General features: G+C 35.3%; 11 protein-coding genes and 3 non-coding genes across 18 annotated transcripts; 8 read left to right on the forward strand and 6 right to left on the reverse strand.

Annotated features, from left to right (window-relative positions):
- Positions 1-397: 397 nt before the first annotated feature.
- Positions 398-3,317, reverse strand: LOC132276666 (syntaxin-71-like). Its single transcript, XM_059778213.1, has 9 exons — positions 3,057-3,317; positions 2,831-2,956; positions 2,042-2,207; positions 1,869-1,954; positions 1,439-1,507; positions 1,276-1,320; positions 919-981; positions 747-823; positions 398-512 (listed from the first exon to the last, which is right to left on the reverse strand). Exons 1-9 carry the CDS (start codon positions 3,210-3,212, stop codon positions 500-502), a joined length of 801 nt encoding a protein of 266 aa, XP_059634196.1. The 5' UTR covers positions 3,213-3,317; the 3' UTR covers positions 398-499.
- Positions 3,318-4,489: 1,172 nt separating this feature from the next.
- On the reverse strand, positions 4,490-7,944 carry LOC132276668 (calmodulin-binding receptor-like cytoplasmic kinase 2). 2 transcript variants are annotated; one of them, XM_059778216.1, is made up of 6 exons: positions 7,572-7,944; positions 6,307-6,542; positions 6,044-6,212; positions 5,793-5,882; positions 5,364-5,665; positions 4,490-5,239 (listed from the first exon to the last, which is right to left on the reverse strand). In XM_059778216.1, exons 1-6 carry the CDS (start codon positions 7,825-7,827, stop codon positions 4,976-4,978), a joined length of 1,317 nt encoding a protein of 438 aa, XP_059634199.1. In that variant the 5' UTR covers positions 7,828-7,944; the 3' UTR covers positions 4,490-4,975. The 2 variants fall into 2 exon arrangements, with proteins under 2 accessions (XP_059634199.1, XP_059634198.1); XM_059778215.1 differs by having other exon boundaries at positions 6,307-6,551.
- A 400-nt stretch (positions 7,945-8,344) lies between these two features.
- Positions 8,345-12,945, reverse strand: LOC132276667 (pentatricopeptide repeat-containing protein At2g46050, mitochondrial). The gene is made up of 3 exons (XM_059778214.1): positions 10,637-12,945; positions 9,662-9,808; positions 8,345-9,556 (listed from the first exon to the last, which is right to left on the reverse strand). The coding sequence occupies exon 1, from the start codon at positions 12,799-12,801 to the stop codon at positions 10,744-10,746; it is 2,058 nt and encodes a 685-aa protein (XP_059634197.1). The 5' UTR covers positions 12,802-12,945; the 3' UTR covers positions 8,345-9,556; positions 9,662-9,808; positions 10,637-10,743.
- Positions 12,946-13,545: 600 nt separating this feature from the next.
- Positions 13,546-13,619, forward strand: TRNAV-AAC (transfer RNA valine (anticodon AAC)). Its single transcript has one exon. It is a non-coding gene; the product is annotated as a tRNA-Val (tRNA).
- Positions 13,620-13,744: 125 nt separating this feature from the next.
- TRNAV-AAC (transfer RNA valine (anticodon AAC)) lies at positions 13,745-13,818 on the forward strand. Its single transcript has one exon. It is a non-coding gene; the product is annotated as a tRNA-Val (tRNA).
- A 14,018-nt stretch (positions 13,819-27,836) lies between these two features.
- Positions 27,837-28,324, forward strand: LOC132278319 (uncharacterized). The gene is made up of 2 exons (XM_059780115.1): positions 27,837-27,848; positions 27,941-28,324. The coding sequence occupies exons 1-2, from the start codon at positions 27,837-27,839 to the stop codon at positions 28,322-28,324; spliced, it is 396 nt and encodes a 131-aa protein (XP_059636098.1).
- Positions 28,325-29,117: 793 nt separating this feature from the next.
- LOC132276669 (G-type lectin S-receptor-like serine/threonine-protein kinase SD2-2) lies at positions 29,118-31,998 on the forward strand. Its single transcript, XM_059778217.1, has one exon. It carries the CDS (start codon positions 29,386-29,388, stop codon positions 31,897-31,899), a length of 2,514 nt encoding a protein of 837 aa, XP_059634200.1. The 5' UTR covers positions 29,118-29,385; the 3' UTR covers positions 31,900-31,998.
- Positions 31,999-32,043: 45 nt separating this feature from the next.
- LOC132278320 (protein DETOXIFICATION 35-like) lies at positions 32,044-39,101 on the forward strand. Its single transcript, XM_059780116.1, has 7 exons — positions 32,044-32,080; positions 35,725-36,176; positions 36,871-37,496; positions 38,166-38,222; positions 38,411-38,649; positions 38,733-38,851; positions 38,945-39,101. The coding sequence occupies exons 1-7, from the start codon at positions 32,044-32,046 to the stop codon at positions 39,062-39,064; spliced, it is 1,650 nt and encodes a 549-aa protein (XP_059636099.1). The 3' UTR covers positions 39,065-39,101.
- A 10,085-nt stretch (positions 39,102-49,186) lies between these two features.
- LOC132276670 (AT-rich interactive domain-containing protein 1-like) lies at positions 49,187-57,499 on the forward strand. Of its 2 annotated transcripts, none has more exons than XM_059778218.1 (3): positions 49,187-49,335; positions 49,679-51,124; positions 56,111-57,499. In XM_059778218.1, the coding sequence occupies exons 2-3, from the start codon at positions 49,697-49,699 to the stop codon at positions 56,960-56,962; spliced, it is 2,280 nt and encodes a 759-aa protein (XP_059634201.1). In that variant the 5' UTR covers positions 49,187-49,335; positions 49,679-49,696; the 3' UTR covers positions 56,963-57,499. The 2 variants fall into 2 exon arrangements, with proteins under 2 accessions (XP_059634201.1, XP_059634202.1); XM_059778219.1 differs by having other exon boundaries at positions 49,253-49,335; positions 49,704-51,124.
- Positions 57,500-60,542: 3,043 nt separating this feature from the next.
- LOC132276671 (ubiquitin-conjugating enzyme E2 5-like) lies at positions 60,543-70,995 on the forward strand. The gene is made up of 6 exons (XM_059778220.1): positions 60,543-60,868; positions 60,966-61,045; positions 61,668-61,782; positions 61,900-61,952; positions 62,091-62,219; positions 70,668-70,995. The coding sequence occupies exons 1-6, from the start codon at positions 60,825-60,827 to the stop codon at positions 70,796-70,798; spliced, it is 552 nt and encodes a 183-aa protein (XP_059634203.1). The 5' UTR covers positions 60,543-60,824; the 3' UTR covers positions 70,799-70,995.
- Positions 70,996-71,448: 453 nt separating this feature from the next.
- LOC132276672 (ATP-dependent helicase BRM) lies at positions 71,449-85,518 on the reverse strand. Its single transcript, XM_059778221.1, has 14 exons — positions 84,882-85,518; positions 81,745-83,070; positions 80,248-81,579; positions 79,958-80,070; positions 79,681-79,768; positions 79,050-79,136; positions 78,731-78,823; positions 78,569-78,652; positions 78,253-78,456; positions 77,522-77,764; positions 75,870-77,447; positions 75,239-75,784; positions 74,426-74,677; positions 71,449-72,383 (listed from the first exon to the last, which is right to left on the reverse strand). Exons 1-14 carry the CDS (start codon positions 85,059-85,061, stop codon positions 71,724-71,726), a joined length of 6,786 nt encoding a protein of 2,261 aa, XP_059634204.1. The 5' UTR covers positions 85,062-85,518; the 3' UTR covers positions 71,449-71,723.
- A 3,813-nt stretch (positions 85,519-89,331) lies between these two features.
- Positions 89,332-89,420, reverse strand: TRNAY-GUA (transfer RNA tyrosine (anticodon GUA)). The gene is given in 2 exon segments: positions 89,332-89,367; positions 89,384-89,420. It is a non-coding gene; the product is annotated as a tRNA-Tyr (tRNA).
- Positions 89,421-90,071: 651 nt separating this feature from the next.
- On the reverse strand, positions 90,072-105,444 carry LOC132276673 (uncharacterized). 3 transcript variants are annotated; one of them, XM_059778222.1, is made up of 15 exons: positions 105,089-105,444; positions 104,882-104,961; positions 102,298-102,392; positions 101,242-101,402; positions 100,724-100,875; positions 99,519-99,637; positions 98,400-98,563; positions 98,140-98,214; positions 96,545-96,616; positions 94,360-94,497; positions 93,385-93,540; positions 91,239-91,291; positions 90,897-91,075; positions 90,602-90,697; positions 90,072-90,412 (listed from the first exon to the last, which is right to left on the reverse strand). In XM_059778222.1, exons 1-14 carry the CDS (start codon positions 105,174-105,176, stop codon positions 90,637-90,639), a joined length of 1,593 nt encoding a protein of 530 aa, XP_059634205.1. In that variant the 5' UTR covers positions 105,177-105,444; the 3' UTR covers positions 90,072-90,412; positions 90,602-90,636. The 3 variants fall into 3 exon arrangements, with proteins under 3 accessions (XP_059634205.1, XP_059634206.1, XP_059634207.1); XM_059778223.1 differs by lacking the exon at positions 102,298-102,392; XM_059778224.1 differs by lacking the exons at positions 104,882-104,961; positions 105,089-105,444 and adding an exon at positions 102,511-103,337.
- A 3,622-nt stretch (positions 105,445-109,066) lies between these two features.
- On the forward strand, positions 109,067-110,804 carry LOC132276674 (probable receptor-like protein kinase At5g24010). The gene has a single exon (XM_059778225.1). It carries the CDS (start codon positions 109,127-109,129, stop codon positions 110,549-110,551), a length of 1,425 nt encoding a protein of 474 aa, XP_059634208.1. The 5' UTR covers positions 109,067-109,126; the 3' UTR covers positions 110,552-110,804.
- The last annotated feature ends 33,375 nt before the right edge of the window (positions 110,805-144,179 follow it).

A 144,179-nucleotide genomic window follows, 5' to 3' on the forward strand; every position in this document is an offset into this window, starting at 1 on the left:
TCATTCCCTATAAATAAATAAGGGTAATGTTATATTGTATGGATACACTTAATGAAAAGAATTGAATTATAGCAAATTTTTCTCTCTTCCTTGTTTGCAGTTCTCTTTTGCCCTATATTATATTCTTTCTTATAATCATCATCCTCATTCTTGTATTAAATAGTTTCTATTTGTACTTATACAAGCAGGCATATCCTCCTGTTCTTTTGACAAATACCATGCGCTTTAAAGCTTGATTGACACCAATATGAAGAACACTTGCCTAATTTGAAGAAAATTGAAGTATAGCTTGAACCAAAATTAAACTAATTTTTCAGCGGGAAAAAAAGTGTATATTTTACAGGCACTGATGAGTTATACTGGTACATCAAAATTATAGGAAGAAGTTGTTTCAGGAAAAAAAAAAAAAAAAAAAAAGAGAGAGAGAATATACGAATGCACACAGAATCCTTGTAAGCATAGAAATGCCGTCGACCACGCAATTGTCGGAATTCTTGGTTCACTTTAACACACTGCAAAAGAGAGAATCACTGATCACCGTTTTGCTTTATATAGCATTTGGAAGGGGTATCTATTTTCTCTGCTTTTCTGTTGGAAATTATTGGGTAACCAGGGGTATCACCTTATGGAAAGACAAATAAACCAAGAAACAACCAGCTTAATTTGAACTGAATGGGAAGAGAGCATACAATAAGATCTATGCCACAAAAATCCAGGTTAATAATATGCTTGAAGAACGAACTTACTTGTATAAATACGCAGCGATTCCTAAAATTAGACATAAGAGGATGATGTCGATGCAAAAGTTGCGACTGGACCTGAGCTGAAATATCAAAATACACATAAAAATAAAGGAATTAGGGACGGAAAGGAAGATACCTAAGTTTCAAGTTTGTATTCTTTTACAATTCCACATACCCGGGTCACCGTATCCTTGAGTCTCACATTAGTGTTCTTGAGGTCAGAGGTTGCCCTGTCAACCTGCAACAATAGTGTCAAACAAACACTGCTTAATTTGTAATTATACAACATGCAATGCTCAACACTTGTTGAGCCTCCAAGTCATAGAAATATCATCAAACACTTGTTACTGTTCGTTTTTATTCAATTACATTCCCCCAACTTCTTTTGGGTCGCTCAGGGTAGTTATTCTGGCTCCACCATCACCATCAGTGCTGAAGGACGACCCACCAAGAGTTTTTGGTGCACACAAACCCAATGCTATGCTCCCTAATAGACCGGAAGGTACGAGGATGATTCCAAAAAAAAAGGTACCTTGTCATCTATTTCATCCATCAATGGAACTTGCCGATCGAATTCCTGCACATGACATAGGAAGCATAAAAATAAAAGTTATTAAAGGCAACGACAATAAGAATGACATTTGCGCCATGCATTTTATATCGGATATTAAGGTAGAAGAATAATGTAACCAAACCTCATTCATGTCATTGGCCATGTTCTTCAATGTATCCAATCCTTCTACTATTACATCCAAATCTTGATCCTATAGGTAAACAAAATGGTTTATATGTTAGGAATCTTTAGTACAAGGCTTTGAGCGAATTAGCAAAAATTGTCATTCCCTACAAACTTAGATTTACGAGTGACCATGTTTGCCCAAAACCCCTCCAAACACTCCTATAGTTGAAGCAATCATATAAAAGTTAATTCATTCAACCAATTAATAATATAAATACAAGTATGACTTATCTCGCTTGCATAACGATATATTCCACCGATTGCTAAAAGGAGACTACATTTAAATATAAATCTAAAGCAATGCAAGCGTGATACATATTACAAAATAAAATGGGTATACTAAGGAAGACATAAAAGTGAAGCGTAATAATAAAAGGACCACTTGCCTGTTTCATTTTTCGCATTTCATAGTCCTGCCTAAAATTGGTCGACTCTTCAGTATTCTGAAAGTACTCCTTATTAAATTTTCCATCTGATAAAGTATGGGGAAAAAAGTGGAATTACAAAAAGAATCAAAAGAAACCAATTGGGAATTGACTTTTCTCTATATGTTTGTTACCTGAAGGGAAGTCTATTTTGATTCCTGTATGTGAGGATGAAGCTGACCAACCACCATTTTGTTTTGCTCCATTTGTAGACCCATCAGGTATCGCTTCAATCCTCTCTTTTAGTGAAGCAACCAGATCACTTCGAGCCTCAAGATCCTCTCTAGAAAGTCCTTTGACCTATGAATACTCATTTAAGATAATGACTCTTCTCAACATATTTATTACCCTACCCATCAACAATTCAACATATATAAACAAATTGTCCACACGCACTGATTACCCACTAATCACTATTTTGCTCTAGAACAAACAAATAGTGAGAAAGAAAAGAAAAGGGCAAAAAAGAAGAAGAAGTTACTACTGCAAATGATAAGCATGCTTTCACTAAAATTGATTGGCATAGTTGAGTAGAATACCACATTACATGATACCCATTATAACGCATACACGAGTAACGAGTTCTAGGGTGAAAAAAAAATGACAGAAATGTATTTAATTGCTGTCATGCTCCACTTGTTTTTTTGATTAATTTAATCAAAATTAATTCTATATTTATTTAACATTAGAACCAAAAATCTAAAACCTTTATTTGACTAAGCACACCACAATTCCGTTGCTAATTCAATGTTTTTTCTTTTCTTTTTTTCAAAACCAATGCAAAAATAAATCAAACAATTTTACTTTCCTCAATTTTCTGGGCAACCAAACAGAAGGTGAGGCATCAGAAAACAGTAATAGAACAAAACAGAACAATTAATATATATATATATATATATAAGCATAACAGACTAGGAAAAGACCTTTTTAAGCGCTAATCTTTGCAATTTGGGAAGTTCCTCAAGCAAGCGAGCCTTGGTTCTCCGTATCTCAGCATTAATGGCGACAACTGTTGCCCTGTTTTTCTCTGTTGCCACAGCGTCTGATCTCTACACATACATAAAGAAACACAATTGCATATTATATATAGAGAGAAAAGAACTCTAGCTCCAGAGCATATGAGTCTAGAGAGAGAGGAGGAGGGGAGACCTGGAGGGCTTGATTGAGGTCGGCCTCGACGGCGGCAAAAAGACGGGAAAAAGCATCGTCGCCGGAGATGTTGAGGTCGTTGTGTTTATCGATGTCGTACTTGTCGTATTTCTTGCATATTGCGTCCACTCTAGTTATCAAATCGATCACACTCATCTCTCTATATCTATATATGTATACACACACAAAAGCTTCGGATTAAACTTAAAACTATGGGGGATAATTAGCGAGGAAAGGAGGGACAAAGTGATTCTTGGAGCGGAGATAAAGAAATAAAGGGCCCGGGTGGGGACGGAGAGGACGACAAGAATGTTTAAACCTAAGTCACTAACAGGAGGCCACGTGGCGTCTCGCTTCGGTTCTTACATATAGCTTGTGTGCATCTGCTCCGTTGTTGATCCGTGTATGTCATCATAAATTATTAAATTTATTATTTATTTGTGAAAAAAAAAAATCATAAATTTATTTTTATAAATTTATTCGTTCATGTGATATTGGTAAAGTGAATAAATAAAGTAAAACAAAAGCAAAAAACACATAACTTAACAGGCTTATATGATATGATGATAAATTTTATAAAAGCAAACGGTGCAAAAAAAAAAAAAAAAAAATCTTAGTTTTATATATATGAAACTAGAGAAAAAAATTTATTTGTCCATGTCTATCTATGATTAAAGACTAATTTGTTCAACAAACTAAAAATATGTCACTCTAATTACAACCAATTACAACATTGATAGTACTAATTTAAAGGGAGTTGATTTTTCTATTTTTGAAATTAAGGATCACTAGCGCCATTAACGTTTCAATTTTTTCCTTTTTTAAAATTTTTTCTTAGAAAATAGGATAAAAAAATATTTTCTTAGCAAATGATTCCTGAGAATCAAAATGATAGTAAATGTGTTTTTTTTTTTCCTTCGTTTATGTTTATACTCAACTTTACATTTCATGTCCTTGATTTTAAGCTCCATATTTTTTTTTTACTATCAGAGTTCAATTGGGTATTCCATATGATTAGCATATTCAATTATCTCATATGGTATCAGGAATATAGTGATTAGTATAGAGTTTATTGTATCAGATACCTAAAAGATAATATATATATAAAAGATAATTTTAGTATTTAAAATTTTGAAGTAATATATATTGGTTGACAAGTCATAGTTGTTTTGGATTATGCCCTCTTTGTTGGGGTTGTTTAGCCACCGTGGTGCAGTTCAATAATTCAATGTCTATAGCATTTTTAAGTATTAAAAGTGAACCTTGTTGACTCAGCAGTCAGCACACTCTTGTTTGATAGCTCTTTTATGGTTTTCTCGGTTGCTTTGTTTCGTGACATTGGAATTTCCAATTTTGGTCGTGACCTAGTTCGTTAATTTCTGATTTCAAAGAATGGCTGAAAAACAAAATAAAAAATGCCAATAAAAAAAAAATACTGGAAAAAAGTAATAAATTGTAAAAGGGTGAATCCAAAACCAAATTACAAGCTGTTAAAAAAAAAAAAAAAAAAAAAAACCCCAACAAGTTTTCAATATAATAATTACAAAAATCCCTTCAAATGACACTAATTAGACCTCCAAGAATAAACATCACAAAATTAAGAGGATACAGGGTTAATTCTCTTTCTCAAAAATCAAATTTCCTATACACACAAGCTAGGCTACCTCATGAACAAATCCCTTTCATGATCTTTGCAACAAACCTAACTTTTTGAAGCAATGCGTGTGCATCTCTGTTTCTAAAATTTTATTGGCTTTCTTCTACCATGAAATCCTTCATGGATGCTCAAGCAATTGGTTCTCCGAAATATATATAATACATATTGGTTCTCCCAATATGTTTTCCCTTTACAATTCTATATCCACTGCAAATTGAACTTCACCAATATTGAACCCTTGCCCTGAATTGCATACATTTGCTTATTCTTCTCTTATCGAAGAACTCATAAGGGAACGAGAGGAGAGTGAATGGATGTCTGAAGCTGATACCTCTTTGTAATCTTTGCGGATGCTCCAAAGGACCTCGGCACACCTCCTCATGGTGGGGCGATTTTGTCTGTGAGGAGCTAAACATTGCAAGGCTAGTTCAAGAATCTTTTCTAGACCAAAATTATTTGCAGGATTTTTTTCCAGCCTAGGATCCAATATTAACACCGCATCTCCATCAGAAAACTTTTTCATGGCCTGCGTTTTTCACCAATCCAACCCACCAGAAGGACAATAACAGTAAATTTCTTGAAATAGTTAAGAGTAGAATATTAATATATTAGAATGGCGATCAAAGACATGACATAAAGGAGAATAATACCCATCTTGCAGTTATGCGCTCCTTCAGCTCCCGTTTAGGTTCAATAGGGCGCCTGCCAGTGACTAGTTCCACCAACAACACACCAAATGAATAAACATCACTTTTCTCAGTAAGTTGATAGGTTCTCAGATATTCGGGGTCTAAGTAGCCAGCAGTTCCTTTTACTTGTGTAGATACATGGGTTGCACCAGAATCACTGTCTGCTGCCAGTCGAGCAAACCCAAAGTCGGCCACTTTGGCTCGAAGGTTTTCCGTGAGGAGAATGTTAGAAGACTTGATATCTCTATGAATGATGGGGTGATCTGCAAGCAAAGCAAATCATCATCAAATTAGGTCACCTGAAAGAGATGCAACAACTCAGGGAGCAAACTGAAACTTGAATTTGCTCATTCCAACAAACGAATATGACAGCTGCAAACAAATACAGACCTGTATACATATGGAGATAGGTAACTGCATGGGCCACATCTATTGCAATATCAAGCCGGGCAGCAAGATCAAGAATATTGCCACGAATGCCTGTGTGAAAAATCACTTACAACATATTCAGCATTTAAGTTTACAAGCACATGTCATGTATACAATCATCGGGAGCGTGCACACACACAAGTGCGCACATACACAAAAAGGCACAGAGAACATGGCAACTAGCAATCTAGACAAGGTCAAAGAGAACTCACAATCTAAGTGTTCTCTTAAAGTTCCATTTGGAACATACTCCACGACAACAATTCTTTCATCTCCATGCTCCAAACACCCATAAAACTTGACCAAATTCAGATGTTCCACTTGTGCCAGAGTTCGAATCTCACTTTGAAATTCCACACCCAAATGTTTATCATATACACTCTGCAGAGAGACGATAGTTAAAAAATACATTTTACTCGGTTTGGTTTCAAGACAACTACTGAAAGCACACTATAGTAACTGATCAACCACACACCTTTTTAGCACGTTTAACCGCAACAAGGGTTCCATCTTCAAGTCGTCCTTTGTAAACTGTCCCAAAACCACCTTGTCCAATTTTGAAGGTGGGGGAGAAGTTTCTCGTGGCCTTAGAGATTTCTGCCATGGTAAATTTTATACCACCAGGCTCTCTCGAGTGTGTTGAATTGTTTGAACTGCTATAGATCCCACGATTTGAACCACGCTTCCTTTCACTACCACCACCAGATGCGTCTGATACATCTAAGAATTGAACAATCAATTAATTTATTCCAACATCATCTAGTCCATTTTCATGAAAGCTAATAAAGAAAAGATTAAATCTCAGTCTCAAAAATTCTCATTATGCTCTCATGGAAATGCATACATAAGATAATGAACAGGGGATTGAATGGCAGAGTTTGAGTTCTCCTAAAATGTTAAGAGTAGATCATCAAAGAAAGATTTCAAAGATGCATTCAAAAGGACCAAAAAAAGCACGATCATCACTACCAATAACAAGAGGTAGGAATTAAATGCAAGAAAGTGTCAGAAAATTTTCCTTTTCTTTTTATTCAATCATTAAAAAATATATAATAAAAAAAACTGGGGTTTCTGAAATTATTCAGCATAGTTCAGAATTCAGAGCTAATCCAGGAATATTCGGAATAAATCAAAGAAAACTGACAACAAAAGTTAGGGTGAGAAAGACAATGCATGAATATATATATAAAGAGTTTGCAACTTTACTGAAAATGCATGATTCCTTTACCAAATTGAGTTATTAGTAAAAACAAACTAAGGATTTAACAAATTACACAGGATAATATTGAATTTCATTCAATTGTTAAAAGGAAAGAGAATATAAAATCTTGGTCACACTGACACAAATTCTAACAGGTAATTATAAAAGGCATAAAGAAGAAAACTTCCCATTGGTTGCCGGGAAAATGTAAGGAATGAAAGAGATCAAACTTCAGAATCTCAACAATTTCATTTTCGAACACCATAAACAAACAAACATCTACTTGGCAACTAAAAGTTCACATATAAAACACGAGTTTCAAAAACCAATTTGACTTGTTTCATTTTTCCACCGTTCTCTAAGCCACCAAACGAATGAAAAATCAGCAAAAGAACGGAAACTCATAACTCAAACCATAAGATCCAAACACTATTACCAACCAAACCTAATTCAACACCTGATTTACACCTAATTAACCACTTGACCACAATAATTCAAAATTTCTTACTTTTTCAAAATAAATCTAGAACAGTAATTACCAGAAGGAGGTTTAGCTTCAAAAGAATCGTCCCAATTCTTCGACGTCTTGACCTCCGGCGGAGTGAAACAAGCGACAAAAACTCCGGCGACCGATTTAGCGGCGATCTTGACGGCGCGGCCTGGAGTTGACTTGTAGGCGGAGGACGAGGAGGAGTATACGGAGACGGAGCTCGGCGACTTGGTCATACGGTCCGGTGTGCTCCCTGCGCCGGAGCCAGGGTTTCGGCCATCGTCCATTGAGTTGGGGCTTCTCATTGTCTCGGAGAGAGTTCGGGGAAATGGCGGGTAGTCGGTTGGATGATAATTAATCAGCGAAGAAGACTTTGATTTTTCTATAGGGGTTGAGGTTAATTTGCGCAGCTGGAATTGAGACTTTGAGATTATTAAGTGGGACCAGCATGCATGGTTAGAGCAATGATTATGTTACCCTCTTGGTAGCTTCTTGAAAATTATGATTAAACAAACAGTTTTGAGCATAATTTCTTCACTCTTTACTTTTTGCACGCAAATATGATTTGTCATGCATTAGCTTCTCTTTCTTTTGCCAAAAAAGTATTTGATTTGATGTAAACAAAAAAAATTATATACATATATATATATCTGATCTCCTTTATTTTATATACTTTGTGTATATAAAACAACAAAATTAGTCAATTAGGAATGTCCAAGTAGTGGTAGTCTAAGTGATATAATTGCTCTTTGTTATTTTTAAAAGTTCAACGCATCCCTCCTCACTAATTACTAATTTAAAATATTCCTGACATGAAAAAAAAAAAAAAAAAATGTCCAAGTATTTTTAAAATAAATGACGAGATAATTGAAAAGAAAACTTGTTTGGTGACATGGAAATGATGAAGACTCTTTAGGTAGTTTGAACTAGTGAGTCAACCAAGTTTCTTATACATTTTACCTCATTTTTCCAGTACAAAACAATGCATGCATGCTCTTTTGAATCTTAACCTTCAAATTCAAATATAGCCATGAGTTTTATACAGATGCTACTTAAATTTGATGCTCTTAAGTCATGATAGAGAGTCCAATTATCAAAAAAATTTAACTATAATAATAATAGAGAATTCAATAGACTAATAAATTCGCCTAATATTAAATAAATATGTGCTGATGTAATCATTATGTCATAAGCATTTATGACTTACCTATTTAACTTATTTAAATAAGATTATACCAGTTAGAATTCTTCTTGTTTACAAATGAACTTACCTCTATAACACGGACTTGTTCCTACCGTGACCAAATTTTTGTTTGGATTAAATACTCCATAACTATTTAATGTGCACACCTAAGATTGCAAGAGTCAATAATATTCACTTGTGGTGGAGAAGTGTACTTGTCATATGTACATTTTAAAACAACTCATGTCACTCAAAATACAACAGGACTCATACTCGTCCTTTCAAAATCATAAAAGGGTCCCACTTGCTTTTAACTAAAAATTGGAGCCTCTGAGTCTTAAATTGATTTAAAGGCTTAGATTCATCCCAATTTTTACTCTCAATTGAAAATATCCTACTCGTCATTTTCTTCATCAAACATAAACACAAAGTTTCGTATTTGTCAAAGTCAACCACTTGCTTATTCCTCCATCCAATACCCAAGAGGACACACACTAACCAGAACATCGGTGTTGCTATAATTAAGGTTCAACTAACTAAACCAAAGACTGATCATGGGCAGCAAATCTATCCTTTAGCATGTACTAGGAACAATGTTAGATCAATGGTCTCAATTTAACCATGTCAAAATCACAGTAGGTTGAGTGGGAATACTTGCCAAGTACTTCAAAACGTGACCCATATGGTTGGCAAGAGAAGCAGATAATTGGTCACCAGATGTGTTAGCCAAAAACTTGTACCATTGGCGAAAACTCACTCTAGATAAGACACCATGGACCCAATAATGTGACCAACCATTCAAAAATATGCAACCTCCATTTCAAAGGAAATGGGTGGAAGATCCAACTAACCTGCAAAAGACATGAGAAATGTTTAATGATTGAGGAAGTAGGGTTCTTTATAGCATTTCAATTATCTTGTCGATAAATGTTAGGTATGTGAGGTTTTAGCATCACCTAATCTCATAGCAGTTGGATCGTGGACAAATGTAGCAATTGATGGTTGGAAATTGCCTCTTGATTGTCCTTGAATCAAAGCCGTTTGCTATGGAAATCCATTAGTATGTATGACAAGTTAATAAATTTGTCACGGGTAATTCGGACCTGCAAGCCAAAACAACCAATTACAAACTGATTCAGTGAAATGTTGATGAAAAGATGACGCAACTTCCTCAAGCTTAAATCTATGATGCTGCACTTATTTTCCATCCTAGTTGTAGAATTTATACTGTATTCTATTTTGATTATTATGTATTTATTTATTTTGACTGGTAAATTGTATCATATTCATTGTAGAATAGAAGTTTGGTTTCAAAAGGGGGGGAAAAACAATCACAGAGAGGAGGGAAATTACAAAGTTTTGAAATCCCAAGGAAAATGGTCTGATCTTAGGGGATTTGGGAGTTTCTAAAGTAAAATTTGCAACTAATCCAAATTTATCCCTTTTTTAGTATTCTAAATTCCACTTGTTCAAAACATAGAATTAGGATTTCATTTCAGATCTTGCATTTTCTTTACCATTTTCTTTACTAATTTAACATAGAATTAGTAATGTATTCATGATTTAAAAATCATTTGACCTCATACATAGTTTGGGACTAGGAAATCACACAGAGGAATTTGAAGATAACAACAAAAGTTGGTCACAATTTCAGGATAGTTGAGAAAGATCAATAATAAATCTAAGGAAAAGCGACGCATCTGAGACAAGAATCATATAGTTATTTCGAATTTACAGGGAATACCATGATCGCAGTATTTGTGAATACTAATTTAAAACTTTTACGTAAGATAATAAACTCATTTTATGCCACCACAGTAAATATGCAATCATATCAGAAAAATTCTTTTTTTCCGAAAGTAAAACGATTTAATGTAAAATATTAGGAGGTATTGTCCTTATAAAAGATGCACGGGCATTTAAAATCTTACCTCAGAGTGAGTAGCAGACAAATTTTACGCCAAAGAATCATAACAAAGAGTGCTTATCATCAAAAAAAAGCACCAGATCAGCTGGGAAAATCAAGTGCATATTCATTCTAAACATGGTCAAACGTAAAGTCTTCGTTGGGCACATAGTCTTCCTCCTCCATCGACCTAACAAGCAGTTCTGACAAAGCATACACCTCTGAAGCTCTCGGGTGGGATTTATCACTCGAGACAAATGTATGAACCTCGCCAGCAATCTCCGTCCAGCTACAACCTGGAACTTTATATATGCACCTGTCCCGCATCATTTTGCGAATCCTTGCCACATCAAGCCAACACCCTTCAGAAGCATATATATTAGACATGAGAGTATAGTTCACAGGGTTGCTTGGCTCTAATGCAAAAAGCTTTTCAGCTGCCCATTTTGCTAATCCAGCATTTCCATGGACTTTACATGCCCCAATGAATGCTCCCAGGACATCTGGTCCAGGTTCCACTGGCATTGATGTCAGAAGATTGAAAGCCTCATCAAGAAGACCAGCACGACCAAGGAGGTCAATGAGACAAGTATAGTGTTCTATAGTTGGTGTGATGTGATAAATTTTGGTCATCAAACTAAAGTAATGAAGGCCCTCGTATACCAGCCCCCCATGACTACAGGCAGAAAGAACACCAAGAAAGGCAACTGGATCTGGCATCATGTTATATGCTAGCATCCTCTCAAAGAGTTCAATACCTTCAATTGAAAGGCCATTGAATGCATAGGCTCCAATCATTGAAGTCCATGAGACAAGATCTGGATTTGCAATGGAGCTAAAACAATCGAGTGCCATAGTAATATTACCACTCTTAGAATATGCATTTATTAGGGAATTTGCAGTTGATAAAATGGCATCAAATCCATCTTTCATTGCATAGGCATGGACTTGTGAAATTTCAGTAATGGAGGATGAATTGCCACATGATCTAAGGACGCTAGCCAGAGTTAGTTCATCTGGACCAGTATCTCCCCGAAACATCTCCCTAATAAGTTTAATAGCCTCCTTTCCATCACCAACTCGTCCATACCCCACAATCATGGTGGTCCAAGAGATAACATTTCTAGAAAGCATCCCATCAAAAGTCTTGCGAGCATCAACTATAAGTTCATTCTTCGCATACATATCAACAAGCGCACTACTCACTGCAACATCCAAATCAAATGACAGTTTGATGACAAGGCCATGAATCTGCCTACCCAATTCACAAGATCCATAAATAGCAGCAGAATTGAGCAAATTAGTACATGTAAAATCATCCTCCTTTATACCCTCTAACCGCATCAAATTGAAGAGCCCAAAAGCATCTCTTACCAAACAATTCAAAGCATAGCAATACACCATCACATTCCACGAAACCAAATCTCTATCCAAAATATTATCAAAAATTCTTCTTGCATCTCCAACCAAACCAAATTTAGCGTATAAATCAACGAGAGCACTGCTTACGAAACAATCCCTACACAGCCCAAATTTCATTATAAAACAATGCACTTGTCTACCAATTTCAATATCATATAATTCAATGCACGTATGAAGCAAACTTGTAAATGTAACGCAATCAGGACCCACCATTTCCGAAAGCATTCTCTTAAAATAGCAAAAACCCAGATTGAGATTTGATTTAAAACTCCGGCCACAGTGCGCTGCACCGCATATCAAAGTATTCCAAGTTACAACATTTCTAACAAGCATTTCATCAAACAGCCTGCAAGCGTCGTAATACACCTTGCATTTGACATATACATGTAAGAGTTGGTTTTGCAATGCTAATACATTATAGTATCCTAACTTTACTATATGTGCATGTAGTTGTCTTCCTCTAGAAAGAAAACCATTTTTTGCAGAGATTTTTAACTCGTCAGAAAAGAAACTATGGGTTAAGTACGAATCGACAAAATGGGTTGACTCGGGACTCACCACTGAAGCTCTGAGTCTACCCAGAGGAGGAGGTGAGTTGATTTTCGAAGGTGGATCGTGTTTTTGGCCATTTTTGTTGGTTTGGCTTAGAGTTAGAGGAAGTGTTGTCAGAGCTGATAACTGACGTCTAAAAACGATAGGGATTGAAGAAGAACGTGACGTAATAACGATCATGTTGAAATAACCACAAGGACCGTTAATGAAATTCATATGCAGAAAGCTCAAAGATTATAACGACTTATGATTAAAACAATACTTTTCACTTTTCAGGCAGTCAAAGTAAAAGAATTTATCCAAATTCTTATGATCATTTTGTTGATAATCACTCTCATAGGTGCTCTGTTTAAAAATTTAAAATAGTGTTGAAATGTTTCAATGATAAATTAAGACAGCTACAAATTTAAACCAAATAGATTTTAGAGTTAAAAATTTAAGAATAATTAAATTTATCTGTTTAGACTAATAAATTTTAGAATCATTCCTTTTTCTTTTTTTTTAACAAAAATATGTTTAACACCAAAAGAAAACTCTTTCACGTTTCAACTTATGATTTATAATTTTATAACTAAATTTTTATTAATAAAGTGATAAATAACTCAGGCGACCCACTTCCTAAAACTGAAACACTCAATTTTTTTTTTTTTAAGTAGGTGATAGAAAAACATTAACAATTAAAGCGAGAGTAGTGTTTTTTTGTAATCTATAAATTCTTTAACATACTACCAAATTCAAGCAGCTTTGCATCATTTTTTATATATATATAAACATTTTCTCATTTATCTTAGAGATTTGACATAATTTCACCTTACCACAACTCCCCTCTTTGGCAACTGAAAAATACTAGATGCAATGAATTCAAATCGCACCCATCTCACACACACAGCGCGCTGAGATTGGTGGTTGAATTATGAGTTAAATTACTAATATATATTATACAAGCGAAAAGACAACAAAGGTTTCGTGGTGTAGTTGGTTATCACGTCAGTCTAACACACTGAAGGTCTCCGGTTCGAACCCGGGCGAAGCCATGTTGATCTTTTTCTTAACCGTTTTATACACTGCACTGCAATGAATTCAAATTGCACCCGCCGAATAGTCGCACGTCTTATGAGTTAAACTACTAATATATTTTACTAGCTCTTCGATAGCATGAGGTTTCGTGGTGTAGTTGGTTATCACGTCAGTCTAACACACTGAAGGTCTCCGGTTCGAACCCGGGCGAAGCCAAATGTAACCGACATTATGGTTGCTACAAAATCACAGATGTATTTTTTGTTTGTATGCTTTTATTCATCAATTCACTTGAATTGCTTCCATCGACTCAGATTTATATTGCACAATCCACATATATAGTGGAATTTAATTTATTTTGGAATTAATTATTCTATAGGTAATTGTACTCAGTGAATTATATTATCTCACGATTATGAACATACAATCCCAGTTTGAAAATGTTTGAAATTGAAATCGATTCATTTAACAATTGATTACACTATCCATATTTAAGGTTTGGATAAATTATACATAGTTAAACTTTCAAAGTTTATTACTTTGATCTTAAAATTTAGTATATGTGCTCAATGACTGTGATACCCTTAAATTTTCGAATGCGGGTTGGCTAGGCCCACGCCCAAACACCCAAGGATATCAAAAACGAATCGGCAATAAACGAACACAAAGTACAAAAGAATAAAGAAGAATAAATAAAATGCTGACAAGAAACTAAAATAATAATCTAATAATTGTTACAAATTGTGATTAAAAAATAATTTCATATTATTTATGGAAATAAAGAGACTTAGTTTCCTCCTCCATGTGCAACACCGGCAAATTCCTCTAATGACACACCCTCTTGAATAAATTCTTGATTAAGAATTTACTGATGAATATTTATTCAGTCTCTTATCCTCACCCGGTGTCATTCCAATAAGTACTTAATCCCATACTAAATCCTCCTTCTGACTTAGTAACAACTTCTGAAATTTTCAATAAGATGTTCAGCAAATCCAGCACCTCTGATATATCATCATGGCGTTACAGTGATCTTTATTTACCACTACCTCACGCATACCGAAACATTAACAACCATCAATATCATGGCGTTGTAATATGATATGAATCCATACCTAACGTAAAGTATATCAAACTAATCGTTCTAGATTGTTTGACTCGTAGTGATGATTTAATTATCTCATCCCAAAACACACCATAATGACACATGTCCAGGTCCAATAGATTGACTAGATTTATGTGTATCTACCAAATCCTACGACCGTACGCTCACAAATCTAGCGTAAATAGCGCTATTACTCCATGTTATTAAAATAATAGTTGGCTGATCACACACTTGTGTCCCCAACTAAACCACATACAATTAACCAGAAAAATCAACGAAAATTAAAACACGTATGACAAACACAAAAGCACAAAATATATTCCTACTTAAAACTCCGTTCTTTCTAGAAAAGAAAGTCTCATCTGAAATCAACTTGCAAAAATTGTTTCACAAAATTTCCTTTTATAGTTTCATAGGTACTCATCCAATCTTGAAACATATCATTTAAACATAGCTTAAAAGCAACATTTGTTAGTCTAAGCAAATACTAAGGGCTTAACCCTCATCCTCCCTATACACGGAATATAAACTATCTAACTTGGCTTTATAAAGTGAATTAGAACGTCATAACATAATCCACATACTCTTCTAAACATGATACAAAATTATATGTTTCGTTCTGATAAGAACTGCAGCAAATTTCCAAGCTCCTGAAGAGTACTTTTTATATATCTCTTTTAGAGATGATGAGAAAGTTTAATTATTTGTAGATTGATCAACACCAATTCTACTAATATCATCCGCTATATTACCAGTAAATAAAATCACCCTCGTGCGATCATCCATCTTCAAGATTTAATACCCTCTCTGTTTGGATACTCTGAACTCTCCTCTATGGATCCTCTTCGGACTCCTATTCCTCGTTTGTCTCCTTTTTGCGATCAACTGAAGTTGTGTTGGCCCCGATATGCGGTGACCTATCACATACACCTAAATCCTTCACTGGCTTATACTTTTAAAGTAACACCAACCCGGAACTAAACCTTCAATCTCAAATTCTGGCTTCTGGCAAAAAAATCGATAACTTACTCCTTTACCTCTTTGGGTTTTTATTGCTTTCGCCTTGAACCCAATCCTCCTCCTAATGCCAACCATTCTGTAACTACAGAATCTAATTGACATCAGCTCCTCCTAACGAACCGTAAATAGAGTACAACGAATCCTAATATGAGCTCTAAGTTTTAAGAGACGCAACGCGGAAGTCACATAACGAAAGACACTCCTAAGGACACTTGAACCTGGAGTGCTCTGATACCAACTGTGATACCCCAAATTTTCGAATGCGGGTTGGCTAGGCCCACGCCCAAACACCCGAGGATATCAAAAACGAATCGGCAATAAACGAACACAGAGTACAAAAGAATAAAGAAGAATAAATAAAATACTGACAAGAAACTAAAATGATAATCTAATAATAAACCTCAGAATATATTTTCATTAATTAATAAACTCTTCTGATACAACTGATCCTCCAAAATACAACTCGGGAATCCATACTGCGTGGACCCCTAGAAAATCCAAACTAAACAAATGACAGTAATAACTGTCTAAATCAGGAAACTGAATTATAAAGGAACTCCTATGTAACATCGGAAGAATGAAGTAGACTGATACCCACTCAGCACGAACAACCTCTACTTCTGACGAATACCTGAAAAATAATGGTGGGTCAGGCCCACAAACAAGTTCTACTCTACTACAGTCCAAGCAGAGATCCGATACACGTATACATCCTAGTCAATCCAACAGTAACTAGTAGTCCGTATATATATATACACACACTAAAGGAACCTCACTAGACTATAGGGTTGTCTCAACCTGAATAGTAGGCGACATGCAAAACGCACATATAGTGGGCATGAGTACCTAGACCTACCAGGGTACACAACTACACTATATCTAACTACACATCCCTGGCGATATACGCACCCTAACCACTGATTCTGAGACTCAAGCTCATATCATGGCACCATACTTATATATATATAATCTAGTAACCATCTTATTCAGTATAAATTAATCCTCTACAAGTCATTCAACTTATTCAGCTGACCTGACTTGAATATAAGTAGGACTTAACATTTTAGTTAATCAATTCCCTTCTATAATAAATTAATCCTCCATAAGTCATTCAACTTGTTCAGCTGACCTGACTTGAATATAAGTAGGATTTAACATTTTAGTTAATCCATTCCCTTATATAAAATAGGTAGGACTTAACTGATAAATTAATCCATCCCTAGAATGCCACCGTCCCATACCGGTGCATTAAACCACGCAATCCAACAATTAATGTAACGATTAAGGAAATATATCAAACAATCCAGAAATAACTATGATAATATGATATCAAGTTATCACAAAATATGAATGACTTATTATTTATTTAAGTTTCCTATATCATATGTCCTGCATAAACTGATTCTTATACATATGATGATATTTTATTATACCGTCAAATCAGCATTCTCCATATCCAATTCATCCTACACATTTAATCTCAATTGCTAAAACATATTAAAAGATTAAATCCATTCGTTTGTTTAAAACATTCAAATAGCAAGCATCATTATGATTGAGTCTATTTAAATTTATTTAAACCTAAACCTAGTTCCTATTTAATGTTCAGGAATCCTAGGCATGTTTCTACGTTCCATCATTCCACAGATATGAAAAATACATAATTTAAACATGTAAAAATTCACACCGGAAATCAAATCAAAATCATGCATTTATCAATTCATAACACAAGAACAGATATGAACAAAATTCATAAAACCTATGTTTTAATCCAATTAAACATGTATAATTATTTAATTTTATGTGTTTAATAAATCCTGGTATTTCCTAGGCATGTACAGAAACACGAATCAAAGGGAAAGAGATAGAAGAAGAACTTGCCTTAAACTTTCGGATCGAAAGTTAAACTTCTTCTTCCTTGATCTTCTCTCTACAGTGTTTTTCTCCTCCTTCCTTCTCTAACTCTCTCTCTCTAGCATATATCATGTGAATATTTCTAACCCCTTTTTACAACCTATAACTATATATTTATAGGCTAAATAAAATAACCCTAACCCTTTTCCCAATCCAAGTCAACTTAAAAAAAATAAAAAATAAAATATTAAAAAGGTAAGTAAAATATGTTACGTATATAATTTATGTATATCTTTATTAAATAAATAAATTATAAACATTCCATTATTTATTAATGGATTATCCAATAATACTTAAGTTATCATAATATTATAAAGTAACTTTAAACATAATACGTATCAAATCTATGTATATTTTTATTATTTAAATATAAAACATATACATCAGATAAAATATTACTACCCAGGTTACCATAAAAGTAATTAATAAATTACTTTCCCTTTTATATATATTAAAAAGGTAAGTAAAATATGTTACGTATATAATTTATGTATATCTTTATTAAATAAATAAATTATACACATCCTATTATTTGTTAATGGATTATCCAATAATACTTAAGTTACCATAATATTATAAAGTAACTTAAAACATAATATGTATCAAATTTATGTATATTTTTATTATTTAAATACAAAACATATACATCAGATTAAATATTACTATCCAAATTACCATAAAAGTAATTAATAAATTACTTTCCCTTTTATATATATTAAAAAGGTAAGTAAAAAATGTTACGTATATAATTTATGTATATCTTTATTAAATAAATAAATTATACACATTCCATTATTTACTAATGGATTATCCAATAATACTTCAGTTTAAAACATAAGACGTATCAAATCTATGTATATTTTTATTATTTAAATATAAAACATATACATCAGATTAAATATTATTACCCAAGTTGCCATAAAAGTAATTAATATATCACTTTCCCTTTTTTATATATGTATATAATATATATCTATATATATACATGCACAACTATCTATGGGCAATAATCCATACACATCCAACATCCTATCCAAGTAGTCCATGGAACCCAATTAGTTGGCCCATTACTACTAACCATAACCATAAAAGAAAAATAAAATAAAATAATAAAAGAAAAGAAAATATTTAATTTATAATTAATCAAAACGCCATTTAAGCACATAATCTAATTAGACAATTAACACATAGACAAATACAAATAATACATAGACAAATAATCAAATAATCAAGTAATACCTAATTCAATTAAACACATAAGCAATTGGTCAAATAATCAATTAAATAATTAAAAATACAATTAAAATAAATAAATAAATATCGAGACTATCCTTTTAAAATTAGGGGTATTACAATGACACCCTTAACAAATTTAGAAAAAATCAATAAACACTTAACAATATATCCCCAGTTTATCCAAACTCTAAGAAAAGTTAGCATAATTTATCTCACATTTATTAATAAACAAATACAAATTGAATATTTAGTAAATTAAATCTAAATAATTCCTACCAAGAGTTGTGTAGCGATAACGGTATCTTCTCACTTTTCAAAATAATATGTTAAGTAGGGATGGCAATTTCCTCCAACCTGGCGGGTTTTCGCTCCACCCCCGCCCCTAATGGGGTGGATTTAGTGGTCCCTAAATAAGTTTGGGATGGGTATGGTAAAATAATTGAAAACCCGAAGCGGGTTTGGGGCGAAGGTGGATTTAGTGATGATGTACCCCAACCCGATCCCGCCCCAATTATATATGTACCTTTTAATTTTTTTGTATATATAAAATATATATTTTATATTTTTAAGACTCTTGTTACTTGACTGGAAGTGTCTGTTAATATATTAATATTCATTAGTTGGTAATTTTAAAGTTGGGCCAGCTTATTTATCAAATCAATTTGAGCACATTGGACTATTTTTTATTTTTTTTTACATGATAAAAGTGGCATAATCCGGCCCACCCCTGTCACACCATGCAATTAAACGGAATACATGGGGCAGAATCGGTATTTTGTTTACCGAAGTAGGGGCGGAGACAGTACAACAATTTGTTGAGACAAATATACGGGATTGAAGAAGGAATAATGATTTGTGGTTTTGAGGCGTGTAGTCACTTTTCTTAAGATGTTATTTGCCCCCACTCTCAAAGAGTTTGTTATCAGGTTTCATGGCAAAACACCTTTAGGATACAACAAAGCCTTAATTCCTGCAGTTAGCAATACTGAAGGAATTCCTTAAAAACTCGTTGAAACTGTTATGACTAGATACAACACAAAAAAAAAAAAAAAAAAAAGAACAGAAAAAGTTAATCATAATGTGCAGCACCCATCGCTATTTATAAACTTCCAAAAGGTGCAAACTAGAAATCACGTATCATCTGAATGGTTGCAACCTATTCAGAAGATGCAAACCAAAAGTCACGTACATACCTTCTTCAACAGTCACCTTCTAGAAGTATGGTAGTTATTATCATCTGAATAGTTGCAACTATTCAGATCAATTTTAATAAACACGTTATAGAAGCATGCATGTTGTATTACCGTTGTTTCTGTATCTTACATGTATCACGAGTGTGTATATATATATATATATATATATATATATATATATATATTACAATATATTCAATAATCTCCCACTATATTGTAATATATTAAGTATCTAGACAATGTGATATTATCACGCATACAAGAAGGTATCTTTCGATTTAAACTTTCAATTAGTGTAAGTATTTCAAAGTTTTAATGAAGAACAATGGTGGCCTTAGCTTAAACCAAGTCTCCTTAATATTAAAACCAGAAATACCACACACATGATTCTATCCAGTTTCTATGAGATGTTCATATTTTCTTTAGCACTATTATGGCCATGTACTAATCCTGGTTTCATGAACATTTACAAGAGTAAACCCTAATAACCCTTGCTAGAAGCGGCACCACTTCTTATGTTCATATAGGAGAAATTCCACTATGTGCCCCTGTTACTATAGACACTTCAAAATTTTGAACTTCTTTAAGAGTATATAACCCATCCTCAAAACGTAACAGCCTGCACTGAAAATCTTGGAAGGGGCATTCATAATATAATCAGTGTTTAAACAATCACTTATCAGTAACTTGTTATTACCCATTAAACTTTGAAACTAGTAATGTTCTAGAACAAAGTTGGGTTACCATTACTGGTGATTTTTTAAGAATAGGGTTTCATTCCTCATTCCACTAGATGCATTTTTTTCACTAGATCTCGAGATTCCCATAAAAGAATTTACCAAGTCATGACTTCCAAAATATCATATTTAATTTAGTCGCTTGACGTTTTCATTTGTCAAACAAATGTGTCTATAGAATTTTTTTGTACTTTATACTTTCGTATAACTAGCATAATGCAAAGAAATAGATGGCACCAGTTATGGCCACAATTTTATTATTATTATTTTATCATAATTCTCAACAATTCAATCTTCTTTGTGTACCATTGCTAGTAACTCAAATAATGTAACATATACTTCTTTTTCTTAGAAGTCTAAAAGACATTTCTCTTTAATATTATACTTCTTTTTCTTAGAAGTCCAAGAGACATTCCTTTTCAATATTTTCTTGTCTCGTAACTTTGCACAAGCATTCTCAAGCTTTGCAATTTACATGCTCTAAGTTAGAGTACTAGTACTTCACACAAATAATCAGACCTTCAATGTTTTACAAACATGATAAATCTTGTAACTTTAATAAGCAACACTTACCCTTAAACAAAAAATGACTCATTCACTGTTATAGAATTAATAGTCAAGGGTGAATCATCAAATTCTTCGTAATATATGATATAACAAAAAAATGCTCTCACAGAACACACCCCAATAATGTACTGAATATCATAATTCGCTACACGATATAGTGAGTTTTTTTAGTTTAGAAATACTAACACCATTTTAGATCCTTTATGGTTCAAAGTAACTGTTTCGTGTGTAATTCAAAATACAAAACATTCATAATTGATTTGGGTCTTTGAGACCAACACTTATGGATGGTGAATCATGTAAATATAACTTTATATATATATACACATATATTGTCCAAACACACACACACACACACACACACACACACACACACACACACACATATATATCTCAGTCTTCTTGTTACCAACAAAGTTAGGAAAATAGAATAATTTATTCATGGCCGGTAATCGTTTTATCCAATGTAACATATCTGGCCTTATCAATTCATGCCTCTGCATTGTATTCTAATTTAAATTCTAGACTTCTCTTTTAATAAACTAGAAAATAAAAAAGTCCAGAATGCAACAATTTTCTTTTCATAAATTAAATTTATGCATCATGTTAATACCATATGTAAGTATTTTAACATATATAAAACTCATGTTCATGCATAAATCTGAATGGGAGACATACCTAATATAAAACAACGTACATAGTCATTACAACCCGACTTTAATCTCACTTAACCTTTAAAACTCTGTCGGAACATAGAAACTTAATTAAAAATCAAATTCTAAAGATATTTGAAATGTCACTTACCCTTGCATGCAAATTTGCAAAGAATATTTATGCTACGCAAATTTGCAAAGAATATTTATGCTGCCACAAATTTCCTTCTTATAAATAACATCTCAAGATTGTTGAGAGAAATATACGAGATTGAAGAAGGAAGAATGATGTGTGGCTTTGAGGCGTGTAGTCACTTTCCTGAAGATGTTATTTTCCCCTACTCTCAAAGAGTTTGCTATCGGGTTCCATGGCAAAACACCTCCAGGATACAATAAAGCCTTAATTCCTGCAGTTAGCAATACTGAAGGAATTCCTTAAAAACTCGTTGAAACTGTTATGACTAAATACAACATAAGAAAGAGAACAGAAAAAGTTAATCATAATGTGCAGCATCCATCACTATTTATAAACGTCCAAAAGGTGAAAACCAGAAGTCACGTATCATCTAAATGGTTGCACCCTATTCAGAAGGTGTAAACCAAAAGTCACGTACCTTCTTCAACAGTCACCGTCTAGAAGTATGATAGTTATTATCATCTGAATAATGTTGTAACTTTTCAGATCAATTTTAATAGACACATTCTAGAAGCATACATGTTGTATTACCGTTGTTTCTGTATCTTACATGTATCACATGCGTGTGTGTATATATATATATTATAATATATTCAACACAATTATAAACTTATTCCGGAGTAGGGGCAGAGTTGGTATAATAAATTTTCTAACGGAGCGAAGTAGGATTTAGTCAAACCCGCCCCAACTTTGCCCAGTTGCCATTCCTAATGTTGAGGATTCATTTCTCCGTACAGAAAAAATTGATGCGTCAGTGTATTTATTTGTAATTTTACATTCTCATCCCTACACTCAATTTCTTATTGTAACAAGATATTGGATGCACTCTTTATTCTTTAGTCATAATTTTATATTTGAACTTGGAAAAAACAACAATAATAAAATATTTGTTGTAATATAGTGGGGTCCACCTCATCATTTACCTCATGCATGAGTGTTTGTGTATATCGGTAACTTATGTATTGAAGTGGGTTTAGTATTACGTGACTTGTATAAGATAATATAATGAGTGAAGTGCAGTGTATTAGGTGCTGAAGGCTCTATATAAAGAAGTGTGATGTTTTGTAAAAGGACACACCAATAAAATCAAAAGAGAGTTCTATATTCCTTCTCTATCTATTGTTTCTATTACATTGTGTTCTTATATTAAGTGTGTTACAACTCGTCAATATTATTCTATAATTTCTCTTAGATTTATAATACGTTATCAAGCACGAGGGCTTTAGCCAAGTGAGAGGAAAATTTCATTTTTTTTTTCTCACATTCAAAGGTCCCCTTCATAATGTCAAATCTTACAAAGCTTGAATTTGTGGCACTTGATATCTTGGGCAAAAACTACTGGTCATGGATCCTTGATGCCGAGATCCACTTGGATGCCATGAATCTCGGAGAGACAATTAAGGAAGGAAATAATGCGTCCTTGCAGGACCGCGCGAAAACTATGATCTTTCTTTGCTATCACCTCCATGAGGAATTAAAAACAGAGTACCTCATGGTTAAGGATCCACTTACACTGTGAAAAAATTTAAAGGAACGATATAAACATCAGAAAACTATAATCCTTCCAAAAGCTCGTTATGACTGGATCCACCTGCGATTACAGGATTTTAAAAGTGTAAATAAGTACAATTAAGCCTTGTTTAAAATTAACTCACAATTGAAATTGTGTAGAGAAAAAATTAATGATGATGTTATGTTGGAAAAAACATACTCCACATTTTATGCCTCAAATGCGCTCCAACAGAAGCACTATAGAGAGCGAAGATTTACAAAATATTCTGAGCTGATTTCTTGTTTGTTGGTGGCTGAACAGAATAATGAGCTTTTGATAAATAAAAAAAAAAAAAACCACCAGTCTTATCCAACTGGATCTGTACCATTCCCGGAAGCAAATGTGTCATCATTTCACGGCCATAGACGTGGACGTGGACGTCGTGGTGGTTGTGGATATTGTCGCAATAGAAATAATTATCATAATCGTGGTGATCATAATTCCTCATTGGTTCCCAGAAGGAACTCCACACCGTCCCACCAGAAGTGGAATTCAAATGCGACCAAGCAGGCAAAAGGAAAAGCTTTGTAAAACAAAGCTCCTGAGATATATGATGACAAGCCTTGCTATAGGTGTGGAATGAAAGGTCATTGGTCACGTACTTGTCGTATGCCCAAACATCTAACTGATTTTTACCGTGCCCCAATGAATGATAAGGGAAAAGGAAAGGAAATTGAAATGAATTTTGTCGATGACGACTTGCCAGTTGATATTACTCACCTTGATGTTATTGACTTCTTTGTTGATCCTAGTAGTAGTATTGATCATTTGATTGGTGATTGAAATATCCATACCAATTAATGTGTCATTCTCTAGCATGTTATCCCTTGTGTGTTTTATTTTGTCTGTATGGGTATGTTTAAATTTTCGTTGTATCAATATGTCTCTATCTAGGTTGTACCAGTATGTTTTTATTTTGGTTATCTTGTATGTAAATCTAGTTTGTATTTCAAGTTTGAAGTAATGAAATTTATATTTTGTGTGTATGATGAAGCATGGATCTGGTTAAGGCATTGACTGTACCCAAGATAAATGGTGAAGATATATGTCTGGCAGACAGTGCAACAACGCACACTATACTCCGAGATAGAAAATATTTTTCGCGTATAACATTAGTTGAAACTAGTGTCAATACAATATCAGGTCCAGCAGACCTAATTGAAGGCTTCGGAAAAGCTATCATTGTGTTACCATGTGGAACAAAATTGAATATTGATGATACTCTATACTCTACCAAATGCAAAAGAAATTTATTAAGTTTTAAAGATATACGTCTCAACGGTTATCATATTAAGACTATAAATAAAGAGGGCGTTGAATATCTCTGCATTACATGCAAGAATCATGTATTAGAAAAACTTCCTGCTTTATCTTCTAGATTATATTATACAAATATAAGAATAATTGAGTCACATGCAGTGACACACTAGAAATACTCTGACCCAAATATTTTTATACTTTGGCATGATCGCCTTGGTCATCCTGGGTCAACAATGATGCGCCGAATCATTAAAAATTCACATGGTCATCCACTAAAGAACCAGAAGATTCTTTTAGTAAATGATTATCCATGTACCGTTTGCTCACAAGGTAAGTTAATAGTCAAACCATCACCTTCCAAGGTCGTCGTTGAATGCCTACCATTTTTACAACGAATTTAAAGGTATATATGTGGACCAATTCATCCAGCATGTGAACCATTTCAGTATTTTTATGGTCTTAATTAATGCATCAGCACGGTGGTCACACGTAAGTTTACTTTCTATTCGTAATGTTGCATTTGCTCGACTCCTTGCTCATTCGATTACGAGCACAATTCCCGGATTATCCAATCAAGACTATCCGTCTTGATAATGCCGGGAAATTCACATCTCAATCATTTGATAACTATTGCATGTCAATTGGCACTCATATTGAACATCCTGTTGCACATACTCACACCCAAAATAGTTCTGCAGAATCTTTTATCAAACATCTTCAGTTAATAGATAGACCATTACTTATGAGAACTAAACTACCTGAATCTGCTTGGGGACATGCAATATTACATGCAGCATCGCTAGTTCGAATTAGACCAACTGCATATAATAATTTTTCACCACTACAACTTGTAATTGGTCAACAACCAAGTATCTCTCACTTACGAGTTTTCGGTTGCGCTGTATATGTTCCCATTGCACCCCCATAACGCACCAAAATGGGTCATCAACGACGACTTGGTATTTATGTAGGTTTTGATTCTCCATCCATTATTAGATATCTTAAACCTATGACAGATGATGTTTTTAAGGCGCAGTTTGCTGACTGTCATTTCGATGTGGCTGTCTTCCATCTATTAGGGGGATAAAAGAAAAAACCAGAAGAGCAACGAGTTATTAATTAGAATGCCTCGAATTTATCTCATTTTGATCCTTATACAAATTAATGTGAACTAGAAGTTCAAAGGATCATTCATTTGCAAAGTATTGCAAATTAATTACCCGATACATTCACTGACACAAAGAAAGTGATGAAATCACATATACCAGCTGCAAACATTCCAGCAAGAATTGATGTCCCTGTAGGACAGTCTGTCAGTGTTATTGCAAATGCATCTAAGACACGTCAGAAACGTAATAGACCAGTCAGTGCAAAAGACATTGTTCCCCGAAAGAAGAAAGTACAAGATAAATCAAATAAAGAAATTGGCGCTCCTAAAGACGTCACACTTGCAAAAGGAACAACAAAAATAATTGATCAATCTAATTTTTATAAGCAAGTAGCCCTAGAAGTGGCACATGCCCCGGAAGTGGCACAAGCCCCTGAAAAGGCACTAGTACCTGAAAATAATGAAATCTCAATAAACTATAAAGAATTGTGGGATAGAAATATAGTTATTATTAACGATATATTCTCATTTGCAGTTGCTCTTGATATTGCAGGTGATAATGAGGATCTTGAAGCTCAAAACGTCGAAGAGTGTCAACGTAGAAATTGATTGGCCAAAATGGAAAAAAGCAATACAGGGAGAGCTAAACTCATTACAAAACGTGAAGTATTTGGACCTATAGTCCAGACACCTGAAGATGTCATGCCTGTAGGGTACAAATGGGTATTTGTAAGGAAATATAATGAGAAAAATGAAATTATAAGATACAAAGCCCGACTTGTAGCCCAAGGTTTCTCGCAGAGACCTAGTATTGATTATAAGGAGACATACTCTCCTGTGATTGATGCAATCACATTTCGCTTCTTGATCAGTTTGACAGTCTCAGTAGAACTAGATATGCGTCTGATGGACGTGGTTACAGCTTATTTATATGGATCACTAGATGGTGGCATATATATGAAAATCCCTAAAGGATTTAAAATGCCTGAAGCAAATAGCTTGAAACCACGTACTATGTATTCGATTAAGCTACAATGATCCTTATACGAATTGAAGCAATCCGGATGCATGTGGTACAATCGTCTCAGTGAGTATTTACTAAAAGAATGATATGTAAATAATGAAGTTTGTCCATGTATTTTCATCAATAAATCAAAATCTGGATTTGCTATTATAGCTGTATATGTTGGCGATATAAATCTTGTGGGAACTCCTGAAGAGCTCACCATTACTGCTAATTATTTAAAGAAAGAATTTGAAATAAAAGATCTTGGTAAAACAAAATTTTGTCTTGGTCTGCAGATCGAGCATTTACCAAGTGGAATTCTTATCCATCAGTCAACATATACTGAAAAAGTCCTGAAGCGATTTTATATGGATAAATCTCACCCCTTGAGTTCTCCAACGATTGTCCGATCACTTGATGTTAAGAAAGATCCTTTTCGTCCTCAAGAAGAAAGCGAAGAAGTTCTTGGTCCTGAAATACCATATCTTAGTGCAATCGGTGCTCTTATGTACCTTGCGAATTATATCAGACCTGATATAGCATTTGCAGTCAACTTACTAGCACGGTATAGTTCTGCACCAACTCGAAGACATTAGAATGGGGTTAAACACATTATGCGTTACCTTCGGGGAACGATTGATATGGGGTTGTTTTATTCAAGAAAATCAAAGCCCCAATTGATCGGATATGCAGATCCAGGTTATCTTTTTGACCCACATACAACCCGATCACAAACAGGGTACTTGTTTACTTGTGGTGATACTGGTATATCATGGTGATCTATGAAACAGACCATGACTGCAACTTCCTCAAATCACTCTGAGATACTCGCAATTCATGAAGCAGGTAAAGAGTGTGTTTGGTTGAGATCTGTTATACAACATATTCGAGAATCATGTGGACTCTCCTCAATCAAAGATAGTCTAACAATATTATATGAAGATAATACAACATGTATTGCACAGGTAAGAGGAGGATACATAAACAGTGACAGAACCAAGCACATTGTACCAAAATTCTTTTCCACACACGAGCTCCAGAAGAGCTGTGATATTGATGTTCAGCAGATACGCTCGAGGGATAATCTAGCAGATTTCTTCACTAAAGCGCTACCAACTACAACATTCAAGAAGTTGGTGGATAATATTGGAATACGTCGACTCAATGATATTTAATGCTAAATGAGGGGGAGCAATTGAATTGAAAATGTATTGACATACTGTACTCTTTTTCCTTCGCTATGATTTTTTCACTGGATTTTCCTAGCGAGATTTTAATGAGGCAGTTTTAACCTGTGCAATACCATTTTCAATGATACAATGATATTGTACTCTTTTTCCTTCGCTGGTTTTCCCCACTGAGTTTTCCTAACATGGTTTTAATGAGACATATTCTTAATATAATGCAATGGACCCCAAGGAAAAGTGTTGTAATATAATGGGGTCCACCTCATCATTTACCTCATGCATGAGTATTTGTGTATATCGGTAACTTATGTATTGAAGTGGGTTTAGTATTGCGTGCTTTGTATGAGATAATGTAACGAGTGAAGCGCAGTGTATTAGGTGCTTAAGGCTTTATATAAAGAAGTGTGATATTTTGTAAAAAGACACCAATATAAAGCAAAAGAGAGTTCTATCTTCCTTCTCTGTGTATTGTTTCTCTTACACTCTGTTCTTATATTGTTCTTATATTAAGTGTGTTGCAATTCCTCAATATTACTCTGTATTTTCTCTTAGATTTATAACAACATTGTTTTTCTACAAAATTTTCAACAATCCTTTTTGACCAACTATACGCTTGTAGATTCCAAAGCCTCTAAATAACTTTAATTAATTGATTTTAATTTTCTTTATTTATATTTTATATATTTTATATCATAGGATAGTTGAAAACAGACGAACTCGTGAGTGGACTTCAAGATCTTTTGTCTGCCACCGTATCACTGTGGACTTTCGCAACTCCATATTACTGTAATACAGCTATAAAACCTAAACGACCCCCCAATATTACAAGCATTACTCCATTCACTGTGCACCATCTAAGGGCACTCCCGTAATTCAACAACAACTTCTCCACAACTATCTTCCTTTTCATCATGTCCGTGAATGTCAGCTTTTTCAGACATCCATAAAAATCCAACCTGTTGTCTTCTATCTCTCCTTCGGACCTTCTCTCTTCCGAACTTTGTATCACCATCTGCTTGATTCCATGTTTGCTCTGCAACAACACAAACATGCTCTCTTGCTTATTTCTACTCCTTTCAGTGACGTTTGTGCTCGATTCGAGCTCAAATGCTGCTACAACAATGGCGAAACCCTCGAATCTCACTTCTTTTACAAGCAAGAAGTTAGAGTCTAGCTCTGTGGAGCTAATTACTGGAAATGCTACGATCTTGAGCGAGAACAGGACATTCGAGCTCGGATTTTTCCACACCAATGATGAATCCAAATGGTATTTGGGGATTTGGTACGCTTCAATCCCTACACCGACCTACGTTTGGGTAGCGAACTGTGAAACTCCGGCGAGAACTCTAGCGTCGGCGAAAGCGCAGATCACCGCCGACGGCCGTTTAACGGTGAAGGATTCCGGCGGTGAGAGCCTGTGGCAGACGGAGAACACTGAGAAGGCGGTTCGGGCGAAGCTTTTGGACGAAGGCAATTTGGTACTTGTCGGAGGTGATGGGAAAATTGTGTGGCAGAGCTTCGATTTTCCGACCGATACGTGGTTGCCGGGAATGAATGTCACGGTCAGGCATCGGCTGACTTGTTGGAAGAGCTCCGTGGATCCGTCCCCGGGACGGTATTCGCTGCGGCTCAAGCCGCCGGAGTACGGCGAGATTGAGCTTGTGTACAATGGGACTGAGTCGTATTGGTCGACCGGAAATTGGACCGGCAATGCATTCACTGGTGTGCCGGAGATGACGATACCTTACATATATAAGTTCCATTTTGTCGATCCGTTTACGCCCACGGCGTCGTTTGGATACACGACCACGTCGCTTGAGAGCGGGATGCGGCCGCCGTTGACGCGCTTCCAAGTCGACTTTTCCGGACAGCTGAGGCAGTTCACGTGGTCGCCGCAGACGGAGAATTGGAATAAGTTCTGGACTCAGCCGGAAAATATGTGTAGAATTTACGGGCTTTGCGGGAATGCAGGGCTTTGCAACACAAGAATGTTGAGCCCTTGCAAGTGTCTGGCCGGTTTTCAACCCATCGACGGCGTTGGGTGGGACGCCGGGGACTTTTCCGGAGGTTGTCGGCGCCAGAGCGATGATCTTTGCGGAAACGATGATGTGTTTGAAGAGATTGGAGCAGTTAGCTTTGATGGAGCAATTACAGTGTCATTTTCGGGGAGCAGAGGTATGTGTGAAAGCTCTTGTTTGGGCAATTGTTCTTGCATTGGCTTGTTCCACAATTCAAAGACTAATCTATGCAAAAACCTATTTGGATCGCTCTTGAATCTTCGGAATTTGACATATGATAGCACGATTAGGGATGTACTAAACCTAAGAATACCAAAAGGAGGTGTAATCAAGAAGGAGAAAAAGAAAGCACTAGTTTTGATTAGTACAATTTGTGGGTTTGTACTGTTTTCGGTCATAACAATTGTAGCATTGTTGATTATAAGGAAGAGGAGGATTGAGAGAAAGAAGGAAGAAGAGGAAGCTGTTTTTACAGTCACCAATTTGAAAGTATTTTCTTACAAAGAGCTTCATGTTGCAACTAGGGGATTCTCCGAGAAACTGGGACATGGGGGATTTGGAGCAGTGTTTCGAGGTGAACTATTGGATTCTACTTTGGTGGCAGTGAAAAGACTCGAACGACCAGGTGGTGGTGAGAGGGAGTTTCGAGCAGAAGTGTGCACAATTGGGAACATTCAGCATGTCAATCTTGTGAGATTGAGGGGGTTTTGTTCAGAAGATTCTCACAGGCTACTGGTTTATGACTACATGCCCAATGGTCCTCTGAGTGTGTATTTGAGGCGCGATGGCCGGAGTTTGAGTTGGGATGTTAGATTTCGCATTGCAATTGGAACGGCAAGAGGCATTGCTTATTTACATGAGGAGTGTAGAGATTGTATCATACATTGTGATATTAAGCCCGAGAATATTCTATTAGATGATGATTTCTCCCCAAAGGTGTCAGATTTTGGGCTAGCAAAGCTCATCTGTAGGGACTTCAGTAGAGTTTTAGCCACCATGAGGGGTACTTGGGGCTATGTTGCACCCGAGTGGATTTCAGGCGTTGCTATTACTGCCAAAGCTGATGTGTATAGCTACGGAATGACGTTGTTGGAATTAATAGGTGGACGCCGCAATGTGGAGGGGCCTCCATCAGCTGGAGAGGGTGGAAACGGGGAGAAGTGGTTTTTTCCGCCATGGGCAGCACGCCATATAATTGAGGGAAATGTGTCGAATGTGGTTGACGAGAGGCTTGGTGACATGTATAGTGTAGCAGAGGCAGAGCGGTTAGGATTGGTAGCAGTGTGGTGCATACAGGACGACGAGGCAATGAGGCCTACAATGGGTATGGTGGTGAAAATGTTGGAAGGGGTAGTGGAGGTGAATGTCCCACCACCACCAAAGCTACTTCAAGCATTGGTTTCAGGTGAGTCATTTCATGGGGTTGGGGCTGGTTCTGCCAACAGGATATCAAGGAGTGGCGGTGGCTGTTCTGACAATAAAGTCCAACTCTCTGGTGATTCAAACACTTCCAATCCTCTCTCTCAGGTCAATGAGAAACTTTAACTAACATGTTTGGTGAGATAAATTGACTAAAGCTTATTGCGCCACAAGTCTTTGTTAGTTCACCTTCCATAGATTTTAGTATTCTTTTTCTTTTGTCCCCTTTTCTTCTTAAATTGCCATCTTGACTCAGTTCAAGATATGGTAATGGGCAGTTCTGGTGTCTTAAAATTTCATGACACAGGCATACAAAATGTTGCATCTTTAGACCAACAATCACAAATTAAAAGATCATGTAGCATAACAGTGTTGATCTTTCAACCAATCCTCCCATGCATTTACTACTGTACGAGGGCAGCGTCTTCACTATTACCTTACCTATTTCATTTTCGTTCATGGCTTATCAGTGCATAGTCCCATCTTTCTTGCTCTAAATTTTGGGTGGCGGTTAGTCACGGATCATTATTGCAATTACAGAACTGGGCATATTGGGATTCATGCATTTCACCACCATTTAAGTACATCCCGATACCATGTCTTTTTCAATCATATGACATGATGCATACATCTTACCTATGCCGCAGCATGCTGCAATTGAGAAAATTATAAGCTTTCGTCTCTAACATATCTCCTACTAGAAAGGTCAAAATAATTTTGTCAGCAAAAGTTCTGTTGTGTTGATGGTAGCTAGGTTTCTAAAGAAGCCATGGCATTGTTCTTTTTAGGAACTTAGGATGAAGTTTTGTGAATTGTTATTCGGCTTGGGCATTCCTTGTTGGTCAGTACAATTGGGTCCAGCTAATACTTGTACAATTGTTTGAATTTTTGGTATGTGGCCCAAGCGAAGCCTAGTCCTAAAATTTGGTCTGATGTGCTTCATTATGTTTTTGCTGTTTAGTTTATGCATTAACTTGTAGTAATTTTTCTTGGGGTTTCAAGTCTGATCTAATGACTTATGTGTGAATCTGTGATTCATGTGCACAAGAGTGGAATAAGACTTCCTGCAAATTGGAAAGAGAGGTCTTAACACCAGCTTGGTACTGTCAAATAGTCTTAGGGATACTTTAAAATTAGCATAAGTAACAGTGAATTAAAAGACGATTAAGTGTAAGTAGTGTTGCGTTTAGAATTAGTTACAGGATTTTTAGCTTGACCTGCTGCAGCGCTTGTTATATATTGCAGATGAGGATCACATAGTGAAATTAGACATTGATTTATCTTCCAACCAATGCTGAGGTTGGGCGAGGAGTGTTAGGATGACTAAGTTTAGCAGTTAGCTTCGCATAAGTGAAAGGAAGTGTACATGCACCAGCTACGTACTATTGTCAACTATAAGCTCAACCTGGCGAATTCTTAATTGATCTTTAAATGAATTATGAGTCTTCCATGGAAAGCTTGGGCATGGTACAAGCTCGTTCAATCTGATTGAATACATGATGAAGTTGTTAGTTTGTTTCTTTTCACCATGCATTGTTGTATACTAAATATATGTAACTCGATAACAGTAGGATTTCTGCTACCCGGCAGAGGGGTATTCTGGAGGAAATGCAATTTTTAATTTTTAATGAGAGCTGGAGGGTGAGGAGTATTTTGACCTATTTCTAGGAGATTTTGCTGTTTTCCTTGTTAAATTTGCTACCATCATTTCCTGTACTTTTGGATGATCAAAATGCACACTTTATTTGACTCAAGCTGTGCTCTTATTGCCTTTTTTTTTTTGTTTTTAAACTCTCTGATTCATTTTTCATGTTATCATGTTATTATGATGGTGGAGTTGGCAATGGCTTACTGCCTTTAGTCTCATATCAATCTCTTGATTGGTTTCATGTATATTCATGTTATGTTTGGCTGCACTGAATCGGTACCTTAGATTTGGGACTGGAGAAAATTTAGTTCAAACTTTATAATAAAATTTCTCCAATCCCAAATATGGGATGCCGATTCGGTGCTGCCAAACATTGCATCAGTTCTTCATACATCCCTTGAAAAATGATGTTAAAGATTTTCATAAAATGGTCTCTGCCCGACTGCTCATTAACTTATTATAACATCAGAAACCTTTTTGCTTGTTTGAAAGTACAATCAAATACACATCCACCTTATATTCTTGCTCCCACCAAGGTTCGGACACTTGCCCTTGTACCGTTTATGCAAGTAATCGTATCTTGGAACCTTGCTTTTGCATTTTGAATCATGATCTCGTATGATGCCTGTGGCCCCTTTGTACCGCATCTAGTGAGTAATGTCATGTTGCAGTTGTTAAAAGCTCCTGTATTCTATTCTTCAATCTATCTTTTGGAACTTTATAGTACAAATGATATCGTTTTTGAATAACTTCTTCTCTATAATTATTACGTCATCTTTTGAAAGGGTAATTATATAGTAGAGTGCTAAAACTTCAATATTCTCCTTTCAATATGGACATATGGTAAAATCCAGATTCAGACAATCTAGTCTTAGTCCACTATGGTGCTTTTAAGTTTTGTTTTGTGGTGGGCCCACCCCAGTGAAGCTGAAACCCAACCAGTCTTAATTAATCCGGAATGGTGCCATTACATTATTTTTTATTATTATATGTCTAAGTGTATGGATGATGGTTCGGTCACTGAAACTGGAAATTCTTTTTTGTCTTATATGTGCCTTGGGAATTTTCACCAAAAAATATATGGATCCCTTTGATTACGTGTAAGAAAAACAAAAAAAAAAGATTATGGGAGCATTTTTCAACCCTCATCATAGTTTATGTTTTTTCTTTCAAATTATTATTAAAAATTTAGAAGCGTGTGGAAAGGAACTTCAAAAGCTTTAAGTAAGGCATCTTTCTTGATTTGTGAAAATTATACCATAAATATTAGAAAAAAAATAAAGTACTTGTAGCACTTTTTTATTGTTGAAGTGCTAAAATAGGATTTATCTATTTCCAAAGTCTTTGGATTTTTCCCACCAACAATATGTAAAATATTTGGTCGAAGACAGAAGAGGTTAGAGACGCAATGAGAGCCGTGGAGTGTTTATTCCGTTTTTTTCTCTTATTTTTTTATTTGTGGTCTATTTTGATCCAGCAGAATGCTTCTTGATGTGTACTCCGTATTAATTTGGTGATTTAATAAAATCTGAGCTTGCTTACCAAACTTACGGTCATCAGATAATATTTTCCCCCAATAATTTATGGGAAGAGAAGTAATTTAGCAATAATTATGCTTAAGTTATTTGTGAGACTAATGTGGTAGATTTTTTTTTTGAGTACTCACAAAAGTCAAGTGATTTTATTTACTTATTTTTTTTATATGTTCGGGTAAGAAACTCATCCCCACATATCTGTTTAAAAACTTAAACCATATAAAAGAACTTAGTAACGCTTGTGCAACTTAAAACGAAAACATGATCCTACGAATCTGCGACACAAAATATGTAAACGCAATTTTTGCTCCTATTTTTAAATTTTTTGCTAAATGGCAGCGATACCAAACATGGCCTAAAGGTCAAAAGTGAAGAGTCAATTCTATTCAATGTTTCTGCCTTCAATTTTACATTACATTTCTACTCTTCCAATTTAAATTGAAGATTATAATTGGGATTCAATTATTTGGTTGGTCAAAATTTAACTACTCCACCTTTCAACTTTACGCTAGAGAAAAAAAAAAAAAAAAAATCTTTCAACTTAATATTGTGGCTCGCGTCGCACCACGTGATGAAGTGGAAAGAACCAACTAACTTTAGACCCATAACAGAAAAAACAGAGTCCTGTCGTTAAGAATCTAGACTCGGTCATCTCTCTTTCTTCCTATTTCATAGTTACCAACAAAATCCTAACAAAACACATAGCTCGCACAAAAAAAATCATAAGTGATCGAGACTAAAATTTTCAAATTCATCAATAATAAAAAATAAAAAAATTTAAAAAAAAAAAAAAAACAATTAAGGGTGTAAAGATTGCAGGGAACGAAGCAAATGATATACAGAAAGCAGGGGAGAGCAATAGTTCCTCCTCTGCAGAATCAACCCCTAAGCAATTTGTGGGTTTGCAGATTGAGTCACCGTACATTGGCGGTGGTGCCGCCACTAAAGATGCCGTGCTCCACCACGCGCCCACCACCTTGCTGGTGCATGGTGACGAAGGAGACTACCCTCCTGTCCATAACTTCCAGAGTGCCAAAAATATATGTTACGTAGAGTCGGTAAAGTTATGGTCTATTGCAGGTCCAATTGCTTTCAATATTCTCTGCAATTACGGGGTTAACTCTTTTACAAATATCTTTGTTGGACATATTGGAGATGTCGAGCTCTCTTCAGTTGCCATTTCTTTATCTGTTATTGCAAATTTCTCATTTGGATTCTTGGTTAGTTCTTCTCAATTTCTACACACACATAATACACCTCTTCTGACTTTTAATCTGATTATTTTGGGAATGAAATACCTAAAACACTCTTCATATATATATATATACTCATTTCCTGGAATATCATCATCATTGTTATCATCATTGCCTTAATAATCATTTCCACGAATACATTTTTTCCTATAAACTCTACCTTCACTTACAATCTCAATTCTAAAATTATCAAATTTGAGCTTTCCACAAAAAGCTCCATAGAATTAATCAAAATCTAAACCATCAAAATGAACTTTCTTCAACACAATCGGCAATTAAAAGTAAAATTTAAAATTGAATAATGATTCTCAGACCTCTAGCCGAGAATCTTATCTAATCCATCATGGGATAAAAATTTATCGGTTAGGATTTTCGACTAGACTATTAGGTCTGAATAGTATTGTCCTTTCAACTTAGAAGGACATATGAACCTTCTCTTTGTGAAATGAACACTACATTGTCCATAATTCTGATTTTATTCTGACAAACAATCCAGAAAGATGCATAGATTGTACTATGAGCATCTAGTGGAGTTCATATAGGCAATTATATTTTGCTTAATATGTTTTTCCATAAAAAAATCTGTATATTTTAAGCATAATCAATGTTGTGATGACTAAAGTTGAGTGAGTATCTCTTAACCTGTTGCACAAAATCACAGATGGGCATGGGAAGTGCATTGGAGACTATATGCGGACAGGCATTTGGTGCCGGACGCATAGATATGCTCGGGGTTTACATGCAAAGGTCATGGATAATCCTAGTTGTGGCCTGCTTCTGCATATTGCCGCTTTACATATATGCCACTCCAATCCTAAAGCTCTTAGGCCAACGCGACGACATTGCTGAATTTGCAGGCAAATTCACCATCCAAGTCATCCCTCAAATGTTTTCGCTTGCCATCAACTTCCCCACACAGAAGTTTCTGCAAGCTCAAAGTAAGGTCGCGGCTCTAGCGTGGATTGGTTTCGTGGCTCTGTTGCTTCACATTGTTGTGCTGCATCTGTTCATTAGTGTGTTTGGGTGGGGCACAGCCGGTGCTGCCGCAGCTTATGACTTATCGGCATGGGGGGTGGCCTTGGCTCAGGTTGCTTATATTGTTGGATGGTGCAAGGATAGTTGGATGGGACTGTCTTGGTTAGCCTTCAAGGAGCTTTGGGCCTTTGCAAGGCTCTCTGTGGCTTCAGCTGTCATGCTTTGCCTTGAGATTTGGTACTTTATGACCATCATTGTTCTCACTGGACATCTTGGGGACCCTGTTATTGCAGTTGGATCCCTTTCTATTTGGTAAGATCACAAAGCAATTCTACAATTTTTCCTAAGCATGAAAAAGATCGAATTCATCATCTGATACACACACACACACTCCCTCTCTCTCACACACACACACACGTGTGTGTGTGCTTAAAGCAGCTTTATTTTATTGTTTGAAAGATTCTATTCTAATTAAATTCTGTCAATGAGGCAATGCTGATGAGAACACACTGCGTTGAAGGAACAAAATCTTTCAGAAAGTGTAACATGTGCTGAGAAGTAATAGTACAAATGAAAAAAAATCACAGAAAGGACCATCATCTTATTGTCCCATTTAGTTCACACAATCACACACACATACATACGTACTTAAAGCAGCTTTATTTTACTGTTTGAAAGAGAATTTAAATGAAACTCACTGCACAAAAGGAGCAAAATCTATCAAAAGGGTAAAATGTGCTACAAATGAAGAATTGCGGAATGGATTATTAATTCAATCAAATATTTGGGAATCATTAATACACTTCCTAGTCTTTCTAATGAGAACCAATTCTTATGAGTAGTAATTAAAATTTTCATATTCCATCTTTATGGCACAATAAAATTTTATCTGCCTTGCCATAATTTATTTTCATTTCTGTGAATATTTATTTATTTATTTTGTTTACCTTTTGGTTTAATTTTTAATTTTTTTTGTTTCAGCATGAATTTGAATGGGTGGGAAGCCATGGTGTTTATTGGAATCAATGCAGCTATAGGGTAAAAAAAAAAAAAAAACTCATTGTTCTTATTCTTCTCCTGCATTATTGTTCTTCCCTATTCAAATGGTATCATATTTTCCTATGACAATTGATATGTTGGCATTGATTTATTTTCCTTTGCTGAAGAATTATTGTTCCAATAAAAAAATTTCGAGTAACTTTGTTCTTCTTCATTCTTCTTCCTAGTGTTCGGGTTTCTAATGAACTTGGAGCAGGACATCCCAGAGCTGCCAAGTATACAATCATCATCACAGTAACCGAATCTCTCCTTATTGGTATAATTTCCATGTGGATTATCATAGCAACAAGAAACCATTTTGCTGTCATCTTTACTGACAGCAAGGAGATGCAACAAGCCGTGGCTCGGTTGGCTTACCTTCTGGCTGTAACCATGGTGCTCAACAGCGTTCAGCCAGTTATATCAGGTGCCAATATTCACAACACAACCACACGGCCTAAACTGTCTTTGAAATAGAAAATCATACAATGTTAGTACCATTTTTCACAGGTGTAGCTATTGGAGGAGGGTGGCAAGGGCTGGTGGCTTACATTAATTTGGCTTGTTATTACATCATTGGTCTCCCTCTCGGGTTTCTTCTAGGTTACAAAACAAATTTAGGAGTTGATGTAATATACTAATCTTGTTCACCAAGTTTAACCTTGACAATTTAGGTTTTTTTTTTTCAACTAGCTTAGATGCTAATGGTGTTGTGTGTCTAGGGGATTTGGATGGGCATGATATTTGGTACTTTTCTGCAAACAATGATCCTATTGTTCATTACATGGAAAACAAACTGGAATGAGGAGGTAATATTTAATTATTACTATAATAAGACCTAATTTTAGTATGTTTACCACAAGATTATCCAGATTTTGGTCGTGCCATTTACTATACATTGGCTAGCATGTGGCAGCATACTGCACATAGCATACATTATAATATTATATACAATATATGAAAATATATACTCTTCTCTCATTTGTGAGCCTTTTCATGGCTTTTAAACTTTGAATTGCAGGTAGCACAAGCATCCGAACGAATTAAGCAGTGGGGCGGGCACGGATGAAGGATCTGTACTGTGTAAAAACCAGCTATCTTTTGACCAACTGGAACTGCCACTGTATTATTACAAGTGCCTCACTAGATTTAATTAGGTGTCACAGGTAACCAGGGTTTTGCCCCGACCCCCCTTGCAAAACGCCCCCTCCACGCGAGTCGGATAAAGCTCGGGTTTTCAAGTCATAGTGTAGTCTTTTGCCCCTCGTACTAATTTTTTCTTTTCTTTTTCCCCCTTTCTGTAAAGGGAATGACCAGATTTGCTCTGATAAGAAGAAGATGATAAATACCCTACCATAGAGAGGAATCTTTGTATTATATGGAGTGACTTCTTACCCAATTTGGACACACGCTAGTGCATATTCTCATACTCACTGTGACTGGAGATTTATCAAAATTAATACATTGGATAAAATTTAATGTACTGGTTTGGAAGTTTAGAAATCTAATATATATGTATAGACTGTGCAGTGATTATTCTGCCATTTTTATTGGATTTTCGACCGAGTATTCGCCTATTCGGACATATTGATATTGTATTTGTAAATTGTCATTTGGTATGATTATGATATCTACTGATGAGTGCTCTTACGACATTAGATTATGAATATTGTTTTGCACATGAGGTTGTTTGTGTGTGTGTGGACATAATTTGAGCTCTAGTATGTGTTTTGGATGGTGAATTGTGTGTGTGTGGTTGGTCATTCATTTGGTATCGTCTTGAGGTTATCAAAGTCATATTGACCTTTCGGACCTAGTTTTGCTAATAAATTTGAATTAATATTTCTCTAATTTTAATTTTTAAGACATTAATTTCGTGCTGCGGAACATGACACTACTCTCATTTCCAGGTATAACTATTTCCAGAAGGACGTGTTTGGTTTAGTTTAGTTTACTTAAAATATATATTCTCTAAATGGCTATTTATTGATAGAAATGTCAATTTTACCTTCATCTATTTAATTTATTGTTTGTTGTTTTCTTATTGTTTTTCATGATATTTGGGATTTTTAATTTTATAATTAGTAAAATTTACGATTATAGTTGTTAAATATTTTATTATATTATACTACGGCAGGGGTACTCTAAAGGCACAGAGCAGATTTCGTAATTAATTTTTATGTATAGAACGAGTTGAGATAGGAGCACTCTTCATCCTGATTTTATTACTATTATTTTTTAACAGATCACATCCATCGTGATGACGCCTCTAATTATCTAATATGGTCTCCGTTAAGTAAGGATATTGGGAATGACATAGTAAAATACTAGATTCGAAAAGGCATGAGTATAATTTATTTATTTTTAAAAATATATTACAAAAACATGACTAAAAAAATGAAAATATAAAAATATAAATACAGATATGAACATGTATAATGAATTATATAAACGAAAAGTCCAAGACCAATAATTCAACTATACATATCTTATTTTTTTTTTTTTTATAATCAAATATTTGTAAAGGCATTTAAAGATACAAACAATAAAATAAATTTCCATTTTATGCAAATTGACACTAACCATAGAGCACTCAATAATTCACCACCAGACAATTAGCGGAAAAATTCTCTGGAGTGGCTCCAAAGGGAATCGTACTCCCTATCTCCAAAATTTGAGATGAGAGTCTTTTTTGCTCAGCTATCCCCTTGGGATTAACTATGAGTCTATGACATTAATAAATAAATAAATATATATATAATTGATTGTAAAAAATATAGAATTAGAATTGAAGAGTGAATAAAAAAATATTTAAAAAATGAATTAAACGATAAGCTAGACATGTCAAAATATATAAGATCGTTTTCGGGTTAATGATAAAAATAGGCCTATTTTATTGTCTAAATCTAAACCGCAAATAGAAGTAATTTGTAAAAAAAGGGTATGTAATAATTGGGGTATTATTCACGAATTTACTAACTAAGCGGAGCGGTGGACTAGATATAAAATTAATTAACATTATTTGTGAGTCGGACATATCAAACTAAAATTATGTGAGTGTAAAATTATGTGAGTAATGGATGACATAATTATCCTTGAATATTTTATCAATGCAATAAGCTTAAAAAAGTACTACAAATTTTTCTACAAAAATGGAATCAAATAAGACCCACTCTAGTATATTAGACCATTTAGTGTAAATTAAATCTAAAGCATAATAAACAACATCGAAGACACAACACCTAAGAAGCACGGATATAGATATGAGAAAAGAATACAACATGATACAGGGACGACGATATGACAAATTAAAAAAAAAAAGGGGGGGAGTAAATTATACAGACCTTCCCTATGATTTGACATAATTTTAGGGACCTCCCTTAGTTTATAAAATTACTTGAACCTCCCTTAAAAATGAAACTAACTTACACAGATCCCCTTTCCTAGTAATGGACAATCAGATGTACTAACAAATTTGTCTAATTTATTAAAATGCTCTCAAATTGTTATGATAAATGACTATAGTACCAAGTGCAGATATAGAGATGGGCTTTGGTGGGCTCAAACTCACCAAAAATATATGTGTGTATATATATATATTACTATAGCAAATTTTAGCCCAGCCAATATATATATTACTAGTATTATATTAGCCCACTTAATTTACAATTCTTGGACCTGCCAAAAAAAATAATATAAAAAATTATTATTACTATTAGCTCGGGGTGCAACTTGAGTTGCGTAACCCGAACCTAACTCGAGCCCAACCTGATTTTTCATGGGCTTGTGCAATCATTTTTACAATTAGGGTTGGGTTTGAGTTAAAAAATCTCAACTCGAATTTAATTAGAGTTAGGGTTGGGTTGAAGTGTTAGCAACCCGAACCAACCCGAACCCAAATTTAATATTATTTTCATATATATTTCTACTTTTAAATACATTATATATAATATTTAAACTATGATTACTTTTTTTATTTTCAACTTCTTTTGTTATATCTTAACTTAATGTATGTTAACATTTAGAAGATTTAATTTTCTAAAAATTTGTTTGTAATTTATTAAAAATCTACCAAAAAAAAAAAAAATTCTTTAAACTTTTTTTTTATTTAAAGGTAATTTAATCTAAAACTAATTCAAGATCATATTAAATTTTCGATGTAAGGATTAGCCATATGAGTAACCCGAATTAACCCGAACTTTTTACCCAGAATCTAAGTTCGAGTTGTAAGTCCGAATTTAAAAGTAGAATGATGAATTAGACTTGGGTTGGGTAGTTAAGGTTGAGAATAGGGTTAGGATTAGGGTTGGGTTTAAGTTTAACATTTCATATGGTGAGTTGGACTCAAGTTATTTCTCAAACCCGCCCAACCCACCCGAGTTGCAGCCCTAGTATTAACCCACCCAAATATTAACCCACTCCATTGACAATTCCTAGATCCGCCTTTGTATATATAGTATCCATATGTATATATGAGAGAGATGAGATGGACGAAGAATCATATGTTATAGTAATAAGCAAAACTCGTATATTGACTTGTGTTGACCGTAACAAAGGAAAATCCGTGTAGGTTAGTTTCATTTTTAGAAAAAGTTCGTGCAATTTATCGAAAAAAAAAAAAAAAAAGCGATGGGAGTACCACATGTTAAAATAAATATATATATAATAGATTATATTATTTATAAAAAGTTAATTGTGATATATATATATATTTTTAAATATTATGAATCTAATGCATTCAGAAGCATTTCATCTCTTAATACGCCATTTCTCGTATCTGGTGTTTAGGTATTCACCACAGACCTTTTCTCGTTTAAATATCGCCCTTAACTTACTTTAAAGCTATGCCATCCTAATATCAATATTCAAGAATGATAAATCATGAACCGTCAAATTCATTAATATATTATAAAGAAAGATTTTAAATATAATATTGGAGTTTGTTTCATAATACAATAAAATAACTATTACCGGTCATCACCAAATAGGCCTCAATTCACATACACTTACTAAGCATGGATGCGGACAATATGATATGACAAATTCTTAAAGAATATGATACAAATTTGCAATGGGATGACAATATATATTTATACCATCATTAAAAGTACAAAAAAAATTCGATCATTTTATTTTTTTATAATATCGATCATTTTATTTTTTTATAATATTACTATTATTCTTGTAATTCTATTGTCGCATGTGCTTAAGTTTGTGATGTTTTTTATAAAATATTTTTTTTAAAAATTAAATATTATTTATACCAATAAATATATAAAAACATTTCACTTACTAAAAGACTCCAAAAAATTGTATATCAATTACTAATAAAAATCCTATACTCTTAAAAGTTCTATACACAAAATTATTCTTATATATATGTGCGTAATTTATTTATTTATTTATGAACATCTCAACCCAAGTGCATCTACTAATAAAATTCTAATCTCTATCAACTACTCTTAAGAATTCTATTCACGTATAAATTTATTCATATATTTATTTTTGATCATTCGTAACTTCACGGTCATACAAACACTTCCGTTCATTATGTACTTTTTGGTATTATTAATATAAAAAATTATTTATTAATTGATATAAAAGGAGGTTTTAAAAGAATTTTTATAAAACTCTAACACAAATTACCTATTCATCTATTTTTTATGAGTTTTTTAATAAAGAAAATCTATTTATAACGAGGTTTTTAATAAAAAAATGTTTATTAATTGATACGGATAAAATTCAATGTTTTCAAAAAAAAAAAAAAAACGAAAAAGAAAAATTAAAAATATAGATACATTAGGATATGATATGTTATTTTTGTTAAATATTCAGCACTAAATATGAATGTATATATATATCATTTCTCATTTTATCAATGAAAATGGATTAGGAAGATGATGAAATACATTTTGTCATATTAATAGTTTTTATAAAAATAGTTTCAATAAAATTCTAAAAATTACCTAATAAAATCAATCACAATAAAATATTTATTAATTGATATAAAAAGAATAGTTATTTTTTATGGATAATTATCACAATATAACCACTCGGCCCAGTTATGATTATGTCATTATCAGGAGGACGCATGTCATCATACTATTAATCTAATAAACCAATAAATAGAGGCATGGATGAATGAGGAAGGTATACAGAAATTGAGAATTTTAGAAATTCAGAATTTAAGAGTAAAATACAGAAACTCTGCCAAAGAGTTTCAGTATTTTTTTATTTATATAAAAAAATATTTATTAACGGATATAAAAAGAGTTTTAATCTATACAATTATTAAATATGTAAAGAGTTTTAATATTTAAGTATTTACTTATTTATCTAAAAAAATATTTTATTAATTGATATGAAAATAGTTTTTATAAATAATAAAAAAAAAACTCTATAAAACTCTAAAATCTAACTAATAAAATTTAAATTAACATGTTCATCTATTTATTATTATAATTTTTTAATAAAAGAAAATGTAATTAAATAATAATTAGTAATATAGTTTTTATATATAAAAAAAACTCTATCAAACTCTAAAATATAACTAATAAAATTTAAATTAACCTATTTATCTATTTATTATTATGAATTTTTTAATAAAAGAAAATTTAATTAGACAAGAATTATTAATATAAAAATATTTATTAATTGATGTATAAAATAAAAAAAAAATTCTAAAGTTCTACCACAAATTAACTTTTATTATGAGTTTCTTAATAAAATTAAAACTAATTAGATAAGGATATATTTTTAAAAAATAAAATAATTTATATAAAACTCTATCACAAATTACCTATTTTATTATCAATAAAACTCTATCACACTGTCACACTAAACAAATATATATTTAAAGAGTTTCTATAAAATTCTAACACAAATTACTTATTTATCTATTTATTATGAGTTTTTTTTTTAATAAAAGAAAATATAATTAGACAAGTATTATTAATACAAAAAATTATTTATGAATTGATTTGGTTTTAAAAGAGTTTCTATAAAACACAAATTACCTATTTATCTATTTATTATAAATTTTTAATAAAATAAAATATATTTATTTATTTATTATGAGTTTTTTAATAAAATATATTTATTGATTAATACAAATATAATTCAATGTTTTATTTAATAAATTGTTGAAAATTTTGAAAACAAAAAACAAAAAAAGAAAAATTACAAATATAGATACTTTAGGATATGATATGTTCTTTTTGTTAAAAATTCGGCACTAAATATGAATGTATATGTATCATTATCATTTTATCAATGAAAAGGGATTAGGAAAATGATGAAATAAATTTTGTCATATTAATATTTTTTATAAAAATAATTTCTATAAAACTCTAAAAATTACCTAATAAAATCAATCACAATATAATATTTATTAATTGATAAAAAAAAATAATAGTTGTTTTGTATGAATAATTATCACAATATAACCAACCCGGGCCAATTGTGATTATGTCATTATGAGGAAGACACATGTCATCATCATATTAATCCAAGAAGCCTATAAATAAAGGTATTGAGGAAGGACGAAATGATAAAATTCTAGAAATCCAGAGTTTCAGTGGAAAATACAGAAACTCTGTCAATTCCAAGAGTTTTAGTATTTAAGTATTTATTTATTTATATATATATTTTTATTATTATTAATTGATATTAAAAATGTTTTATATATAAAAAAAACTATATAAAACTCTAAAATCAAACTAATAAAATTTAAATTAATCTATTAATCTATTTATTATTATGAATTTTTTAACAAAAGAAAATCTCTAACTTCTTCTTGATTCAAGTTTTATTATGAGTTTATCATTAAAAGGAAATCTAATTAGACAAGGATAAATGTAAAGAAAATAAAATAATTCCTATAAAATTTTATCACATAATTACCTATTATATTTTCTATAAACTCTATGACATTAGACTAGGATATATTTAAAGAAAATAAATTATAACCTAGGGTCTTCGAAAAAACCACAAACTCTATATAATAAATTTTTATATCAATTTCAATCTAATGTATGATTAGTATAATTGAATTTCTTTTGTAAATTTAAAATTATACTAAATTTCGAATTACCTAATACAATTCAAATTACAAATTACCTTATAAAATTCAAATATATATATATATATATATAAAATATTTTTAAGTATTACCTAATAAAATTCAAATTACAAATTACGTAATAAAATTTAAATTACGTAAAAGAATTTATTACTTTGCAAAAGTCAAATCTTTTAGTATTAAAATAAAAAAAAATATTAATTAATAAAAAAATATATAAATATTTTAGTATTAATATAAAAACCTAAAGGAATTTATTACTTTACAAAACTCAAACTCTACCACCAATTTCAAAATATTTCAGTATTTATTTATTAATATAAAAATATTTATTAATTAATATAAAAAGATTTGCAAAAAATTGTAATTTTTTGTAAGGTTTATTTTTACAAGCTTCAAATCAACAATTAGCAAAAAAAAAAAAAAAAAAATGAAAACAAAAATTCTATAAGTTACGAAACATTCACCACGTAACTAATTTAAATAATAGTTATTTATGTTATATGTATTATTATTAACATTTATTTATAATTTATTATAATTAATAAACAAAATTAGATTTAAGAGTTATATTGCATAGTTTGCATGGGTAAGTTTTGTACTAAATACTTAATTAGGCAAAAAAAAAAAAATTAAAAAAAGGTATTAAATTACTTATTGGAAAAAAAAGGTTTGTATTAAATCATGATATATATCTCAATATTTAAAAAATAAATAAATAAATAAAAGGGTTAAGTGCAAAAAAATCCCTCGCTATATAAAAATTGTGCAAGAAACAGCTCCACTAAAAATTAAGTGCATATAAATCCCTATATTATCAACCTTTTGAGCAAATTATTCCCTAAACATCAATTTTGACCATTTTTTTTTTTATTTATATAAAAATCCTAAAATGCCCTTGTTGATGTAAGGAAAAAAAAAAAAAAAAAAACAAAAACAAAAACAAAAAAGGAAAGAAAGCCTCTATTTTCCTTTCCCTCTCTAAACCGTCCGCAGCTCTCTTTCTCTCTCTACAACATAGAAGATCACCATACTTTTTCATCCCGTCTATTCCGGCTTCAACAAGAACCAATTAACTCTCGTTGAAAAATACTACTTTGATAAATAAATAAAATCTATGTATTATCGCCGTAAAATTACTCCTTTGATAAAAAATATATATATGTATTTAGGTAATTTCTAAAACAAATTGCTTAAAAAATAAATAATATTTAAAGATTATATATATATATATATAAATATATATATATATATATATATATATATATATATATATATATAACACAAAACTAACGCCACGAAATATTTAATTAGTGAAGATATGAAGAAAACAAACAATGATGGTGTTTATTTTGTGAAGGTTGAAATATAAAGATTATTGATATTCCCTTAAAGATAAGTATTTTCAATATGCACTGGTTCTATATACATACTTTTAGAATAAGATAAATGTTGTGTTGGTTTTATATGACCATGCACAAACTCAATTTTCCCCTATTGGTTGTTCATCAGTGCCTATGATTAGATGTTATCTTGATTGAGCCACAGTATCATTTTGATACGTCATAGGCTCATAGTTACATTCCAAAAATCAAAAAAATTAAATTATACAAACATTGTTATATAGACAATGCCTACTCCAATATGTTAGACACAGAAAGAGAGAGATAATGCTTCTAAAACCAGAGAGTTACAATGGGTGGATTGTATACATATTTTGCATCTCATAGATGTGTGTGTTATGTGACAAGATCAATAAACATATGGAAGTTGTCGAAAAAGAGAATATAGAGAGACAAACAAATATGAAAGTCGCTAGAAAGAGAGTCACACCGAAAAATGAAAACAAAGAGAGAAATAGAGGAGAGAGAGACCTTTTGAAAAAAGAAAAAATAAATTAGCAGAGAGAGGGGATATTTTGATTTTTTATTATTATATTTTATATATTTTTTATTTTATTATATGGGGTATTTTATACATTTCAATGGCTAAATTGACCTAATGTCCTTGTTTACACAAATTATAAAATGTAGGGGGGTTTTATGAACAACAGGGGGTTAATTGTACATTTTGTATATAATAGGTATTTTTTTTTTTTTTTTTTTTTTTTTTTTTTTTTTGCACTTAAGGAAAAATAAAATTTGAACTTTTATTAATAATTATAATATTATTGTTGAAAAAGTTATATTTTATTGTTCAAAAGTTATTAAAGATGTGGTTTAAGTATTTGAGAAAAATCGGATACGTGTTAAAAATAAAAAATAAAATTTAAAATTATGGATATGTATAAAAAGTATCATACCATATCTGATAAGGTTAAATCACTATTATAAAAAAGTTCCGACTCGATGTAAAAACTTATGTAACATATGTACTTAAATCAAGAATATAAAACTTTCACTAGAGTAAGTATTAATGTTATTAATTCATGATTGACAATCGCAGTGTCTCTTGCGATCGTGATGTAACATGCAACTAACTGAACCGAGTATTGGATCCTTATGAACCAGTCAAAGTATTATTTGCGATTGCTGTGTAACATATTTGAACAAATATTAATAGAAATTGACTGAACTAAATATCGGATCCTTAGGAACCATTTGATACATCGCTATAATAAATCAACTTATTATTATATGATGTTGTATTCTCAATTTAATTGCAGCTAATAACACTAATTAAAGTAAGCCATAACTTATTCCACTAATTTTCATGTGAAAACATCCATGTGTTGAGTGTCCTAAATTTTCTTTACCAAAAACCCCTCGACTATATTTAACCCACCACCAAGCCAACACCCTAGTTAATAAACCATGGTTAGTTTATGATGCCAGCTATAAATAAGTTCCTTGCCTTCATAAAAACCCTAACATTCTCATCCAAAGCTCTTTTATTAGATTTCTTCCCATCTTTTATTGCCCACAAGATGCCTTAAAAAAAGGCCATAGGAAAAGGGCAAGAGGGAGAGTAGAGTCAAAGACAACAAGGCAAGTCACCACAGGGTCACCCAATACCCACACCCCCCAAATACTGGTACGTCTCTCTTCCTTTACTACTGTCCAGTCACAAATTCTTGATTTTTTTGTAGGGGAGGGTCTGTATCTGTTCAAAAATTGAAAAACCCCTCTCCTCCCTCCATCTCTCTTTCTCTCTGTCCTATCTGTTTTTTTTTAGAGAGAGAAAGTACTGGTATTAAATGGCGGGGGACTAAAAATTTTCATCCATGCCCTAGATCAATGGGTTCCCGCCAAAAAATCGATCTCCCCATCGATACCCAGATGACTAGTCAGTTCATCTCTCTCTAATTATTTCTTTTGGATGTTCCGTTGATTCTTGTTTTGTGAAGGTATATATGAGTGTAATGATTTGGTTTTAGGGTTTGAATTCAAAATCCATGGCAGGGTGGTCGAAGATAGCAGATGGGTGTGCCTTAGATTGCTTAAAACCTCTCCAAAAACTTCTATCAGACGAGCTGTGGTTTGACCTCGGTCTGGGTTCACAAGGGTCGATTGCAGGTGGCGACGAAGATAAGCTTCGATCCTTGTTCGATCAATTCGTATCTATATTTCTTAAGGAGATACATTGTAGTGATTGTTTTCGGCCTTTACCTCCAATGCTTGGGGATGGGCAATCAGTGGATTTATTCAAACTGTTCTTGGCTGTGAGAGAAAATGGTGGATACGAAACTGTTTCGAAGAATGGATTGTGGGATTCGGTGGCTGAGAAGTCAGGTTTCAGCACCGGTGTTGCTTCGGCTGTGAAATTGATCTACATCAAGTATTTAGATTCACTGGATAGATGGTTAAAAAGAATTGTTGAAAGTAAGGACTCAAAAAGTGAGTTGCCAGGTAGTGGCGTGGATCTGAGTGGGTTTTTGATGGGGTTAGAGTCAGAGTTTTCGGGTCAGAAGAAGAAAGATGGAGAGTACCCACATTTGGATTTGGAGAAGAGTGAGTTGAAAGATGGAGTGTACCCACATTTGGATTTGGAGAAGAGTGAGTTGAAAGATGGAGAGTACCCACATTTGGATTTCACGGATGTTGAGAAACCTTGCAGTGCTGATGGGTTTGGGAGTTTTGTAGAGTCGAATGGAGGCAAGGAAAGCATCAAGGAGAACAAGGATGATATGATTTTGGATTCACGTGTAGTTGAAGAAGAGATTTCTAATAAGAAGAGGAAGCGGGATTGCGATTGGGGAATGCTAAATTGGGTTATTGAGGTTGCGAAAAACCCTTGTGATCCACAATTTGGATCCTTGCCTGAAAGGTCTAAGTGGAGGTCTTATGGGAGCAAGCAGTTGTGGAAACAGGTTTTGTTGGCTCGGGAGGCAATGTTTTTGAAGAGACACGTTGTTCAATGTACTGAACATAAGGTATATGTCACAAACCCACATTCGGATTTGGAGAAGAGTGAGTTGGATCAGAAGAAAAAAGATGGAGAGTACCCACATTTAGATTTGGAGAAGAGTGAGTCGGATTTTACGGATGTTGGGAAACCTTGCATTGCTGACGAGTTTCAGAGTTCCGTAGAGTTGAATGAAGGCAAGGAAATCATCAAGGAGAACAAAGATAACATTATTTTGGATTCATGTGTGATTGAGGAAGAGATTCCTAATAGGAAGAGGAAGCGAGATTGCGATTGGGGAATGCTAGATTGGGTTATCAAGGTAGCAAAAAACCCTTGTGGTTCACAATTTGAATCCTTGCCTGACAGGTCTAAGTGGAGGTCTTATGGGAACGAGCAGTTGTGGAAACAGGTTTTGTTGGCTAGGGAGGCAATGTTTTTGAAGAGACAAGCTGATCAAAGTACTGAACATTGGCAGGTATTTGCTACAAAATTCTCATCATCATCATACTTGTCTTGATCCCATATGAATGGGGCTGGCCTCATGAATTATCTCTCTCCACTATTTTCCATTATATGCCATATCTACTACCATATTTAACTTTTTGAAGTTATTTTTAATGATCTCATCTCATATTATATTTGATCGGCCTCTGTCTCTTAACTTTTATGACAACTAGTCTTATACTCGCGTCTCACTAGGTCCCCAATGTATATGTCCAAACCATCTAAGTCTACTCTCCATAATTTTCTTACCAATGGGTGCGAGTGTGCGACCCCTAATTTTTCTCACTTTCATTAGTGACCCCATCTCTTCTAGTCACTCCACTCATCCCTCTTAACATTCTCATTTCCGAGGCGACTCATCCATCTGAACATTCTCATTTTCGCTGCATGAAGGCGTTGTTTTTGTTTCTTTCTTAGGGCCCCGCTCCACTCCATACAACATAGTTGGCCTAATAATGGTGCTATAGAATTTTCCTTTTAGCCTACATGTTATTCTTTTTATCACATAAAATCCCCCTAGTTTGTCTCCATTTAGACCAATCCACTCCTATTCTATTAGTCATATCACTATTTATTTGTCCATCCTTTTGTATTATCGATCTTAGATAGCGAAAGTGGATGTTTTGGGTAATCTTTTGGTTTTGAAGTGTTATCACTATATTTTCAATGTCGGAGTCTTTATTAAATTTACACATGTTACAAAATTCTCCGTCCTACAAATACTAAATGGGGAAGTTAATTGAATCATGGTTTGATCTTTGTTAAGATGTTGCTGCTGTTTGCAGCCAAAATGCTTTGTTGTGCATTTGAGGCATGATCTTTCATCTTTCAAATTGTTTTTGACTATTCAAAATGATAAATAGTCTTTCATCCAGTATATCATGCTACATTTACAATGTACCTTGAATTCCAATACTCATTTGATAAGTAAAGTCACTTTACTCAACTTTTTGGCCCTTTTAAAGGTGAAATGTTTTAAAGTGATACCTAAATTGTGTTATCAAACAAGATATGTGCAGTTTTAAATTCTTAATTTAGTTTTCAAGCAGCACCTTAACGTTGACCCCCCGATATGATTTACAGTTTTGGAAATTCACTTCTCTTCTAGAGTTGTTTTTATTATAGTCAAAGCTTCATTTACAATTTTTTTTTATTATGCCAATATATTCATATGTTTTTTATTTTTATTTTTTTTATTTAAAATAAAAATAAAAAAACCATCATATTATATCTTCGGGACTCTATCATAGGTTTTTTCAAGATATATAATGACCATTTTGTGATATTTCTTCTTTCGGCATTTTTGTTTATCCTTGGCATAGAAACAAATTGATTTTTAGAAACTAGACGTTCAATTACTTTTGTCCAAAATTTTATAGCATGATTCATTAGTTTGATACTACAATAATTTGTAATTTTGTACAATATTGAATATCCCTTTTATGTTATACATATGCACTATTTTTATTTTTTATATTTTCATCTTATTAGGTATTTTTTTAGTAATTATTATCTTGCCATACAATTTTTGTTAACCAAGACACATCATCATCCCATAAACACACTTAAATCTCAATAAGAATGCAATTTTAACATGCAGCGATACACCAAGGGCCTTGTGGCCTGGTGTTATTATCTCCTCTACCTTCGAAAGTGGATGGTGAGGGTTTGAGTCCCCAAATGGGCAAAGTGGGTGTGTGAGATGTGTGTGTTTCTTGCCAATGAAAAAAAAAAATTGCAGTGATTCTTGTTTTCATATGCTTCAATGAATATTTTACCTTGCACACCCTGAACTTACAAAAATAAATTGCTTTCTCTTATCTATTTACCTAAGATTACCATTTTCTCTTAACCATAAGTAGAATTTTCATTCAAGAACTTCTCAAAGCAACTTTATAATCATTTTCAAATTTTACAGTCTTTCACCAAGAGCACTGTCTCTGTGCATTTTATATTGTTGAAATATCTAGTTTTCCACCTCCCTTAATTTAGCAAGTTCACATATATTCTTCCTCCATCTTTTGTACATAATTTAATTTAAATGAAAGATCTTCTATGCACTAACATCTCTTACTACTTTTTATTTATTTTATTTTTTTATACATATTTGTATTTCTCAAAAAATTCTTCATGTTTAGTTTTTGGCCAAATTCTATATCACTTCTTTTTTCTCTTTGCTGCAATTTTGATGTCTCATCCCACCACCAAGTTTCTAAAATAATAATACATTTCAAAAAAAAAAAAAAATGTTTCTAAAATAATGGTTCTTTTTATTTCAATTCTTTTAGAATCTGTTTTGATATTATTTTATTACACTCCGCTATCCTATTTCATGTTACTTTAGTTATATCTTCTACATTTTGTGATGGTTTTTAACATGTTGCTCTTAAATACTTCTACTTTTTCTCCTTTTAAATTCCACCACCTAATTTTTGTATTTCTAACCTCCTTTATCTAGTAATGTGTTTTTGTTTTAATTAATTTTGAAGACACAATATCAAACACATTAGCGATGTGTTCATTGATTTGGAGAACACTAAAAAAAAACATGTAATCTTGTATGTACCATTGAAGAGCTCAATGCATAGTTATTAGAAGCTCTAGGTGTAAGGCGCTAAGGTCTCTTGGAGCCTAAGCGCAAGGTGTGACTTGACGCGCAAGTTTGATTATAGTAAGGCACATATGTGATAGAAATGAATATTAAAAATAAGTATCAAATAAATTGCGCGTAAATCCTTTTGATCGGCATATGCTTGGGCTACTTTGAACCAATCAAGCATATGCATATGAACAAAGAGGCTATTGGTGGGACAACGAAAGTGCACAAACATGAAGATCCAACAAGAATAAATAAAGCAATCAAACACAAATACAAGATGTAAACCGGCTACGTCCTTGAATGAGAAGACATTCTACTATGATTCTGTAGAGATATTACAACGGTGGGAGAATACCCACACCCGATCATATGCGCAAACCCGTGTACTCCACGAGACTTCCTCTCGCCATCAATGTTCTCTCCACCCATAACTACCTCTACCTATCAGCTCCCTCATGAGTCTACCACTCTCCATTATAGAATTAGGCCTACATCTCTCTCAATCTCATAAGCCTCAACCCATTACCTAGGTATCTATTTATAGAGTTCAAACCCCAATTCCTTGCTGGACAAGGATTACAATTTCTTAGAGCCCAAGACGTGCCTAACAATAAATTGCCTAATAAAATACAACTTTAGAATATAAACCTAATTATAATAGGAATTTGAGGCACAATCCCTACCGGACATATGCTTTGGGGTTCATTAATTGATGCATTACCCCACAGCTTGGCAATTGGCAGGTTTCTCATTTCGTTTGCATAAATAGGTTGTTTATGATGTTGCTATAGTTGTGGATTTTTTGTGGCTATATAAAGTGAAAAAAATTTAGAGCAAAACGTTTATCATTAGCAGAAACTTATAAAATTAAAGTAATTTGCAAATGTGTATTATTAAGGTTAAAAAACCCTAAGGTGGTAGGCTATTTTAATATATATATATATATATATATATATATTTTGGGTAAATAATTAAATAGATATATGCTTAATTGTGAACTAAATGTGCAGGCTTAAAAAGGATTTAGTTAGACATGCATTACGAGTCAGATCAATTCAACAGAATCCTCAATTTAAATTACTTTTTTGTAGGCTTACTCATTCTTGCAAAAATGTAGCTCTATTGAGGTTATATCTCTGTTACGTTATGTGCCATCATGTTTCCTTTGGCTTCTTCCTATCAATGCCTTCCACTTGAATTAAACTATGCAGTGGTTAAATTCATTGGTCTTTATTGTACAGGATAAACTGTCAATCCTCGTCTTTTCTTGTATTATAAAAAGAGTAATGCTATAAAAACTGATCGGTTTTTGTAGTTACTACAATAAATGGAGTCCAGCAAGGACTCTTGTCAGCTTTTAAAAACAGCAAAACTCTTTTCTAGGTGTTTATCCCAATCACTAATTCCCACATCAGGTCGGTTATGTAGTCGGTAAAAAAGAGTCGAAAATTATTTCATTTCCCTTCATCTCAGATTAGTGTAAAAAATATATGGTAGATTCCATATTCATCTCAACATTTAGGTAAATCATTTTTTCTGAACATGTGCCGCCTTTAATTTATCATCCATATTCCTTAAAGTATTGCAGATTAGTGTAATTAATTAATCTTATCTTTCTTGGGATCTAATTATTATTTTTTAAATATGTAATCTTTTCACTTTTAAAGCTTTTTTTTTTTCCTAAGAAAATCTATATTATTCTGTTTGGGGGGCCATTGTTTGGTGTAATATGAAAGGCTCAACTTACCATGTATGAATATCGATAACAACCGCTTGACGCAAAAAATTTCCATACGTTAGGTCTTGTGTCAGCACACCCCTTTAGTACTTCAAATTGGCGGGACTAACAATGGATAATGTGAACTTGCCAATGGTCCTCCTAATTTTCCCGTCTTCCTGTGTGTGAAAGCTTGTATTCTTTTCCCAAGTTTTTCAATTTCCTTACTTTCCTGCGCAATTTCCTAATTTTCTATATACGTCTACATTGTTGTAAACTCTCCAGATGAGTTTATACAATAAATGATAGGTATGACCACTATCTCTGTCAGTTAATACAAAACTTGAAGATAGAAAATATAAATGACTCAAGTTTCAGAAACTGGCTTGGCAACATGTAGGGAAAATTTAGGAAGACCGGAAATACTTCCCAGAGTTTTATGTATTGAGCAGAAGTGTCCTCTTAGTCTTTAGCTAGAAGTTTGGCCTCTCGGTACTGTTTTCATTATTATTATGCATTAATAATATTTCTCTTTATCTTGTCTGAACTCTGTTATGTCAATTTGAAAAATTACTTGTAGAGAAATATGAACATTTCCGCTCCAAGTATTGTATAATTTAATTGTTTCGGCACTTTTGTAGAAGAACCAAAAGATGCATCCATCCATGTATGACGATTATACTGGATCCGAGAGATCAAGGTGCAGTCAGAGGCTTCTTTCTGTTAAGGAGTATCAAGCTCTCCTTTCTTTGAAGAAGCCTCGGGCCAGAGCTTGTTCAGAGTCTTCCTCGGGCACTTTGAGTGACTTGGAGGACAATCTTGAGAAACAGTCCGATCCCATAGTCAGTTTGTACATCGACAATCATAAAAGAAAGCGTATTCCTGTTGGTCCATTTTTTCAAGCTAAAGTACCAGAATGGACGGGGGAGACTTATGAAAGTGACTCTAAGTGGTTAGGTACCCAGGTGTGGCCAGTGAAAGGTGGAGAGAACAAAAAATATCTAATTGAAAGGGATCGCATTGGGAAAGGAAGGCAAGATTCATGTGGCTGCCAATTACGAGGTTCTATTGAATGTGTCAGATTCCATGTTGTTGAGAAAAGGATGAGAGTGAAGCTTGAACTGGACTCGGCCTTCCATAGTTGGAAATTTAATAAGATGGGAGAGGAAGTTGCACTCTCCTGGACAAAGGAAGAAGAACTGAAATTCCAGGCTATAGTTAGGTCAAATCCTCCATCTATGGAAAAGTGTTTCTGGGATGAAATTTTTAAGTCTTTTCGTGGCAAAAGCAGGGAAGATTTGGTTAGCTACTACTTCAATGTCTTTCTTCTCCAGCGTAGAGCTCAGCAGAATAGGTCCACTCCGAGCCACATCGACAGCGATGATGATGAATCAGAGCTTGGATCAATGACTAATGGTTTTGGGCGTGAAGCAGCTAAGTCGCCAGGCTCCATTTTGCGCACTCCTAAGAAGCCACATTTGAATTTCAGATAGCAGTCGAAGGTTGGTTAGAATTAAGGATTTTTGCTTAGAAATGTGAAGTGCTGCGGTTCTATCTGGTGGTATTTCAGTTCATCAATTAACAGCGGAGATAGTGCAACAACCTTAAGGTTTTGATACCATCACGAGTGACTGTGGAAGCATTTGATCATAGAGGCCTTGGCAAACTCCGATCTGGTCTAGTGTATTTGGTTCGTGTTTTTCCGGTTTTGAAGCTATAATTTCATTAATGCCCATTCATCATGATTACCAACATGCAAGGGCTGCTATTTCATTTTATACTGTTATTTTTCTTTTTTCACTGGGTTACATGATGAACGAGGAGGCTGGCCCCCTTCCAGTAGCCTTGGGATTATTATATAGAGAAAAGCCGAAAGGTTTAACGGAGGGAAGGGGAATAGAAAGAGAGGTATTGTGACATTTGAAGTGTTGCAACTCTTCCTTCTGAAAAAAAAGGGTGTATTCACTTGCAATTATGAGGATCTTTAAACATGGTTTGAGAGAATTTCTTTTGCCTGAAGCATTTTCATATTGGTCTCTTTTCAACTGCTAAAATTTCGTGTCCATGTCATGGCTTTAAATGGCTCTATTGGTTTATGTAATTGTTGTCTCTTATAAATATATAACCAACCATATTGGAATATCAGGTAAGGGTATAACAGAAATGTTACACTAGCAAATAATGCAACGAACATTCATGACATACTTGTTAAAACACAAGTTTGTCACATTTTTTGTATTGTTTTATATTTCAATTTTTTAGATAATGTTATGTCGATCATAAAGATTTGAACTTTTAGTGTCTGACATTCAGTTGTGTGAAGTAAAATTATGTACAAAGTGTCATTTATTTTTCAGAATATTAGTCTTAACTGTAAGTCATGAATCATGGAAAAGAAAAGAAAAGGGAAATCTAAATGATTTTGGGCTTGCTTGGTTCACTTCTTTTAAATTGAAAAATAGAAAATAATAGGAAAATCTGTTTGATAGGATTATGATGAAAATGCAAGTTCTTGATGATTTTAATTATAATTCCTGTATATTCATAAAATATTTTAATTATAATCTACTTAGGTTTTCAATTTTGGAAAGCAAATTTACCAGGCATTGCTTTCCCCATTTTTTTTTTTTCACTTTGCAAGGAGTTTGGTAAGATGTGCAAGCAAAGCCAAAGGTCTTATCTTCAATGCTTCTTGTATAATTAACTCTCTACGTGGGGGGCTTAACCTTTGAACCACGTCAATATTACAAAAAGATCATGTCATCTAATTATATAACTTATCCCACTTTTGAATCCCTAAAAAAAATAGAAGGTCGAGCCTACTAAGATAAAGTAATCTAAAATACGATTTAAAATTTTTAAATTTAAAAGAGGATTGTGTATTCCATTTCTGTGAGATAAAGGTAAGACAATGACGAAAATTCAATCAGAAGAAGTTTAAAGCGTTCTTATTATATAAGAGTTACTTCTAGCCTTCTATACCCCCAATTTGTATATTTTAACATATATGTATTGGGACTTTTTCTTATCAGCACTACATTATTTTTCTCCCCCCATGAATTTTCAATAAAGGGGTTATTAATTAATAAGAGAGAAAAAATCTATATCTATTAAATTTGCTATTATTGGAATGGTTTCAAATCATCCATACTAATCACATTAAGAATGTCTTTGTTAAAGTGAAAGATTCCAGAATCGATGCATATGATTGTGATGTTATTAAATATCATAATGGTTACTGACATTGTTATCTTATTACGGAATATTTTTTTCATTAGGTGTTCTTTTTGTATTATCTTATTGCTAACATGTTTCATGACGGCCACGAAATCCCAACACAGTGTCCCAAGTAAAACATTTAATAATTTATTCAATTTTAGAGTTAATTGCACAAAACCTTCTCAAATTATAAAAAGAATTGCATTTTACAAAGCATTAAATTATTTTTAAAGTTAATTGCACAAAGCTCCCCGATCATAAAGAACTTGCACATGACCTTCTATTTATAGGATGTCATGTAGATTTTTTATATTTTCATAGGTATTACATACTTGATCTTTCTTTCAAACCAATCTGACAATTTATATTATCTCTTAGTGCAGTGGATAACTTTACGTTTGGGAAACCTTTGAACTTTACAAATCGGTTTAACAGATCGACTTAAAAATCATTTTCCGATCAACCCAATAGAACCCCATTATTAGTTTGGAGGAAATTTTAGGATCCTAAAAAATTCTATCTTGAAAGCTATTGGCAATGGTCGTGGCTTAGGCTTGGATCACGTGACCTAACTTAGTACAATCACCTATTTACTAATACAAGGAAAGAATTCTGAAAAAAAATAGAGTATGAGCTGTATAATGATTTATTAGTCTCATTTCATGAAAATATATTCTAAAAATTTCTCATTCAAATAATAGTAGGTAGATAATTACTATTTATTCAATCTTTTCAACTAACTCTAATGAAAGTTTATTAATTATTTTTATTTGAGTGTAGCTAAATTAAATGTGAGATCGACACAAATTCGTGTCATGTATCAAGTCCATGATCTAAATTACTGCAACTTGTAAATTTGACTAGGATAGTCGTGTGGTTTGATACATGCTGTCCTTGACAGGTAAAGGTTGCTCTTCTTCTTGTGGTTGGAAATGGACTAGAATTTTTCATGTGGAATTTGTTTTTGTGCAACTTGACTTTTCAATACATTAAAGAAAGCGAAGATCACCCGATTTTATGAGTGTATTTTTTCTCATTAATCAATCAAATATAATACTAAGTTCACATTAAGTTTTTATTTTTTATTTTTTATTTACTCGAGAAAGCTAAAATAATTACATACTTACAACATACTATTCAAAAGGGTTTAACTCTCAATCTTCTTTTTAAAAAATAAAAATATGCCGATCGGAGTAGTGGTGGAATGCTATTTTTTCATCTATTATATATATCAAAAGCAGAAGATGGGGGCTCCTATTCCTTGCACTTTAAAATTTGCCCTTTGCAAGGTTAAGTTCCCTGTTAGGCTATACGTAGTTGCAACGTGACTAGAAATATTCCATTGTCCCATCATCATGGTAGAAGCCCTCTCCAACTTTCATTTTTTACCAATTACTTCTAGTCTTCTATACTAAAAATTTTGCAGGGAACACCTCAAACTTTCATAAAAACTCACAAATACCTCCTACTACAGTACTACTAAGGGTTAGTTAAAATCTAACAAAAACTATTACCGAGTCTGTAACTCGAATGGTATTATCTCTCGTATCAAAGAGAACATTGAAAGTTTAAACTCTTTAAGAATATGTTGCGGATAAAAAACTTGGTGTTTGCTTTAACTTCATATATACACACACATACATAACAAAAATGTAGATTGTAGGTTTATTGTATTTTAAGTTTAACATTTCTTAGGATTATTTTTGTTTTGGAAACGAACACCTTCCAACGGCCAGATTATGGAACACTGAAATTCAATATTTTTTGCTTAGTGAGAATTGAATGAAAATATCTCATTTATGGCTTGAACTAAGAGACTCTTTGTCCACTGGGCCACCGATTTTGTCTATGCATATAGCATGGGGAGAGGAGGTGTCCGATGGGTTATGAGAGAAAAAATTGAAAATGGAAGTCAGATTATTATAATTATCAATATTTTATGGGCTTAACAAAAAAATTTCACCTATTGTATGAGTTGGATGATGTATCCTAGTTTCGCTCATTGATGTCTGAACCAATTTGCTTCTCTTAGTTGTGCAAGTAACTCATTTGTTTTCTCTACACTACCCTGTATCTTCTCTGTCGCCTCTTCGCAGAAAGGGCAAAAACCTCGGGGAAAAAAAAAACAAAAAAATCATGTCTTCCCCAAGCAAACGCCGAGAGATGGACTTGATGAAACTGTTAATCCTCTAATTATTCTCTGAATTGTCTTCAATTTTGGTTTGTGAAGATTAATTTTTTATTTGTTGTTTGGTTTTGCTTTGTTTTGTGAACTAGGATGATGAGTGATTACAAGGTAGAGATGATCAACGATGGCATGCAGGAGTTCTATGTACATTTCCATGGACCCAGTGATAGTAAATCTCTCATACCCATATCTCAATCTCTTAATCTTTTCATTTTTTGAGCTTTTAAAGCCTTTTGCTTTATTGGGTCTTTGCTATTTTTTGTAAATTCCTTTCTTGATTTAGCTATATTCATCATCTGCATATGCGATGAGCTCTTGATTGCATCTTTTGATGCTATAATTGCTTCTTTCTTTCTTTCTTTCTTTTTTACTATAATTGTCAATCGTAGCTAATAATTTCGTTTGCCTTTTGGGGTTAAGTGCTAAATTGATCTGGGTGTTTGATATAAGTATGGTTTTTTGATTCAATAAGAAGGCAATTGGCATATTTCTTCATACTTTTATACCTCTTTTATTTTTTGTTATGTTATTTATTTTTATTTTTGTTAGTAATAGCAGGTTTTAGGCTTGTTTATATATTGTGTGTGGCTTTCTAGTCCAATTCTAGAACTTGTGAAGACTTTTTTTTTAATTACTGTTTTTTTTTTTTTTTGTTGCTAAAAGCTGCAGATTTGTTGCTTGCTTATAGTCCTCAATGAATTTTTTAAATATAGTACTAGCATGGATTCAGTCTTTTAACTTTTTGAGCAAGATTTTTAATTGTTTCTTTTCTCCTAAATTAATCTTTGCAGGTCCTTATTATGGAGGTGTGTGGAGGATACGGGTTGAGCTTCCAGATGCTTATCCGTATAAATCTCCGTCCATAGGCTTTGTTAACAAGATTTACCACCCAAATGTTGATGAGATGTAAGGAACTAAATGTTGTACTTCAGTGAATTTCTATAGATGGTAGTTCACCAGATTTATCTTTTTAAAGTGCAGTGTTTCCAAGTCTGACAGTTTTGGTGGATTATTTAATTTCAGGTCAGGCTCAGTTTGTTTAGATGTTATCAATCAGACCTGGAGTCCTATGTTTGGTAAAGAAATTTATATGGCTGTCGTACATAAACAAGATTCCTTGTCTTTCTAATGATAAAAGACAAAGCTACCTCTTTGATTATATGGTTAGTATTATACTATTATTAGCCTCCGATGTTGACATCCTTGTTTTCCAGATCTGGTGAATGTATTTGAAGTGTTTCTTCCTCAGCTTCTTCTGTATCCCAACCCGTCAGACCCGTTGAATGGGGAGGCCGCAGCTCTGATGATGCGTGATCGACCATCTTATGAACAAAGAGTTAAAGGTACTGAATCATCAATAGTTAAATATTCTCTACTTGACATGCTTTGCAATGCCAATGTGGCTAGGATGAAAATTATGAATATTTAAAGGTTTTCTCAGTATCTACCACTTGTTGTTTCTCTTCTTTTTGCCATCCGTTCTCTCAATTATTTCTTAGAAGGTTTTGACTTTATTGATTTCTAGTAACAAATATGCTTTACATTCATTGATTTCCATTATTATGTACTATGTTTCTCAAGGGGGTGGAGTTTGTTCTGCTTGTAGAGTACGAATGGGTGTTCTTGCCTTATTCCTGACGCTTTGGCTACTTTAATGCTTATGGGAAGTCCGGTTTCTTACAGATTGAGATTAAAAGTGGTTCAGCACTTTCGAACTTGTTGAGTCTGTTTGTAGCCTCTGCCAATTTGAGCCAGCATTGTACTGTCTAAAGTTGTCTGTAATAGAAAGTTGTCAAAACCCCATTAGCTAAGCAAGATTACTATGCTAGACATGCCAATTGCACTTATTTGCCTACCTGTTCACATGACAAATCCAATTCCCTATTGGTAGGGTTTGGCTCCTGCACATAGTTACCACAAGGCCTATACTGACACTAGTACACTACAACAGAAAGTAAGAAAGAGAGTACGTTGAGATTACAAATTTACTTGGTAAAACAATAAATAAAAAATGGCTATGGTTGCGAAGTAAAAAAGACTGATATCCTAGCAATTCACTGCTAGGTACGTCTCAATATGTGGAACACTTCTGTTCCAGAACATTGTGTTTGGTGATCCATAAAGTATCTCCTTAAATGTCAGGCTTCTCTCCAGTCTTCTCCTCCCAGCATCCACCGTATACGAGACCAACACTGACTAATGGCTTTTTAATAACCTTCCTTCCTTCCTTTAGTTTTCCTTTTAAGAGAATAAATAACAGGGGAAAAAAAAAAAAAAAAAAAAAAAATATGATAACAGGACAGGATCAACATAAATAGGTTGTGTTTAGTTCACTACTTTTGCACATATTATTTCATGGCAGTGTTTTTCCATGAAAGTATGGATAACTTGTGTGCTTCGATAATTCTAATTATTCAGCGCCACCCTTATGACTAAACATAAATTATGTGGATTCAAGTATGTGTATCATTGATTTGTGACTAAGGGTCATATTTTTCTAATTCCCAATCCAAGAACAAGGGGGCAGGGCTAAATATATAACATTAAGTGTTCAACAAGGGTACATCACTCATTTTGAATCAATAATGTAACAAAAGGAAAATTAAAAGGCTTATGTACATAAACTTTAGCATAAATAGGTTGTGTTTAGTTCACTACTTTAGCATGTTTCATTTCATTGTAATAGATTTCCATGGCAATATGAATAATTTATGTGCTTCGGTAATACTAATTATTCAGCACCACTCTTACGATTAAACATATTCTCCGTCCGTCCCATATTAGTTGTTCATCTTTGAACTTATAACATTTTAAGGGAACATGCAATTACTGCATTGTCTCCTTTTCAAATTACTAAGTTGTCCTTTTAACTTTAAAAGTATTCATCACCAAGTTGGAAGATTTTTGAAAAGTTAGAAGGGTAATTATGGAAAGATTGCATTTATTTTTTATTTTTTACTTTTCAAAATTGACAACTAATTTGGGACACCCTAAAAAGGAAAAATGGTCTTCTAATATGGGACAGAGGGAGTATTACATGGATTTTTTATTTTTTATTTTTTTCAGGTAAGTTAGCATAACATTAGCTCAAGAAACAACTACATGCAAAGATACAAGGGACACCAACACCAAATCAAAGATACACTAAAAACACTTACGAAACAAAGAGGAAGACTAAACCTGGGTGAGATAAACACATCAATCAACAAAGACACCAAAAAAGCACGGGAAAATTGTGGTGATTCAAATTTGTGTGTTGTGGTGATTTGTGCCTAAGGGTCACATTTATCAAATTTCCAACCCAAGAACATGTGTTCAACGTTGGTACTTCGCTCATTTTGAAGCAATAATATAACAAAAGGAATATTAAAAGCCCTCCTAATAAGGCAAAAAAAGAAAAGAAAAAAAGAAAGAACCCCTCAAATTATTATAATTATGTAATTAAGGTTATGATGTCAAAGTGCTGTTATGAATAACATTAAATTACTAATTTTCCCCTTCTTTTGTTTATTTGGTAAATTGCATTAGAAAAAATAAAAAAATTAAAAACATTAGGTGAAACTATTTGGTTTTTTGCAGGCTTGTAAATAAATATTAGGGTATAATGGTCCTCTTAACAACAATCATTAGCCATCTGTGCCGTACCTGAACAAAGTTCCATTTTGTTTTCGATGGTAATTTGATGGCCAGGGGCTATTTGCAAATTCTTGAATAGATCAGAAGTTATCTGCAAAAAATCGAACAGTTGAGTAGTTATTGCAAATTTGCAATTTATCTTGAACCTAATTATTAGATATACTTGTTAGACGCAAGTCCAAACCGACATGTTAGGCAAATATCCCATATGGGCCCTACCTGTACCTAAGCATCTCGTGTCTGAACAAATACTTACGCAATTAGAAGAATCTGTGTAACATAGATTAGAACTATCTCATCAGATTCCAATGTCATTTGTTTAAGCCTCTTCCTGTCATACCATATTTAGTTTAGGTGGCGTATCACATTCCCATTCCACGTTATGGATCAGATAATGTATATCTTGCACTTTAAGTACAATCAATAGTTGGAGGTTTGAGTTTCCCAGTCTATCTACTAAGAATTAGTTAATGAGGATTCACTTTGTTAAACATGAGACAAATAAGAACTCATGGACACTCATATCATACGTCCCATTTTTTCCAATCCACCTTATCTAGGTTCATTTTTTCTTCTAAATCGGCTTTGCTCTTGTTGCATTGTCAACTAGAACCTAAATTACTCGTAGTGTAGGTTTTGATTTTCATAAACCACCTTGGTGCACTTTCTCCTATCTCTTACCTAATTGGTGCTTTCTTTTAACTTCTCAAGAACATGCTTACATTAATATGAGGTTCTCTATGAAGTTAAAAGTGGTAATTACCACTTGACACTTCTTAAATCATAGGATATGAGGTGTATCCATTTTCGTTAGCTTCTAATAATCAAATTACACTATCTTAGCTCTGTTAAAAAAATCAGAAGGAAATTTTCCTTCTTTCCCTTATTTTTTTCCCTTTTTCTTTTTCTTGTTGAGGATAATAAACAACTCAATGCTTATACAAGGAAAGATATGAGAATCAAGAGTACAAGGGGCTCATCCTAAACCAAAGCAAACAATGGAGAAAGAGAGAAGAAACCAATAAGACTGCAACAGTGAGAGAGAGAGAAAAAAAAAAAAAAAAAAAAAAGAAAAAGAAAAAAGAAAAAGAAAAAAAGAAGAAGAAATAACCCCATTCCAAAATTCAACCTCATACCCCCCTTTAGGCTTTAGGGGTTATAAAATAACTCAAATATTTCCGTGGTGGTATCCTGTGTTTATCCAATAAAAATGCTTCTTCGTTCCTAATTTAGGAATCCACCTTATCTCAGCCTCTAAGAATGTCATTGAATCCATAATCTCACATTTGTAAAGAGTAGCACCAAGATCCAATAGGTTATTTCTCTACCAAGCACCTTTTGGAGTCCTTAGGAGGAGGGTCTTTCAAGCCTTCCAAAAGAACAACCACCATGCTATAGACAAACTCTATCCCACTGACTTTGAAATGAGAACACAATTATTCCAAAAAAAATCTCTTAGTAGAATTCAATTGTCAATGGAAGTCTTTGTTCTTCACAAAGTATATAATAACTTGCTTGTGGATTAGGAGTCTTGCATGATCAGTCTAGAAAATAAGAACAAAATTCATGCTTTGTAATGGCATCACTGGTTTAAGAATGGTGGAATATTTTCAGATATGACTGGGTTTGCCTTTCCTTGACTAGATTAGGACTGTGCACTTATTTTGTTAAACTTGACATGGTTGTTTTTGAGCTGTGCAGCTTTTAGATGCGGCAATAGGTTCTTGATCTATTTGAATTTAAAGAAGACTTGCTTTAAATTGAGGGTGCACATATATTTTCTAATATCAAGCTTAATGTCCTAGCACAAATATATCGAACTTAACAACTGTTTTGAATTATATTATACCTTGTGGGTTTGTAGACACGTATCATGGTTCAAAGTGAAGAAGTAAAAAACATTCTTTGCTTAAAGGATGGGAAGAATTACGTAGAGGGAACGTATATGTTTTTGTCTTTGAAGGGAATTATTAAGAGCTTTTCAAAATTGTAATGAAAATGAGGCATCAAATAAATTATGAAACATGAACAGGTGTTGAGCTTGTGTATGTTCCTGTTCTGTAGCGAAGCTCGTAGCTAACAGTTGGACAATAAAATTGGACCGTCAAGTTAAAAGTTGTAGTTAAGTAAATGTACCTTCAAAAAGATAATGGATTTTAACACTTGATATAATGACGGGTCTTGTTTTGTTTGTCTGATCTGGAGTAGTATCCTTTCTGACCTTGACTATGATGATTTTTAACATTCTGAAAGGTCAACAACAAGGGGCGTACTCTGAAATGAACCCATCCTTGAATTAACTGTAGAAATTATAAATTCCCAAAACCATGATTTCCGTTGTCCTCATAATCTTCTTCCGGTACTGCCAATAGATCTAATGCTTGCGCTACTGTCTGTTCTTTCTTTTCTTTTCTTTTTCTTTCTTTCTTTCTTTTTTTTTTTTTCATCTTGGACCCCAAAGACCCTAATCGCATTCAAATTCCAAACAACCTTTGCAAGAGAATTTTGATTTTTTCTTTAAATAAAAGAGTATTTTTTTTAGTTGTAAAAGGGAAAAAATAAAATAACAATAATAATAAAGTTGCAAGGCTTTTGGTAATGCACATTGGAAGTACATTCTGGCAGAAGAAGGAAAAAGGAGTCATTTTAGTGAATTAAAATAATGCTGCTTCTCCCCTATGGAATTCCATTTCTGCTTGCATCATTAAGTCACAAGCACATGACATGACTTTTACAGCCACCTCCATGACCTTTTCGACCACCAAACACACTAACAATGCCGTTGGAGCTTACACTGCAGTGCACCATATTGTAATACCATCGTTACAATCAATCTTTTTATTGTTGTTAGCTCCATTTCTTCTGCTGATAACACCACCACTACCACCTGAGACCTTTAAATTTTTTTTTTTTTTCCATGTGGGAGTTAGAATTAATTCCCGTTTATCTACTTTTATCCATGCAGGGAGGAAAAAAGCATTCTAATTGGTTAACATTATCACGTCCTCTATTGTTTCCTTACTTCGAACACACATGCTACAAGTCAAAGCTGCACTATTGTTGTTAGCTCCATTTCCTCGTCTGATAACACCACTGTTGGGAATTAATCCCCTTCATTTGACACAGCGGAAGCAAGACATAAACAAGCACATATAAAAACACAATATTTTACGTAGTTCGGCTGAACTCGACCTATGTCCACGGAGAGAAGAAATTCCACTATAATGAATTAAGAAGATAATATAAAACTGTAGAGAATGCTCTCTCACTCACTGCCTCATGAGAAATTACAACGGTATGGACTTTGAACACTGAACCATGTGCCCACACTCTCTGCTCAGGTATGTTGTTGGATACTCAAGCCTTTCACGGTCTACCGCTCCTCTCCATCAGTGTTCTACCCACTCACTCATCATCTTTACCCCCCATGCACTCACCAATTTCTATGAAGCTGCATCTCTCTACCCTTGGTGCCCCATTCACTCCTCCGTTCTCTTTTCTTCTCTACCTTCTATACTCAACTCCACATCTATTTATAGAGTTCCAAATCCAATTCCTTGTTGGACAAGAGTTAAAATTCCTTGGAGCCCAAGACATGCTTAACAAGAAATTACCTTTATGCAATACAATTCTAAAATAGAAACCTAATTAGAATAGGAATTTGAGACGCAATTCCTAACAACCACCACTACCACCTACTCTTTGGCTACCATTATTACCTCCTCTATAATGTTTCCTTACCTCTAGCACACATGCTATGAGACAAAATTACACTGTTCATACTCCCTTCACAAGTTCACAGTAAAAGTATTATTGATTTTGCATCACCTCTGACAAAAATGCACTTCTCTTTGAAGTAGCTTCATAAGTAAAAATAAAGGGGTGATGTTGTGGCTCGAATTTGGTTCTGGGTCGTGTTGCGGCCCGATAACCCCTTGATTGCTATGGGGGATTTGGGGGCAGCGGCCCCGAGGGAATTTTTTGACCCATTTTTGCTTGCGGATCATGGACCCTATTTAGTATTCTCTTGTAACCCGATATATAAGGGCGTTTACGGTTTGGAGTGGGACATTGAGACACACTGAAAATTGCAGAAAAGAAAGAGAGAGCGATAGCTAGGGTTTGGAGGCTAAATCTTATAATCTCCAGATTTTCGCATAGTGAATTCTTTCGTCGGATCTTCACCATGGACTTAGGCTTTGACAAACCACGCTAAATCTTTGTGTGGCGTGTTTATTTTCTATCGTGGTTCTTGGTTTTTTCTTAGGTTTGCTGCGTTTGTCGTAGCAAAAGGCATGCATGGTAAATTAAATTTTTGAGTAGTAGAAGAATATGCGTATGAAAATAAAGTTGGGGTTGCAATGGGATGGGGCTGGTGTTGCAAGAATGCATGGAGTAGGTGATGATAATTGTTGATGCAGAAATCCTCGCAACCCAGAACGGCGGCGTTTACGTGCAAAACAACGGGATGTCACCTCGAATGGCACCGTGCCATTCGAGGTGACGTCCCGTTGTTTTGCACGTAAACACCGCCATTTCGGGTTGCGAGGATTACCCTCCGACAATCAAGTTCGTACTTGCCATTCGAGGTGACGTCCCGTTGTTTTGCACGTAAACACCGCCATTCCGGGTTGCGAGGATTACCCTCCGACGATCAAGTTAGTACTTGTAATCGTATAGCAAAAGAATTAAATCTGTATTGAATGTTTTGGGGTTTTTTCTCATAGCTGATTTAATGACTCGATGCCCTATTTATGGCTGCTGATTGGGATCAAGTCGGTTCAGCCCACGTCGATGGTTGAGATCTGCTTTCTCATCATTAACGGAGTTGGTTGAGCAGATGTCAATTAGGAAGACTATGTTGATCTTCTCTAACTGATATCCCCTATCTTTCACAATTGAATGAATGATTTGCGCTCTTTTCAACGAAGTCCAAGGAAACAGTTCAGTAAGGGCGGCAGTCAAAGTTATATCAGTAATGATGGTGGTGGTGGTTGAGTGATGTAATGGTGGTTGCAGAGCTGATGGATGTGACGATGTTGGTAACATTATCCTGATGGAAGGACAATATTTGTTTTGAAATGCAATGACCCTAGCTTTTACCGAATGACAGTTTGTTGAAGCTTTATGAGTTACTTCTAGAATGCATTGTCAACTGCCACTTTATTGTTTGCCTGTTGTTTCAAGGTTAATGCAAATAATGTGTTAAGGTTCACCTTTCATGTAACCATGCATTATACACAGGTTCAGGAAAGGAAGTCCCTGCACAATTTCTGGCAAAAGTACTATTTTTTTCATAGATTGCTAGCCAGTCATCATTATAGATGTAAACTAAAAAACTTTTGCCAGAACCATGGTGGTTTAGTCTCATATATCTGTGGAAAGATGTTTGAGAAACCTGTCTTCTTGGAGATGTTAAATAAAATTTGAAAGAATAGAGACATGGCATCCGAGTAAAGGATGATGTGCAAATTTTAATTGAAGATAACATATTGTGGATCTTGTATATGTCAGTGGAGCAAGTGCGTTTTTCATCCGTGTGATTTTTTGGTGACGTTAAATATTGTGAATCTTTCGAGTAGCATGTATAAATTTTTATTTTGACCAACGGGCCAGTGGCCCAGCATTTCCAAGCCCCTACTTCTGAAAGGGAGGTTAGGGATTCAAGCCTCCATTGAGACATAGGTGTGTGAGTACCAACTAAGAAAAAAATTATAAAAAAAAAAAATTTGAAAACTGTTGGTGCCTTTAAATTTCACTAATGTTTAGTAGGCACTGCTCAGTGGAAAATCTTTGGCTACTTTTTATCAGATTGAATCCTGGATTCTTAGTTTCCATTTCAACCCATTCACACTGGTTAAAGTCCTGTCTGATTTGAATCAATTAGGAGTTGTTTAATGACACATAGTGTGTTTTTCATGATGTCCTCGTTTCTTTGCATTATTTAAAAAATGTCCTCAATTCTTTCTACATCTTTGGCGTTGTTGGCAATAATACTGTTTTGCATGAAAAATATTGTTCCCAATTGCTATGGAAGATACGACACTATTTTCTTTTAATGTGGCTTCTGTAGAATTCATTTATTTCTGTTATGTATTGTTCTAAATTATAAATATAATTTAACTCTTAATTGCTTATTATGATTCGTCTACTAGAATACTGTGAAAAATATGCCAAGCCAGAAGATGTGGGAGCTGTGCCGGAAGATAAATCTAGTGACGAGGAGATGAGCGAAGATGAGTATGACTCTAGTGATGAGGCACTGGCAGGCCCAGTGGATCCATAGCCTCTTCTTTCCTCAACTCTCTGTATCTGTACATGATGTTTTAATTCCTGTAACAGAACTTATAAAAAGGGTTATTTATTGGGTAAAGGGATAAAAAAAAAAATACCCCAACCTCTTTCTGTTACATTTCTTTGGTAATGTAAATGAATATACTATTGGTTTCATGTTGTGAAATCGTTTGACTGTTGGAACTGGAATGGCTGCATGGCTTGTGGTTTTTCAGGGTGCTGACGTGCATAAACAGCAAAGTCTCATGCAGGCACCAAAGCTTTCAAATGTATATACCCATTTATCTTCACGATGCACAGAACTTAGTTGCTTTAAATCAATCTAGTAGTAGCTCAAAATGATATCTCTGGCAAATTTGGAAGCGCATCTGAGATCAGAATGTGGATTTCATCTGTAAATTTTGGTGCTATTGTATCGTGTTTAAAACCAGAGGTAATGTGTTAAAAAGTGTATGGCACCACTACTTAAAAGGAGTCAACTGAAGGAGTTAGTGGCACAAATCTATTCCTTTGTAGCGGAAGGATTATAATCACTGAAAATTATTAATTATAGTTAATAATTTGAGAATTATATACATGCCAATGTTTAAACCAAAAAAAGAAAAAAAGAAAAAAACATTGCATAGAGAAATGAGACACACCTGATCAGAAAATTTGAGAAATTGCCAGAAAGAAATACAAAGAGGTGAGTACATTTATAGAACTATTGATGCCCAATTGATCTCAAGGCTGGAGAACTTATCCCTGGATAATGTTATGCCTACCAGGAATAGCTACAAACTATCAGATTCAAATTACACTATTATTAACATTGCGAGCTCTCTGCACTTGAACGGGCCTTAAATGGCCAGTTAATACACTCACTGAAAGAAACAGCACCAACTCTTTTCATTACATCTACATTAATCTTCAAGCAGTCATAAATGGCTTGGACGCCTTTTCCCAGCATCCGTTCTCATCCTCTTTACAGGATTTGCCCAACCAACAGTCCCACCACCACCATTCATCTGTTGGGGAGGCTGGTTAGCCCACCCCTGCTGATGCATAGTATGCTGGCTCAATCTCGTGTCCTTGGAGATTGAACCAGAACCTGGACCTGGACTTCTAGTACTGCGACCCATGCTGGGGGGTGACACGGGGCCAGTTGACCCATTCCCTGGCTTCATCACCGACTTTTCCCTGTCTTTCCTCTTCTTTTTACAGATAACTAGCTCCCCTGGATGAGTAAAAAGCCGAGGTTCATCCTGCTGACCCTGCTCCCGGCTGCTGCTGCTGCTTCCAAGCCTTGATTCATTCTGAGGCACAAGACCCCTGCCCCTTGTGTCTTCACCAGCAGGAATATGTCCACGAAGCACTGGCTTCTGGGGAGGACTTGGGTCAAGTTCCACCTTGGTTATCAGTTTGTGTCGCTTGCTTTGGCCAGCAACCGCCTGCCTTGAAGACGGAGCAGAAGTTGAGGTAGCCACTGCACCGGAGAAAGAGAGTGCATTTCTGGCTTCTCTGAAATCCGTGTCTGGAAATGCAATCTTCAAAATATCAAAAAAAAGTTCGTGGACTTTCCTAGCTTCAGATCTCACCTGTTCATCATTGCAAAGTTCCTTTAAAATCTCGTTAATTTTATATAATTGTGTGCGCGCGCGCGCGCGAGAGAGAGAGAGAGAGAGACTTTGTAACTTCCTCAAGCCCTGCATCTAGAACACTAAATGGTGCCAAAATATAGCTGCAACTAAGAGAAGCCCAAATTTTTGATATGCCATTAACAAGAAGACAACAAGAATGCACCAATAACCAAAAATTTAGAACTTCCATTGACTTGGGTAACTAACAATTTGGATAGGATTAAGAACTATGAAGCACGGACACGGACACGGACACGGACATGGGTACGACAAGACATGGGCACGGCAATACGGCAAATTTCAAAAAAATAGGACACGGACACGGCAAGGATACGGCAATGAAATAGTAATATAATTATAAAATATATAAAAAATTAATTTTTACTCAATTTTTTTATTTTAATAGATATAACCCATTTATATTAGGCCCCTTAAACATCCCTATATATATATATATAATACTCCAAAAATGAATAATATAATCCTTGTAGCCAAACAAGTAAAGATAAGATGATACTATATCTGGCATCCCGCTTCTTTTCTCCACTAACTCTTTATATCCAAAAATGAATAGCATAATCCTTGTGTACCCAAACAAGATAGATGGGGTACTTCATCTGATATATCCCATCTTTCTCCACATCACCATCAATTTCGTTCAGTCACAAAGCATCTCTGTGCTTCTCTCTCTCCCGACCGATTCTCTCTCATCTCCTCTATCTTCACAATTTTTTTAGATTGTTATGAATTGATATATATGTATATACACATAAATCAATTTAGATACACACACACACACACATATATATATATGTGATACCCAGGTCAACTAACGGCTCTCTCTTTATCTTCTCTCTCTGGCTCCCTCATCTTCTTCCTCTCTATTTTAAAACGAAAAGTCTCTGGCGTGTCCAAATCGGTGTCTGGCAAGTCTTCATGCGTGTCCAAATCAGTCCGGCTATGTCCGACTACATAAAAAATACAAGACACTGTTGGGGAGTGTCGGACACGTGTCCGAGCTTCTGACACGTGTCCGACATTGGTACGGCATCTATAACAGCCGTGTCAATGCTTCATAGATTAAGAAGAACATGGTGAGTTTAAAAAGCAACTTCAAGGTCGAGATTGACCCCCAAACAAGCTTTTTCTCAGTCAAAGTGCAAAACTATATCAAAATTTCTATTAAAAAAAAAAAACTTTAAATTAATACCTATGCATTCAGTTGCACAAAATGCTTAAAAAGAAGGGAAATTTGCAATCTAAAATTTAAAACTTAAAATGTCAAAAGAAAAAGGCCAAGATAACTGTAACTTTCCAATTGTTCTTCATGTTGTTTCATTCTCTAAGCAACCAACCAGCAGGAAAGGGATTTTCCCCAAAAAGTTGAAAAACCTAAAGAATAAACACCCCTTTGAAGTAATATCTAGAAGCAGCAATTTTACATGATTTTTTTAATTCAAAGAGATTGCCAGAAAGTAACAGCTTCAACTTAAATGTCAAATCAATACCTATGCATTCAGTTGCACAGAATGTTTAAAAGGGGAAATTTGCAATCTAAAATTTAAACCTTAAAATGTCAAAAGAAAAAGGCCAAGATAACTGTAACTTTCCAATTGTTCTTCATGTTGTATCATTCTCTAAGCAACCAACCAGCAGGAAAGGGATTTTCCCCAAAAAGTCGAAAAACCTAAAGATAAAACACCCCTTTGAAGTAATATCTAGAAGCAGCAATTTTACATGATTTTTTTAATTCAAAGAGATTGCCAGAAAGTAACAGCTTCAACTTAAATGTCAAATCAGTCATGTTTCATGTATGTTGTTTTTCTTTCTCAGAAAAGGAATTAAAAATAGGTATTAAAAATTATTATAGTGGCTATCCAAAACTTTGACAGTCATTCTCGTCCAATCAAGTTGTTTCCAAAAACTCCTACAAAATTTCTGAATGAAAGAACCAACATGATTTTGTGTAATGAAGTGTAAATTAACATTAGCAACCATACCTCATGTGAAAATCCAAAATACTGCATTGCACTCTTTAGCATAAACTGCACATCAAACACGAGCTCCATCACTCCGTTATACTCAAATCTGTCAACACGCTGATCAATCTTGCGAATATCCAAAAGACTATTCCCAGCTCCGCTTGTGTAGCCAGAATTTTCAATCCTCTTCCACAAATCTGTAAGCAGAGGTACAATTTGAGGACCTTCCTTGTCTATTCTCCTTTGGAGCTTACTAATGACATTCTTGCACTGCAAATAAGAAGATCGTCAGGTGAACAAGAAGAAGAAGAAAGAAAAAGAAAAAAAAGATATAAGACGAAAAAGTGAAAGAAACATATGATGAAAGTGAAGATAAAAGTCAAGCACAAGTTTTATATGCAAAGATTGCCCTATGTGTAACATTAAGTCCCAGAACATGAACGAGAATCCATATTTAATATTTAGCATAAAAAGTTGTCTAGTTGAGGGGTGGGCTTTGGTGCAACCAGTAAGGTTGCTCCATTGTAACCTAGAGGTCACGGGTTCAAACTGGAAACAGCCTCTCCATGCGGAACTAAGATTGCGTGCATCTGAACCTCCCCAGAGCCTCTATAATGGCGGGAGCCTGGTGCACTGGGCTAGCCCTTTTTTATTTTTTTATTACAAGTGTCTGGCTCTGACCAACTTTTGAAATACAATCAAACAGATACGATTTGCAAAATTATATTGATGGAAAAATTGGAAAGTACCGGTTGGTCTTCATTTAAAACTTCAGAATTCGAATCCAAAACAGCAACAAGATAGAAATATAGACAGTTCAAGGATGCATACCCTTCTTTGGATGACGTCTGACATCTTAGTACTGCCAATTGATGTCCCACCAGTCTTTATAATTTTACTATCCCAACTTTCCCTCGAGTGTTCAGCAATATCTTCAGAAGGAGCAGACATGCAATTCAATCTGGTAGATTTTGGTGAAGCAAGCAACTTTGATGAATTTGCGATTCTCCTTGAAGGTAAATTTCGCCTACTTTTCAAAGATGAATCACTTTGATCAGGCTTCAAAGCATTCAGCCCCCCAGGCGTTTTGGGTTCAGGATCAGCCCTAGATTGTGGTTCATACTTGTGATCCACTTGGAATGGCAGCTGAGATGAATCTCCACGATGGAGAGATGGCTTTTCATTGGAGTATTTCTCTTCGGGCCTTTCTACAGTTTGTCGTGGCCGAACCCGAATACTACGTTTCCTTTTTATTTTGGGTTGCAGAACCTGTTCATCTTCACCTTCATCACGGTCATGAATCCAACTGCCAGATTGCTGGAGGTCCATGTGAGAGTCTCCTGATACAGCGATTTCCCCTTCCTCTAATTCATCAGGCTGCAATATTTATCAGAAGAAAAATAAGCGCTAGTACAAACCAATGACTTCAATAAACTAGTACAAAGAATGAGATGACACATACCAGCCTTTTTGAGTTAGAACTTGGTCTACCATCCAATGCAGAAAGTGATCCAAACTTCTGAGAAGATATAGAAGGTGAGACAATCTGCGTCAATCTTCGACTGTCTGAGGATGACCCTGAGGAACCAGCTTCTTCAAGTATATGATTGTTCCTAGTGCTTCCTGAAGCTTGGGGATACTCATATCTAGCAGCACAAGCAGGACCATCTTCTTCTGATTGATCTTTAATGACTGGTGGTGCTCCAATAGCGCCATTAAATTCTTCATCTTCAAACTCCCCAATTTCTCCCTCTTCTTCCTGCACAGAATACCCATTGCCCTCTTCAGAACTAGCTTCAGAGAACTCTCCATTGTCATCATCCAACTCCCTGTAAATAGGGAACTTTTTTCCCTTAGGCCGTCCCCTTCTTTTCTCAGTTTTAGGAGATAAATCAGAAGCCATTTCACTGGATTCCACGCCAATATTTCCACCTAATAAAGTGTTCCTTGATGGTTTTTTGGATAAATTAGCAACAGTAGCATTCACTTCTCTAGTGCTGGCTCGAAGCCACTTAGGTACCTGGTTGTACCTCATCATCTCCTCAGTCCAATCAAGATCTTCATCCATTTGATCAAAGAGCTCTACTTCTTCTTCACTCCTAGCAATCATCCGATTTACCTCCAACAGTGAGGGGACATCATGGACATTTTCTTGATACCGTTCTTCATCATGCAACAATGTCTCCAGAGTCAAACGTCTCTCTTCATGCGTTGTCCTCTGGTCAAAACGCCCAGCATTTATAACCTCATCTGCCATGTCAATCTTATACTGTTGAATATTATTCCTTATGAGGCTCTCAATAGATCCTATATAACGATCCTTACCCACAAGGTCATCATCTGAATCAACTACACCTCCACTTTTAAATTCATCCTCTTTTTGATGACTAGAATTTTTGTCAACCACTGCTTCCATATAGATGACTTTCACTTCTCTAGTCTGTCCAATGCGATGGGCTCTAGCGACTGCCTGTTCCTCATTTTTTGGGTTGGGATCAGGATCATATATGATGACTGTGTCGGCAGTCTGAAGATTCAATCCTCGTCCAGCAGCACGAATGCTAAGCAAGAAAATGAAGCAGTCGGTGTCAGGGTTATTAAAGTCCACAATAGCTGATTCACGGTCTTCTAAACTAGTTGTCCCATCTATCCGTCTGTACACAAGTCGACGCCACTGCAGATACTCCTCCAATATATCTAATAGTTTTGTCATTGTACTGAAGAGCAGTACTCGATGTCCTGTTCTCTGAAGCTTTATGAGAATCCTGTCCAGAATCCACATTTTTCCACAGGATCTAACAAGGAAATCCTTGGAGAAGTCATTGAAATACGGATAATTAAGCAAAGGATGATTGCAAGCTTTCCGGAGCTCCATACATCTGTTATTTAGTGGTTTATATATTTTAGCCTGGTAATTGGGATTCTTTTGAACCCTGCGCTTCTCATCTTCGGGATCCACTCGAATAGTACCAGTAGATTTGATCCAATCATAAATGGCACCTTGAATAGCTGACATTCTACACCTTATAACAATGGAAACCTGCAATCCAGTTCTGCTATTAGCAATAATCCACATTAAAGGACCTGACCACTAGGAATTCTACAACACTATACCTTGGGTGGAAGCGAGCCTTCCACATCTTCAACACGACGTCTGAGCATGAAGGGCTCCAGAATCTGATGAAGTCGGTGGATAACAATAACCTTCTTTTCAGTTTCAAGCCAGTCGTCCTCTGCATTATGTGTAGGACCTTCCTTTTGAAAGGGTTTGGAGAACCAATCATGAAATGCTTTCCGGTTATCAAAAACTTCTGGAAGGAGTAGATTTAAAAGTGACCAGAGTTCTTTGAGATCATTCTGCAGGGGGGAAGAAATGAAACACACGGTCCATGATCAGCTCCACTATAATAAAAGAGATTATGAAGGAAGAAAAACGGGTTTATTAGATCAATCAATCACAATTCTATGTTCAATTTCCCACTACTAAGAAACTGTCTTCTTGTTCTTATCACATTCCAGTTAGCAAGAAGTCATCCAAATATCTTAAATTATGACATTGTCAAGCTTCTTGTAGGATCTTCATCTAATAGCATTCAACCAAGTCTCTTAATTGAATAAAGAATTTTTTTAAAATATCAATATTTAGAAACCAAAAAAAAAATTAAGTTAACTTAGGGCCATTGGGGAAGAAATACTATTGCAGACTTACAAACATTTATAAACAAAACTGACCAACGTGAGAACCAGATAAATTAATTGGACTTCTGAAAGCAGATTACAGGTACACGTGTATACATATTTGAGTGCATGAGGTGACTCTGCACTGCAAGGCTGTCCTAACAGACCTGTAAGGGTGTCCCTGTGAGAAGTAAGCGTCTCTGGCAGCGATATCTATCAAGATCACGTGCTAGAACTGATTCCCTGTCCTTCATGCGTTGTGCTTCATCAATTATGATATACCTCCAATCAACTTTTGAAAGTTTTGACCGATCATACATGATGAACTCATAAGTCGTAACAAGGACATTAAATTTCAAGGCAGAAACCTCCTACAAAATGAATCCAAAAAGAAAAAAGTCTTTACAGCGACATAACAAAAGCTCAGATCACAAGAAATTTAAAAAAATAAATAAATAAATAATAAAAATCTGTGTAACTTACTTGAGAAAACAATTTTGACCGTTGCTCTTTTCCACCAACATAGAAAATGCAGGACACAGAAGGCAGCCAAGTATGGAGCTCACTCTGGAAATCAACTATGTTAGCCATATTAAAAAGTGTGAAAGAAATAACTTGTAGCTCAGAAACAAAAAACTAATCAACCTTCCAGTTCACCAGAACAGCATTTGGAACAATAATAAGATGTGGGCCGTAGTTTCCTTTGAACTCCATCAGATAAGCAATCAACGCCATCACCTATACAGGCAAGGAGACAATCAAAATAGCAAGTGCATCAGTAGTTATAGAAACTGACAGATTAGCAAACACTTGTCAGAATGTCTTATCAAAAACTAGTAAGCTTCCCATATATGTTAAAGGAACTCCAGAGATCAAATCCAGGAAATAAATTAATAGATAGGGCTTCTTTCACGTTTAGGTGAGTAAATAGGACATCATTTAAACAAACATAACAGAGATTTACCTGTACAGTCTTCCCAAGACCCATCTCATCAGCCAAAATTCCATTTAATTTATTGTTATACAAAGAAAGCATCCATTGCAATCCAACCTGCAAAATTAAGCACAATAATGAACTCAAAAGGCTTATATGAAGCATACGAACTGTAGGGGCAGACCCAGGATTTTTTCTTTGGGGGCCAATACGAAATAAAATTGAATTAGAAGTATGAAATATATGTTCTAGTTTATATAGATACATGTATGTATATATATATATATATATATATATATATCCTTAATGTAATAGATAATCTACGATTATTTATAGATTAAAAGTACTTCATAATTCTTGAGCATATGAAATGGTAAGAACTGAAATGGGGATTATATTCAGGTTTTTTCTTGAAGCTTTTTTCCACAATGGAAGTTTCCAAAATAAGGTAAGGAGTCCAAATTGACATTTCTTTGTCGGTTTTGGAGGTGCCAGAACTTAAATCTTTTTAATTATGTTACTTTCTATCTACAGGGCATTGAATAGGATTAACCACCCCACAACAGCCGACCCCATGCCCTGTTGGTCTGCTCGTGATTTGATATGAAACAAATGCAAGACAAGAATTTTAATAAAAGAAATCTAAGCAATTGCAACCTACAAGCTGATAGTCTCGTAAGGTTCCAGCCCGCAACATTGAAGGCTGCCTCATAACCCTTTCATTCACAGCATGTGCAAGATTGTAATACCTGGTGAGAACGATGAGGAATAAAAACTAAAGAGATTAAATACCCCAAAATATATCTGTTCAAACGTAGGACAGAAAGTTAAACAAGATATGCATTCAAAAACCCCGATGACATATCCAATTGAGACTTTTAAAGATAATTAATAAGACGGAAATTCTTGCATGTGCAGCACACAATTAGGGCACTTACTTGTTAACAGATGAACTATCCTTAGGTGCATTCATTTCAGAGAAACGATTTCTTATCATTACTTCCTCTCCAGCACAAGCTGCTGCAGCTCTTACTTCCTCCTCGGACAGACCCTTTTGTCAACAAATAGAAGCAACCAAATGCATAAGCCGGTTGAAAATTCTAAAGGGAAGATATTGTTTGTGATTAACTTGACTAGGATGTGAATTCAATGTTGAAAGGAACAAGGAAGAGAGTTCTAAAAAAACAAAGACAAAAAGCAATCACAGAGAGAGAGAGAGAGAGCATGCCTGAGTTCGTGCAGCAGCGGCAGCAGAATTTGCTGCCTCCTCAACCTCCTGCTGATTCTTTGCAGCCGTTATTTTACTTCCGAGTTTATGAAGATACTCTTCTGTTTGACTTAGAAATGATGATAGAACGGCGTATCTCTCTGCAGCATCACCCGGGATGCTAGTCTGCTGCTCCATCAACATTTCCCTATACCTCTCAACATCATTATTCTTTAACGCCTCCATCCTTCTATTACGATCATCATCCTTTCTCTTTGAAAATTCCCTCAGCATTCTCTCATGGTATTTGGCAACTCCTCTGTTGCGAGCAGTTCGTGCATCACGAATGGCCCAATGAGCCTCAAGAAGCTTCTTACGCCACTGAAAAATGGATTTAAGTTGTTTCTCTCTCATGGCTTTCTGAGAAGCCTGTACTTGCCGTGTGAGCTCCATGCGTTGACGTTCACACAGCCGAACAAATTTCCGATATGGCCTATCAGGCATTGCCATTATCTCCTGTTGCTGTTGATCAACTTCATCCCTTAAGCGTGCCTGAATATCCAAAAGTCGAAGTTTCTTTTCTTCAATTTGTAACCGCAAGACAAGATCTGGCCTAATCCTTTTCCTCTCTAAGTTTACCGCTAGCAACCCACCAATCTTCTTTAAATTTTCTGCCCTTTTCTTATTTAGCACTTCCATACCTTCCTCAAAAAGAAGATCCTTCACATCATATGCCAATGTTAAATTATTGTTGTTGTTCACCATCATTGTGGACCCAAAGGAGTCATGTTTACGAGTGAAAAAAGGGAAATCAAACAACGGTCCATGATACTTCCTGGTAGGCCCAACATCTTTGGGCTGAGGCACATTGCCTGCTTGTACAGGTTTCTTAACTTGCACTGTATCAGATACAGCAACTTGTGGTGCAACTGCCTTTCCCTTATCTGCAGTAAACTCATTCCTGGTAGGAGTTTTCTGTATACCATGTTCAACTTCCTGTTCTGATTTAACAGAAAACATAGTATTCTGCTGCTCTTCCTTTCCAGCAGTAACCACCGGTGCAAGTTCTGTCATCACAGCTGCTGTACCCCTCATATGCACTGTCGAGGCAGTTGCTTTCTCATCTACTGCAAAAGCTTCCTCTTTTGAGTTATTATGTCCACTAGACGATGCCACAACCTGAGGATCCTTTTCACTGGACTCCAAATGTCTTCCATGATCTTCTACACTTCTCCCAGCAGGTCTATCTTGATTAACTGTTCCAGCAGCAGGAAACACCTGCTGCAGCTGCGCTTCAAGGGGGGGTGGACCAATAGCCTGAAGTAGTTCTTGTGGAAGTGTTCCATCTCCTTTCTGACAGCAGAAAAGGCAGTAAATAATACCACTCCATCAGTATTCAAAAGTAAGTAAAAGAGCTAGTGGAGTATCTAAAAAAAGTGATTAAGGGCAGACAAATTTGTATTAACAAAATAAACATTCAGGCGAAAAAAAGGCACACAAAATTGAACAATTGCAAACCTTCAGGCGCCTAAATGCAAGAATTTGTGCTTTGAGAACATGCAGTTGCTGTTTGGTAAACCCTAGACGGTGTTGTTGCATCTGGGACACTGATCCACCCTGAGATGGAAGGACATTTCCTGAGCCCCCATCATTAGATGAAGCAGCAGACTGTGGAGAAGATCGGTTCAACTGCCTGGCGTGCTGCATTTGCAAAGTATCTGGACCACTCATTGTGTTTTTTGCACGCGATGCATGATCTACACCCTGGTTCAAGTTCGCAGATGACTGGGGAGGATGCATTCCATTACTGACCATAGTTGGCTGTCTTGGAGGCACCTGGTTCTCTCTGCCATGAACAGAAAACTGTTGCATTGGGACACCATTAGAGTTAACTACAGCAGCATTTGAAGTTGTGCCAAAAGGGCCAGGAGGAGCTGTCTGCCTAACCTTAGCAGAGCCAGACTGTCCAGACACATCACTCGAAGAATTTCCATGGGGAGAACTCTCACTGGCAATTTGCGGAGAAGCAACCTGTTGCTTTGGCATCAGTCCAGGTGATGACTGCGCACCCATATTGCTTTCATTTGCCTTTTGCTGTGCAACCATTCTAGACTGCATGAGTGGTATAAGCTGCGCCATCAAATTGGCATTTGCAGGAAGTGAGAGATCAATATTCCGCTCAGTTGCCAATGCCTGCATAACCTGCATCTGCGCAGCCATTGCAAGATGGCTGTTTGCCATGTTTTGGACACTTTGTTGGGCTTGTGATCCCTGCATAGGCCTTACCATATTTGCCTGCATTAATTGTCCAATTGATGTTGGCTGGATTGACGTCTTTGGATCACTCCTCTGATCAGAGATTGACTGTTGTCCTTGCTCTGTCTGCTTCTCACCATGAGCAAAATGTTCAGATGATCTCTTGGATGATGATGCCTGGGCCTGGTTAGCTGCCTGAATAGAAATTAGCTCCTGCATCTTTGGATTTCCCATTCGTATGTCCTGATCCTTCCCTGATGGAGGCCCCACCATTCCCATTTTCACTTGCTGCTGAGACTGAATCCCCAGAGCTGATTTCTGTTGGGCAGCCTGAAAAGCATACTGGAGATAAGCTTGATGGAGAGGATTCAGCACTTGTTGCTCGATGCCTTGAGTCCTGTATTGGCCCTCCTCTCGTACATGGGAGGAACCATGTTGTAGAGCCAAATCAATGAACTTCCTTGACAGTTGAGACGGTTGCGCGGAGCCAGAAGATGAACCGAAATTGCCCCCTCCCAAGACTCCATGAAGACCAGCTTGGTAGGCTAGAATGGCTTCATTTCCTTCAGGTCTTCTAAGAAATTGTTGCTGCAATGACCGCATGTGGAACAACAAGGTTAACAGAAACCTCTGTACTGGTTAAATTATAGTGGAACTCAAATCAATATGGAATGATATCATGCAAGGTGCATATGTTAACCAATGTCTTAAGCCCAAGTGCTATCTCCTCCTACTTCGAACTGGAGGGTTGAGGGTTTTACGTCCCCAAATGGGTGTGTATCTGTCTCTGTGTGTGTGTGTGTGTGTGTGTGGTGGGGGGGGGGGGGGGGGGTTGGCGGCTGGATAAGGATTCAAGTCCCGATTCTAAAACTGAAATCACTAGTATATCGAGACTATTCGATAAATCACAGGGACAACCCACGAGAAGAACAAATCAGTTCTGGTACTCGAGCAATAAATTGGTTTAGATTTTAAAGCCTATAATAAAATAAAGCATGAAAAAAACAATAAGAACTTAACTCAACCAATGAAAATGTGTAAAAGAGAATACTGCCAATGAAAAAAAATTACAAATTTAAAGGATAAAAATAATTCAGCATATCAACTGCTGGATTTCCATAAACATAACTAGAAAAGGTATACTGGTGAATCCAAACTCTAAACCATAAACATAAAGCCCAAAATTTTAATTATCAAAATAAATAAACAAAAGCCAAGCATGGTATCATCCAAAAGGCTACAGTCTATTAGTATTCATCTTTTAATCAAAAATAAAATTGAAGAGCATTAGTAGTGCCAGCATGATTGCACTCGATCCCATCCGAGCACCTCCCTTTTTTTATTATTATTATTTTTTTCTCAACTCAGAAAGAAAAAAAAAATAGCAGGACAAAAAGATATATATATATATATATGCATATGGGTTTCAGAGTTGAAAATAATCTAGAAAAGCTTGACATGGTTTGGCAGTATTAAGTCCCATTATTTCTTTGAACTAAAAAAATTCAGAGTAAGGCTCATTGCACCTGTTTAAAAAATATCAATATAATCAAACCCAAAACACATTAATGTAAAACATAAAACTGAGTAGCTTCCAAAACCCAATCATGAAATACACTGTTTTCATAACTACCCACCCCTCCAAATGTTCAGGCAATTAAAATTCAACATGGCCCAAAATTAAGATAAGGCCCTTCTGGTGTTAAAAAAAAAAAAATCTTGAATCTGAAACCAAGTAATTTGGGTAAAAGTGTTGAGTTATTATGAGTATGTTCAGGCAATTAAAATTCAACATGGCCCAAAATTAAGATAAGGCCCTTCTGGTGTTTAAAAAAAAAAATCTTGAATCTGAAACCAAGTAATTTGGGTAAAAGTGTTATTATGAGTTGAGTCCCAGATATAGTTAAGAAGCTTACAGTTCATTGTTACTCTCTGTTTGCTTTTTCTTCTATATTAGGATATCCCTAGTTTGACTCCTTAAGCCATCAAACTGATTAACAGAAAGTTCAGTTGATTAAATTGAAATGTGCAAAAAATCACTCCATTAACTACGCAAATGTCCTCTACGTTATCCAACAAAAAATTGTCCATTCAAAACCTACATAAAATCCAAACAGAAAACACACACACAGTCAAAAATTAAACACAACTGTCTTGGCCCAAACTGTTACTGTTAGACTTCAATGTTATCCTTAGTTGCTATTTGCTTGGAAATTAGACTATGCCTAGTTGAACTCCGAGGGTAGCTCAACTGAAAAACAGAAAATTAAGTTACAATAGAATGTATGATCAACTCAATTGATTGCAAAATTCAGTGCAACCCATTTGTGGAAACAATTCCAATTCAGAAGTCCATGTATCATTTCAATAATCATACATAAATTGACACAAATTCTAACCTGCCTCTGTCGTTGTTGCTGTTGTTGCTGCTGAATTGGATCAAACCCTAGGTGCGGTGTCGATACGGCAGACGACGAAGACGACGGCGACGCAGAAGAAGATGAGGGCCCCACGGCCGGGTTCCGGCCATGCCCGGCCGCTCCGCCAAGCCCCTGCTGGGTCCCACCCCCCGATTGCATACAAAAAATGTAGTCGAAATGCAAAGAACACTCAGAAATCAATACTTCAACAACTACCAAATCCCTCCAAAATTCACGCGGTTTTCTCTAAACCGCTGTCGTTTAAAGCCCTGTTGCACTCCGATCCCAACGTTCAAATAACGTCTTGTCTCTTTCTCTCTCACCACTTTCTCTCTCTATAAATTTCTTTGTATCTCTCTCTAAAGCGATAATTTTGCTGAACACAGAAGAGGGAATTTTTCGCACGAAATTGTGGGGCCAACAGGGCTCGATCTTGTGCCCGGAGAGTCACCGAAGTTGCCGGATCCGTCTGATTCGACACACACACACACTCTCTCTCTCTCTCTCTCTCGATTTCACGGAAATTGCTTTTCAGTCAAACCCTACGTTTTTATGTTTATTTGTTTATTTTTCACAATACTTTTTTTTCTCTCTCTCTCTCTCTACAGCTATATGTGTATTTATTCTCTCTCTATAATAATGATGTACTTGGACTTTGATGCTAACTCTGAACTATGGTTAATTAACCGTAGTTAGAAAATCACGAGATAAAAGAGGTGTGAAGGCGAAGATGCATCGTCGCAATTTGACCCCGAGATGTGCTATAATTACTAAAGAGTCCCTATTCTTAAAATTCATGGAAATGTGTATATATATATATATTTATTATATATAATCACTAGTAAATTACATATGTTTTTGAGTATTATTATTAGAGTCCAATTCAAGTGTTTGAATTTAGAGAGTTCACTCCAAGGGACTTTTTATCAATTGGGCCACCGGTGCAAATTTTTATCACCCTAATAAATTTACTAGTGATTACATATATTAAAATTTTATGTTAGAGGCCGGTGGTCGGAAGGTTACTAAATTCAAAAAAAAATTATTATGATGAGAAAATTGGCACAGGCGATTCAAGAGTTCTTTAAAGTGAACCTCTAAATTTGAACCTTCTCGATTCGACTCTCATGGTATTCAAAATTATATTCGTGATTTACAAATGATTACATATATTTAAATTTTACTTAATAAAGTATTGGTGCACCGAAACTATTACTATCCTAATTACACGTATTCAAACGGGTAGCACCAAAGGTTATTAAATTCAAATAAATATCCATTCCAAAAAAAGAAAAATATTTATTATTGTGAGAAAATTCGCACCCTTTGCCCAATTGATAAAAAGAGTCTCTAAAAGTAAAACCTAAATTCAAGCATTTTGGATTCTGGATTCAATTCTCATAATACTCAAAACTATATGTGTGGTTTGCGAGTGACTACACGTTTTCTAATTTTCTGTTACAGTCTGGTGTGACGAAGGCTACTAAATTCGAAGAATTCTCCGTTCTAAAATAAGAAAAATATTTATTACGGTGAAAATGTTTGCACTGGTATAAAAGAGCCTTTTAGGGTGAAACCTATATTGAAACATGCTGGATTTAATTCTCATTATACTCAAAACTATATGTTTGGTTTGCGTTTGATTACACATATTCAAAATTAGCGTTACAGACTGGTGCATCGAAGGTTACTGAATTCGAACAATTCTTTGTTCTTAAAAAAGAAAAATATTTATTATGAAGAGCAAAGATAACAAAGTAAACAGGGTCCTTTTGTGATTCATAAGGTCTACTTTCATTTTTCGTATTAATTAAATGATAAACAATGTGAATCAGGTTATTGGAGCTCATATACCCTTTGTAAGAGTGTATAATAGTTGGATTATTTTTCAAATCAATTCATTGTTTTCTTGAAGGAGATTGATTTAAGCTTGTCAATTAATGAAATGACACAACTATAAGAATTTGTGTTGTTATATACAACCCTGAAAAAGAATGTTGCAGTTGGTATGTATTCATTTCTTTGGTTGCAAATATAAAATGATATATGCATAGAATGATAATCGACATTTTAGTATTTAGTTAGACCAATTTAAAATTTACACACATATTTTTCATTGAGGCTCGAATTCATGACCTCTCTTTGAAAAGTAGGGATTTAGTACTAGTAAGCCAGTGGCATGTTGGTCAAAATAGTCAATTCAGTGACAAATAAATTAAACTAACAAAATAACTTTTTCTATAGTTTTTTTTTTAAAGAAATGACGAGAGGTAGAAAACAACCGTGGTGTTGGAAGACAGTAGTGGTGGAAGGCAATAATGGTGGTGGAAAGCGGAAGGGGTGTAGGTGCGGGTGGAAGGTGGTAGTAGTGTAAGTGATAGTGGTGGAAGGTGACACTGATGGAAGGCAATAAAGGTGGTGGTAGCGATGGCAATGACGTTGGTGGAATGCAATAGAGGTTGAAATGGTAGTGAAATGCAGCGATGGAAGGCATTGGTGATGGCGGAAGACAATGGAGGGTAGTGGTGGTGATGGTGACGACAATGGCAGTGGAGGTAGTGGTGGCGGCGGAAGTGACTATAGTGGTGGCGGTGGTGGTGAAAGGTGATAATAAAAGGCAACGGAGGTGGTAATTATTGAACTTGAAACATGAGTATTTTTTTGAGAACTAGATTTTTAAGTTTTTTAAAATAAAATAATCATTCCATTGATAAATAGATTTTCATTCATTATGTTTATGCATCCCAAATACAACTAAAAAAATTAAAAATAAGCCCCAATATTGACTCTCCATTATTTAATAAAAGCAATCCAATCTAAAAATAAAATGTCATTATTGTCTATAAATTGATAAATGAGAGACTAAGTAATAGCGACAGTTTTGTCATTTATTTCAACAAAAACAAAAAATGAAGTGTATTTTTCAAAAAGTAAAGTGGGAAATCTAGCCTTCCAACAAGTATGGTTAAAATTTTGACATATGCATTCATGTTTGTGTATTTGTGGACAATAATCTTTTACTTGGAACATTTTTTATTTATATAAATTAATCTGACAACTCTACTGAAAAATGAATGAACCTAATTTTATATTTTAATGCCAGTAATTTAAACACTATGGAGACAAATGGCAATCTCTGTGTGATATCATATTTTTGGTAGGTCATACATGTGGAATGAGAGGATTAGTCCTCTCTTTCTTAATGGAGACAATGCTTTGGTACTTATTTAATTCAAAACGGTAAATTTTTCTGCTGTAAAGTAGCATCTAAATGCCGTCTAAGTTACCAATTTGCTTAGAAGTTCCGTAGTCTTCTATGTTTTTACCGGCAAAAATAAAAAAAATGTTAAATCAATCGCTTTAATCATAATATGTTTGAATTAGATTAACGCATGTATGTATATAAAATATATATAATTTTATTAACAAAAAATACACTCATAAAATTTACTTTAAAATACGAAGAAGTATCACTCAATGTATTTAGTGGTGATGAGATGAATATATATAATGTGGTGTGATAATAAGTTTTATTTTTAATTTTTTTAATAATAAAAGATTAAAAGTGTAAGAATAGAAATTCAATCCAAGTATTATTATCAATTGATAATTATTTTCTTTCAAATTGAAAAGTTGAGGGTTTAAAATAATTGTACCGCATGTGCAATGGAATTAAATTCATATATTCTTAATTCTTGAACTATGTTTAAGAGTAATTCATATATTCTTAATTTTTAAACTATGTTTAAGAGTAGAGAATCGGTGTATTTAATTTAAAATTGAAGAAAATTTAAGTTAAATTATTTCAATTCCAATTTTAATTTCAATTCAAATTATAATTCATTAATTCAGTGCAAAATGATGTAGAGTGCTTTTAGGCTTATACTTTGGATTGGTGAGACATTTAATTGAAAGAAATGTTTAAATTGTCATGAGAGGGTATTTAACAATTACAAGGTACAATTTAGAGAGGTAATGAATTTTATCTACTTATTTGGGAAACTTTAAATGGATGTTTTTATTTCTGGTTTTCTTGACAATGTTTAATACATATTCCACCAAGAAAAATTACATTTTTACAATACGCAAGTCATACTTTTGCAATTTATTTTATTTTTGTAAAATTTACAATTTATTTTATTTTTAAATTTATAGTATCATTTCCTCCACTATAAAGATTTTATAGGTGGGGGATTTATTTTTTTATTAAATTAGCTTAATTGTTTTTCCATTTCAATCAAATAAACTCCCAAAAGGTAACACCAAAAGAAACAGAAATATAAATAATTCATGTAAATGGTCATCTATGATTGATTGCAAAGATATATAAAAATAACTGTAAACAATTCAAATGGATTTTTTCCCCAAAATAGTTGAAATCACAGCCTTTCGTGTCCAATTAAGCAAAAATTGCAAAAATATAAAAAAATCCGACCTGCCGGATTCGAACCAGCGACCTAAGGATCACAGCATTAGCACGACTACAGTCCTCCGCTCTACCAACTGAGCTAAGGTCGGTTTACAGTTACTTTTACCCAGAATTATATTTATAGAAACTTTGAAATACCCTTCTTGTCGATATCAAATCCCCAATTGGAAATATTGAGGAGCAGATAATATATTACAGCTTTTTATATCAATATTGCTATTTCATATTCTAAAAAGGGAAACAACCTCTTGGTATCGAAAACATGTGATTATAAAAAAAAAGGTACCATTAGACAACAATTTTTGATTATATATATATATATATATAAATCCTTACCTATGCTCTTACTTTATTCCAGGCAAAGGAAGATAGTCATTGGGTTGGTTAAGAATTAATGGTAAAATATATTTTTTGAAAAAGATTTTCCTTTTTCGGTATTTGACAAATGTTTAAATCGTGTAAAATAATTTATCAAAAATAAATGAATAAGTTAATTTTGTTAAATTTTCATATTTTTTTCTTCGTAAATATTTTATGACAACCAAACATAAAAAATAAAAATTAAAAATTAAATAATATTTTCTGAAAATATTTTACATAAAAAAAAAAGCGGAGCCTTAAATCAACTCAAACAGATGCAAGAATCTGTAACCACAAGAGAGAGTACACCTGAGGGCTTCAATCCCTTCATCTGGGCATGTAAAGACATGGTCACGTGAGGGGTACCGAGTACAGAAATGGGAATCCAAAAAGTCAATTGACATAAACATTGTATTTATCATACAGTGAGTTACACTGTTATTTACTGGGGAAAAAAATGTAGTAATAGTTTTGCTATTTTACTTTTGACAAAAAAATAATAATAATAATAATAATCCTTTCTGAGAAAAGAAAGAAGGAGAGAAGCGCAAGTTTGCCTTTCGCCTTTTCACAACCTATAGTTTCTTTTCAAATGCAACAGTGTGCAATTACAAATCAAGAGAGAGTTTCTGGCTCGGAATTCTCTCACAAAACTGCAACAGAGTGCAGCTTAAGGCCAAGAAGCCAGTGCCAAGATGGAGCGAAACCGTGAAATGGATTCCTGAAAACAGAACAAATATTTGTATAAAAAAGTCATACACTGCTTGATTATTTATCAAGATTAATAAAATGATCAATGAATACACCTGAATAATGTTCCTACTAAATGGCCTAAATACCTCTCATCTTCTTGTTTTAGCTTTGCATCAAAAGGCAATATTAACATACATAACAATGGATGTAAGATTACCTGCAATTGTGTGCAAAAAAATTCTCTGTTCTTTCTCAGTCAGCATGGTCATGAAAACATATAATATTGTTGATAAAGGACCTTTCCTTGCGGTAGCTACGGATGAAGATAGAAAATTATTATCATGTGCGTACTTGCCATTTATTGAATCTATCAGAAGTACAATGCTAAACATTTAAAAAGATACAGCTTAAAATGTTAAATATTTAATGATAAAGCTTAAATAAACAGCAAATCAGCTTCCAGAAATGTTTACAGCCTTTTAACAGAGATAACGGCATTAATCAATACTTACATGACAAAGGATGCTACACAGAAGCAAGTCAATCCAATGGAGAAGTGAATGAAAAAAGTTGGCCAGAAGTTATCCGGATCCAGAAATATTTTCTCAGAGATGAGAGTGGCTACACTTGAAAATAGAAGAGCTATCCAGCCTGAAGGCAAGCAGTTGCGAAACGAAAATGAGGAAGAATCCTGTGGAGAGGCAAAGCACAATGTTAAAATCTGCATCTAAGACATTCAATATTTAAACTCTAGAATATGTGAAAATCCACCAAGGTCAAGAACAAAATATGGCTATCGCAAATGTAAGGTAAAATAATTTTCACAGGCTAAAGTCTAAACTCTAAAGATATACCTGAAAATAGTTCTTGATGAAAACTGCTGAGTAAATAATCCTAGAAGTCATATCTTTATGGCAGTCAAGAAACCATAGACCACAACTTTGATCTCAGCAAAGAAAAACTGCATTGACTAAAAGTTTGAAACATACCATAATTAAACACATACATGTACAGCTGCCAAATCATTCACACACACACACACCCAGTAAGACACTGCCATTATAAAAATTAGCTAAACTAATTTTACTGTTTCAGCAATTGCAAGAATTTCTATAAAACGAGTATGTTTGCATTCTTGTGGACGCGTGTAATTACTAATTAGTTTTGATATTTGTAGAAAAGCTAGAAGCCTAGGATTAAAGGAAAAATCACCATGAATGATAATTCGATAAATTGTGCAAAAAAGAAAAAACAATTTAATATTTCTATAAAACGATTACGTGCATTCTTGTGGATGCCTGTAACTACTAATTACTTTTAATATTTGTAGAAAAGTTAAGAAGCCCAGATTAAAAGAAAAATCACCATGAATGATAATTCAATAAAGAAAAAAACAATTTTATACATTTAGGCTTCGCTTCGCTAGGATAAGGTGGATGGAGTAAAAAAAAAAAAAAGGATAACATTAGTTACGAAAGAAAAGAAAGGATAACTCCATCGTCTACTTTTGTTTTGGATAAGTTTTGAAGGAAAGGATAGTAATAACCTCTACTCTTGTTGTTTCTTACTTGTCAAAAAAAAAAAAAAAAAAAAACCTCTACTCTTGTTTGGAAAAGGTGAAGAAGAGAAAAGAGATGAAACCATCTTGTTCAATTCACTATCACACCCTTTTGCATTTAGAAAAGAAAGTAGAAGATTTATGCATTAAAAAATACCCTCAAAACTAATAGTTCAAAAGATCAATACCTTTTTGCTGTTGCAAGCCATGCTCTCTGGTGGCCGCTCAAGATGTATTAAATAAACCAGTACGAAAGATATATAAAAAATGTCCTAAAACTAAAAGTTGTTCTTATTTTTTATAATTTTAAGGGTACTATCAGTATTGTGAACGTTTCATTAAAAGACTAACGATCTCTCTCTAAATCCTCCCACTTGTGAGAGGATAATGAAGACACTGTTAGAGAGGTTAAGCAATCCCTCTTTATCCCTCTTTTTTATTTTTATTTTTTCCTTCTCCTTCCCCATTTTTAAACCAAAAAAAAAAAATTATGCTAACCATCCATTTCTTTTCCTTCCAATTCCCTGAATCCAAATGAAGCCTTAGGGAATTAAGGAACAACATTTAGGACTTCATAATATCAATGGCTTCTTGCGCGATGATAATAATAATTTTAATCACACAACATAAAGCACCTCTATTGCTGAGAATAAATTATCAAAAGCAAATAATGGTTGAAATAATGTCCTTCTCCTGACATATATTCACCATATAAGGATTACATAGCTCCCTCTATCCATAGAATGACACTGAAAATTTAAAAGGTGCCTTCACTAACTGTAGTTTTGCCTTTGCAACAAAGATATACTTGAAGAAGCATGGTGCTGTTATTATGCTGTCCATTAGTAACGTGACATACAGTGCATGCTTTTTAGGAGATCTTATGGGCCACAGATTGTCTTGCTTATTCCCTAACCAACTTCTGCATATTTCAAAAAAATTTAACTTAAAATTTTAACTAAAGAAAGACCGTGTTATCTGCTTAGTTGTTGCCTATTCGTCTCCAAAATCCTCCTATATTGATCAACCAAACATTTGTACCAACCCTAAACATATTATAACCTACTCATGTTCATAATGAAAAGCTGACTTGAGTCAGATGATCAAGCAATTCTATTGGAAATTAATTGGAAAAGAAAAATTGTTCTATACCATGATGCAAGTATAATGATGCTCAATGCAAAGATCAAGCAAATGAAAAGGATTTCACCATGCTATCATAGAAACCAAAAAATAAAAAATTAAAATAGGCGTTGTCTAGGAAAAGGTAAAAGGATAATTGGAAATTAATTGGAAAAGAAAAATTGTTCTATACCATGATGCAAGTATAATGATGCTCAATGCAAAGATCAAGCAAATGAAAAGGATTTCGCCATGCTATCATAGAAACCAAAAAATAAAAAATTAAAACAGGCATTGTCTAGGAAAAGGTAAAAGGATACTCAAGGAATTCGCAACGATTAGCCCAACTGCACCAGCTGATCGTATTAATAAGACATTCAGTACTATGTAAATTAATGAGAATACAAGCAGGGAATCGTTTGAACGCTTGAGTTGGTTCTCTGTTGCAACTGCATGCAGAAATGCTTCCGATGTTCCTGATGCAAAATCAAAAGGAAAAAATTTCAGTTTCTTTTAACATTATATAAAGGCATGCATTTAAAATACTTTTCTTTATCACAATAATTCCACTTGCCTGAAGGAATTCAAATATGGTAAAAGATTAATTATAAAAAGACTGAACAAAAAAAGAAAAGTTATAATTAAAGATAAACCAACTCCAACACATTGAAAATAGCCCCAGCTTGTAAGGGGACACAATCAGTGATCAACCTCAAATTTTTGTGGAGTATTATGCAGGCTTGTTTGACGTCCTGAGGAAATTCATGGAAATGGTGTTTTACCCAAAAAGGAAGGCTTATTTGAACATTCCAATTGAAATTGAATGAATTAGTTGCATCTAACAAAGAAAAGGAAAATTCCATCAACAGTATCGGAGCCTTCCCTTACTACTACAACAACTACTACTGCTTCTCAGGACTATTTGCAATTCCAGTCTATTGATGCACTTGAGTCAGTTCTAAAGTAACTTTGATGGATACTCTACATGTTTAACAATCTCTCAGTCTATTGATGGATGCACTTAAGTGGGTGCTAAAATATTATAAAAACGAGACAGGTACTGCAAAGCACTTGCAGATCGCAATATGGTGTTTCCCATTATACACAAAAATTAATTCCATAATATAACCAAGAAAAACATAGAAGGCTAAAAAACAAAAGAAGACAATTACAGAGGTGGTCAAAAGGAGCAGTTTCACATATATAAATTTTACTTTCTAGTGTTTCTGATAAGAAATCAATATTCAATATTCAGGTAGACATTAATAATTAGATGGATGGTATAAGATGCTAACCATTCATTGCCAAAGCAATCACATAAACGCAATAACACCGGAGGGCTGTGGACGCTTCTCCATCACTCCATTTTCGACCATACAACAATCTGATGAGAGAGTAAGAATAGCTCGGGCCAAATGCCATAACTACAAGACCTACAAGTATATAATCAAAACTTGAAACCAAGTATAGAGGTAGTAATTGAGGCAAATTATACAATTAGAAGGGACTCTTAAAGATGAATTTGCTATTCAAGGTCATGATTTTGCACTGTCTAGAATAAAATTAAAAGCATAAATATGACAAAGGATTATTATGTGTCCAGACTATAGACATTACTATTTTACAACTAAACTCATGAAAGCCTTACTCAATTTACTAGGATCACCAATAGGAAACATGTTTGTCATTTCTCTCTATCTTAATTCATATTTCCTATTGCAATATAAGCTAATATATGCAAATTCTCAAAAATGTTTTGATGTATCTGGTCAGTCACTAACACATGCCCCGCATAATATGCATCTGGCCATCTGCTACCAAAGATCATCAGGTGATACAGCCTTAACTTGTGGTATTCAACGAACAAAATTCAAACAATAAAATAAAGGAACCTGTTGGAGTGTTGGTTGGCTGAATAAAGCTAATGACTGAAAGGCAGAATAATTTTAGTTAAATTGTAGGAAAATAAAGAATATTTGACTTAGAAATAATACTAGATGATAGATTAAAAGAAAACATTCATTAGAACTTCTTCATTATAGGATACATAGTAAATTGTACACCTCCACTTCCATCGCTTTAGTGGGTGTTTAATATTTCTGACCTTTTAAGTGACTAACAATTAAAGGAATTGTATGGGTAGTTCAACCTGGAATTCAACCCTTCAACAACGAAATCGGGCGCTAGCCCAAGCTCAACCAACATCCACAATATTCATGTGGGCTAAAGTTTGTTCATACGTTTCATGCTTTTGATAATTTATGAGTAAACATTGTTTCCTACACATACTAACACTTCAGAATTTTTCTATAAAGCCACAGGGACCCCGACTGGGAACTAACAAGTAAAATGAAAAAAGTTTTGAGCAGGAATAGTGTTTTCATGGGAAATGAATTTCCCATTCATAACTCACAATAGATGGAGACATAGTCCAGCTCTAGCAGTAATGACGGAGTCAGGAATGTACTCTAGATGGGGTGACTTTAGATTTTCCGGAAGGAGAACCACATAATAACAAACACCAATCATCCTTATTACTTCACTAGCCTCATCGAGAAAGTTATTTAGGGGTTAATATTAGATTTGGGTCATGGGTCTGAGTTTTAAATGAATATAAACTGTAATGGGCATGGGGGGTTTTAAAATATATTTGTTTTCGAATTTTGTGGGCGCAGAATTGGGATTTTTTCCGTAAAGTTGAGTAGTACAGCAGCCTCCACTAGGCCTTTCTTGGCTCTATCCATGTCTACTGGAGGGGAGCAGCTTTCGACTCTATAGTTGGATTTCCATCCAGCAAGCCTAATAGTCAAGGGAATTTACAACTTATCCACCAGCAAAGACTGACAGCTCAATTGAACTACAAGGTTACAGAGACGCGTATTGATCCAACAAAAAAAAGAAAAAAAGTAAACGGCATTGACTATCCTACCCTACTACATAAACAAATGATGAAAAGGAGTTTGAATCATCTGTTAGTTAAATCATAAATTGGGAATTCTCTCCGGTATTTCTATCAACAGTGACAAATTAAGATGGTGGTCATTTCTTGATTAGTTGGTGATACGGTACCGTCTCTGACCATGCCATCTGCATCATATACATTATGACTGTAATCCTGCATATGATTCCAAAATAGTGAGGACTGAAAACAATAATGTGAAAAAATGTTACACATACAATAATTATAAATTTCAAGGAGGCATGGAAGATTCAACAACCACTAGATGTCTTAACCCATTATGGCTACGCTATCTACAGAACCTTTACACTATCAGTATCATAGCATCAATCCCTCGCTATTCTCTGAAATCTCATGGACTTCTTACATTTATCTAGTAATCAGTTCTAATCATCTAGGTTTACTACCATTTAAGAAACATAACACGACCACAATACAGCTTGGTGCAGAGAAATTTTATGCTCTAAAATGGAGACTAAATAAAAAGAATTCATGAAGCTTGAATTATGTGGAAATATTACCAATTAATAAAACAAGCTTCAGAGCATCTGTTAGACTTCTTCCTAACTTCTTGCTTTTCTGTGCGTTTTCTCCTGCCAAGAAACATTAATTTTATAGTGCTGATGAAATTCAAGCATATTTTATGAAGTTGAACCAATAACTAAAGATCAACTGAACAAACTAATGGGATTTGTCCCTTGCATGAGAATAATAAGGCTAAACATTAAGACAGAACAGTTAAAGTAAGACAAAGTACCTTCCAATACATCAGTTCGAATGTGCATGCAGGATACTGTGCAATTAAACTATAAGAAACACAAATACTGTAAATGACACAAATTCTTCACCCTTTATGATAACAAAAAATGTGCACCAAGTTCATGATAGGTCATCTAGTTCACACTTCAAATAAACACGATAAAATAAAATAAAAACTTATTGTCCCTTCCAATCATAAAGTTGCATCAAGGGGTGAATAAGTAAAGTTGTTTCACAGAGAGAGAGAGAGATCATAGTCCCAAAATTTGTTGATAAGGTTGCACAAAATACGCTGGGCAGGGAATCGGTTAAAGATGCCCCAAGGTCAAAAGAGGATATGGATTGTGTATGTGTTTTTTAAGCACGTTCGAAAAATAAGAAAGAACTGAAAATCAAGAACCCATAAGAACTTCGCCTTTTTCTCTTCTTTTTTGTTTTTGACAACTTCCATAAGAACTTCAGCTTGATTGATTAAAAAAATCAAAATATGCGAAAAATGAACCCAACAGTCCTCTCTGAACATCTCACTTTCTCTTTTCTTTCATTTTCCCTCGATCACTGACTCCAATAATGAATGTCCTCTATGACCTTCTAATCTAACCATCTACGCCAAATACTATGTATGGCCCTTGACAATCACTCAATTCAAACAATGAAGAAAAAACATCATCATCCACTACCAAGTTCACCTACCTAAGTCCCAACATCAAATTTCATCTCCTAACCAGAAAACGGACCACACACTGAGATAGAGTGCAGAGCTAGAGGCAGGAGTGGGAGAGAAAAAGTTGCAAGAATGTAAACACTATGCAATCTACAGAACCTGCAGAGTTCTCATATGCTGTCAATCTCTACCTCCTCTCCTGATATTTCCTCATCCCTCTCAGGCAATCTACTTTTCAAAATCTCCTCCGCTATATAGTCACCAGACACTAAAATGGTGTTCCAGTATCAAACTGAATTATAGTTCACTACCCTCTAACAAGTTTCCACCATAGTCCCTAGGTTGACAAATTCCTCTTAAACAACACACGACACGCATATCAGGGTAGAGCAGACCAGGAGGCAGAATCAAGAGTGCAAAATGGGCAAAACAGAGGGTGAGTGCAGAAGCACCAAATTGACAACACATTGTGAATCGAACCATCCATGCAGAAGCATCAACACACAAGAACTAAGGTATCATAAAAGACTGAGTAACCAGTTTGCAACCTTTGTTCATCTACTTGCAAAAATATATGTAGCCAGGTGAAATGAAATAATTTAAAACTGTAAAAATAAGGAAAGACAAACAGATGATATATGAATTCCTACGAGCTAAATTTATCTAGAAAACAAAGAGGAAGTAGGAGTAAACCTGATGCGGACCTTGCAAATGTAGCAAATGAGCTCTCTTCAAATGGAAGAAACACTAACCTCACCACTAAGCTTCCTGAAACGTGAATGACATATGCTGAGAAACATTTAAGTAGGGAAGTCCAGAGCAAGAGTAATTACATCCTTCTCAATCAAAATAGCTCTAGGTCAAAATGAGCTGCATCCATTTCAATTGAAATTGATATTGTGAGAAAAAAGATTATTAAATTTATGACACGGGATTTTTGTACTAATACTTACCTAACTTGTCTACAAGTCCATATACAGCTTGGTTATATGGTGTATCCAACCATACAAGGACTATCTTTTCTCCTTCTTGAAGAATCAACTTCCGAAAAGATTGAAGGGTAAACAACATACACATATTTGACAGCTGCTTATCGTAATCCATTAGATATCCTATTCTGTAAAAGTATATGTTATTGACTACTTTAAACTAGTAATAATGGAAAAAAGATTAAAAAGAAAAACACAGCACATCGCTATAATGCTATCGAAAAAACAAATGAGCAAATTTTGGCATAAAATTTAACAGAAACTCCTAGAAGTGTGTCTAAGAGAACAACATGATAAATAAGTAATGGTAAAAAAAATAGCACTACAATCCAGATATCCCACCCTGCCCAACCCAAGTGCGACTCAGCCCTGTGACAGGCTTTGACAAGTCTTGTTGACTAGACGTGTGAAATGGCCGCAATAGCAATATATGAACATGTGTGTATGTGTCTGTATGATTGTGTGTTATTTAAGAGAAGTTATGGCCTTAGATGATACAGAACAACGAATACTGTTAATGTAACGGATTCCAAATAGTTGGGACAAGACTCTGTTGAGTTGACAGTTGAAGGTGCCAAGTGCTCAAAATTGAATAAGGCCTTAATCTCCCCATTCGGTCAATGAGATCAAGGAGTTTAGCTTTATCCTATTGTTTGACCCCACAAAGAAAATAAAAAAAATAACAATTTAAAATTCATAATGGAAAACCATTTATAGTTAAGGAAAGGTTTGTTTTAGGAAGTTAGTGATGGCTTCTAGCTGAAAGAATAAGAGTGTTGTATAGTTTATGTCACTGTCAAATGGTCGACGAACAGAGCTTTTCATGAAGCTTTGCTCAATCAAGCAGCAGTAGAGGGAAAAAGTTGGGTGTCCACAAAAGTGAACAAGATTGACACTAGATAAAGATCTTAGGAATCCTTCAAACATGAGAAATTCGAAACAGACTTCGTAATTTCACTACATTTTACATATATTTTCATTTTAATGTAAACTAAAGCTTTTTCTTTTCTTGTTCTTTTGTTGTAATAATTACAGTATATTTGTCAATGGAGGTAATGATATTTAATATAAACTCAAGTATACCTGAAAGGGAAGAGATCAGAACTTTGGAATGCACGAGAAAGAAGAAAGTATCCCCAATAACCAAAGAACAAGCAAGCTCCATAAGCAGTTTGAGTTAATGCAAATACAATCGCTTTCTCCTGCAAGCCCATGTTTAGATATTGATATTAGCATCTGTCTCTAAGACATATTTTTTGTAAACCATCAGAATTTAACAAAAGAAAATCTTATACCCATTCCGCATGAATTACAAGGGGAGAAAAGAAAAAAAAAAAAAAAAAAAGGTTGTATACCAAGCCCATGATCTACAGCTTGCAAGGTTGTCCAGATAAAAGAATATATAAATAGAGGACTTCAAGATCATGCAGGCCAAACAACAGAAAAATTGTCTTCAATTCAGTGCCAAAAAAAATTTCCAGATGTAGAGCAATAGAAGAAATCAAACAACAAGAATTATTTTCATTACCAAAAAAGAACACAAGAACCAACTTCATTCCAGTGCAAAATAAAATCCAAATATAGTAAGAGTCAGGGAGAATGAAAATATCATCAAATTCAACTTGAGAGTAACAATAAAGACAAGTTAAGAAATCACAAGTTTCTAGATTAGCTTCCAAGTCGATTGTAAAAGATAAGATTCAAGACCTAGGGTTGAAAATGAGATGAGCTGAACCAACTATGCATTGCTGAGCTCGGCTAGACTAGACTCACCTTATGTGATGCTTGAGCTCAACCTAATTTTAGCTCAAGTTCAGTTTGGGAAATTTACAGGACATTCATGCTCGGCTCATACACGTCAGATGATCAAACAAGTGCGAACACGTGGTCTAACAGAAAAAAGTAGCTGTCTCTATAGAATAAAATGCTGTCAGCATGCATTATAATTTTTTAAGTAAAACATAATTCGAAAGGTATTGATTAAAGTAACATCTTGTCCCCCTCAAAATACCATCTAAAAAGGTCTAAATTCTCAAAAAGCCATTAAAAGTGCGTACGTGAAGGCCTTAAAGAACCTGCCAAGCTGCCTGAGCTCTAGGGTTGATTTCCTGGCAAGCCTGAAGGCTGAGCTTGAGCTCAGCTCATTCGTACTTATGAGCCAGCCCAAATGTTCTCTTGATGAGCCAATATCAAGCTGCCCACCAGTTGCTCAACTCATTTAACAACCCAAAAAGATGTAACAATGTAAGCCACAAAGCTTGGCAACATAAGCCGCTTGAACTTCATACCATGTCAGTTCGCTTGATAATGAGGATGTAGGTTGTCATACAGCGAAAAAGTGTAGCTGCAGTTTCAACCATTAGCCGCAGTTTGAGGAGGAGCAAGTTCTGTGAAAGAATATAGAAGGGTTCTGCCAATAGCTCCACAATACATGCAAAACCTGCCAAAATAAATGAACCAACATCAAACATGAAGCTTTTTGATAGAGTAATAGTAACATTAAACGAACATTCATTCATTTAACACCAAATGAATGATGTTTAGATCTCCATGGTATGTTTGCTCAGACAATGACATTTGATGCATGCCAACTCCAGCTGTTTTTACAAAAGTATGTCGGCACAATTGCCAAAAATTTCAATATATATACACACGCAGATGCACCATTTGATACTCAATATGGCCCCATCAGCTATTTTTGCCGCTCATAAATGAAATTTATAATAATACATCTTTCAATAATATAAATAACCTAGCCTGTACTACACTAGCATTAAAGGAGTGTTGAGCATAAATTAAAGATTACCGTTAATCAAGATAGCTTGCGCATAGGGACTAGAATAACTTAGGTCTTGCCACCAAAAGACAAATACACATGCTGCAAGTGTGATAATTATTCCCAATGGGAGAGTCATCCACGCTATCTTCAAAAGCTTTGCTACATTTACTCCTGTTGAATCATCATCACTGCAACAAAAGAAGTAAGAACAGAAGCCCTTTTAAGATCAAACTCAAACATAAAATACCGAAACATATGATTTTATAAATGAAAATGTCGAGGTTTCCTTGATTAGCCACGTGTCAAAGAGATAAATCCCAAGTGTTCATTTCATTCAAATCAAAAACCATATTTAGTCAGATTCAATATATTCTAAAACAAATAAAATGTTAGAATGTTAATCCATCCAGAAGGAGATCCATATTTTAAAGTTGGTTAGGGATCTACATATTACATCTGTTTTACAAGTTAGCTACCTTACTTTAAACCTAGAGGTCTCAACCTCGGCTTCTCGTGCATTTATATTCTCACTCGAGCTTATAGGAAACTCAACAAAATAAATAAAGAAAAGACTAGTCACGAAAATCCCTTTACAATCAACCCTTCTTTGCCATGTGAACAAGGTCTTAGTATGCATGGGCATTCTGGGCAGATAGCAATAAGTCATTGGTCGAAGGATTTAGACAAGCACAATTGATCGTAATTTTAGTTTTTTTATTTTTTGAAGTTGGATTTAGACCAAATGTTTTTAAACTATCAATGATGTAACTTTAAGCCCAAACAAAAATCCTGTCCAATGACAACTTTAGAAGCATCGCGGGTTTTAGTCTAGTGGTATCTCCTCAATTTCCAAAGTGAGAGGTTGAGGGTCCAAGTCCCCGTAGAGACAGAGTGTGCAAGTGACAGTTGCAAGGACAAGTTACAGCAAAACCGTAAGACCAATCAAATAAGCAGACAAGTAAAACAGTTGCAACAGCAATGTAACAATAAGGGAAAATACTTATATATATATATATATATATATATATATATATAAACCAGATAAGGGAAATAAGTAATTGCATTATAAGCATGAGGCAGTACCATCTGATGTCCACCCTCATGCATGCTCGCCGGAAACCCTCTCGGCTAAGAAATAATACACAGGTGACAAACAAATGAAATTGCACAGCATATAGCTACAGTGGAGAAAGGACAAGAAAAATGTGAGAATACAGCTTGAACCACATATTTTCGGAAACCACTAGAAAATAGTCCAAACATAAATGAAATATTAAAGAAAATTAAATTTATTACGTGCAAGACAAGTAAGCTTCAAGCCTCCACTTCTTTCAACAGGGTGAACTCCAACATATAATGAAAAATAATAACAATAACTAATTAAAACATGATAACCTTAGATAAGAAAACAAAATAATATTAATCATGTCTTGTAGAATCATTACAATGAGCTATCAGAGCTATCAGGCATCAGCTTAAAAAATCAAAGATAGCCCAAGGTTAATGAACAAAGTATATTGCATTGCAGACATTTTCTGATAACTCATAAACATCTCAACTATCTAGGACATACATTGTAGTCATACTTAATTTTCCCCATATGTATTCTAAAGAGGGCTGTGGAGCTAGGTTTTTTGAGAGGCTTTCAGGTGGGCAGGGATGTTGCTAGTCAACTGGAGGTTTCTCATTTGATGTTTGCAGATGACACTATTGCGTTTTGTGATGCGGATGTGTCCCAGCTGAGGTATTTGAGATGCATTCTAATTTGGTTTCAAGTTGTTTCTGGCCTTAAGGTTAATGTTGAAAAGAGTATTCTTGTGCCTGTTGGGGATGTTCCGGAAATTGAGTTGTTTGCTCACATCCTTGAATGTTGCACTAGCTCTTTTCCCATTTCTTATTTAGGATTGCCTTTGGGTGCCCCTTCGAGATGTGTGGGGAGCTGGAATCCGGTTGTGGACAGAGTCGAGAGGAGGTTGGCGGGTTGGAAAAAGCAGTACTTGTCCAAGGGGGGTCGGGTTACCCTGATTAAGAGCACCCTTTCTAGCCTTCCTACTTACTTCTTGTCTCTGTTTCAGATTCCTACTTCAATGGCGAGAGAATTGAAAGATTGCAGTGCAACTTCCTTTGGGGGGGGGGGGGGGGGGGAAGGTGAAGAGTTCAAATTTCACTTGGTTCGATAGGAACAAGTGTGTCGTCCAATTCGGTTCGGAGGCTTAGGGTTTTGGAGGTTGTTGCCTTTTAATAAGGCTCTTCTTGGTAAATGGCTCTGGAGGTTTGGGATCGAGAGGCATTGGTTATGGAGGAAAGTTATTGCTAGCTAATTTGGGGAAAGTCGTGGTGGGTGGTGCTCCCTGGAGATGCGTGGTCCAAGGGGGGTGGGAGTTTGGCATTTCATTCGGAAGGGTTGGGATGATTTCTGCAAGCATGTTCTATTTCGTATTAAAGATGGAAGGAGGATCAGTTTTTGGATGGATCTCTGGTGTGGGGATCTCCTTCTTGCTCTCGCGTTCCCTCGCTCTATAGTATTGCTTTTCATCGACAGGCCATGGTTGTTGACTGTTATCATCTTGATAACGGGAGACTTTCTTGGGATGTTCGTTTCAGGAGACATTCTCAGGATTGGGAGATCGAGGATGTTTCTCGTTTTCTAGAGCTGTTGTATAGCCGGGTGATTTCTTTTGGGGGATCGGATTGGTGGTTCTGGATTCCTACCTCGCATGGCCGTTTTGAGGTTAGGTCCTTTTTCAGATGCCTTTCGGTTGGTCATAGAGATCCCTTCCCTTGGAAGTCTATTTGGCGGTCCAAGGCTCCCCGCACGGTCGCCTTTTTTGCTTGGACCTCTGTTCTGGGTAAGATTTTAACCCAGGATAATCTGAGGAGGAGGAATCAGGTGGTGGTCAAACACTGTTACATGTGTTTGTGTAATGAGGAGTTTGTTGATCACCTCCTTTTACATTGCAGCATGGCCAGAGATTGTTGGGATTTGATGCTTCGTTTATTTGGGGTTCATTGGGCCATGCCTTTTTCCTCTAGAGGGTTGATTGAGGCTTGGAGAGGCGTCTCTGTTGGGGCTGGCATTAGGGATGCTTGGAGGGCTACACCGTTTTGTATCTGGTGGTGTATTTGGCTTGAGAGAAATAGGAGATATTTTGACGAGAAAAAAGAAGTCCGTTTCTATGCTTAAGTTCTCTATTATTTCTACTCTTTTTTGTTGGGTTTCAGGGAGAGATTATAGATCTATGGAGGAAATTATTATTTTTTTGGCCTCTCTGAAGGTCTAAGGCGCCCTTTGGCCCTTGTGCTCTTTTTGTTTGTTTCGCTCCCCTTTTTTAGGGTTTTTAATAAAATCTTACTTATCAAAAAAAAAAAAATGTGCACAAAAGTTGCACCCCCCAAAACAACACACACACACACAATTCTGATGTACACACATAATAAGTAACAAAAATCATAAAAAAGGGGAATTAACAACTCAAAAACTCTGTTCACAAGCATCAATAATAGTTTATAACAATCCTCTTTTAAAGGGAAAAAATAGCATTGCTGAACACCCCCGATAAAAATAAATTTCGTTATAATATGGACTAATGAGTCTAATTTAATAGCAAAAACTAAAAAATGGCTGAGAAAGTATATCAGCAACAATAATATCAATAAGAATGGTTACCGCGTAGTCTTCTTCAGTGAGGTGTCTGACGATCCATGAATTGAATATGAATGGAATACCCCTTGACAGGAACTGCGTAGCTATATTCCCAAAACATATACATTACACAAGTTTACATACATGTATATATGGAAAGAGATAGAAAGAGTGAGAGTTTTAGAGAGAGAGAGGGAGGAGAAAATGCTGAAAGTGATATAGAAAACTAACCCAGTAAGTACTTGAAAGTGCGAGAGAGATTTGTGGTGCGATCGCCATATCCGATCATCTGAGGTCGCTCTATAGAGGCCTTTGACATCTCTAATGTTTGATGGATCGATTGAAATCATGAATGAATTCACTAAACCCTAATCGAGAAGTTATTTAGACAAAAACCCATATACAGAGGCACAGAGCCGCCTTTCATGATGAACTCTGTTTCGACGTTTTGGCAGGACAGGCCGATTCGGCCAGGCCGATCCACTCAGGAACATTCTATACGCGTAGACATCACCATGTGAGTGGGTCGACGTCGATCAGGCAGTCTGCGAGACCAGCACAAAAACCTAACTTTCAACTTGAAAAAGTGTTCTAAAAATATACTCCGTACTTAATTTTTAAAAATTGTGCCAAAACACTTCCTAATAAAAAAAAATCTTGCATAAAGTAACGTCGTAATACTTATTTAGGTTAAGTGTAAAAAAAAAAACTTTTGATATATAGGATTTGTGCAAAAATAGTCTTTACTTTTTAAAAATGTACATTTCAGTTCATAAAATTTTAAAAAGGTAAAAATAAGCCCCTTTGATAACTTTTTTTTCAAGATTGACATAAAATAAATTCAAAAACCCTATTTTGCCCTTGGTTAAGTGCAACAAAAAAAAACCCTCTACTGTCGATATAATGCAAAACAGTCTCTATGTGGTATAAAACCCCATATACTATCAATTTGGTGCAATTACTCCTTGTTTGCATAAAAAATACATTAATACCCTCTCTAATATAAATGAAATAATATTAAAAAAAAATTAGGCAATGTAAAATTACCATTTTAGATAATTTATTCTTTTCTTTTTTCCCTTTTTTTTTTTTTTAATGACACGATGAGTTAACTCCATTCATATAGGGTTTGTGATGTGGCTTTGTTTGATGACACATTGAGTTAACTCAACAGATTGATGTTGAACTTTGGCTATGGGGTTGAATTGAATGGGCTGAATAAACGTAGTGGTGGTGGTAGTGAGGATGGTGGTGGAGCGTAGGAGTCTAGGAGAGAAGGGTAGCATAGAAAAATAAAAGGGCAAAATAGGGTTTTGAATTTATTTTATGTCAACTTTGATCAAAAAGTGGTTAGAGGGGCTTATTTGCATCTTTTTTTGAATTTAAAATGCACATTTTTAAAAAGTATGGACTATTTATTCACAAACGCTATATATCATGTTTATTTTTTTGCACTTAACCCTTTAATTTATATTAGAGAGGGTATTAATATCTTTTTATGCGAATAAAGGGTAATTGCACCAAATTGATTGTATAGGGTTTTTTTTATACCACACAATAACTGTTTTACACTATATTGATAGTAGAGGGGAATTTTTTGCACTTAACCCTATTTATTTTACCATTTAACCCGCCTTTCAAAATTTTCTCTCGCCTTTTCAATATATATATATATATCTTTATATATTCCGATAATAGTGTATTGTTGTCACAATTATCATATTAATGTGCAATATATCATATCCATGAAAATTTTAAATCCTTTTATAATTATATATACAAAAATTATTCTCAATTAAATTTTAATATAGTTATGAGCTTTCATTAAGTATATAATTAAATATACTTATTCATTATATATAAACAATATACATTTAATTTTAAAAACTTTATAATCTGCAATAAATTTTCACAAATATATATATATATATATATATATATATATATATATATAATTCTTTACATAGAAGCAAATGGGTATTCAAATCAAATCATAATAAAACTACGTTTTCAATTAAATCTAACCATTAAGATCAAAAGATTGAAAACAACAATAATTTATAAAGTGCAGAAAATATCCTTATAATATGCTTATAGTGCGTATCACACATTTCATATACTAAATGACAATTTTCGTCATTTCATAAAATGATGCATTTTTAAATAATATGTAAAATGTGTATGTAAGAGCAATTTAGTCAAGTTATAACTTAAATGTGTTAGGGACTTATTTGCACAAAATTGAAATTTTAAAGTATTTTCTGCACATGAGGGGTGTGATGAATATACTATAGGAGTGTTTTCTGCACTCAACCCTTTATTATTATTTTCATTTATTTGTCTGTTACAAATTACAATTATTTAAAATAAATAATTTCTAACTTCAAAGAAATGAAAAATTAAAATATCAAAACCAAAAACAATTATAGGGGTAAAATTTAACAATCATAAAATTAAGAGCTTAGTACTCCTAAAATAGCTTAAAATTGATTATTACCACCAAACGATTTTAACCCATATCTCTTTTTTGAGAACATTAAATTATTTATGAAAAATAAATAACTAATGAACCGTTAAAGACTCAATTGAAGAACAAATCAAACTTATAAGTTATAAACCAAATAATAATATTACTAACAAATATGAGAATAATAAAAACACCAAATAACTTCTTTTAGTGTTGTTGTCATACACATATTCTGTCAGGTTATTCTATAAAAATGTTCAAAATTTATGAATATTGTTTTATTAAATTTTACAAGTAATATTTATTTAGCATTTATTATTTTGACTTCCTATAACTGTTATATATATATATATATATATATATATATATATATATATTGTGTAAAATTGTTGTGTCATCATGGATTTACACAAAAAAAAAAAAAAAAAGAAGATTATTTATTTTTATTTCTAACAAATTTTTATACCGTTTGTGTAAAAATATATCCTCCAATAATAACTAATTACGTGTCATGTCAGGACCCCACATAACTTTTATAATCTACTTAATATATGTTTGATTTGGTAATAAAATGAGAAAATGGGAGGAGAAAGAAAATAAGTTAATGTGGCTATGTAAAAAGGTTATGTAAAATATATAATAATTTTACACATTAAAGACTTTTTGACATAGAAAAAAAAAAATTGTACATCATACGTGATCGTGTATATTTTATACAAAATAATATTTTAACATACTACTAAGGATGCTTTAATTTGACGATGTGCTCACTTTTCTAGTAGTGGCAATATTGACTTAAATGTCATAAAATGACAAAATTTTCTTACCATAGTATGAAATGACAAAAGAATAAATTATAATGACCACCCCTAAAATTCTAAATTAATAAATATTTGTAATATAATATATTATTATAATAGGATAAAAGTATTACTGTCTTTTTACATTTAAAATTATCTTCCAACCAACTAATGAGTTCAAAAGAAAGCAAATTAATACCAATTTATTCAAATTTGATGGGATGTAAGTATAATTTATCTTATTTAATTTGATTCAAAATTTAGGGGTGACAATTCGTATTTCCGAGTTATAATCGTATCGTGTCTATTTAAAGGTATTCTGTTAAATAGCTCAATCCGAACACAACCCATTTAATAATCGTGTCAGGAACTTTCGACACTAACCCGACATGTTTATTAAACGAATTACGCTTATAACCCGTTTAATGACCTGTTTAATAAAATCAAATATTTCATTATTTAAATTATTAATAATACTCGATCAAACATTAAATACTGAAAAAATATAAGTTTCAATCCAACCAAATTACTAAAAATAAATTATAAGATACAAGTTTAGATAGTTATTTTTGAACTTAAATATAAATTTGCTTATGAGAAGAATAGTTAAACGGGTATAAACAAGTCGAACCCCTTAACCTAAGTACGATACGATTAACTAAACGGGTTAATCGTATCAACCCGTTTACAATCCGAACACGTTTAAGGTCAATCTAAATCCGTTTAACTTGTATTGTATCCTAGTCATTTTGGTGAGTCGTGCCAAACTTTGCCCACCCCGTCAAAATTGAATTTGGTTAATGAAAAATGAATTTGGTTTTTGACATTTTGTCTAAATATCCTCCAAGACTCCAACTGTAGTCAACGGCGAAGCGCGTGCGAAAAAGTTTGTGGGGGCCAAACGCGTACAATTCACACCCACACCACACGCAGAGATTTCCTCTTCGTTTAAATGTGAATCCTAAACCCAACTTTGATTCTCGCACCTTCAATCTCTCACAAATGGAGAGACGCATGAAATTTAGTTTCTCTCTCTATTTGACTCTCTCTCTCATCAACCTCGCAATCGCGGCCTCCTTCTCTCCGATCGACCACTACCTCATCGACTGTGGCTCAACTGAATCCACCACCGTTGACGTCGACAACCGCCGTTTCGCCGGCGATTCGTCCGATTCAGGCTCACACTTTCTCTCCGCAGCTCGAACGATCTCACACAGGGACTGGAATCCACTTCCGAATTCGTCCCCAATTTACCACACAGCTAGGGTTTTCACAAGGCCTTCAAAGTACGTGTTTGAGATCAGAGACAAAGGAACCCACTTGGTACGTGTTCATTTTCACCGATTCCATTCGTCGAATTTCGAATTATGTAGGTCTCAATTTCATGTTTTGGTTAATGGGTACGTGCTATTGAATAATTTTACTGTTGAGAACACGCCAAACCCTATAATTAAGGACTATATGATTTGGGTTGATAGTGAAAAGCTTGAAATTAAGTTTTTGCCATCAAAAAGATCGAAAATTGCGTTTGTCAATGCGATTGAAGTGATTTCTGCACCAAAAGATTTGATTGCCGATGTTGCACAGTTTGTGGGTTCTGAGAAAATTGAGAAAATTAATGGGCTGATGAAGAATTCATTTGAAACCGTACACAGGGTTAATGTGGGTGGTCCCAAAGTGACCCCATTTAATGATTCCTTGTGGAGGACTTGGGTTCCTGATGATGAGTTCTTGAAATTTAGTGATGGGTCAAACAAAGTTTACTTTAGTGGTCGGATAAAGTACCAAATGGGGGGGGCAAGTCGTGAAGTTGGGCCAGATAATGTTTACAATAGTGCACGATTGATTCAGAGTTTGAATGATTCGATTCCGGACTTGAATATTACATGGTCGTTTCCTGTGATAGAGGGTTATAAGTATCTTGTTCGATTACATTTCTGTGATATTGCTAGCATTTCACTTGGTCTGCTGTATTTTAATGTTTATGTGAATGGGAAATTGGTTGTTGAAAATTTGGATCTCACCTACCAAACGAACCAAATGCTGGCTTCTCCTTTCTATGCTGATTTTGTGGTTCATGGTGAAAGCTCTGGGATTTTATCAGTAAGTGTGGGACCTTCTAATGAGAGCATGTCACATAGTGTTGATGCTATTCTCAATGGGGTTGAGATCATGAAGATGAATAATTTGAAGGGCAGTCTTGATGGAGAGGTCTCAGCAGAGTCAATACTGAAGAGTCGGCCTAGAAGAAATATTGGGGTTTTAGTGCCTTTGATTGCTGGCATGTGTTTGGTGCTAGCTGCATCCGTGGTCATGCGAAGGAGAATGATTGGGGTTAAAGATTCTGTGGCATGGTCGCCATTACCTGTTGATCTCTCCAAAGTAAATTTGAAGAATGGGAATCAACTGTCATTAGGTAAAGTGTGATACTTCTGAAGTATTAATGGCTTCTTGTAAGATATAAGTTGAGCGTCATCAGAGGAAGGATGCGTTGTAGCCTTTTGTAGTATGTGTGATTGATGATCATGATTACTATGTATTTCAAGCCTCTAAAGAAGATTGGAAACTATATTTTTCACCTATCGTAAGTTTTACTGTTGGATTTTAGTTTGATCCACAAATACTGTCCTGCATCTTTCCCCTTCCCCGGTTGTTAATATACATTTCTATTAATGCTGAAGTACTAGAGTAGTTATGTGAGTTGAATATTTGCATTCATTTTAGAAATCAGGGCATCGGATTATCATTGCTTTTGTCTGTCTTGTTATAGTTTGATTGGGTATTACATGATTGAACCGAACATGCTATTATATAATTCTGCATATGGCTGACTAATAGAGCATGCTGATTTGATGGGTGAATTCCTCTCAGTTGAATCAATACATTCATTTAAGTATCGCAACTTTTGGCTCGTGAAGGCTTATTCCTGATAATCTAATTAGAAATCAATGTGGTTTTTTTTTGTTAGTTTGCTAAAAAGAGTGCGATGAAATTGGATTTTAGGAGGGAGTATGGTGTTGCAAACTAACATTACGAATTGATGCAGTATTGCAAAATTTGGATTTTGGATTGAGAAAGATTTAGGTTACAATTTATCAGGTTTTGTAATGGCTATACAATATTTTTCAATTTGCATTGCATTGTTTGAGAAGAAATTTTGCGTTCCCTCCAAATGTGGAGGCAAGAATGAAGTGCTATTCTGAAGATGGAATTGTTAAGCCTTATGTGTTTCCAGTGGTGTGAAGCCCAAGCGATAGGTTTGACAAATCTATAAGGGGGAGATAGAGAAACCACATTTAGATTGAATGAAACTCCAAGAGGGTCGCATAGAGCAATGATTGGGAATTAGTGGAAGCACAAGCGTTTTGGTCCAGCATGGGGAAGGGGGAAAGGGAAACAGAGGGGTGGGTGATGAGTAGAAAAGGAGCCAGACAGCGAGGCAACCCATCTTCCGTGCCCCGCCTTTTATTTTACACACAGGGGGAGGGGGAGGGGGAGGGGGGCGGGGTTGGGAATTCAAAAGAGAGAAACATCGATTGCGGCTCTTCATTATATGTGATAGTGACTTTATCTCGTGGAGTTATAAGATGGTTTGGGCGGTTAGGTATTTATATATATATAAGTTGTCCAGACTCGGTGATTCAATGTGTTAAAAAATTGAACCCAGATATATGTAGATATTTTTCCAAACTGAACCAAAGGTTAGGTTTTTTTCTCTGCTTCTCAATGTTTTGTTAGATTTTGTTACACTTGCTCTCTCTGTACCTAAATTATTGTTCATCCTTTTCAGATTTTCTCTCCCTATTTTTTTTCTTGTCATCCTTATCATAATTTCAAAACTACTCATTTTGAAATTGTGATTTTATCATCAGCTTTGATTTATTGCATGATAATGATATTGGTTGTTTTGTTTAATGTGTAAGTATGGTTTTGATGGCTATTACCTTTGATCCGTATTAGAGAATTAGCAATTCAACAGCCAATTATTTGAAATTTTAAAATTGTGATTTGTCGTCTTTGTTTTCTCGTCTGATACTATATTTGGTTGTTCAGTTTAATGTATGCGGTTTGATACTTTTCCGTTGATCAATAGTCCATTATTTATTCTTAGCAGAAAAATTCCTTATATGGAGAACATGGAACATAATGTCACAGAGTTGATAATTTCTAAAGGCAGATGACAGATGCGGTAATTTTGATAAATTGTATTGTGTTTTTAGAACCTCGTATTGGTTTTTAGAACTCTTTTAAATAATTAGACTGATGTGTGAGAAGCAAATAAATTCCAACCTCCTTATACACGACAAGGTCTTAAAATAAAGGGCAAATTTCACGAAACCCCTAATAATATCACTTTTTGTATCAAATACCCCCAACCTACTTAAAAAAATCTCAACACTATGAATATTGATCACATTGCACCATGTCTGTAATAAAAGGACGAAACTACCATTCAGATATACCAAATTAATTAAAAAAGCCAAAATAGGTATTTTACCAATTACTAAAATACCCTTAGTGACATTTAAGTGTCACCAAAGTACAAAACGACCGTGTTTTGTGTGTATATATATGTGTGTGTGTGTGTATATATATATATATATTTTGGCACTGAACAGTCGTTTTGATCAAACCTATCCCACGAAATTCTTTATTTGGTTGGTATATATGTATATGTATATGTATAATAATGAATCTAAAGGGGCGATCAGAGGGATGGGAAGAGGTTGACAAACACTTGCGATATGAGGGATTGGAAGGTTTGATCCATCGAATTCAATCCAGGCATGTATGTTTTACCCATTTCGCATATCTACGGGGATGAGATCACTACTATTGTGGAGTTCTCTAACTGTTACCTCCTATTTAATGTTGTTCAGGTCAATTTCGATGTGATTGTCACCTGGGTCATTGAATTTCGGGTTCCGGTCGGTGTCGAATTCGACGATGAGGAGGGGGCGACGGTGGGGACGGTGGCGTTGGAGAAGAGGCTGAAGTACTGGCCGGAGATGGCGCGAAGGGGGTGAGGTAGAGTTGGAGAGGACGAAGGCGAGGCCGAAGCAGGGACTGGAACTGACCTCCGGCAAGATAGAGAAGACGAAGGTGGTGGAGAAAGAAGAGATGATGGTGGAATTGGAAGTGAGTTTCATTGGGATTCAAGATCGGTGGAAAACTCGGCCGATTGAGAACTGGTTGGAGTCGTTCGTGAGTCTGATGGTGGAGGACTCGAGCCAAGCGTTGTCGGTGAGGTTGAGGTTGAGGTTGAGCTCAACGGTGGCATTGAAGGAATTGAAGAGGAAATTGAGGGCAAAAGATGAAGGGATGAGTGTTAGAAGGGGGAGGAGGAGCAGCAGAAGGTGAAACATTGGATAGAATTTGATGAGAGAGAGTTCATCTGGCGACTTATATCTGAGATATGGAATGTAGGAGTTGTGTGAGAGTCATACGCATTTTGAGTTTCTGATAATGTTTTTGATTTGGTAAATTTTCATATTCTTACCATTGTCTCGTATAAAGAATTGGAAAGAAAAGTCAACTTTTTTTTTTTTATGTTAAAAAAGAAAAGTCAACTTGAAACACATACATGATGCCTTTTATACATATAATATAGGGATAATTCTAAAAAAATGGTGTTATAGAGGTCAAAGGACAAATAGATGGAGTCAAATTCAAGTTTTCCTAATTAATGGAGTTTTCTTAAATGCTGACCTGGATATGGAATTTCACTATAGATCATTTTTTTATTCCCAAACCTAACCCAGACCCAAAAGCCTGTGCAGCTGGAACAGGAGCAAACCCTCGAGTCTCTCTCTTCTCTCATGTTTGCAACAAAATTAAGAGGCAAAACAAATCATGAAGGACTCTAAGTCATGGAGACCCTTCACTGCAAATTATTGTTCTGTGGAAGACATATAATTTTCGGTAATTTTAGTCGATGTCGGTCCTCCTGGTTGGATATTTCTAAGAACGTGGAGCCCTTATCGTCCTTTCGCCGTCTGTCATTCTCGGATTTAAGTCGTTCTTCATCGACTCGCATCAATGAGGACTTGCCACAGTCAGTTGGACCGGACTTGTATGATTTTCAGCTTAGTGAGTACGTGGTATAACTCAGAATTTTTCAAGCAATTTCTTGTTGGGGGAAGGTGGTTATGGTTTTTTTGTGTGTTAAGAGTTTCAATTAAAAACCCATTTTTGATTTTTGTGATGGAGGATGATAGCAATAATGGTGATAAAATAATGAGATTGATTGTGGATATGGACCCATTAAACTGAGACTTTGAAATCCATTCCATAAAACTCCCTTTCTCTCTCTAGATTGATTGGAAATGTTTGTTTTTGAAGAAATTCCTATTCGTAATCCCCTTGTCAGCTGTGGTGATAAAGGATGTCAAGGCACTGCTTCGTGGAGTTGATAGAGAGTTTTTCTCTTCAATGGGCTCCTAGGGGCCGTAATTGTGTTGCCCCATGAAAACTTGGTAAATGGGTTTTTAAGTGTACTCTAATGGAAGCTTCGTTCATCCCAAAGGACGAACCGTCAAACCACTCCATAGTCGACAGATTTGTGCCATTTCTTTCACCTAACGTTGGCACCACCATCTACCACCGTCGTCCTCCTCTGCCGCCCTTTCCTCATCCCTTACCTTCAAGCAACCCATGATCATTTCAGAAAGTAAATATTGTTGAAATGGCTTTGATTATGGAATTATTTGAGAGCTGGTTAGGTAGGTGTAACGGGTGGGCGCTTGCCCATTTACCCAAAAGCTCGAACTATTGGGTAGTGTTGCATACCCATCCATTTATACCCAATCACTTTCCCATCCGATTCCGATGTGGGACAAATGACCCTTGTTACATTCTCCCCCACCCAAACTCGTAACGCCTTCGTTGCGGTTCGGGCCACCCTGCCTACCTGAGATGCTTACCCGGACGCCTTCTGGGCCGGGCGCTTTGGTGTGACACAGGATCAAGGACTGGGTCTGGCTCTAAAACCAACTGTAACGGGTGGACGCTTGCGCATTTACCCTAAAGCTCGAACTATTGGGTAGTGTTGCATACCCATTCATTTATACCCAATCACTTTCCCATCCGATTCCGATGTGGGACAAATGACCCTTGTTACAGTAGGTCATTTCGCAACAATATAGATGGGTAGTTTAGGAATCAAAAGATAATCTACATTAAAAATTCATGTCCAGGTCAATATTTGAGAAAACCCCATTAATTTGGAAAACTAGAATTTGACTCTATCTATTTGTCCTTTGACCTCTATAACACTATTTTTTTAGAATTATCCCTATAATATATACACACAAAACGACAGCGTTTTGTGCTTTGGTGACTTAAATGTCACCAAGGATATTTTAGTAATTGGTAAAATACCTATTTTGGCTTTTTTAATTGATTTGGTATATCAGAAGGGTATTTTCGTCCTTTTATCACAGACATGGTACAATGTGATCAATTTTCATAGTGTTGGGAGTTTTCTAAAGTAGATTGGGGGTATTTGATACGAAAAATGATAGTATTGGGGGTTTCGTGAAATTTGCTCTAAAATAAACTATTGAAGTAACACTGAGGAGTATCAAGTTCTAAAATACTCCAAAATAGTGAACTACAACGGTAGAAAAATCTTGGATTCCCTGTACAAATTCTATACCATTCTCGATAACTCTAACTACGGTAATTTTTACTAAATAGTTCAATAAAAATGAATTTTAAATAAAATTTAGTAATTTTTATTAAAAATTTTAAAATCATTTAACACAAATAATAATCTATATTTATGAATTTTAGATAGATGTCTATTAAAAAAGCCTATCGATTATATTTTGGATCAAGTGTAAAAAATTTCTCATAATATATAAAATGTGCAATTATCTTTCTATTATTGGACTAATGTAGTCTTACAATAAAATAAATATATATATAAATATAGGAGAAAGATAAGCTTGTATCAATGTGTGTATATATTTATCTCAATAATAAACCTTAGGGTTAATTACACTCACATCCCCTGCAGTTTGATTTATTGACAACAAGATAAAAGTTGGCATCTTTTTGAACAATGATCTGTCTTCAGGTTTGATAAAGTTAATAAATGCACCCCTCTGCAACACCTGACACAATGAATTGACATTATTGCCCTTTGACTTTATAATTGACCTATTTAAACCATGAAATTACATTTTTAACCTTTTACAACTCATTTCATTAGACCAAGCTACCCTTACATGCAAAAAAAAAAAAAAAAAAATCTCTCTTTGTAAAATGTGGTGAAATCCGCATTCAAACCCTTCTGTCACACCCACCACTCCACAGCCCCACCACCATCCATATACACACATCATCAAATCCAGCCTAATCACTGGCAAAATCCACATATAACATCTAAGAATAAATCTCATATATATATATTACACAGATAGAATCACACACACATATATAATTGTATATACATACATATGTATAATATATTATACTAACACATTAAAATTCATGTAATTGAATTAAGGGAGGGAGGAAGCAAATGTGCAGAAGGCCAAACCTTCAAGGATTGGACCTTGAAGGAGAATATCTTCTGCTTCAACGCCATATGAATTCAGTTGAGCAAGACGACGAATTGTTCAAAGGGGAAGTTAAATCCCAAAGTTAGTCCTACAGATGAAAAAGAAAAGGTAAAATGGCTAAGAAATCAAAAAGGCAAAAGACAATAAATTATACCAAGTCAGATGTGATACCCCCGGATTTCCGAATGCGGGTTGGCCAAGCCCACGCCCGAATACCCGAGGATATCAAAAACAAAATCGGCAATAAACGAATACAGAGTGCAAAAGAATAAAGAAGAATAAATAAAATGCTGACAATAAACTAAAATGATAATCTAATAATAAATCTCAGAATATATTTCCATTAATTAATAAACTCTTCTGATACAATTGATCCTCCAAAATACAACTCGGGAATCCATACTGTGTGGACCCCTAGAAAATCCAAACTAAACAAATGACAACAATAACTGTCTAAATCAGGAAACAGAATCATAAAGGAACTCCTAGGTAGCATCGGAAGAATGAAATACATTGATCCTCGCTCAGCACGAACAACCTCTACTCTTGACGAACACCTGAAAAATAATGGTGGGTCAGATCCACAAACAAGTTCTACTCTACTATAGTCCAAGCAGAGATCCGATACATGTATACATCCTAGTTAATCTAACAGTAACTAGTAGTCCGTATATATATATATATACACACTAAAGAACTTCACTAGACTATAGGGTTGTCTCAACCTGAATAGTAGGCAACATGCAAAACGCACATATAGTGGGCATGAGTACCTAGACCTACCAGGGTACATAACTACACTATATCTAGCTACACATCCCTGACGATATACGCACCCTAACCACTAATCCTGAGACTCAAGCTCATATCATGGCACCATACTTATATATATATATAATCTAGTAACCATCCTATCCAGTATAAATTAATCCTCTATAAGTCATTCAAATTGTTCAGCTGACCTGACTTGAATATAAGTAGGACTTAACATTTTAATTAATCCATTCCCTTATATAATAAATTAATCCTCTATAAGTTATTCAACTTGTTCAGCTGACTTGGCTTGAATATAAGTAGGACTTAACATTTTAGTTAATCCATTCCCTTATATAATAAATTAATCCTCTATAAGTCATTCAACTTGTTCAACTGACCTGACTTGAATATAAGTGGGACTTAACATTTTAGTTAATCCATTCTCTTATATAAAATAGGTAGGACTTAACTGATAAGTTAATCCGTCCCTAAAATGCCACCGTCCCATACCAGTGCATTGAACCACACAATCTAACAATTGATGTAACGATTAAGGAAATAAATCAAACAATCCAGAAATAACAATGATAATATGATATTAAGTTATCACAAAATAGGAATAACTTATTATTTATTTAAGTTTCCTATATCATATGTCCTATACAAACTGAATCTTATACATGATAATATTTTATTATACCGTCAAATAAGCATTCTCCATATTCAATTCATCCTACATATTTAATCTTAATTGCTAAAATATTTTAAAAGATTAAATCCATTCGTTTGTTTAAAACATTCAAATAGCAAGCATCATTATGGTTGAGTCTATTTAAATTTATTTAAACCCAAACCTAGTTCCTATTTAATGTTCAGGAATCCTAGGCATGTTTTTACGTTCCATCATTCCATAGATATGAAAAATACATAATGTAAACACATAAAAATTCACACCGAAAATCAAATCAAAATCATACATTTATCAATTCATAACACAAGAACAAATATGAACCAATTTCATAAAACCTATGTTATAATCCAATTAAACATGCATAATTATTTAATTTTATGTGTTTAATAAATCCTGGAATTTCCTAGGCATGCATTGTAATACCCCTAATTTTAAAAAGGATATTCCTGGTATTTAATGGTATTTAATTTATTATTTAAGTGCATTTTATTTGATTATGTGTCATTATTTTTTTATTAGGTGCTTAATTATTTTCTTTTGTGCTGATTTAATTTATTTAAATGATATTTATTTTTAGTTATTAGATTGGAATTACTTGTTAGTGTTTTAATTGTTTAAGTGGCATTAATGGTTTAAGTGTAATTGGTTTAGTTATTTGATTGGAATTACTTATTAGTGTTTTAATTATTTAATTGACATTAATGGTTTAAGTGTAATTGGTTTAATTATTTTATGTGTGTCTTATTTGGTTTAATTGGGTTTACTAATTATTATTTTGTTCAATTAGATTATTTGTTAAGTATTTAATGGTGAATAGGGTAATTAGGTAAATACATCTAACTAGGGTTTTAATTACAGTATAAATTAGGGTTTTATATTATAGCCGTCGTAGGTTTCTACGTTAATTGGATGGGCCGGTTAGGATTGTGAGTTGGACTTAAATGAACCTAGGGTTTAGGAAAACTCTATAAGTATAAGGTAGACGTCTGTGTAGGGTTTTCTAAACAAAGCACACGTTTTGTGGAAGTGGAGAAGGAAAAACGCAGTTTTTCACATTCGGCCAAGGTTTGATCAAAGCTCCGATCCCGCTTCGTCTGTGGTCCAATCGAGCTGAATTTTGGAGGAAAGGTTTACAACTCAGTGATGCACAATCTGAACGGTGGAGATCAGAGTTTTACCTTGGGAACAGTGATTCGTACTCGTGAACAGTAACTGGGTCGCACAGGTTTTTTCTGTTCTACCCAGATATCATCAAACATCCGATCCCGCTTCGTCCGTGGTCCGATCGAGCTGAATTTTGGAGGAGAGGTTCATGACTCAGTGACGCAAAATCTGAACGATGGAGATCAGAGTTTGACCTCGGGAACAGTGATTCGCACTCGTGAACAGTAACTGGGTCGCACAGGTTTTTTCCATTCTGCCCAGATTTCATCAAACATCCGATCCCGCTTCGTCCGTGGTCCGATCGAGCTGAAATTTTGAGGATAGGTTCATGACTCAGTGTCGAAAAATCTGAATGGTGGAGATCAGATTTTGAGTTCTAGAATAGTGTTTCGTACCCGTGAACAGTAACCGGGTTTTGGAACTCGCCGGGATTTTTTAAGAAGACGACGTTGAAACTTTGAACAAAAGTTTCTGAGGCAAGATTCTATCCTTACTCTTTCCCTTAGGCTTCATACTCTTTGCACTCTTAAATGATTTCAGGATTAATGAAGATTAAACCAAACTAAAATGATATCTGTTTTGCTATGAAACTGGTAGTTACAGTAGTGTTGTATGCTTGTTCAACCTAGACTAAGCATGTTTGTGGATGCATTGTGGTTCTGTGGTTCACGTTTTTCCTTACCACTGCTAGTATAAATTATTGGAATGATGGGTTTAGATGATAGCTATCTTAACTTCTGTAATAGCAACTGTTGGAACTTAAATACTAGGAGGATTTGAGTTTAACACTAGATCGGTTTTGTGCAACACTATAATTTGAGCATGTCTACATACATACTGTGAATATTGTTTTGATGCTTACATTATCACAGTTAGTATCAACTGTGGAGGTTAGGATTTTGTGATACTTATCCTACATATCTGTATGTCATTTGTAAGGTGTTAAATGGAAGTTTTAATTAATTCTGTCTTTATATCAGACTAAAGGGAACAACTTAAATTGGGCATGTTTATGTTGTTGTTGTGACCCTGTTTATCAATAATTATTTTATCACTGCTAACATTGAATGTTGGATGTTGGAATTTAGTTGATATATACTTGATTTATTGGTATTATTGACTACTGGAGGATTGGAAAGTAGGCACCGGTATGGGACGGTGGCATACTAAGGATGGGTTTGGTTTTTAAAACAATACCATTACCCACCTACTTGGAATAAGGATGGGATTAACTAAAAGTTAAGTCCCGTGGATTTGTATTGTCATGTCAACTACTTGTTGAGCGGCAATACCAGGGATTTTGAATGGATTTTATTTATGTACTGTTATGGTGCCTCGGTATGAGCTTGAGCCTCAGGACCGATGGCTAGGGAGCGTAAATGAATCGGAATGTGTAGCTGGCTAGGATGGTTGGAGGTGTACCCTGTTTAGGTATAGGTACATATGCCCACTTCGTGTGCGTTTTAGCATGTTACCTCTATTCAAGTTGAGATCGGCCTGTAGTCTAGTAAGAGTCCTTTAGTGTGACTATATATATATATTTACGGACTATTAGCTATTGTTGAATTGTTTAGGATGTACATGCGTATCGGGCCTCTGTTTGGATTGTAGTAGTATAGAACTTGCGCGTGGGCCTGACCCACTTCTATTTTTCAGGTACACGACAGTTCTAGGCTTAGACGTGTTCGTGCTGAGCAGAGGTCTCTATTCACTCTTCCGACGATGTAGGGCTCTCTCTATAGTTTTATTTCTGGACGTTTATTACAGTTGTTCTATCTTCCGTTTGGATGTTTAATAGGGGTCCACTAGAGATGGATTCCCAAGTTGTAAACTGATGGAGTTTTGGAGTTTGGGTTTGATGGATTTTAATAATTATAATATTTTGCGGATTCTATTTTTAGTTCCTTCCAGCTTTAATTTCATTTCTTAATTTATTTTGTATTCCGTGTTCATTATAAATTATTAATTGTTTGATATTCTCTCGAGTTTGGGCCTGGGCCTGATCAACCCGTGTCTCGGATTCGAGGGGTATCACAGTTGGTATCAGAGCACTCCAGGTTCAAGTGTCTCTAGGATGTTTCGTATTAAGTCTTCCGCGTAGCGTTTTCTCTTAAATAGAGCTTAAGTTAGGATTCATTGTGTTCCTTATGGTTCGTATAGAAAGGGTACTGACGTCTGTCTTTTCGTGTTAACAGATGGTTAACGCTAGAAATTGACAGAACATACAAGGAACTAGGAAGGAAAGGAGAACGGCACGTAGGCAACAATATCTCCTACGGCGTCTGCAAATGGAGGAAGAGCAGCAAAGGCTTGGGTTTCAAGATGACATGGATCAGTTTCAGGAGGAACAGGAGAATGTTCAACAGACTCTGGACCAGGTCAGAGATCCAGAGATTCCTCCTCACCTCAATGACCTCGTTGCTCGGGCTATAAAGGCTGGGGTAACAGCTGCACTTCGGAATCAGCCTCAGGTACAGCCGGCACCTGTACCAGCACCAGTGGTTCAGACGGATTCTTGGGGAAAGGCTATGAGCTCTTTCACAAAGGGGAGTCCACCTGTGTTCTCAGGCTCAACCGATCCGAAAGCAGCTCACCAGTGGAAACAGGACATTGAGCGTCATCTTCGTTTGGTTCAGTGCACGGAAGTTCAGAAGCAGATGCTTGCTACTTTCAAGCTAGTTGGGGATGCACTACAGTGGTGGGAGTCAGTTACCACCTCAGAGGAGAGGATGACATTGTCTTATGATGAGTTCAGTGCTCGCTTTAATGAAAAATATTTTCCCTATGCAGTCAGGGCAGCTATGAAGACCGAGTTTCTAAGTCTGCAGCAGGGAAACATGACAGTGGCGGAGTATGAGCAGCAGTTCACACGCTTGTCTCTCTTTGCACCGGAGGAGGTGGATACAGAGGAGAAGAAGCGCAACAGTTTTATCAAGGGACTGATGTGGTCTATCAAGAGAACTATTACAGGTAGTCCAGCCTATATTACCTATGCTCAGGTGGTAGACGCCGCCCTACAACAGTATCAATTGACTGTGGACATCAGACAGGCTCGTGGTGAGAAGCGAGGAGATAAAGACTCTATTAATCAGTCAGCTGAAAAGGGGAATGGCAATGGTCACCGGCAAAATGACAAAGGCAAGTTCCAAGGACAACAGCCTTGGAAGAAGCACAAAGGTGGTTCAGATGCTTACCGGAATGGGGCATTTATTCAGAGGCAACAGAATGGGGGACCACAGGCAGGACAGGGTCAGCCACAGGCTAACCGACAGAGGAGGCCATTTGGTACTTTCCAGGGTAGTTGTTACACTTGTGGAGAGTATGGTCATACCACCAGGCAGTGTCCTAAAACAGGACAAGGACAGGGACAGAGACAATATGTGCAGCAGGGACAGAGGGCGCCAGTGCCTCTACCAGCTCCACAGGTTCCACGGATTCAGGGACAGACATATCTGGCTTTACCGGCACCGCCGCAGACTCAGGGACAGACACCACAGCAGTTGCACTATAGCAGGGTGTATAACCCAATGCCACAGGATGTTCAGGCACCTCAGACTATTGAGGGTAAGTTTCTTATTCATGGTTTGCATGGACGTGTTTTATTTGATATGGCTGTTACACACTCATTTGTAGTTAGGACTTTTGTTGCTTTGTCTGGGATGAGGACGAGGGTATGCACTAGACCTCAGGGTATTTCTACACCATTGGGTAATACAGCTATTATACATGAGAGTGATGGGCCTGTGACACTAGATATTGGCAGACTCAGATTTCTAGCCAATCTATTGGTCTTGGACATGCACACTTATGATGTGATACTTGGGATGGATTGGTTGTCTTGATAAGCGCTGAATACTGTATATTTAAGCGCCCTAAATTGCATTAGTTAAGTCCGTTGTTTGTTTAATTAAGTAGATTATCTTCATTTGTGTGTATGTTTATATTTTCAGGTCCATTTGCCAAAAAAGGAGCAAAATCAAGGCTTTGTGGAGTTTTGGCCATCAAAAGGCACAAGGCTGAATTTCTGGCAGCAGTGGATCCTGAACTTTGCTCGCCATTTTGACCTTCCTAACTCAAGAACTGGACTTCCCTTATAACATGAAAGATTTAGAGCTCTGAATCAGCTTTCCAAATCTTCAAACGGTTTGTCATTCGGAGCTCGGAGCAGAGAGTTATGGCCTTGTTACCAGAGGCGCGCAGAACTGCCTGGCAGCAATGAAATTCTGCCTTAATCTTCATTTTCGACCAACTATCCTTGAGAATTGGATCTCCACTAAAACATGAAATATTTAGAGCTCTGAATTAGCTTTCTAAATCTTCAAACGGTTCATCATTCGGAGTTCGGAGCGCAAAGTTATGGCTGTTTAACCGAAGTAGGTCTGGGCGGAGCAAGGCAAGAATGGAGCATTCTGCTCCAATTTCGAGTGCTCGAGCCCTTATTTCGAGTGCTCGAACTTAGGGCAGAATTGCATCCAAAAATGGCCCATTTTCAGCCACTTGCATCTTAGGTTCCTCAATTCTAATTTCCCTCTTTAATGGTTGGTTGGAGATGTTGGTTGGTGGGGGTTTCAAGAGCCTTATCTCTAGAAGATAAGAGAGGGAAGCCACACAATATGATGGAGCTTCATTTTACAAGATTAGAGGAGAGAGAAGAGAGCAAGGAGGGTGTGTTCTTGAAGCCAAAGGAAGGGAGCTCGAAAATGGCTTATTCTTCCAAGCTTCCTTCTTCCATTTTTGTATCCATGGATAACTAAACCTCCATCTAGGGAGGTGATGAAGCTTTCTCTTGTAAGCATGCTTTAATTTCATCTAATTTGGGGAATGATTCATGTACATGGTAGTTTCATGATTTAGAGCACTTACACTTGTTGTAATGGATTTCAATGCCTATAAATGATCATGTTGAGTTCTTATCTTGTCTTAGATTTTATCCTCTCATGATTATATAACTTGCATCTTCATAGTGAGAATGGAAATGAAATTGTGAAATGGGTTTAAAGGCATGTTGTATGAGAAATTTGTTAATCCATAGCTTAAGACTTCCTTTTGATGGATTAATCTTGTATCTTGACTTCATGTGCTATTACCATAGTGATTAAGGGGTTTGATGGTCCCTAGCTTAGTGAGCATGTTATGGCTACACCCTAATCTAGGTAGTTCTAGCATGTGGCTCTTTGAGGGATTATACTTAAATCTTGATCCTATGATTTTCTTGAGGATAATGTAGCAATCTAGTATTACTACATATCATTGCCATGTAGTGAAATTGTTTCCCAAGTTAATAGAAATTTAGTATGTTTATAGGATTGGTGGTGAATTCACTTCCCTAGACCTCCTTTGCTAGACTTCTTCTTCTTAAATTCCTTGCATTTATTTCTTTAAGCACATTTCAATTCTAGTGACTAAGTGACAAACCAACAAAACTCTATATACCCCCTCATCATTCTAAAAGTAATATAGACTCTTAGGTTGCCATAGACTAGCGCAGTCTCAGTGGTTCGACTTACCCGACCAATAGCCCTATTTTACAATGATTCGTGCTATTGCGAAGGTTGATGTTTATTGACCAACCGATCAATTTTTGGCGCCGTTGCCGGGGACTGCAAACGGTTTAGCGACCAAGGTTCTAGGGTTAATTTTAGTTTGATTGTGAATACTGTGTTTTGTGAATATTTCTTGTGTGGTTTAACCATTTTTGTGTTGTAAGTGAGATTCTAGGAACTCGAAGCTCGCCGTGGGGAATGCTAGCAAATTGTAAGTCTAGAGGACCCCGGGTAAGTCTCTTGACCTTCTAGTTTCGAATTGTGAATATCGTGCATGTGTTAAGCTTAGAAGTAGATAAATTGCAAGCCCTTGTCGAGGCTATTGCAATTGTGTATTTTCAATTCCAAGCATCGGTGCTTGTCGTGGCCATTTTAATTTTTGTCTTGATAATTGAGGAGAAAGGGAATATCATTGTATGTGGAGTTGATGATAAAGAATTGTTGTGTTGATTATGTTATGTGTTGTTGATGTTTAACTCTTAGATGGAGAATAATTATCTCCCAACTCAATTCTACACACCACATGCGTTTTGTGCTTTTTGCTCTAGTAATTCACATCATACAAGAGATTGTCTTCCAACGAGACAATTCTCGGATTTTTATCTAGAGCAACCAAATGAAAATTTCTTTGAACCGGGTAGTGATCCATACTTCAATGGTTACAACTCGGGTTGGGGAGACCAACAAAACTTCTTGTGGCATGACATAGGAAATTCAACCCCACAATCTCATATGCAACCTTTTCAACCCAATGATCATTCTTTCCTGCCCTCTTCTCCTTTTCCACCGTCTCCATTGGATGAGCTAATTGTTGCTAACAAACAAATGATGGAGTCTATGCACACGCAAATGATGGACTCCAACAATCAACTATTGGCCTCCCTTGCTAGCATGCAATCCACAGTAGAGTCTATCAATCAAGTGGTACCATATCACCAGTCCCAAGTTAGTGCAATGATAGATGACCAAATATCTCAAATCCAACAAAGGATTAATGCTAAAAATCATGAAGAGGAGGAAACATTTTCATTTGAATTTATGGCCAATCCAAAAGAAAATTCTATGAATGATGAGATTACTCCTAGTAACTTTCATCATGAGAATGATCAAGTGGTCATCACATATGAAAATGATGAAATAGTGGTTGAAGATCAAATTGTTGCCACTCATAAAATGGAAGAATTTGTGATTAAAAATGAGGAAAAAGATGATGAGATTGCATCCTTTAAAACTCTAGAACAACCCCTAAATAATCCTTTGCTTGATGCACCTCCTTTAATGGAGGATCCTCTAAAAGCTTGTTTGGCTCATTTCAATTGTGAGGATTTTAATGTTGACAATTCCATTTCAGAGGTGAATTCTTTGCTTAATATTCATCCACATATTCATTCTTTTCCTTTGTCAACATCAAATGTATCTCTTTCTTGGGAGCTTGCATCTCATCCCATTCCCTCACTTGAGTTATCTCAAACTGTTGAGCCCGAACCACCGGATAAGTGTGGGGAGGATGTAGAAAATTTGAAGGACAATTCTCCGGGCATTCCCGTGCTAAATATGATTTTTCAAAACCCTTTGCTAGGTGTGCCCTCACTCGATCCATCTTCCCATAATCCAAATCAGCCCCATAGTCCAAAGTTCTTCATTGAGAAAGAAGAGTGGGTTGAGGTCTTTCCGTTACCTCTTTTCCACTTTTGTCTTCAAAGTCTTCCTCCTCCACTTTTAAAAGAATTATCCTATTTGGGGACCTATGACTCTCTAGAGAGACATGGTATAGGGTAAGGAGGATTAACCTGATCTCGGTGCGTCTAGCTATCGACGTTAAATTTAGCACCCTTGGGGAGCAATTCTTTCGACTTCAATGCCTCCCTAATGATCAATTGCCTGAGCCATGAAATTTTATAGGAAATGGTTAAGAAATGCCAAAATTTAACTTTCTCTGGAACTATCTTAAGTTGTGTTCCACATTTTTAGACTGACTTCTTAGACCTTCTCCACTCTTGTTTTCATTCCCGGAAGTTTCTGGCTCTATCAGGCAATTTTCTCGGACTTTCGACATGGCACTCACATGCATAGCCTCTCATCTTCAATGCATTGTTGGATCATGGTTTCTCAAAATCATCCATGCGTTGGAAAGGTGCTACATTTTGAAAAACTTTCCAAATTGTCCATGCATTAGAAAGAAGTTGAAAAGTTTTCAAAATTTTCCATCCATGCATTACATTGGAATGAAAGTGCAAAGTTTAAATTTTTCCATGCATTGAATTAAAATGGAGTTGCAAAGTTTAAACAAAAAAATATTTCCATGCATTTGAGATGATTGCAATGTTTGAAAAAAAAAAAAAAAAAAAAAAAAAACTGCAAAGTTTAGAAACAAAATTTTCAAAATTTTCCATGGAATGGAATGAAGTTCATTGGAGGAAAATTGCACAATCTGAAAAATTTTCAAAATTTTCCTTGCATTGCAATGAAGTGTAGAGTTTGACAATTATCCATCCATGCATTGGATTGTATTAATTTGCAATGTTTCATTATTTTCCATGCATGCAAGGTGAAAATAATCCATCCATGCCTTGATTTGGAAGCATGTTGCAAGGTTTTATCAATTCTTCAGCTCTCAGTTGATCATGTATACATTCACAATGCATAAGAATGAGGCACCTAATGGAATGACATGCAAAGTTCATCTCTCAACCTCACTGCATAATGTTACACTGCATGCAAAAGTTCATCTCTCAACCTCAATGCTACTGCCTTCATTTCGAGCACTCTATTTCCTCTTTGGAGTGCTCGAAAGCTCTATGAAGCTTGCACAAAACCATTCCGAGGCTACTGCTTGAATTTCGAGCACTCGAATTGGCATTTCGAGTGCTCGACATCCCTCCTCATCTTGCCAATCTCTCTGCCCCAAGCTCGAGCACTCTAGCTCCCATTTGGAGTGCTCGAGCCTAGCCAACATGCCCACCATGCAACAAACCAAGCAACCTTCCCATCATCAACCAACCTCTTCACCCCATCCTCTCCACCAACCTCCAACCAACCCACAACCCCTTCACCTCACCATCTCTCCCATTCTCGGCAACCCAGCAACCACCACCCCTCAACCTTAAACCTTCTCTCTCTCTCAAACCAAGTTTCCACCATGCAGCTTCCCTCCCTCACTCACTGCATGTCCTTCGAGCACTCAAAGAACCCATTTCGAGTGCTCGAATTTCTTACCACCCATCTCCTCGAACCCCCCTCTCAACCTCACCCGAGCTCTCTCACTCCTCTGCCGAGCTTGCTTGAAGCCCTCACCCGAGCCCTCTCACTTCCCTCTTGAGTGCTCGAGCTTGTTTGAAGCTCACACCCGAACTCACTGCCAAGACTTCGAGCACTCGAGGTCCCATTTCGAGTGCTCGAAGTGTGAACCAACTTCTCTTCCTCCCTCACCCGAGCCCTCATCTCTCACAACTCACCTCACCAAACCATCACCCTTACCACCTCTCGGCATCAACCATCTTCCCCATCTCCCTCACCTGCAAACCACCAACTCAACCTCAACCCCACACACCACCCTCCTCCCTCTCGGCAACTCCTCAACCAACCCACATTAACCCACACCCATGCATGCACAACCATGCATGCACAACCTTCATCTCAAACGCATCAACCTCACCTCATCATTCTCAACCCGCATCTCACCTCCCAAACCAACCACCATCCCTCTCGGCCTCACACCATTCAACCACCATCAACCTCACTTCACCACCCTCATCTCATCCCACCATGCATGCAACCCATAACTCAACCAACACCATTCCCTCAACCTCATGCCTGCCCAAAACCATCTCTCTCTCTCGGCACTTTCATGCAACTTGCATGCACCTCACAACCAACTCCAACTTCATAACCCAACCACCCTCAACCTCACCACCCCATGCAAACCCACCTTCACCTCCTCCACCTTTTTCCCCACTCTCCTCTAACCCAAGCACCATCATCAACCTCCCACCCATCCCCACCATTTATCCCACGCACACAGGGCCTTTGGTTCTCCATTGTTGGGTAAGTGTCTAACCCTCTTTTTCTTTTAATTTTTGATCAATGGAGGATGGGATTGCTTGTGTGAAGGATTTGTGATTGTTTGGGAGTGGTGTATTGCATTTGCAGGGCCAAATTTTTGGATTTTCTCATCTCTAATCAACCTTTGGCCCTCTTCCTTTTTGTCTTGCACACCACGTGTTTGACGAATTGCCTAAGCCAACTTTATCTCTCTAAATGCACGGCTTTTGGCATTGTTTTGTTTTCCATTTTACACTTATGACTCATGTGTGCCAATTTGTATTTTGTATGGATTTTTACCTTGCCATCACATTCGTCTTAGTGTTTTCATTTCTGTTTTGATTTTTTTTTTTCTTTTCTTAAGAGACCTATGCTTTCACCTATGTACATTAGTTCTGTCTTGATAGGTCTTCATGTCCAAGTTTGGGGGACGCCGTTGCGCACTCACATGGCTGAATATCTACGTCGTCCTCACTCCACTTGGTATTATTGTTCTTTTACCCTCTTTGCGCTTATTTTGATTTACTTGTCTTCTCACATTGAGGACAATGTGACATTCAAGTTTGGGGGTGCATTTATGTATTTTTGATTTTACATTTTTGCTAAGCAATGATAATGGAATTTGAAACCTGTTGGAGATGAAGCATATGTTTAATACCTTGTGTATAGAAGCAATTGTGATATTTTTGAAAATAAAGAAAAATTTGAGTTGAAATGATCATGTAGATTCAAATTAGTCTGTATAAATGTCTCAATTAAATTCTCGCTGGATTTGACACTCTTTTAAGCTTCACAATGCACAGATGCACATTGGAAACTTAACTGTGAGGCATGCAACTTGATTGACCTTGACCTTGCCCTAGTTAATCTGATTTGATGAACCTAATGGATGAATACTTTTGGCATGAATCTAAAAAAAAAAAAAAAAACTGAAAAGGAAAGAAAATAATGACCAGTTGACGTTTGTAGCCTTTCCAACTCGAGCTATTAAGCCCTAGGAGTGTCTCTACACTTAACACCCTAAAGCCATCTGGTTTGGGAGTTGTTGGCCTAACGCTTGCTACAAGGGTTGGTTAGAAAGCTTAAAGGACTTAAACATTGCACGGTCATTCAAAAAAAAAATAAACTGGTAATAAACATGGTTCGTTGGAGTTCGTAGTCTTTCCAACTTGAGCTATTAAGCCCTATGGAGTGTCTCTACACTTAACACCCTAAAGCCATCTGGTTTGGAAGTTGTTGGCCTAACGCTTGCTACAAGGGTTGGTTAGAAAGCTTAAGGGACTTCAGCATTGCACAACCATTCTATTTTTCGCTTATGAGTTACAATAAATTGTCAATAAGCAACAAAAGTTGTCTTGTAAATAAAATCATGCCTTAGGGACCTCATTTAAAGGGGAATTCAATGATTTGAAAACTTGTGCTTTGGAATTGGAAAAGAAAGTAAAAGCCGCATGTTGAGAATCCAATTCACTTTCACTGAAGCTAGAGTTGATTTCCATTCAAGAGATGATAATTGAGTTATTTATATAGACTTTGATGTTGATGCATGTATGTGAAAATGTATTTAGCCAATTTTTGTATCAATGCTTCATATATGCAAGGTAGTTTTCCCAATGACCCCATCTCTAGTTTTTGTCTGTTTCAAGTTGTATTTGAGCTATGTATCTATCTCATTTTACCATGGATGATATTTTTGTAGTAGCATGCCCATGGTTGTCTTTTCATTAAGTTTTTCATTGTAGTTTTGCTAAGGGACTAGCAAAATGTAAGTTTGGGGGTGTGATAAGCGCTGAATACTGTATATTTAAGCGCCCTAAATTGCATTAGTTAAGTCCGTTGTTTGTTTAATTAAGTAGATTATCTTCATTTGTGTGTATGTTTATATTTTCAGGTCCATTTGCCAAAAAAGGAGCAAAATCAAGGCTTTGTGGAGTTTTGGCCATCAAAAGGCACAAGGCTGAATTTCTGGCAGCAGTGGATCCTGAACTTTGCTCGCCATTTTGACCTTCCTAACTCAAGAACTGGACTTCCCTTATAACATGAAAGATTTAGAGCTCTGAATCAGCTTTCCAAATCTTCAAACGGTTTGTCATTCGGAGCTCGGAGCAGAGAGTTATGGCCTTGTTACCAGAGGCGCGCAGAACTGCCTGGCAGCAATGAAATTCTGCCTTAATCTTCATTTTCGACCAACTATCCTTGAGAATTGGATCTCCACTAAAACATGAAATATTTAGAGCTCTGAATTAGCTTTCTAAATCTTCAAACGGTTCATCATTCGGAGTTCGGAGCGCAAAGTTATGGCTATTTAACCGAAGTAGGTCTGGGCGGAGCAAGGCAAGAATGGAGCATTCTGCTCCAATTTCGAGTGCTCGAGCCCTTATTTCGAGTGCTCGAACTTAGGGCAGAATTGCATCCGAAAATGGCCCATTTTCAGCCACTTGCATCTTGGGTTCCTCAATTCTAATTTCCCTCTTTAATGGTTGGTTGGAGATGTTGGTTGGTGGGGGTTTCAAGAGCCTTATCTCTAGAAGATAAGAGAGGGAAGCCACACAATATGATGGAGCTTCATTTTACAAGATTAGAGGAGAGAGAAGAGAGCAAGGAGGGTGTGTTCTTGAAGCCAAAGGAAGGGAGCTCGAAAATGGCTTATTCTTCCAAGCTTCCTTCTTCCATTTTTGTATCCATGGATAACTAAACCTCCATCTAGGGAGGTGATGAAGCTTTCTCTTGTAAGCATGCTTTAATTTCATCTAATTTGGGGAATGATTCATGTACATGGTAGTTTCATGATTTAGAGCACTTACACTTGTTGTAATGGATTTCAATGCCTATAAATGATCATGTTGAGTTCTTATCTTGTCTTAGATTTTATCCTCTCATGATTATATAACTTGCATCTTCATAGTGAGAATGGAAATGAAATTGTGAAATGGGTTTAAAGGCATGTTGTATGAGAAATTTGTTAATCCATAGCTTAAGACTTCCTTTTGATGGATTAATCTTGTATCTTGACTTCATGTGCTATTACCATAGTGATTAAGGGGTTTGATGGTCCCTAGCTTAGTGAGCATGTTATGGCTACACCCTAATCTAGGTAGTTCTAGCATGTGGCTCTTTGAGGGATTATACTTAAATCTTGATCCTATGATTTTCTTGAGGATAATGTAGCAATCTAGTATTACTACATATCATTGCCATGTAGTGAAATTGTTTCCCAAGTTAATAGAAATTTAGTATGTTTATAGGATTGGTGGTGAATTCACTTCCCTAGACCTCCTTTGCTAGACTTCTTCTTCTTAAATTCCTTGCATTTATTTCTTTAAGCACATTTCAATTCTAGTGACTAAGTGACAAACCAACAAAACTCTATATACCCCCTCATCATTCTAAAAGTAATCTAGACTCTTAGGTTGCCATAGACTAGCGCAGTCCCAGTGGTTCGACTTACCCGACCAATAGCCCTATTTTACAATGATTCGTGCTATTGCGAAGGTTGATGTTAATTGACCAACCGATCATGTCTCACTACCATGCCCAAGTCGTTTGTTTTGATAGATCTATTATTTTTACCATACCTGGTCAGGATATGTATGTAGTAGCTATGCCACGTTCTAAAGGGGGCGGTAGCACCTATTTGTTCCATGTGGAGGAGGAAAATAAGGAGGGGATTACTGTGTCATTGGATAACATACCGATTGTACATGATTTCCCGGATGTATTTCAGGAGATTCCAGGGTTGCCACCTAGTCGCGAGATCGATTTTGTGATAGACTTAGCTCCAGGCACTGCGCCTATTGCTAGGGCACCCTATAGGATGGCACTGGTAGAGATGAGAGAGCTGAGGGATCAGATTCAGCAGTTATTCAGCCAGGGTTTTATTCGTAGGAGTACATCACCTTGGGGAGCACCGGTTCTGTTTGTAAAGAAGAAGGATGGTTCGCTTCGTCTGTGTATAGATTATAGGGAGTTGAACAAGGTTACGATTCGTAACAAGTATCCTTTGCCCAGGATTGATGACTTGTTTGATCAGTTAAGGGGAGCCATATATTTCTCCAAGATTGATCTGCGTTCTGGGTATCATCAGCTGAGGGTCAGGGAGCAGGATGTTCCTAAGATAGCATTTCTCACGCGATATGGTTCTTATGAGTTTCGAGTTATGCCGTTTGGGACGACTAATGCACCTGCAGTATTCATGGACTTAATGAATAGAGTATTCCGGGCTTATTTGGATCAGTTTGTTATTGTCTTTATTGATGACATCTTGATCTATTCTCGGTCGGAGGACGATCATGCTAGACATCTTCGCATAATCTTGCAGACGCTTCGTGAGCACCAGTTATATGCCAAGTTCGAGAAGTGTGAATTTTGGCAGCGAGAGGTGAAATTTCTGGGTCACGTGGTGTCAGAAAAGGGGATAGCAGTGGATCCGGCCAAGGTTTCAGCGGTGGTTGAGTGGGGACAGCCTACATCACCTACTGAGATTCGGAGTTTTCTCGGTCTGGCAGGATATTACAGGAGATTCATCCAGGGGTTCTCCAAGATAGCAGGACCACTCACTCATCTGACCAAGAAGGGTGTACAGTTCGTGTGGGATGAACACTGTCAGCGAGCTTTTGATGAGCTGAAAAGGAAGCTGACTTCTGCACCGGTTCTGGCTACTCCGCAGAGCGGGATAGAGCATCTTGTTTACACGGATGCTTCGTTGCAGGGTCTTGGATGTGTATTGATGCAGGAGGAGCGACCGATTTCTTATGGATCTCGGAAACTTAAGCCTCATGAGCTTAATTATCCAACACATGATTTGGAGTTGGCAGCAGTGGTCTTTGCCTTGCGTATTTAGAAGTATTATCTGTTGGGTGAGTCCTTCAGATTATTCAGTGATCACAAGAGTCTGCAGTACTTGTTCACTCAGCGGGAGCTAAATATGAGACAGCGCAGGTGGTTGGAGTTTGTAAAAGACTATCATTTTTCTATACAGTACCATCCAGGGAAAGCGAATGTAGTGGCGGATGCACTCAGTCGCCGACCTGTTGGTAGTCTTTCTGCTCTATTCACTACTGAGTGGAATGCTTTAAAGAGTGTGGATGAGTTATCGGATACTTTTATGGCTTGCATGGTGGTTACACCTTCCATCATTCGCAAGGTTTTACAAACACAACTCACCGATCAGCAGTGTGTCGACAAGGTCGCAGAGATAGCTTCCGGAGAGGTTCCATTCCACTATGTTGGGGCCGATGGAGGTTTAAGGTACAAGGGATGGTTAGTGGTACCTTCTGCTGATAATTTGAGGAAGGATGTGATGACTGAGACTCATCACTCTGAGTTCTCTGTTCATCTAAGAGGCGATAAGATGTATCAAGATATGAAGCGGCAGTTTTGGTGGGCAGGTATGAAGAGGGACATTGCTCTTTTTGTTTCTCAATGTAGTACTTGTCAGATGGTTAAGATTGATCATCAGAGGCCGCCAGGAGCTTTACAGCTACTACCAATTTCGGAGTGGAAATGGGAGAGCATATCTATGGATTTTGTGGAAGGGTTGCCAAATTCTTTCAAGGGGCATAATTCCATATGGGTCATTGTGGATAGGTTGACCAAGTCAGCTCATTTCTTGCCTATTTGTACTGACTACACTTCGGAGCAGTTGGCGAGGCTTTACATTTCAGAGATTGTGAAGCTACATAGCATTCCATTGTCTATTATATCGGACAGGGATTCGAGCTTTGTATCTGGATTTTGGAAGAGTTTTCAGTAGGCTTTAGGTACGGAGTTACACCTTAGTACTGCTTATCATCCTTAGACTGACGGACAGACTGAGAGGGTGAAACAGATTATGGAAGATATGCTTCGGTCGTGTGTTCTGGATTTCAAGGGCCACTGGGAGGAATATTTGCCACTTGTGGAGTTTGCTTATAACAATAGTTTCCAGAAGACTATTAGTATGGCACCATTTGAGGCATTGTACGGTCGACCGTGTCGGTCACCTGTTTGTCGGATGGAGGTTGGAGAGAATTGATTCTTAGGTCCTGAGTTCATCAAGGATACCTCTGAAAAGATTGCTCTTATTCGAGATCGCATGCGTAATGCCCAAAGTAGGCAGAAGAGCTATGCTGATCGTCGTACTCGGGCTTTGGAGTTTCAGGTTGGGGATCAGGTTCTATTCAAAGTGTCTCCTAGGAAGGGTGTTATGCGCTTTGGGAAGAAAGGGAAGTTGTCACCGCGATTTGTTGGTCCATTCATGATTACGGATCGCATTGGAGCTGTTGCTTATCGGTTGGCACTTCCGGATACTTTGGATTACGTCCACAACGTGTTTCATGTTTCCATGTTGCGAAAATTTCTTCGAGATGAGGATCGGTATCAGCATATCGATGTTGGGGAGATTGCGTTGCAGCCGGATGCAACTTATTTAGAGCCACCGTGTCGTATTGTCGATCGACGAGATCAGATTCTTCGTAATAAGGTTATTCCTTTGGTTCGTGTTCAGTGGAGTCATCACAATGAGTCTGAGTCCACTTGGGAACGAGAGGATGTCATTCGCTCACGGTTTCCTGAAATATTGGAAGAAGGTACGAGTGAATTCCGAGGACGGGATTCCTTTTGTTAGGGGGGAAGAATGTAATACCCCTAATTTTAAAAAGGATATTCCTGATATTTAATGATATTTAATTTATTATTTAAGTGCATTTTATTTGATTATGTGTCATTATTTTTTTGTTAGGTGCTTAATTATTTTCTTTTGTAATGATTTAATTTATTTTTTTTGTGCTGATTTAATTTATTTAAATGATATTTATTTTTAGTTATTTGATTGGAATTACTTGTTAGTATTTTAATCATTTAATTGGCATTAATGATTTAAGTGTAATTGGTTTAATTATTCTATGTGTGTCTTATTTTATGTGTGTCTTATTTGGTTTAATTGGGTTTACTAATTATTATTTTGTTCAATTAGATTATTTGTTAAGTATTTAATGGTGAATAGGGTAATTAGGTAAATACATCTAACTAGGGTTTTAATTACAGTATAAATTAGGGTTTTATATTATAGTCGTCGTAGGTTTCTACGTTGATTGGATGGGCTGGTTAGGATTGTGAGTTGGACTTAAATGAACCTAGGGTTTAGGAAAACTCTATAAGTATAAGGTAGACGTTTGTGTAGGGTTTTTTTTTTAAACAAAGCACACGTTTTGTGGAAGTGGAGAAGGAAAAACGCAGTTTTTCACATTCTGCCAAGGTTTAATCAAAGCTCCGATCCCGCTTCGTCCGTGGTCTGATCGAGTTGAATTTTGGAGGAAAGGTTCACGACTCAGTGACGCACAATCTGAACGGTGGAGATCAGAGTTTGACCTCAAGAACAGTGATTCGTACTCGTGAACAGTAACTGGGTCGCACAGGTTTTTTCCATTCTGCCCAGATTTCATCAAACATCTGATTCCGCTTCGTCCGTGGTTCGATTGAGCTGAATTTTGGAGGAGAGGTTCATGACTCAGTGATGCACAATCTGAACGGTGAAGATCAGAGTTTGACCTCAGGAACAGTGATTCGTACTCGTGAACAGTAACTGGGTCGCACAGGTTTTTTCATTCTGCCCAGATTTTATCAAACATCCGATCCCGCTTCGTCCGTGGTCCGATCGAGCTGAAATTTGGAGGATAGGTTCATGACTCAGTGTCGCACAATCTGAACGGTGGAGATTAGATTTTGAGTTCGGGAATAGTGTTTTGTACCCACGAACAGTAACCGGGTTTTGGAACTCGCCGGGATTTTTTAAGAAGACGACGTTGAAACTTTGAACAAAAGTTTCAGAGGCAAGATTCTATCCTTACTCTTTCCCTTAGGCTTCATACTCTTTGCACTCTTAAATGATTTCAGGATTAATGAAGATTAAACCAAACTAAAATGATATCTGTTTTGCTATGAAACTGGTAGTTACAGTAGTGTTGTATGCTTGTTTAACATATTCTAAGCATGTTTGTGGATGCATTGTGGTTCTATGGTTCACGTTTTTCCTTACCACTGCTAGTATAAATTATTGGAAGGATGAGTCTAGATGATAGCTATCTTAACTTCTGTAATAGTAACTGTTGGAACTTAAATAGTAGGAGGATTTGAGTTTAACACTAGATCGGTTTTGTGGAACACTATAATTTGAGCATGTCTACATACATACTGTGAATATTGTTTTGATGCTTACATTATCACAGTTAGTATCAACTGTGGAGGCTAGGATTTTGTGATACATACCCTATATATCTGTATGTCATTTGTAAGGTGTTAAATGGAAGTTTTAATTAATTCTGTTTTTATATCAGACTAAAGGGAACAACTTAAATTGGGCATGTATATGTTGTTGTTGTGACCCTGTTTATCAATGCTTATTTTATCATTGCTAACATTGAATGTTGGATGTTGGAATTTAGTTGATATATACTTGATTTATTGGTATTATTGACTACTGGAGGATTGGAAAGTAGGCACCGGTATGGGACGGTGGCATACTAAGGATGGGTTTGGTTTTTAAAACAATACCATTACCCACCTACTTGGAATAAGGATGAGATTAACTAAAAGTTAAGTCCCGTGGATTTGTATTGTCATGTCAACTACTTGTTGAGCGGCAATACCAGGGATTTTGGATGGATTTTATATATGTACTGTTATGGTGCCTCGGTATGAACTTGAGCCTCAGGACCGATGGCTAGGGAGCGTATATGCATCGGGATGTGTAGCTGGCTACGATGGTTGGAGGTGTACCCTGTTTAGGTATAGGTACATATGCCCACTTTGTGTGGGTTTTAACATGTTACCTCTATTCAGGTTGAGACCGGCCTGTAGTCCAGTGAGAGTCCTTTAGTGTGACTATATATATATTTACGGACTATTAGCTATTGTTGAATTGTTTAGGATGTACATGCGTATCGGGCCTCTGTTTCGATTGTAGTAGTATAGAACTTGCGCGTGGGCTTGACCCACTTCTATTTTTTCGGTACACGACAGTTCCAGGCTTAGACGTGTTCGTGCTGAGCAGAGGTCTCTATTCACTCTTCCGACGATGTAGGGCTCTCTCTATAGTTTTATTTCTGGACGTTTATTACAGTTGTTCTATCTTCCGTTTGGATGTTTAATAGGGGTCCATTAGAGATGGATTCCCAAGTTGTAAATTGATGGAGTTTTGGAGTTTGGGTTTGATGGATTTTAATAATTATAATATTTTGCGGATTCTATTTTTAGTTCCTTCCAGCTTTAATTTCATTTCTTAATTTATTTTGTATTCCGTGTTCATTATAAAATATTAATTGTTTGATATTCCCTCGGGTTTGGGCCTGGGCCTGATCAACCCGTGTCTCGGATCCGAGGGATATCTCAGCGGATGCACTCAGTCGCCGACCTGTTGGTAGTCTTTCTACTCTATTCACTACTGAGTGGAATGTTTTAAAGAGTGTGGATGAGTTATCGGATACTTTTATGGCTTGCATGGTGGTTACACCTTCCATCATTCTCAAGGTTTTAGAAGCACAACTCACCGATCAGCAGTGTGTCGACAAAGTCGCAGAGATAGCTTCCAGAGAGGTTCCATTCTACTATGTTGGGGCTGATGGAGGTTTAAGGTACAAGGGACGGTTAGTGGTACCTTCTGCTGATAATTTGAGGAAGGATGTGATGATTGAGACTCATCACTCTGAGTTCTTTGTTCATCTAGGAGGCGATAAGATGTATCAAGATATGAAGCGGCAGTTTTGTTGGGCAGGTATGAAGAGGGACATTGTTCTTTTTGTTTCTCAATGTAGTACTTGTCAGATGGTTAAGATTGATCATCAGAGGCCGCCAGGAGCTCTACAGCCACTACCAATTTCGGAGTGGAAATGGGAGAGTATATCTATGGATTTTGTGGAAGGGTTGCCAAATTCTTTCAAGTGTCATAATTCCATATGGGTCATTGTGGATAAGTTGACCAAGTCAGCTCATTTCTTGCCTATTTGTACTGACTACACTTCAGAGCAGTTGGCGAGGCTTTACATTTCAGAGAATGTGAAGCTATATGGCATTCCATTGTCTATTATATCGGACAGGGATTCGAGCTTTGTATCTGGATTTTGGAAGAGTTTTCAGCAGGCTTTAGGTACGGAGTTACACCTTAGTACTGCTTATCATCCTCAAATATTTGATTATGTGTCATTATTTTTTTATTAGGTGCTTAATTGTTTTCTTTTGTGGTAATTTAATTTATTTAAATGATATTTATTTTTAGTTATTTGATTGGAATTACTTGTTAGTGTTTTAATTATTTAATTGGCATTAATGGTTTAAGTGTAATTGGTTTAGTTATTTGATTGGAATTACTTGTTTGTGTTTTAATTATTTAATTGGCATTAATGGTTTAAGTGTAATTGGTTTAATTATTCTATGTATATCTTATTTTATGTATATCTTATTTGGTTTAATTGGGTTTACTAATTATTATTTTGTTCAATTAGATTATTTGTTAAGTATTAATGGTGAATAGGGTAATTAGGTAAATACATCTAACTAGGGTTTTAATTACAGTATAAATTAAGGTTTTATATTATAGCCGTCGTAGGTTTCTACGTTAATTAGTTTCTTCCAGCTTTAATTTCATTTCTTAATTTATTTTGTATTCCGTGTTCATTATAAAATATTAATTATTTGATATTCCCTCGGGTTTGGGCCTGGACCTGATCAACTCGTGTCTCGGATTCGAGGGGTATCACATGCATAGAAACACGAATCAAAGGGAAAGAGATAGAAGAAAAAGTTGCCTTAAACTTTCGGATCGAAAGTTAAATTTCTTCTTTCTTGATCTTCTCTCTACAGGGTTTTTTTCTTCATTCCTTCATTTTCCTCCTTCCTTCTCTAACTCTCTTTCTCTATAATATATCACGTGAATATTTCTACCCCCTTTTACAACCTATAACTATATATTTATAGGTTAAATAAAATAACCTAACCCTTTTCCCAATCCAAGTAAACTTAAAAAAAATAAATATTAAAATATTAAAAATGTAAGTAAAATATGTTACGTATATAATTTATGTATATCTTTATTAAATAAATAAATTATACACATCCCCATTATTTATTAATGGATTATCCAATAATACTTAAGTTATCATAATATTATAAAGTAACTTAAAACATAACATGTATAAAATCTACGTATATTTTTATTATTTAAATATAAAACATATATATCAGATTAAATATTACTACCCAAGTTACCATAAAAGTAATTAATAAATTACTTTCCCTTTTGTATATATTAAAAAGGTAAGTAAAATATGTTACTTATATAATTTATGTACATGTTTATTAAATAAATAAATTATACATATTCCATTATTTATTAATGGATTATCCAATAATATTTAAGTTACCATAATATTATAAAGTAACTTAAAACATAAGACGTATCAAATTTATATATATTTTTATTATTTAAATATCAAACATATACATCAGATTAAATATTATTACTCAAGTTACCATAAAAGTAATTAATAAATTACTTTCCTTTTTATATATGTATAATATATATATATATATATATATATATATATATACACACACACACACACATACACAACTATCCATGGATAATAATCCATACACATCTAACCTCCTATCCAAGTAGTCAATGGGACCCAATTGGTTGGCCCATTACTACTAACCATAATCATAAAAGAAAAATAAAATAAAATAATAAAAGAAAAGAAAATATTTAATTTACAATTAATCAAAACACCATTTAAGCACATAATCTAATTAAACAATTAATACATAGACAAATACAAATAATACATAAACACATAATCAAGTAATCAAGTAATACCTAATTCAATTAAACACATAAGCAATTAGTCAAATAATCAATTAAAAAATTAAAAATACAATTAAAACAAATAAATAAATACTGAAACTATCCTTTTAAAATTAGGGGTATTACATTCTTCCCCCCTAACAAAAGGAATTCCGTCCTCAGAATTCGCCCTTACTTTTTTCCCTTATGCTTGGAAACTGTGAGCGAAAAACATTTTCATATTCCCAAGTAGACGCAACCTCACTATAAGGGCTCCACTTAACTCCAATATACCAAGTGGTATACAGGGTTCCTATATTTTAAGAAACCAATAATCATACGATGCGTAGGTTGTATTAACGTAATCCTCCCATGTCGACAAGGGAATGATCTACATACCTCCAAGTGCCATAGATATACACACAAACTCCTATGCACCCAGCGCTAATAATTTGGTAACGCTAATTCAGAGGCGACTACCTCAATTGCAAAACACAACCTCTAAAAGTCAATGTAATAAGTAAAATTGACCTTTCTCCAAAAATCGTCTTTCTTCCTGCATGGAAAACAGAACGAGCAAACTACTCCCTGATAGAAAAACTCTAGTATACGAGTTCAATTATTTACAACATCCCACTATCGCCTCCCAACCGCGCGCAATTCAATACAAAGGGAAGTATCTCTTTCCGGCATATTTTTAAATGAAGTCGAAGTCTGATTGTACAACCCTTACTTCCATTTCTGAGATACCCCTCGGATCCGAAACACGGGTTGATCAGGCCCAGGCCCAAACTCGAGGGAATATCAAACAATTAATATTTTATAATGAACACGGAATACAAAATAAATTAAGAAATGAAATTAAAGCTGGAAGGAACTAAAAATTGAATCCGCAAAATATTATAATTATTAAAATCCATCAAACCCAAACTCCAAAACTCCATCAGTTTACAACTTGGGAATCCATCTCTAGTGGATCCCTATTAAACATCCAAACGGAAAATAGAACAACTGTAATAAACGTCCAAAAATAAAACTATAGAGAGAGCCCTACATCGTCGGAAGAGTGAATAGAGACCTCTGCTCAGCACGAACACGTCTAAGCCTGGAACTGTCGTGTACCTGAAAAATAGAAGTGTGTTAGGCCCACGCGCAAGTTCTATACTACTACAATCCAAACAGAGGCCCGATACGTATGTACATCCTAAACAATTCAACAATAGCTAATAGTCCGTAAATATATATATAGTCACACTAAAGGACTCTCACTGGACTACAGGCCGGTCTCAACCTGAATAGAGGTAACATGCTAAAACGCACACGAAGTGGGAATATGTACCTATACCTAAACAGGGTACACCTTCAACCATCGTAGCTAGCTACACATCCTGATGCATATACGCTCCCTAGCCATCGGTCCTGAGGCTCAAGCTCATACCGAGGCACCATAACAGTACATATATAAAATTCATCCAAAACCCTTGGTATTGCCGCTCAACAAGTAGTTGCCATGACAATACAAATCCACGGGACTTAACTTTTAGTTAATCCCATCCTTATTCCAAGTAGGTGGGTAATGGTATTGTTTTAAAAACCAAACCCATCCTTAGTATGCCACCGTCCCATACTGGTGCCTACTTTTCAATCCTCCAGTAGTCAATAATACCAATAAATCAAGTATATATCAACTAAATTCCAACATCAAACATTCAATGTTAGCAGTGATAAAATAAGCATTGATAAACAGGGTCACAACAACAACATATACATGCCCAATTTAAGTTGTTCCCTTTAGTCTGATATAAAGACAGAATTAATTAAAACTTCCATTTAACACCTTACAAATGACATACAGATATGTAGGGTATGTATCACAAAATCCTAGCCTCCACAGTTGATACTAACTGTGATAATGTAAGCTTCAAAACAATATTCACAGTATGTATGTAGACATGCTCAAATTATAGTGTTCCACAAAACCGATCTAGTGTTAAACTTAAATCCTCCTAGTATTTAAGTTCCAACAGTTGCTATTACAGAAGTTAAGATAGCTATCATCTAGACCCATCCTTCCAATAATTTATACTAGCAGTGGTAAGGAAAAACGTGAACCACAGAACCACAATGCATCCACAAACATGCTTAGTCTAGGTTGAACAAGCATACAACATTATTGTAACTACCAGTTTCATAGCAAAACATATATCATTTTAGTTTGGTTTAATCTTCATTAATCCTGGAATCATTTAAGAGTGCAAAGAGTATGAAGCCTAAGGGAAAGAGTAAAGATAGAATCTTGCCTCAGAAACTTTTGTTCAAAGTTTCAACGTTGTCTTCTTAAAAAAATCCCGGCGAGTTCCAAAACCCGGTTACTGTTCACGGGTACGAAATACTATTCCCGAACTCAAAATCTAATCTCCACCGTTCAAATTGTGCGACACTGAGTCATGAACCTATCCTCCAAATTTTAGCTCGATCGGACCACGGACGAAGCGGGATCGGATGTTTGATGAAATCTGGGTAGAATAAAAAAAACCCTATGCGACCCAGTTACTGTTCACAAGTACGAATCACTATTCCCGAGGTCAAACTCTGATCTCCACCGTTCAGATTGTGCGTCATTGAGTTGTGAACCTCGCCTCCAAAATTCAGCTCGATCGGACCACGGACAAAGCAGGGTCGGATGTTTGATGAAATCTGGGCAGAATGTGAAAAACTGCGTTTTTCTTCTCCACTTCCACAAAACGTGTGCTTTGTTTAAAAAAACCCTACACAGACGTATACCTTATACTTATAGAGTTTTCCTAAACCCTAGGTTCATTTAAGTCCAACTCACAATCCTAACCAGCCCATCCAATTAACGTAGAAACCTACGACGGCTATAATATAAAACCCTAATTTATACTGTAATTAAAACCCTAGTTAGATGTATTTACCTAATTACCCTATTCACCATTAATACTTAACAAATAATCTAATTGAACAAAATAATAATTAGTAAACCCAATTAAACCAAATAAGACATACATAAAATAAGACATACATAGAATAATTAAACCAATTACACTTAAACCATTAATGCCAATTAAATAATTAAAACACTAACAAGTAATTCCAATCAAATAACTAAACCAATTACACTTAAACCATTAATTCCAATTAAATAATTAAAACACTAACAAGTAATTCCAATCAAATAACTAAAAATAAATATCATTTAAATAAATTAAATTACCGCAAAAGAAAACAATTAAGCACCTAATAAAAAAATAATGACACATAATCAAATAAAATGCACTTAAATAATAAATTAAATACCATTAAATACCAGAAATATCCTTTTTAAAATTAGAGGTATTACAATTTCCAACCAACAAATAAGAGGTATGCATTGTGAAAGATACAAAACCTCCAAAGTTTTCACTCTAACCTTCTTATGCCAACAATATCACAGACAAAATTCCGACAAGTGAAGTAA

The sequence above is a fragment of the Cornus florida genome, unplaced genomic scaffold (genome assembly GCF_030987335.1).
Source record: "Cornus florida cultivar Cherokee Brave unplaced genomic scaffold, ASM3098733v1 CherokeeBrave_3.0.0_Hap2_Chr10, whole genome shotgun sequence".
Classification (NCBI taxonomy): Eukaryota; Viridiplantae; Streptophyta; class Magnoliopsida; order Cornales; family Cornaceae; genus Cornus; species Cornus florida.

Bases quoted from the DNA above. Each gene is read 5' to 3' on its own strand.
- LOC132276666 (XM_059778213.1), bottom strand. From the start codon at position 3,212: ATGAGTGTGATCGATTTGATAACTAGAGTGGACGCAATATGCAAGAAA. The intron at 1,955-2,041 runs GTAACAAACATA...ATACTTTATCAG, and splicing joins CAAAATAGACTTCCCTTCAG to ATGGAAAATTTAATAAGGAG. The intron at 982-1,275 runs GTACCTTTTTTT...CTATTGTTGCAG, and splicing joins TGGATGAAATAGATGACAAG to GTTGACAGGGCAACCTCTGA.
- LOC132276668 (XM_059778215.1), bottom strand. From the start codon at position 7,827: ATGAGAAGCCCCAACTCAATGGACGATGGCCGAAACCCTGGCTCCGGC. The intron at 5,666-5,792 runs GTCTGTATTTGT...CTTTGCTTGCAG, and splicing joins CTATCTCCATATGTATACAG to ATCACCCCATCATTCATAGA. The intron at 5,240-5,363 runs GTATTATTCTCC...TGAAAAACGCAG, and splicing joins AGCGCATAACTGCAAGATGG to GCCATGAAAAAGTTTTCTGA.
- LOC132276667 (XM_059778214.1), bottom strand. From the start codon at position 12,801: ATGAATTTCATTAACGGTCCTTGTGGTTATTTCAACATGATCGTTATT.
- LOC132276669 (XM_059778217.1), top strand. From the start codon at position 29,386: ATGCTCTCTTGCTTATTTCTACTCCTTTCAGTGACGTTTGTGCTCGAT.
- LOC132278320 (XM_059780116.1), top strand. From the start codon at position 32,044: ATGGGCAGTTCTGGTGTCTTAAAATTTCATGACACAG. The intron at 38,223-38,410 runs GTAAAAAAAAAA...TCTTCTTCCTAG, and splicing joins GGAATCAATGCAGCTATAGG to TGTTCGGGTTTCTAATGAAC. The intron at 38,852-38,944 runs GTAATATACTAA...TTGTGTGTCTAG, and splicing joins AAACAAATTTAGGAGTTGAT to GGGATTTGGATGGGCATGAT.
- LOC132276670 (XM_059778218.1), top strand. From the start codon at position 49,697: ATGGCAGGGTGGTCGAAGATAGCAGATGGGTGTGCCTTAGATTGCTTA. The intron at 51,125-56,110 runs GTATTTGCTACA...GCACTTTTGTAG, and splicing joins AAAGTACTGAACATTGGCAG to AAGAACCAAAAGATGCATCC.
- LOC132276671 (XM_059778220.1), top strand. From the start codon at position 60,825: ATGTCTTCCCCAAGCAAACGCCGAGAGATGGACTTGATGAAACT. The intron at 60,869-60,965 runs GTTAATCCTCTA...TTTGTGAACTAG, and splicing joins GAGATGGACTTGATGAAACT to GATGATGAGTGATTACAAGG. The intron at 61,953-62,090 runs GTAAAGAAATTT...CTTGTTTTCCAG, and splicing joins GACCTGGAGTCCTATGTTTG to ATCTGGTGAATGTATTTGAA.
- LOC132276672 (XM_059778221.1), bottom strand. From the start codon at position 85,061: ATGCAATCGGGGGGTGGGACCCAGCAGGGGCTTGGCGGAGCGGCCGGG. The intron at 78,824-79,049 runs GTAAATCTCTGT...TTGCCTGTATAG, and splicing joins GTCTTGGGAAGACTGTACAG to GTGATGGCGTTGATTGCTTA. The intron at 78,653-78,730 runs GTTGATTAGTTT...GTTGATTTCCAG, and splicing joins CTGTTCTGGTGAACTGGAAG to AGTGAGCTCCATACTTGGCT.
- LOC132276673 (XM_059778222.1), bottom strand. From the start codon at position 105,176: ATGTCAAAGGCCTCTATAGAGCGACCTCAGATGATCGGATATGGCGAT. The intron at 96,617-98,139 runs GTTTACTCCTAC...GTTTCTTGGCAG, and splicing joins ATTTGCAAGGTCCGCATCAG to GAGAAAACGCACAGAAAAGC. The intron at 93,541-94,359 runs GTTAGCATCTTA...ATTTTGCATCAG, and splicing joins GATTGCTTTGGCAATGAATG to GAACATCGGAAGCATTTCTG.
- LOC132276674 (XM_059778225.1), top strand. From the start codon at position 109,127: ATGGAGAGACGCATGAAATTTAGTTTCTCTCTCTATTTGACTCTCTCT.